At 40.4% G+C, this 121,896-nt stretch overlaps 23 protein-coding genes and 2 long non-coding RNA genes across 31 annotated transcripts; 16 read left to right on the top strand and 9 right to left on the bottom strand.

Annotated features, from left to right (window-relative positions):
* Window positions 1–262: 262 nt before the first annotated feature.
* Window positions 263–2,482, top strand: LOC133838840 (phenylalanine--tRNA ligase beta subunit). Its single transcript, XM_062270065.1, has 5 exons — window positions 263–442; window positions 506–561; window positions 620–777; window positions 834–2,188; window positions 2,255–2,482. The coding sequence occupies exons 1-5, from the start codon at window positions 385–387 to the stop codon at window positions 2,404–2,406; spliced, it is 1,779 nt and encodes a 592-aa protein (XP_062126049.1). The 5' UTR covers window positions 263–384; the 3' UTR covers window positions 2,407–2,482.
* Window positions 2,483–2,611: 129 nt separating this feature from the next.
* LOC133838833 (ankyrin repeat and KH domain-containing protein mask) lies at window positions 2,612–23,753 on the bottom strand. Its single transcript, XM_062270058.1, is given in 18 exon segments — window positions 2,612–5,290; window positions 5,364–5,552; window positions 5,614–10,694; window positions 10,758–11,034; window positions 11,095–11,808; window positions 11,876–12,154; window positions 12,228–12,331; window positions 12,397–13,507; window positions 13,579–13,833; window positions 13,899–13,966; window positions 14,035–15,370; window positions 15,372–15,467; window positions 15,469–15,969; window positions 16,192–16,491; window positions 17,228–17,390; window positions 17,497–17,945; window positions 18,510–18,548; window positions 22,295–23,753. Coding segments are annotated over 18 exon segments (12,384 nt in total). The 5' UTR covers window positions 23,678–23,753; the 3' UTR covers window positions 2,612–5,251.
* A 62-nt stretch (window positions 23,754–23,815) lies between these two features.
* Window positions 23,816–24,612, top strand: LOC133838846 (uncharacterized). The gene is made up of 2 exons (XR_009894007.1): window positions 23,816–23,949; window positions 24,409–24,612. It is a non-coding gene; the product is annotated as an uncharacterized LOC133838846 (long non-coding RNA).
* A 1,471-nt stretch (window positions 24,613–26,083) lies between these two features.
* Window positions 26,084–26,833, top strand: LOC133838843 (signal peptidase complex subunit 3). Its single transcript, XM_062270071.1, has one exon. It carries the CDS (start codon window positions 26,188–26,190, stop codon window positions 26,722–26,724), a length of 537 nt encoding a protein of 178 aa, XP_062126055.1. The 5' UTR covers window positions 26,084–26,187; the 3' UTR covers window positions 26,725–26,833.
* A 272-nt stretch (window positions 26,834–27,105) lies between these two features.
* LOC133838838 (mediator of RNA polymerase II transcription subunit 25) lies at window positions 27,106–30,135 on the bottom strand. Its single transcript, XM_062270062.1, has one exon. The coding sequence runs from the start codon at window positions 29,934–29,936 to the stop codon at window positions 27,309–27,311; it is 2,628 nt and encodes an 875-aa protein (XP_062126046.1). The 5' UTR covers window positions 29,937–30,135; the 3' UTR covers window positions 27,106–27,308.
* Window positions 30,136–30,468: 333 nt separating this feature from the next.
* Window positions 30,469–35,332, top strand: LOC133838834 (transcription factor Sp4). Its single transcript, XM_062270059.1, has 2 exons — window positions 30,469–31,939; window positions 31,999–35,332. The coding sequence occupies exons 1-2, from the start codon at window positions 30,821–30,823 to the stop codon at window positions 33,997–33,999; spliced, it is 3,120 nt and encodes a 1,039-aa protein (XP_062126043.1). The 5' UTR covers window positions 30,469–30,820; the 3' UTR covers window positions 34,000–35,332.
* On the bottom strand, window positions 34,259–35,761 carry LOC133838842 (telomere-binding protein cav). Its single transcript, XM_062270070.1, has 2 exons — window positions 35,558–35,761; window positions 34,259–35,465 (listed from the first exon to the last, which is right to left on the bottom strand). Exons 1-2 carry the CDS (start codon window positions 35,681–35,683, stop codon window positions 34,644–34,646), a joined length of 948 nt encoding a protein of 315 aa, XP_062126054.1. The 5' UTR covers window positions 35,684–35,761; the 3' UTR covers window positions 34,259–34,643.
* Window positions 35,762–36,243: 482 nt separating this feature from the next.
* LOC133838841 (CCR4-NOT transcription complex subunit 6-like) lies at window positions 36,244–56,774 on the top strand. 4 transcript variants are annotated; one of them, XM_062270068.1, is made up of 8 exons: window positions 36,244–36,394; window positions 37,672–37,705; window positions 37,977–38,105; window positions 38,163–38,349; window positions 38,431–38,606; window positions 54,525–54,593; window positions 55,229–55,541; window positions 55,605–56,774. In XM_062270068.1, exons 2-8 carry the CDS (start codon window positions 37,699–37,701, stop codon window positions 56,380–56,382), a joined length of 1,659 nt encoding a protein of 552 aa, XP_062126052.1. In that variant the 5' UTR covers window positions 36,244–36,394; window positions 37,672–37,698; the 3' UTR covers window positions 56,383–56,774. The 4 variants fall into 4 exon arrangements, with proteins under 4 accessions (XP_062126052.1, XP_062126050.1, XP_062126051.1 ...); XM_062270066.1 differs by lacking the exon at window positions 36,244–36,394 and adding an exon at window positions 36,601–37,157; XM_062270067.1 differs by lacking the exons at window positions 36,244–36,394; window positions 37,672–37,705 and adding an exon at window positions 36,602–37,157.
* On the top strand, window positions 38,986–42,370 carry LOC133838839 (uncharacterized). The gene has a single exon (XM_062270063.1). The coding sequence runs from the start codon at window positions 39,826–39,828 to the stop codon at window positions 41,944–41,946; it is 2,121 nt and encodes a 706-aa protein (XP_062126047.1). The 5' UTR covers window positions 38,986–39,825; the 3' UTR covers window positions 41,947–42,370.
* On the bottom strand, window positions 53,465–54,594 carry LOC133838844 (uncharacterized). Its single transcript, XR_009894006.1, has 2 exons — window positions 54,517–54,594; window positions 53,465–54,180 (listed from the first exon to the last, which is right to left on the bottom strand). It is a non-coding gene; the product is annotated as an uncharacterized LOC133838844 (long non-coding RNA).
* A 1,158-nt stretch (window positions 56,775–57,932) lies between the features above and the next one.
* On the bottom strand, window positions 57,933–61,338 carry LOC133838835 (NFX1-type zinc finger-containing protein 1-like). Its single transcript, XM_062270060.1, has 5 exons — window positions 61,099–61,338; window positions 60,055–61,040; window positions 59,828–59,995; window positions 58,762–59,763; window positions 57,933–58,691 (listed from the first exon to the last, which is right to left on the bottom strand). Exons 1-5 carry the CDS (start codon window positions 61,328–61,330, stop codon window positions 58,221–58,223), a joined length of 2,859 nt encoding a protein of 952 aa, XP_062126044.1. The 5' UTR covers window positions 61,331–61,338; the 3' UTR covers window positions 57,933–58,220.
* A 92-nt stretch (window positions 61,339–61,430) lies between these two features.
* On the top strand, window positions 61,431–64,854 carry LOC133838837 (NFX1-type zinc finger-containing protein 1-like). Its single transcript, XM_062270061.1, has 6 exons — window positions 61,431–61,578; window positions 61,723–62,431; window positions 62,495–62,971; window positions 63,031–63,868; window positions 63,932–64,434; window positions 64,498–64,854. Exons 2-6 carry the CDS (start codon window positions 61,730–61,732, stop codon window positions 64,792–64,794), a joined length of 2,817 nt encoding a protein of 938 aa, XP_062126045.1. The 5' UTR covers window positions 61,431–61,578; window positions 61,723–61,729; the 3' UTR covers window positions 64,795–64,854.
* A 131-nt stretch (window positions 64,855–64,985) lies between these two features.
* LOC133838832 (structural maintenance of chromosomes protein 6-like) lies at window positions 64,986–65,815 on the top strand. Its single transcript, XM_062270057.1, has 2 exons — window positions 64,986–65,486; window positions 65,549–65,815. Exons 1-2 carry the CDS (start codon window positions 65,253–65,255, stop codon window positions 65,813–65,815), a joined length of 501 nt encoding a protein of 166 aa, XP_062126041.1. The 5' UTR covers window positions 64,986–65,252.
* Window positions 65,816–65,916: 101 nt separating this feature from the next.
* On the top strand, window positions 65,917–69,449 carry LOC133838831 (structural maintenance of chromosomes protein 6). Its single transcript, XM_062270056.1, has 11 exons — window positions 65,917–66,110; window positions 66,167–66,293; window positions 66,351–66,428; window positions 66,490–66,662; window positions 66,725–67,122; window positions 67,189–67,582; window positions 67,641–68,103; window positions 68,173–68,784; window positions 68,851–69,069; window positions 69,131–69,261; window positions 69,324–69,449. Exons 1-11 carry the CDS (start codon window positions 65,917–65,919, stop codon window positions 69,343–69,345), a joined length of 2,811 nt encoding a protein of 936 aa, XP_062126040.1. The 3' UTR covers window positions 69,346–69,449.
* Window positions 69,450–70,196: 747 nt separating this feature from the next.
* On the top strand, window positions 70,197–71,228 carry LOC133837087 (RWD domain-containing protein 1). Its single transcript, XM_062267743.1, has 2 exons — window positions 70,197–70,393; window positions 70,468–71,228. Exons 1-2 carry the CDS (start codon window positions 70,318–70,320, stop codon window positions 71,139–71,141), a joined length of 750 nt encoding a protein of 249 aa, XP_062123727.1. The 5' UTR covers window positions 70,197–70,317; the 3' UTR covers window positions 71,142–71,228.
* On the bottom strand, window positions 71,183–72,746 carry LOC133837086 (cysteine and histidine-rich domain-containing protein morgana). The gene is made up of 5 exons (XM_062267742.1): window positions 72,559–72,746; window positions 72,139–72,493; window positions 71,863–72,079; window positions 71,610–71,804; window positions 71,183–71,547 (listed from the first exon to the last, which is right to left on the bottom strand). Exons 1-5 carry the CDS (start codon window positions 72,617–72,619, stop codon window positions 71,278–71,280), a joined length of 1,098 nt encoding a protein of 365 aa, XP_062123726.1. The 5' UTR covers window positions 72,620–72,746; the 3' UTR covers window positions 71,183–71,277.
* Window positions 72,747–75,103: 2,357 nt separating this feature from the next.
* LOC133837553 (uncharacterized) lies at window positions 75,104–85,813 on the bottom strand. Of its 2 annotated transcripts, none has more exons than XM_062268351.1 (5): window positions 85,685–85,813; window positions 85,266–85,337; window positions 79,501–79,660; window positions 78,703–78,801; window positions 75,104–75,258 (listed from the first exon to the last, which is right to left on the bottom strand). In XM_062268351.1, the coding sequence occupies exons 2-5, from the start codon at window positions 85,272–85,274 to the stop codon at window positions 75,119–75,121; spliced, it is 408 nt and encodes a 135-aa protein (XP_062124335.1). In that variant the 5' UTR covers window positions 85,275–85,337; window positions 85,685–85,813; the 3' UTR covers window positions 75,104–75,118. The 2 variants fall into 2 exon arrangements, with proteins under 2 accessions (XP_062124335.1, XP_062124336.1); XM_062268352.1 differs by lacking the exon at window positions 75,104–75,258 and adding an exon at window positions 77,825–78,454 and having other exon boundaries at window positions 85,685–85,811.
* A 4,193-nt stretch (window positions 85,814–90,006) lies between these two features.
* On the top strand, window positions 90,007–91,780 carry LOC133839565 (vesicular integral-membrane protein VIP36). The gene is made up of 5 exons (XM_062271177.1): window positions 90,007–90,237; window positions 90,316–90,431; window positions 90,505–90,702; window positions 90,768–91,097; window positions 91,160–91,780. Exons 1-5 carry the CDS (start codon window positions 90,111–90,113, stop codon window positions 91,364–91,366), a joined length of 978 nt encoding a protein of 325 aa, XP_062127161.1. The 5' UTR covers window positions 90,007–90,110; the 3' UTR covers window positions 91,367–91,780.
* Window positions 91,677–95,335, bottom strand: LOC133839562 (adenomatous polyposis coli protein). Its single transcript, XM_062271173.1, has one exon. The coding sequence runs from the start codon at window positions 95,067–95,069 to the stop codon at window positions 91,803–91,805; it is 3,267 nt and encodes a 1,088-aa protein (XP_062127157.1). The 5' UTR covers window positions 95,070–95,335; the 3' UTR covers window positions 91,677–91,802.
* A 175-nt stretch (window positions 95,336–95,510) lies between these two features.
* LOC133839567 (small ribosomal subunit protein uS3m) lies at window positions 95,511–96,320 on the top strand. Its single transcript, XM_062271180.1, has 3 exons — window positions 95,511–95,669; window positions 95,724–95,919; window positions 95,979–96,320. Exons 1-3 carry the CDS (start codon window positions 95,652–95,654, stop codon window positions 96,266–96,268), a joined length of 504 nt encoding a protein of 167 aa, XP_062127164.1. The 5' UTR covers window positions 95,511–95,651; the 3' UTR covers window positions 96,269–96,320.
* LOC133839566 (TBC1 domain family member 7) lies at window positions 96,245–97,543 on the bottom strand. Of its 2 annotated transcripts, XM_062271179.1 has the most exons (4): window positions 97,429–97,543; window positions 96,747–97,362; window positions 96,463–96,694; window positions 96,245–96,405 (listed from the first exon to the last, which is right to left on the bottom strand). In XM_062271179.1, the coding sequence occupies exons 2-4, from the start codon at window positions 97,304–97,306 to the stop codon at window positions 96,322–96,324; spliced, it is 876 nt and encodes a 291-aa protein (XP_062127163.1). In that variant the 5' UTR covers window positions 97,307–97,362; window positions 97,429–97,543; the 3' UTR covers window positions 96,245–96,321. The 2 variants fall into 2 exon arrangements, with proteins under 2 accessions (XP_062127163.1, XP_062127162.1); XM_062271178.1 differs by lacking the exon at window positions 97,429–97,543 and having other exon boundaries at window positions 96,747–97,395.
* A 141-nt stretch (window positions 97,544–97,684) lies between these two features.
* LOC133839563 (scaffold protein salvador) lies at window positions 97,685–99,872 on the top strand. Its single transcript, XM_062271174.1, has 3 exons — window positions 97,685–98,643; window positions 98,699–99,640; window positions 99,702–99,872. Exons 1-3 carry the CDS (start codon window positions 97,727–97,729, stop codon window positions 99,754–99,756), a joined length of 1,914 nt encoding a protein of 637 aa, XP_062127158.1. The 5' UTR covers window positions 97,685–97,726; the 3' UTR covers window positions 99,757–99,872.
* An 873-nt stretch (window positions 99,873–100,745) lies between these two features.
* On the top strand, window positions 100,746–105,770 carry LOC133839564 (cystinosin homolog). Its single transcript, XM_062271176.1, has 10 exons — window positions 100,746–100,869; window positions 103,768–103,851; window positions 103,922–104,021; window positions 104,088–104,270; window positions 104,339–104,699; window positions 104,764–104,891; window positions 104,954–105,034; window positions 105,097–105,176; window positions 105,241–105,343; window positions 105,509–105,770. The coding sequence occupies exons 2-10, from the start codon at window positions 103,797–103,799 to the stop codon at window positions 105,594–105,596; spliced, it is 1,179 nt and encodes a 392-aa protein (XP_062127160.1). The 5' UTR covers window positions 100,746–100,869; window positions 103,768–103,796; the 3' UTR covers window positions 105,597–105,770.
* Window positions 105,771–106,231: 461 nt separating this feature from the next.
* On the top strand, window positions 106,232–109,813 carry LOC133837978 (cellular tumor antigen p53). The gene is made up of 8 exons (XM_062268894.1): window positions 106,232–106,387; window positions 106,521–106,610; window positions 106,745–106,781; window positions 106,843–106,869; window positions 108,339–108,648; window positions 108,704–108,950; window positions 109,096–109,511; window positions 109,573–109,813. Exons 1-8 carry the CDS (start codon window positions 106,350–106,352, stop codon window positions 109,593–109,595), a joined length of 1,188 nt encoding a protein of 395 aa, XP_062124878.1. The 5' UTR covers window positions 106,232–106,349; the 3' UTR covers window positions 109,596–109,813.
* A 1,518-nt stretch (window positions 109,814–111,331) lies between these two features.
* LOC133837831 (short-chain dehydrogenase/reductase family 16C member 6) lies at window positions 111,332–115,541 on the top strand. 2 transcript variants are annotated; one of them, XM_062268726.1, is made up of 7 exons: window positions 111,332–111,792; window positions 113,517–113,672; window positions 113,746–113,922; window positions 113,989–114,061; window positions 114,664–114,841; window positions 115,150–115,275; window positions 115,346–115,539. In XM_062268726.1, the coding sequence occupies exons 1-7, from the start codon at window positions 111,526–111,528 to the stop codon at window positions 115,437–115,439; spliced, it is 1,071 nt and encodes a 356-aa protein (XP_062124710.1). In that variant the 5' UTR covers window positions 111,332–111,525; the 3' UTR covers window positions 115,440–115,539. The 2 variants fall into 2 exon arrangements, with proteins under 2 accessions (XP_062124710.1, XP_062124711.1); XM_062268727.1 differs by lacking the exon at window positions 111,332–111,792 and adding an exon at window positions 112,353–112,415 and having other exon boundaries at window positions 115,346–115,541.
* Window positions 115,542–121,896: the final 6,355 nt, after the last annotated feature.

The following is a 121,896-nucleotide window of genomic DNA, read 5'->3' as shown; positions in this document are numbered from 1 at the left end:
GGTGATATCGATAATTGCAAAAGCATGAATGCGTACAAGGCGCAATGTTAACAGGATTCGGTTTAATTTGAATTTAAGTTGCATTAGTACTCTTTCTTGCAAGAACTCTATTATAAAGTTGATTCAATATTATAAACTATAAATAAGGAGAAAAATAAATTAAATTAATGTGTATTTTTAAAATCGCCATTTGATTGGTAGTCGGACGTCCAGCAAATGTTAATGTTAACATAGCTGCATGCTAAATAGCATTTTAATATAAAAAATTAAGTGTGTACACACTGTGATCGATGAACAACAAAACACACATTTAACTATTTCTTTAGAAAAAGTTAAATATATTCGCATTAACAGAGTTTTTCATCGCTAAAACCAAGCTGCACAATGCCGACAATTGGAGTTAAACGTGATTTGCTATTTGATGCCCTGGGCAAGAAATACAGTAAGTTTGCCGGCACACGTCCACGTGGATTGATGTCTCTCTAATGTTTGTCCCTTTCCTCAGCCGATGACGAGTTTCAAGAGCTGTGCTTTGCCTTTGGCCTGGAACTGGATGAAGTGGTAGGTAACAGAAGTAATTTTATAAGATAAAATAAGCTTCATAGCTCTATTATTTCAGACAACTGAGAAGCAAATGCTCACCAAAGAGCAGGGAGATGTTGCGGCAGCAGCGAATGCCAGCGAAGAAATCATCTACAGGATTGATATTCCTGCCAATCGTTACGATTTGCTATGTCTAGAAGGCTTGGTGACAGGACTGCAAGTCTTTCAGGGAAAGTAAGTGCGTTTAAAACGCTAATTAATAGCATTTTAATTGAACAAATTTTTTGCAGAGTTAAGCCACCCAAATTTGAGTTTGTGGAACCAAAAGAGCGTCAAGTGCTTAAAATTCAGCCTTCCACGGCTCAAATCCGACCACACGCTGTGGCTGCTGTGTTACGTAATGTGACTTTCACGCCGGACTCTTACAACAGCTTCATTGATCTGCAGGATAAATTACACCAGAACATTTGCCGTAAGCGCACGTTGGTTGCCATTGGCACTCACGATTTGGACACGTTGCAGGGACCATTTAGCTACGAAGCTTTGGCACCGGAACAAATCAAATTTGCACCGCTTAACCAGACGCAAGAGCTGAACGGCGCCCAATTGATGGACTTTTATTCCACACACGCTCAGCTTAAGCAATATTTGCCCATCATTCGTGATTCGCCTGTCTATCCGGTGATCTATGATGCGAATCGTGTGGTTCTATCGCTGCCGCCCATCATCAATGGAGATCATTCAAAGATCTCGCTTAAAACCAAAAATGTGTTCATCGAATGCACGGCTACGGACTTGACCAAGGCCAAGGTGGTCCTGGACACCATTGTCTGCCTTTTCTCGGAGCACTGCAGCCAAAAGTTCAGTGTTGAACCGTGCGATGTTGTGCAACCCGACGGCACCACTGTCTCCTATCCGGAGTTGGCTGTACGCGAGGAGCAGGTGTCGGTGAAACGTGCCAATGCTTATATTGGCATTGATGAACCAGCCACCAAGTTGGCGGATATGCTGACTCGCATGTATCTGGAGGCAAAAGTGGATGCTAAGGATGACGATAAACTAATTGTAAAGATTCCACCAACACGTCATGATGTTATCCATGCTTGCGACATCTACGAAGACATTGCGATTGCCTTTGGCTACAACAATATCAAGAAATCCTTGCCGGCGTTCATGCAAATCGCCAAGCAGTTTCCACTCAACAAACTCACCGAGCAGCTGCGTGAACAGGTAGCTCAGGCGGGCTTCACCGAAGCTCTGACCTTTACGTTGTGTTCCCGCGATGATATTGCACGCAAACTGAACAAAGACATTGAAGCGTTGCCTGCTGTGCATATTGGAAATCCCAAAACGCTTGAATTTCAAGTGGTGCGCACCACATTGTTGCCGGGTCTGCTCAAAACCTTGGTCGCTAATCGCAAGATGCCGCTGCCATTAAAACTCTTCGAGATTAGCGACGTTGTTGTGGTCGCCGAGAGCTCTGAAGTTGGCGCACGCAACGAACGTCGCCTGTGTGCGGTCAATTGCAATAAAACCGCAGGATTTGAGGTAGTTCATGGCCTGCTAGATCGTGTCATGCAATTGCTGTCTGTGCCCTGGAAAACTGGAAATGCTGAGCAAGGTTACTATTTGGAGGCAACCGAGGGTAAGTGTGGGAAAATCCAACACACAGATTATGCAGATTTCTTATTTCTACATTGATCGCTTATAGATCCTAGCTACTTCCCGGGACGTTGCGCCAATGTCATGTATAATTCGGCCGTCATTGGAAGGATTGGCGTGTTGCATCCCAGCGTGTTGCAGGCTTTCGAATTGACCACGCCCTGTTCAGTTGTTGAGTTCAACATTGAGCCATTTGTTTGAAGATAAGCATAGCTTAACAATAATATGATATTGTAATTCCTTCTCCCAAGAGTCTTAATAAATGGTCACAAACAAAGTTTTTTGTATTTCTTTTTATTTATGCTGTTTAATGTTCTTATATTTTTCCTTCAATACAATAATAATAATTATAAGAGTAATAATAATCCGTATAGTATGTATGTATATTATATATGTATGTAGTTTCTTTTCTTTTATTTTTGTTTTTTTTTTTAGTTTATTTTTTGTTTTACGCATGCATACTTCCGTTCATATGTGAAGTACTTTTTGTGTAATTTAATTTTTAAATTAATAAATCTATGAATTTTATTTTTTTCGCATGAAAAAAAATCTATATTATGCTCATCTGTTGATTAAGGATGCATCAACATCTTAATAACGGCTGTTATTCTGCACAAGCAGCTATTATAACTTCATTATCATTTTGTATAATTTTTAATTTTCATTATTCTGTTTCGTTTTTTGTTTAGTTTTATATGATTCGTCCGTCTGGCATGTTGTATGTTGGGGTACGTGTAAGTGTGGGTGTGTGTGTGTTTGTAAATTGTGTGACATGTTTTCTTTAAATAATTTTAACGAATCCTTCGCTCTCATTTTGCTTTCATTACATAATTTGCTTGCAGCTAAAACAATGTTTGAAACAAACAAACCAAACAGGCAAAAAAAAAAGTATAATCGTTTTGTTTTTCTTTTTCATACTCTTAAACATTAGTTATGCTTTAACGCTGTTAAAGTTCATATCATTTTACTTTTTGCTTTTGTTTTATGCAAGTGTAGGCCATGTAGCGCAAATATTTTTATGTAAATATTCATTTGTTTATATTCGTTTTTTTTTCTTTCATTCATTTTACAAAGCAATCCATCTATGCCTCTAGTTCTTCAATTGGAGGTCGGCGCCGCTTGGCCAGTTTGCGGCGCAGCGCAGCGCTCATCTGATTTATCATCAAGTGTTTTTACATATTTGTTTCATTTTTCATTTGTTGTTGTATTTTGTATATTTATGTATTTGGAAACACGTTCTATGCTATGTATTGTTGTGCTCTATCTCTAAGACGTCCTACGCGTAGTGTCGGATAAGCAGTAAAAGTTGGCAAGCCGTTTAATCATTTACTTTTCGTTTTGTTTTTTGTTTTCATCGTCTATGCATTTCAAGTGTACTTTTGTTTGTTTTTTTTTTTTGTTATTAAATGGAATATTAAAACGTTAGTCGACCTTTTTAATGTTGTATGCTCGTTTTACATTTTAAGTTAATTAAGCAATTTAAATTTCTACTAGCTACATTTTTAGTATCCGTTCCCTATGTAAGTGGAAGAGAACTAAAGATCAGACAAATTACAAAATCATGACAAACGTAAAAAAGTTTCTAATTATGTTTTCTTTTTTTTTTTGTGTTAGTTTTGTGTGTGTGTGTAATTTGTTCTTAGCTAAATACGTAAGTAAAGTTCAATGCTTTCTCGCTTCGCTTTTGTTTTGGGTAGATTTTGCTCAAACGTTTAACAGTATTAGTGTATTTTTTATGTTAAGCTTGTGTGTGTATGTACTATATAAGTAGTAGTATTTAAGTAATTTCTTGTTAGGGTTTTCATTGTTGTTGTTTGTAAATGTATTGTGGTTGTGGCTGTTGTTGCGGTTGCTGTTCTTGTTCACGTTGTCATAGCAAGAATTTGTCGTTTGCATTTGCATTTGCAGAGGCAGCTTGTATTAGCTTGTCGTTCTAGCTAGATTTTAATAGTATTGCATGTTCGTCGCCAGTCACCTGTCGCCTTCTCCCAAGAAGAGAAAGTCAAAGAGAGTAAGAGAGTTCGGGGGAGAAAGTGCGCGCCTACATACATATTGTGTATACAGTAGTTGTTTCGACATTCATGTTGTTGCATTTTTATTAATATTAAATATGAATATATGTGTGTGTATATATATATATATAATCTGTTTAGTGTTCTCCTTTTGTGTTAATGTTTTTAGCTTTCGCTAATTTCACTTTAATATTTCCATTCATAAGACTGAGTTCTAGCTTAAAATTATACGTGTGTTTCCTCTTTAGCTTCCTTCAGATTTCGATTTCGTTTTGCAATTTCTTTTAGCTTAGTTTTTCGATCGATTACAGCTTCGTTTGATGACTTCACACAAAATAATAATTTATACATGTTTTCTTTACTTCAAGGAATATCAAATTATTTAAATTACAATTAAAATAAATAATATATATTTTTTCCATGATTTCTGTCTTCGGTTTAGTGTAACTGTTTATGCAAGTGTGTGCGCGTATGTATGCGTGTGTGTTTGTATGTGTGTGTGTTTGGGCTTGTTCATTTTCTCAACTATATTCTTGACCAAATTTCAAGTTACCTGTAAATTTAAATAGTTGCCCAACGAAATAAAAAAACTTAGAATGTTAACTAATTATGAACAAGACCAAGGTTTCTTTTAGTTAATTCGCTGCATTTGAGAGTTGGTTGGTGAAGATTTATGTTGCCTTTTGCTTTGTTTTTTTGTTGAATTAGATACGCCTGAATGGTGTAGGTGTGTAAGTGGCGAATGTGTTGGTGAGCCTGTGTCTGTATATCTGTTTCTGTGAGCAGCCGTTGAAAACAATCAAGTTAATGAATTGGCATTTTCAGTTTTCCAGCGTATTTGCCCGATTACTATGTTCGCTATGTACTCCATTTCTGAATTGGCTACGTCTTGTCCTTGCTGTTCTGTTTATAATCTAATCTTCTCCTGTATACCAAGCTGCCTGCCATTCACCGGCAACTGTTGCCGCCGCCATCTTCGCTGCAGCTGCTCCTGTTGTTGTTGCCGCTGCTGTTGCTTGTTGCTCATCAGAGCATCAATTCGACCAATTTGTAGTGTAATTTGCCCATGGCTGCTAAATATAGAATTGAAATGCGAGCATATTAGCGAGGATAATTAATGCAACTATACGATTGTATTTTACTCACGTGTTTGTCGTGGTGTTCCCACATCTCCACTTTGTCGGGCAAGTGCGCTGTCACATCGGAGACGCCATGCGCGCCAACAAAGTGCTGAAAGTTATATGATGGTGGCATCGGATTAATATGCTGCTGTTGTTGCTGCTGCGGTGGCGGTGGTGGTGCCTGCTGCTGCATATTATGGTAATCCATTGGCATCTGTTCAATAAAAATGAATCATTTAGTAAGTTACACTTCAACGTATCTTTTGAATACTTACATTCATTGGTTCGTGCTGTTGCGGATAGGGGCCATTATTGTAGGGCCTGAAGTGCTGCTGCTTCAGCCAGTTGGGCGGCTGTTGTGGTTGCTGCTGCAGGCCTGGTGGCTGCGCTTTCGGCTCATGTGCCCATGGTGGCATACCGCTGCCCAGTGTATCATCCAAGTTGAGCGCCGAGGCGCCTACATTAAAGTTGTACTTCCAAGAGGCGGCACGCTCGGTACCAATGGGTCGCGGCATCTTGCGTATGTCATCATGATTCGGTGACATGGCAGATGGTGAGCTCAGGCCCGCCAAGCCTCCGCCATTTTCGAGATGTAGTGTATCTCGCCCACTATATGTCGGATACTCCAGTGCGCCACCATACCAGCGCTGTTGGGCAACAGCTGCGGCTCCGCCGATGGGTTGTTGTCGCGGCCTTGCTTGATTCGCAAACATATTGGACTGCTGCTGAGCAGATTGCGCTGGATTTCCACTTGGTGGCTGCTGTTGCTGCTGCGACTTGTTATTGACCTGAGGAAATACCGAAGGTCGCGAATTCATGCGCATCATACCATCCACCATGTAAGGCATTGTTCCTGGCAATGGATAATTGAGCGGCGGCTGTTGCTGCTGTTGTTGTTGCTGTGGTCCGCCCTTATCATAGAGCAAACGCTGCAGATTCATTGCTGCAGCCGCCGACTCAAAGTTGTTATTGGCCGCTGGCTCTGGTGCGCCCAAGTGCATGGCATGCGGAGGTCGTTGTATGGGAGCCGTTGGTGGCTTGATGACGCCCGGCGAGTGCGCCGATGCCACATTATTGCCATCAACAACATGACCCTGTGTTCCATTTACAGACACTACGCCGGCTGCAGCATTGCCAATGCCATTGCCACCAGCTGCTTCTGTTACCAACGGTGACCTGGCCGCCGTAGTGTTGACTCCTCCCGCTCCACTGGTGATAATATTAAGCGCCTGTTGGCTGTTGCCCTGATTTTGCTGCTGCTGTTGTTGCATGGCAACGGCAGCATTGCCAACGGGCGGCGATGTTGAGTGATTCGATGAGGCCTTTGAGCTGCCAACGGGTGAGCTGAGTATATTGCGATTGTAGCCAGGCGCTTTCGAGGCATCAGCCTGTGGCAATACATCACCAACCATTGCATTGACTCCACCACTGGCATTTAAACCAGAGCCAGCACCGCCCGCAGCGGCGTTACCATCGATAACAGGTTTTCCCCACTGTGATTGCTGATAGTCGCTAAAGAGACAGTAGGATAGTTTGGCGGCCAGTTGGGTACTGAAGCAATCGGCAGCCATCAGATCGCTCAAGGCATTTAATGCAATGCTATTCGGTTGCAACGATGGCTGCTGCTGCTGTTGCTGAGGTTGCTGCTGCTGTTGTAGTTGGTGTTGCTGCTGCTGCTGCAAATGTTGCTGTTGCTGTTGCTGCTGTTGTTGTTGCTGCTGCTGCTGCTGCTGTTGTTGTTGCTGCTGCTGCTGTTGTTGATTCTGTTGTATTGGCGAACTGGCGCGCTTACTGGGCGGAGCAATGGGCGTCACTGCACGTGGCTTTCCAATGCTGTTGCTGTTACTATTGTTGTTGTTGTTGACGACGTTGCTGTTAACCGCAGCAGCCGCTGCAGCTGCATTCACGGCGGCCACATCGGCCACGTTGAATGTGCCAATTGGACCAGCCAATGTATTGTTACTGTTAATATTGTTGTTAATGTTACTGCTACCGCTGCTGTTGTTGCTAGAGCTGCCCAGCTGAGAAACGTTGACAGCTGCACCGCCAACGGGTTTGCCACGTCCAAATGGTGCCACCACAACGCCACCACTGCTGCGTCCACCTGTCGCTCCAATGCCAACAGGAGTCTCGAGTTTCTTGGGAGATTGGGTAACAGCTGGCGACGCCTTCATGCCAAAGCTCGGCGGCGCCTTGCTCTGTGCTGTGGCTGCTGCGGTTGCAGAGCTCTTTTGACTGGCAAACGTAGCAGAGGATTTGAGCAAAGTAGCACTGTCCGGCTTTGATTTGGCCACTTGAGCCGTTGCTGGACCATTCGATGTGGGGGCTGGTGTGCGTGTCGACTGCTGCTGCTGTCCAGTGTACGCCCGGCTGCTCTGGCCACGCGTTGAGCTGGATGCTTTGCCGCCGGCGGCATTTGATTTCGAGGCACCACTTCCACCACCACCACCACGTCCACTGGATGTCTTGCTGCTGCTGGAGGTCGCCACCTGCTGTTGCTGCTGCTTTGCATTGTGCGCTGTCGCATTGCTGTATGCTACGGCAGGCGTTGAGCTGGCCGATGAACTCGACGACGTGGATGTTGTCGAGGCAGCCGATGAATAATTGCCCACAGTCGATGAGACTGAGGCATTTACGGCAGCTGTACGATTATCCCACGTACCGACAGTCATAGGCGCAGCAGAACCAGTGACTGCGCCTGCTGTAGTTGAAGCACCCGTTGCGCCTGCCTTGATGCTGCTGTTGATGCGAGGCAGCATCTGCAATATGTCCACATCGGGATCCTTGATCAGCGACAAAATGAGCATGTGTGCCTGCTTGGTGGCATCGGTTAGGCCCTTGATGGTAATGCTGCGCTCCGACTGGTTCTTGCCCTGTTTCTCCACCTCAATGTGGGCGCCAGTTGTGGCGCGTATCGCATTGATGTTGCTGCCTGCGCGTCCAATAACACGAGAAATGGCATTCACCGGCACCTGCACCTTTTTGCATGTCATCTCTGGGGCGGATGTTACTAACGAGCTTGAACTGGAGCTGCTGACCGACTGTGGATGTGGATGGCCACCGCTGCTGCTGCTCACACTTGTTGTCGAATTGTTAGGCGTCACATTTGTGCTGCTTGCACCTACGCCCAACGTTGGCACACCGGTTGATGCATTAACAACGGTCGTCTGCTGAGTGCTGCTCTTACGCACAACCTCCTTCCAGCCATCGACTTCGCTGCGTTTGGCTTGTGTGGATGCCGTGGAGCTGCCAGTCTTGCTGGTCTCCTTGCGTGTGGCAATGTTGCTCACAGATTCATTACTGACCGGCTGTAGTTTAGTAGCTGATGCTGGTGTCTGCGGCTTGGGCGCTGGCATTGATTCCTTGGGTGCCAGATTCTCTTTCTCCCGCTTGTTAGCTGTTTCCTTGCTTGATTTCTTGTTATTGCTGATGGCAGTTGATGGAACGGCTGCAGCTGTTGCTGGCAGTGTCTCATCCCGTTTGCCCTCCGTCTGACGCTTCAGCTGTTGACCAACCGATTGCTGCGTAGCGCTGGACGGCAGTTTAACGCTTTCAGTGGCAGCACTCTTCTTCACCATGGCGCCAGACTGAGTTAGTGGCTTGGCTGCCGTGGGCTGTTGTGTGACTGCTGATGCGGCCACTGCTTCGCTGGCTGAGGAAGAGTTTTGCTGCTGCTGCTGCGCTTTGTTTTTCTGCTGCTGTTGTTGCTTTTTGGTTTTCTTGGCAGATGTAGGACCTCCAGCATTCACATTATCCTGCTGATTAGATGAGGCACGCGCGGCTTTGGTATCACCGCTAGAGCAAGAACCCTGATCGATGCCAGAGTCACCCTCTTCACGTGCAGGTGGCGCTTCCTCATCATCGTCATCCTTGTCGCTGTCATCATCCTTGTCGTTGTCGCTGGCATCATCATCATCGCCCTGCTGATCATCGTCGGGTCCGTTACTGACCTGCTGCTGTCGACGTTTCTCCTCCTTCTTTTCCATTTTCTTTTTCTTCTTGCGCTCTCGACGACGTGCAGCGGCTGCTTTGCGGCTTTCCTCGCGTGTGCGCTCCAAATCGAGCTCCTCCAACAATATGGACGCATTCTTATTGGCCTTGACTGCCTGTGCTTCTTTGGCGGAGCGCAGAATTTTCATACAATCGTAGCATTTTTCAATCAACTCCTTATCGCTGATGGTGCCAATGAAACGGATCATCTCCTGATCCGAGGGAAATTGTGACACATACTGCACCATCCATTTGACAATTTTGGTGTGACCTTTGCGATAGGCGGCCATAAGGCAGGAGACACGACGATTGTCCTGTGAGTCGATGTCGGCATTGTGATTGTACAACAATTCCACGACACTCAAATGACCACCATGTGCGGCCAACCAGAGCGGTGAGTTGCCCTTCTTGTTTTTCACCTCAACACTTGCCCCGCGTGACAAGAGCAATTCCACAAACTTTTGATGACCCTTGTCGGCAGCAATAGTCAAAGCAGTGTCCCTGGACGTCGGTACAGGAGCTGCATTCACGTCTGCACCTTTGTCCAGCAGCACTCGGCCAACTTCGATGTAACCGCCAGATGCAGCTTCCATTAACGGCGTCAGACCGGTCTTGGCACGATGCTCAACATTGGCACGACGATCGAGCAGGAGACTAACCACCTCATGGCGTCCCTGGAAACAAGCGAGTGTCAATGCAGTATTGCGATTCGTCTCGATCTGTGCATTAATATCGGATCCCTGATCCAGCAGCAGTTTCACCGCAGCCGTATGCCCATTCATCGCAGCCAGCATCAAGGGTGATATACCCAGTTTGCTGCCAGTGCGTGAATTGATCTCGGCACCATGGTTAAGCAGCAGTTTTATGATGTTCACATAGCCACCACTGGCGGCCAGGCTAAGCGGTGTATAGTCGGAGACATTGCGATGTTCCTTGTTGGCGCCAACGCTGAGCAGCAGCTCAACTACTTCGTAACGACCGCCGGAGCAGGCCAACGATAATGGAGTATCCTTGGTGCGTTCCGATTGCGCCTCCAATTCGGCGTGATGCTTGAGCAGAATGTCCACAACCTTTTCGTGACCAGCTGTTGCGGCCAGTATCAAAGGCGTAAATCCCTTCTTGTCGCGATGCTCAATATTAGCACTTCGACTAATGAGCAGCTCGACAAGCTCTTCGTGGCCGCCAGCGCAGGCCAACGTCAAGGCCGTATCATGATTTGATTCGGTTTCCGAATCAATTTCAATTGTCTTGTCCACAGCTGCAGCTGCTGCTACAGCAAGTTGATTTTGCAATTGTTGTTGCTGGGCTGCTGCCGCTGCTGCTGCAGTTGCCGCCGCCACAGGCTGCTGATGTTGGTTGGTATTAACTGTTAAAGCAGAGACATTTATTAATTATAATTATAACAACTATAAATATATATTTTTCTCACCTTGACTGCCAGCTGGCGTTTGCCGGAAACCGGAACAACGCCTATCCTTTCGAGATTGCTTATCAATTGCCTTCTTAGCAATGCCTCCAGGCATTGATTTCGTTGCGCTGCCTGCAGTTGTTACTGCTGATGAATTAGGTGTGGCCAATGGCCAATTGGAGAGTTCATTCTGCTGTTGCTGCTGTTGTTGTTGTTGCTGCTGCTGTTGCTGCTGCAGAGCAAACTGTGTGTATTGCTGGGGCATGACTACGGAGCCAGTAATTGTCTGCGTTGCCACCTGTAAAGATGTTTATGTAATCCACAATTGTCTATCCATTAATCGCAGTCGCAAACTTACCTGATGTTGTACGCATGTGGATGACTGCATATGCGGTGGCGGATGGAGCAGGAGTTGCTCTTGCAAGTTAAAGTGCTTCTGCTTCATGCCCTGAGGCATTGGCAATGCCTGGACACCGACAACGGGACCAACAGCAGGTGACTGCCGCTGCTGCAGCAGCAACTCTTGCGCCACCTGATCCAATTCGCTTTGTGTAGGTGGTCGCTGCTGCTGTTGCTGCTGAAGCAGTCGCTCTGCGCGATGCTGGAACATTGGTGGTTGCTGCGAATCAGTTTGTGGCAGTTGTTGATGTTGCTGATCGGCTGCATGATCGCCCAACTGCTGCTGTTGTTGTTGTTGCTGCTGTTGCGTCATGGCAGGTGGCAGCTGAAAGAGCAACTGCACTGGGGGCGTATTCTTGTCGCCGCTCTCCACATTGTACACAAAGTTGGTGGTTGGCTGTTGTGGTTGCTGTTGACCCGCTGCTGCAGCAACAGTTTTGATAATGCGCGCATTCGAATGCTGCTGCTGTTGCTGCAACTGCTGCAGTTGTTGCAATTGCTGTTTCAACTCTGGATCACTCTCCAACGACATTTGCTGTTGCTGATGCTGTAACTGAAACTCGGCGCTGTTGGGCAGTGCTGGATGAAGTTGTGATTGCTGCTGCTGTGCGGTGACAACAGCGGCGCCATTGTCGGTAGAGAACGGCAGTAATGCAACTGGGGTTTGCTGGTGCTGTTAAACAAATCAAAATTGCGTTCAATTTATAAAAGTTTTCAAATATATTGTTCTGTGTGCTTACCTGCATGTGCTGAAGCTCCTCAGGGTCGAGTAAACGCTGTTGTGATTGCATAGGATAATCCAGGAGCACGAGATTCGGCTGACGCTGTTGTGCGTCTGGTGATGCATCGCCGACATTTAGTATTGCCTGCGAATGCTGCGCCGCTGCCACTGCCAACAACTGTTCTTGGCCGGCCCATTTGCCAGACGACTGCGCCCAATGGCCGGTGAATCTACCCTTGCACATTTGATTAAGGCTAAACTCTGCCAGTTCTGGGTAATGTAGATTGCTGGCCAGTTCCTACAAATTAAATAATATATATATATATATATTGCTATAAGATAAACAACTAACAATTATCATCATAAATTACCTGGAAAATGTCATCGATGCCTGTTATATCATAGTGAGTGCCATCATTGGGGAAGTGCTCCAAGCCATACAACTCTCCAGCTGCAGGCACGGTCGCCGCATCATCTGTAGAGTTGCAATTCATTTGTAAAAACAATTGATCAAATATATGTCTCCCATTTGTAGCTTACCACATTGCTCCGACTCCTGTTGTTGTTGCTGGCTGTGAGCCTTGGCGTGTACAGCCGCAGCTAATTGTTGTTGCAACAGATCGTTTAATGTCTTATTGTTGGCGGCCGCAGCCTTTATTGGCAGCATGTGCATCAGCTCCGAGTTGGGTAAATCTTGACGATAATCGCACAGTGACTGGGTTAACACATCTGGCTTTGTTAGTATTAGATTCTCCAGTCGAGTTGATATTTTACGCTGTTTCGGTGGTAGAGCAGCTCCAGTTTTCGAGTTGTTGTCTCTCTGATCACCAACGGCGACATTGACGTCCAAGAAAAAGTCTTCATCGACTTCATCATCATCGTCGCCGCCTTCGTCTTCGTCGATGTAATCAACATCAGCATCGGCATCATCGTCCTCGTATGTAATTTTCCCGATCTCGCCACTCTGAGTGTCCTGCTCCTCATCATCTTCCTCATCGTCTTCTACTTCCTCCTCCTCGATGATGGTGTCTGTCAAGTCAATGGGTTCTGGTGGCAGCGTGTTCTCTTCGCCTTCATCACCTTCCTCGCCCTCGTCGCTCTCGATCTCAGCTGTGCCCGATGTCACGGCCGCTGCCATAGCAGCAGCAGAGCAAAGCGTGGCAAGATTCTTCATTTCAGCCCGAGTGTCGACGCGTTCCATGGTTGGTGACATGATAGTCTCCTCCATTTCGGGCGGTGTCTCAGTGGGCGATTTGGGTTGCTCGCCGCCAAATAAATTGTGCATTTGCCAACCATCCTGCAAGAACTTTAGCCTCGGTGCCTTGGCCATTTGGTCACTGAAGCAAGCCAGCGTGGAATGACCACCTCTCGAGTCATTAACAGCAGTCTCAAGCAGCCCGCGAAAGTCATCCATGACATTCTTATGCTGAAGCACATCATTGCCAGCGCCATCCAGAGACGGTTGCTGTTGCTCCGTAAAGCTACTGCTGCTGCCGCCAGTGGGTGATGCCATTGGCGAGGCTGGCGAATTGGAGTAATCCACAACAGAGGCGGCGTGCTGATGATGATGCAATTGCAGATGTTGTTGGAGCTGTAGCTGGGTCTGCTGCATTTGCTGCTGTAACTGCAGCTCCTGTTGCTGCTGCAGTTGCTATCCAATGAAATACATTTTCCAGATTAACTTGTATTATAATTTGAAAATACCTATGTAGATGAACTTACCAAGTTGTTGTAGATGGAGACCATGGGATTCTGCTGCATGGGTAACAATTGAGCCTGCTGTGCTGCCGCTGTTGAGGCAGCTGCCGCTGCTGCTGTTGCTGCCGCAGCTGCTGCTTGAGCAGCTGCTGCTTGTGCAGCGGCTGCCTGCTTGCGATTGTTCTTGTTGCTGGCCTTCACCTTGGGTCGATCGCTAATGGCAGTACTCTGCAGCACTTCCGAGGAGTGGGTGATGGTGCTAGAGCCGCTCGTATTGCGCTGCACATACAAAATACGAGACAAATTTAGAAATGTGTACAAAATAAAAAAAAGCTTAAACTCACCGTTGGAACTTGAGAGCCGTTCTCGGTAGCATTAGATGTACTCGGATTGATATCGCTGACAACGACACCTTTAAGAGATAATAGTGAATTTATTACATACGCTCCTCTACAAATCTCCACAAATCTTTTTACAAACCTTTCTGAGTGACTTCCAGCGTTAGCTCGCTGCCATCGCTAGATACATCGAAGCCACGACGTCTCTGCGAATGCCCTTCCTCTCCAGCACAGGCAAACTGCTGTTGCTGCTGTTGTTGCTTATCATCCTCGCCTAATGGCTGTGAGCGGATTTGCTCGGAATGCTGCTCTAGCGGCAAATCAATCGCATCCAATGGTAAATCAATGGCTTGCAGATCGTTGATTAGCTGGCGATTTTTACGAGAACCGACGCCCTTGAGCTTTGGCTGCTGTTGGTGCATCTTCTGTTGCTGCTGCTGTTGTTGCTGTTGAAGCACGGGTTGCTGGCAAACAGTGTGGAAAAGAACAGGTGGTGCTGGTGGAGCTTTTTGCGGTGGCGTTAGCGAGTTAATGTGCTCCATATCCAGGTCATAATGCTTGCAAGGCACCAATTGTGCCCCAGATGGCGGCAGTGTTGCTTGCTGCTGTTGCTCAAAACCAGGTTGCAGATGAAACAGACGCGATTTGGCAATAAGGCCCTCCTGTTGTTGTGCGCTCAGCGTGGTCAGATCAATTCCACCACCTCCAACACCACCAACCGTCGACACATATTCATCGGTTACACCTGCATCACTGCTGGCCGCAGCAGAAGCTGCGGTTAGCTGCAACTCACCAGCATCCAAGAAATCACCTGTGCCCAGAGCGACAATATTGTTGGGAGAATTGCCACTGAATTGCTGCTGATGGAACAGTTGCTGATTGTTGGCACGTGCCGCCTCCGACAACTCGTGCAGGCCAGGCGGTGCATTCAGCTGCTGTAGTTGATGCTGCAGCTGTTGCTGCAGTATCTTTTGCTGTTGCGTGGTAATCAGACGCATCTGATTGGCCGTCTGTGCATTGGCAGACTGAGCATTCGCTCCGGCAGCAAGTTCTGTGGGTGAGATATGCGGATAGCGAAAAAGCAGTTCCACAACACGTGTGTGCCCGCCCTTAGAGGCTTCGATGAGCATCGTGCTGTTATCCTTGAGCTTGTGAAATGGATCCGCGTTGTTCTTGAGCAACAACTCCACCACAGACTGATGGCCACCAGCGCAGGCCAACGAGAGCGGAGTGTGATCATTGCTGGTCGTCTGCTTGTTCACATTTGCGCCTTTCTGGATGAGGAACTTTACGGTGCACAAGTGGCCGGCACGACAAGCCTTCATCAGAGGCGTACGCCCGCCCTCCGACTCGTGCTCCAGCTCAGCGCAATACGACAACAGCACACCAGCCGCATCGGTATGACCATTCTCACAGGCATGCGTCAGCGCCGTGTCTCCGGTTTGTGTCTCCGCATGCACATTGGCTTTGTTCTGTAAAAAGGAAGCGCACCAAATCGGTGTGGCCCTCTTGCGACGCTTCCATTAACGGCGTCGACGCGCCCAGCTCCAAATTGGCGCCGCCATTTATCAAAAAAAGCAGCCACCTCGCTGAATCCACCGCAGCAGGCCAGAGTGAGTGCAGTTTCCTGTGTCTCTTCGGTAGTGGCATTAATGTTAGCGCCCTTGCTAAGCAGCAGTGCCACCATTTCCTCATGTCCCTCTCGAGCCGCCTCCATGAGTGGCGTATAGCCTTCATCGTTCACCTCCTCAATATTCGCGCCGCGCTCGATGAGCAAAGTGGCCAACTCAACGTGACCACCGCAGGCTGCCAATGTAAGCGGCGATTCAAATGAATCAGTCGGCATATTTACTTGCGCTCCAGAATCCAGCAGCAATCGCGCCACTTCGACATGGCCGTCCATTGAAGCCTCCATGAGAGCCGTGTGCATCTCGTCGGTTTTGTGCTCCTGATCAGCGCCGGCTTGCAGCAGGAACCGCACCATATCCAAATGACCTTTGTAGCAGGCCAGTGTCAAAGCACTCTCCTTAAACTCATTTGAATGGGTGTTTATTCCGGCTCCATGCTCAAGAAGTACCTATGAGAGAGACATTTAACATTAGATTAATCAACGCATTAAAAGGTGAGAGTAGTTTATACATTCTCTATACATCAGATAAGATCAAACTAAATCACGTGAACTGGCTTTCTAATAACGAAATCATTAACTCGATTCTCGTCACTAAAGACAGATACAATCAAATCTCGGAATCTAATCACTTGTCAATGCTAAATTTACTCTCCATGACTCGATACTAACCTTGGCTACTTCCACATGACCAGCGGATGCGGCCTCCATCAGCGGTGTATGACCGTTCTCATTTTGCTCCTCAACGTTGGCGCCATGTTTCAGAAGCACTTTTACCACATCCACCTGACCACCCGCGCAGGCAAACATTAGGGGTGTGTTGCCAGTGGCACAATGTGCATTTACGTCAGCATTGTGGCTGAGCAGCAGTTTCACAATGTCCAAGTGTCCCGCAGAAGCAGCTTCCATTAGTGGCGTCGAATCTTTTTGTCCCTTGTCTTCAACCTGTGCTGCAGACATTGCCAACAAAACCTTCGAGAAAAAAAAACGAAACAATTGTCACAAAATATTTGACAAACAATATGAGACGAGAATAGCGGAGAGTTGTGTTTATGTTGAATGAGGTATATTGCTTATCGATACTAAAACTTATCGATGTTACACTCAGTGTAGGATGCACTTTCGATCATAATTTCCCCTTTTCCACTGTGTTCACATAATTTTACTGTTACTGTTTCATTTGTGAACAAAAATGTTTACAGTTTATATAAACTATATACATGAAAAGTGAATGGTCCCCGAATTTGCGATAACGGCTCAGAATATTATTATACATTTTTATATTTATATATTTTCGACTTATCGATAGACATTTATTAATAAAAATAAATATCTTATGTGAATTCCACAGGTGAAATGTGGAAAGTGGACAAAAGTGGACACTCAAATTTCGATATCGTGTGGCGTCTTCAAAATGGGCCAATTGAGACATTATCTCTACTACGACACATAAACTAAACATATTTTTTAAAGCCGCTACTAAGAAGTCGATTTGCTACATTACGTGATGCTCCTTACCTCGCCATTGGTAAAAGTTTCTTGACAATATTTTTTCAAATTGATTCCAAGAGATAATTCAAGCTATGGAAGGATTTGATTTTATTCTTTCTCTCTCTTATTAATTTTCCAAGATTTTTCAGCCGATGTTGCCTCGGCTGTTCTCATACACCACAAGAGAAAATTGTCGCATTTTGGGAGAAATACATACCTGTGCCAGCTCATAGTAGCCTGCAGAACAAGCCATTGATAATAACGACTCGCCTTCATCCGTTGAGGCAGCGGCATCGTTTAAGTTGCCCTTGCACAGCAACCGTTTGACCGTATTAACATCGTTGTCTGCACAGGCATTGGCAAGGCTGCGCGAGAAACCGCTGCTGTGAATTGAATAGGGAGGGTAACATTATCAAAATAAATAAATCAATTCGTTGTGTCCCAAATGGGATCAATTCGATCGATCACAACTCGATTATTACTCACTTCTTATCTCGCGGACTGTTGGCACAACGCATTTTGGTAAGCGCCTGCTTGGTTTCATCGATTGCGTGGGTGGCATGCCGCAGTACAGGTGCTTTCTCATTGGCGGCAGCCTCCAGCAATGCGGTGAGATTACTCGAGCGTTTGTTGTTATGCTCGTGCAGGAAGTTCTTAACCTCTGGCGCATCCTCGTCGTCATCCTCATCGTCTATATCCTCATCATCTGCGTCGTTGTCTTGCAGAACATCTATTTCAATAAAAGAGAAGATTTTAAAATAAATTTGGTTTTGGTTTAGTGTAAAAAATGACTTACCGATCTCTTCATCCTCTTCCTCGTCATCGCCTTCAGATTCATCCGAGTCCTCGGAGTCTTCTTCCGTTTCGTCTTCATCTTCACGAACTTCTCCCTCCTCATGAGGACAACTATCGGGATCAGACTCTTGTATATCGTCCTGCAAACATACATAAATATTTGTTGCAATTAATTTCGAATTAATCGTCGATTTTTAAATTTAAATTTAAGTAATAAGGTATTCGTGCTCGTCGGTTAAGAGGTGAGTACATGAAAAATGTTCTGGAAATCGTATTAAAGATGGAAAAAAACTAATCAAAATCAGTTGAGCAATATTAAAGAGCACATTCTTGTTGTCTAAGGCCAGCAATTGTGATGTTTTGTGTGGTTACATAATCCAAGTAGTAGTTGGAGACTATTATTATTTTATTATATATTAATCAATATCCCATTTTGTTTTGCTGTTGGGTTTTCTTTTAACTATTAAGTTAACTTTAATTAAAGTGCATACAACAAAAAAATAAAAAAAACAAACTTCCGAACAATCTGTTGATTTTAACCTACGGAGCGTTTGCATTTTAGTTAAATTTTGTTGGTTTAGTTTGGTAAGTAGAAAGATATAAAGAATTAAGACATAGTCGCCAAACATTTGTTGGCATACTTGTATTTGTAGCGCTTCAATTTAATTGTTTTTTTTTTAAGGCACTTATAACGCGTAACTTACCAAGAGATCTGGCCTTAAACACAAGAATGCCAATAGGATCTACAAATAAAGAGAAACGTAAGAAAAAATCATAAAAATAACTGAAGCTAAAAAAAGCTTATATTGGATGTATGGTAAACATCGAAATTCACCAATTCAATTTGAAAACAAACAAAAATAAAGAAAAATGTTATACTATATCTCACGGAAGAAAAACACATGTTGATTACGTGGAAAAATGATTGCAACACAAAGTCCATGGAGGATAACACACGCCGCAGCAATTCTTTAATCGACCCACAAATTAAACAATCAATAAGAGGCGATTTAACCATTATTGACTGGCACGTAGTTGTCCGAGTCCGATGTTAAAAGCAATAAGAACAGGAATTTTTTTGTAATTTGATTTTTTTTTAATAATTGTCAAAAATCATAGATTGTGCCAATATTAACAGCCTACTGTGTTTTGTTTTAAACAAAATACACAATATGCCTTGGACTAAAAGTTTATTTATTTCTCACGTATAATAATCAAAACAAAGTTGCCAGATCGTTTGCAAAATGGCAACATAATAACAACAACAAATAGCAAGCGGCCAAAAAAACGACAACTTATTGTTACCTGTTTGCTTTTTGCTTTCATTCATTACCATTCCATTTTAATTTTATTTCGAAACCAAGACACACACACATACACTTACTCACACAAATGCATGCAAGCATGCTGGTATTTACGTGTGTGTGAGTGCGTGCGGTGTTTGGCCGTCTGCTGGTTTTTTTTATTACAAATTCGCAAGTCAAAGAGAAAAACGAAACGGTTTCTTTGGAATTTTAAGAATCGTATGAGTCATGCCACAACTCGCTTGCACAGCGATGATAGCGCTTCAGATGTATGCATATGTACATATTTATTTATGTGCATGTGTGATCAATGTATCGAATGTATCTGGGTTTAAATATTTCACACGGTGGCAACACAACATTCAAAAGATGTGAATGCTGGATGTGTGTGTCTATGTGTCATTTTGTTTGTAGAAATTTCAAATGTTGCGTTTTTTTTTACTTTTTCGTTTTGCGAGTTATCAATATGAGGCCAAATATTTATTGCATGCTTTTGAGCTTTGATGAATGAAAAGAAAAATGCAGATACCCAGCAAGCAAAGTTAAGAGGGCTCTAAATTATGTGTCCAAAAAGAGCCGATTTTAAGAGTGTTTTCTGAGTAGGCACATAAATAAGATCGTTTTCGAGCGCAATCAGTGCATTCTAAACATCGACTCATAAAATGGTCTATTGTCTGAGCATATTCGGAGTTAAGTTAAGTAAGAACTGAGTTAAAACAGCGCTTAAAATAACGGAATGCAGATTTGCGATAATCGAGATCACAAAACATTTATTTAGTTTCTGCATTACGTGCCTTGCAAGTCGGTCGTGATTAGTGGACAATTAAAATATAAAATATACGTTAAGTTAATAATGCTAAGTTCTTCATAAAACTGTGAATTTGAAATCCTAACTTTATAATATTTCAATTATTTTTAAATTTTTCTTCAAATTCTTTATATTTTTCTAATATTGTAATTTGTTGAATTAAATAAAAATTATATAAAGATCAATTTATCCACACGATTGTATAAACCAAAACGAGTCCGATAAGAATTTTTCGGTGCGATTTAAGTGCCTAAAAATTATACTTTTATGAGTATTTTCGGAGCGTTTTCAATGCTTGATTAGAGGGTGAAAGCACTTATTTCTGTGTCAAAAAAGAGTCATATTAGACTCAGAAATTGCCCTCTTAAAGTGCGACCGTTTTCACGGAAAAAAACGCTCTTTCCGGACTCTTTTTTGGGCACTTTATGATGTAAAATGCTCATAAAAAACTATCAGAAAACTGTCAGAAATCGCTCAAATTGCTTGCTGGGTAATCTTATGCACACATACATTTACATTTACAAGTATTCGTATTTGTGAGAGAAAAAGAAAGAACGAAATTCAAACGAGTTCAATCGACGCCGCCGCCACAACATGATTTTTTTCTTGTTATTCGTGCGTGCGATTTTGTCTCTTTCGTTGGTCATTTTTCTCGTTATGGGCATTGCGAGCATGCAATTGTATGTGTGTGAGCGAGTATTTGTGCAAATCATAAATGCATGCATGCTACACCCAAAAAAAAAGAACTGACTGATAAATTGACCTTTACATAGTAGGTATTGCAATTATGGCGTTTGCTCAGGTCATTACACCCTACTTCAAAATGTTTTACCATGAATTTTGTATATACTATATGTATTTTTTTTATTATTATTGTTATTTGTTGTATCTCTCTTTTTTCATTTGCTTTTGTACTTTTGCGCATTTGCGCTTCACACACGATTTCACTCGAAACGAACGGCAAACAACAGCGAGGGCGTCCGGCGTTGCCAGACCACAGCAAAGCACACTAGCGTAAATTTAACCTGCAAACAACAATGCGGCACATTCTAAATGCCAATATTTTCGTTGTTCTCGTCTTTTCTTTTTTTTTTGTAAATGTATGTATGTAGTTTCATTAATGAAATGTGTCTTAACCCTTTTTATGGTTAATTAAACGCATGTTGACGATGAAGATGATGGGGGCGATGATGAGTTCAATTTCTTAAATATCCCAAAAACAAAATGAAACAACGAAAGAAGAATTGGCTAATGACCTTTGATTTGTTGAGTAGACAGTGCTCACACGTACAAACATATGTATGTATGTGCTACATCCACGAAACGCCAGACAAAGAAATATTTACACACATGCACACACACATGCTGCACACACACCAAGAGCACAACAGCTGCACAGCTGATTTATGTACATACAAATGTAATTCACTTCACAGAGCAAAAGAAAAATGCTTGCGGCACACACACACTAATACTTATGAAAATAAACGAATTGCTGCTGCTCGAAACGGGTTTTAGTTTTTAAAGCACGCTCTCTCGACTTCGACTCTGTACTGGAGTCTAATTCACAGGAAAAATCTATGAATAACGGGTATTTTTAATATTGATTCCAGCTAATTTATCTTGGTATTAAAACTTAATGCACACCTGTAAAGCGGCCTAGAAAATACATTGTAAATGCAGCACACACAAATATATAAATATAACACACACAGTGGTACTTGTAATGGTGCGTTCTATAAATACGCTATAAATCGCTAGACTAAAAACCAGCTGTTTTTTTATCGTCTGATAAACAAGCAGCGATGCAACAAAGAATGATTCGCATGCAAACGAATCGCTTAAAATCTTATCTAAAATAAGAACTATCTAAAGAATTGAAATGACATTCAAGTGAAATCACAAACACACACAAAGTTCTATCTATAAGATTGCAAGTCAATAAATCAATAAAGAAAGTTATATGACTCCCAGAATGAATGTGCGAAGGCAACAGAGGATTGGGATTTCTTCTAGACTGTATTTCTTCAAAACAAATCGATAAAGTAAACAGTTAACAATAATTTAATACGAAGCAGACTGAAATGATAAAATTTGTGATAATAATAAATAAATACGCATACACAATTCCATGAAATAGGAGTGTGATTATGCCACAATTTGCTTTTAAAGATATGCTAGTAATATAAGCTGGGATTTCTTTGCTTCTCTAAACAAATCAATACAGTTAAAAATAAAAAAAAACTATGATTCAGAGATGTCTGACAACTTGAGCTCTTCAAATGAAAAGATTATAGGGCCACGGTATTAAATTAAAAATATGACTTCTCACCTCGTAAAGATAATAAAAAAAAACAGGTGTTTAAGGATAACTCACCTCTGAGACGGATTCCTCCTCAGATTCGGAAAGATCTGTGGTGACAGGCTGCGGATAGTATTCGGTATCAGTATCTGTATCTGTGGTAATCATGTTCTGCAACGCCGATGATATTGCACCCACCAAGCCAGGATTCGATGACAACGGCGATGAGTTCGATGAAGCCGACGATGAAAGCGCAGAACGATTTGCGGCAGCTGCTGCTGTTGCCGCAGCATGCGAAATGGCGCCCACATCTTTCAGTTTTTGCTTCAACACCGCGACCGCCGTGTTGCCCGCTACTGCTGCTCCATGATGACCAGCGTTACCCGCGTTGCCATCGACAGCAGCGGCAGCGGCGCCCATTAGCAATGATGTTGCTGCGAATTTCAAATGCGCAGCATCTTTGCCCACAACTGTTTTCGATGCAGTTGCTGTTGTTGATGCTGCTGTTGATGGTGTTGCTGCCGCTGCAGCGGCTGCTGCTGTTGCAGTTGCCACAACCTGACGCTTAAGGCCGGCGTAAGCTCGCGGTTTCTTACTACTGCTACTGCTGGTTGGGGGCGTCGTCGTGGGCGCTGAGGCAACTGCAGCACGAAATTTGGCAGCCGCACCGGCAGTTGAAGATGTTGCTTTGGGTGCATTCATAGTTGCAGCATCGCCAGTTGTTGTTCCTGCTGCTGTTGTTGCCGCTGCTGCTGTTGTGGTTGCTGTGGTGGCGGGCATGGGCGTGGCTGTGGGCGTGGTTGTAGTTGTGGTGCCAGCAGTAACGAATGCAGCTGCAGCCGCTTCGCTTTGGGCGCTTGTTGTTGATTTGCTGGCAGCCGTTTTAGACATTTTGGAGTTGTTGTTGTTAGTATTATTGGCAGTGGCTAACACGCTATTGTTGTTATTGCTGTTAACTTTTAACCTGACGTTAGTATTGTTGTTGCTTGTTGCACTCTTCTTCTTCACAGCAGCGTTGCTCTCTGCTGGAGTTGATGTTGTTGTTGCCGCCGCCGCTGTTAAATCCTCATGCTTGGCAATCTTCTTCTTGTTGCTGTTAATGTTATTGATGTTCTTAATGTTGTTGGCAATGAGCGCAGCTGCAATTGAGCTACGCGATGCTGCAAGTCGTTGCTGCAACTGCTGCTGTTGCTCGGTGTAATTAACCTGCCTTGCAACGTTATTGTTGTTGTTGCTATTATTGTTGTTATTCTTTGCTGCTGCTGCAAGTCTTTGTGCAGTTGCTTGTGTTGTTGCGCTGTTAGCTTTAATTTTTTGTGTTGTTGTTGTTGCTGCTGCTGGTTTTGTTGTTGCAGTTGTGGTTGTCTTTGTATTTTTGCTCAAATACGCAGAGCGCACGTTATTCAAATTCAAGTTCAAGTCATCGCCATCATGATGATTCTTCGCATCATTATTCATTTTAGTCTCTCTCGAATAGGCTTCCTTTAATTCAATTCACGCGTGCTTTCGGTGTTTTTAAATTATTTTTAAATACGAATACAAATTTTAACGAACTACTTTTTTTTTTTAGGTTTTTTTTTAAAGAAATTTTACTTTATAGAATTTGACATTCTGGTTATTTTTATTTTTACCCATCGACAAAAACGCCAAACAACATTTTGTATAAAAACTTTTCGGCGTTTTATATATTTTTTCTTTATACAAAGTGTGCTGCGTTATTATCGATTTTGGTAAGGAATTGAATTAGATTATAGATATATATATATAAATATATATATGTTTGTACAAAGCCATCATATATATATATATACTTATATATATATGTATAGGCACACACATTCACACACACTCTCGCACCCGCACACAAACACACGCACACATGGACAGAGACAGATCGCGACCGTGTGGCAACGCTGTGCATTCTTTCACTTCTTCAGCATTGCACACTCATTCGTTCGTCATTATACATATGTGTGCATGTATGTACACACACGCACACTTATATACTCGTTTTAATTTTCCGTTCTCTCAATTCACGTTTTCGTAGTAACTTATTAATAAAAAAAGGAACAAAAAAGACAGCAAAACTAATACACAAATAACTAATGATAGAAACACATTTTCGACACTATGCATTTTTTTGGGGGTTTTTATTTTTTAATTTTTTTTTTTTAACATTTTTTGCATAGACAATCGATGCGCAATTGGTAATTTACTTTTTGCTCGGCACAGCGTGCTTTCTATGTGCTTTATATAATCGCGGCGAGTGCACAATATAATTGTCAGGTGAATGCTGCATTTTGTGTGGCTAATAACATTTTGTATATATTAAATTGCAGCATTTTATTTATAAAACTTTTTTCGAGCATTTTCGACTTCGCCCCAAACGAGCGCAGCACAGGCAAAAATCACTTTACACATTTTACAGCGAACGAAACCGAACGAACATCGCGCGTCGAAGCGAGATAACAATGACCACAGCCAGTCCGTCAGCGGCACGACATTGCGTTTGAGCAAGCGAGAGGACGCTATTGAATTCGAGCGAAACCACAATCACACGCACGCCAAAGTCGAAAAAGCAGGCGGACGGACTACAACGACGACGACGACGAAGGCAAATGAAGCAACTAAGGGAAAATTTTTTCTTCGACACTCTTCCGATGCATTTTTCCCCCAATTTAACGATGCATTGGTGCTTGAAAACAATCACAATGGACACACACAATATTATGCAATACTTTTACAGTAGTTTCGCGTATTACCGTTGCAAATTTGTGGCAAATAAATAAAATTTTCAGCAGCTTTAAAATTAAATTCACTGTCTGTCATTCAGTTTCGGATCGCCATATTATTCCCGGATACAGCGTGACCGCAAGTTGAATTTCCAAATATACCATAATTTCTTCGAAAAATACGCAAAATATGCCACTTCCGGCAGTAAAAATGACAAAATAAATCCATAATAAACCAAAATTAAGTATAAAAAAGGGCGCAACTTTTTGAATTGGTTTTTGTTTTTCATATTAGTCCTATTGTGAAATATTTGTTTTTATTAATATCAATTCACGTGCTCAAACTGATGCACTTAAAAAAACTTGTTATTTGACAATGTCGGTCCAAATAACTTATGCTGTGATTAAAAAGAAATAGAGGAAACTGCATTTCATATAAGTGCCTAATCTTATTTTTGATAAAAAAATATAGCTGAAGGCTTGCACCTATTTATTAAAAACCGTATACGTGTTAATTTTCAATCGAATAATGTTATATCCCGATGGGTAAATGGGTTGAATTGCTTATAGCGGTAAATAAACCATTGTCGGCACTATCGATGTATTTGCTTTCATTTTACACATCGATCTTTCATGTATGGCCCTCGCAGCGAATATATACATTTATTCATTGAGAATTATTAATAATTATTTATTTCACACCTGTGTAGGGGGTGTGACTATTGAAAAATGTATATAATATTTGTATAGAAATTCCGATAATTGTCATATTTTGGTATATTTCTAAACGAGTATAAAAAGAGGCGCATCGTTTATTTCATGTTCTTAAAAACTAAATATTTAAGGATCCGTCTTTTCCGGATCATACAAATAAAAGCTGCTTTCTTATAATATATATCGGGTGTATTTCCACTATTTATTTACCGCTTTAAATTTTGCTAACAGCTGGTAATTGACATTTCAATGCAATTCTAATAAAATTTGTTTACCAGTATTTTTGTTCTACTCCAAACAACATATTGATAAAATGCCGATAGATTATGAACTAATCGGTTCCATTCATTTTTCGTTCCAACGAACACTTGAATTCTCGTAGAGATGCAAACATATTTTAGAAACATCGTCGCATCGATAGACGCGCCATCGATATTTCTCCACCACTACGAACGATTTAATCTGCGGCAAATCTACGTGTCCACTTTTTTATTAATTGTGAATTGAAGCAAATTTACCAAAATGCATACGGTTTTAACCCGTGGAAATGCCACAGTGGCATATTCCTTAAGCGTCCTGGCCTGCTTGACGTTCTGCTGCTTCGTATCGACCGTTTTCCTGGACTACAGAACCGACGCCAACATAAATACGGTGCGAGTGCTTGTGAAAAATGTTCCTGATTACGGTGCATCGAGGGAGAAACATGACTTAGGATTCCTCACTTTTGATTTGGAAACCAATCTAACCAGCGTTTTCAACTGGAATGTGAAGCAGCTGTTCATCTATTTGACTGCTGAATACAAAACACCATCGAATCAATTAAATCAAGTTGTGCTCTGGGACAAAATCATTTTGCGTGGCGAAAACGCCGTTTTGGATTTTAAGAACGTGAACACAAAGTACTATTTCTGGGATGATGGTAACGGTCTGCGGGACAACAAAAATGTATCTCTTTATCTGTCGTGGAACATCATACCGAATGCCGGTCTACTGCCCTCTGTAAAATCCACCGGAAAGCATGTATTTAAATTCCCCTCAGAGTATAGCTCATCCATTTAGAAACATAAAAACTTTTGAATAATTTGTAGATTGTACTTTAAATGCGTTTTGTACTAAAATAAAATTGCTTTTTGTTTTGCGTACAATTGCAAAAAAAAATAATAGAAAATTTCTTAAGAATGTCGCACAAATATGCATTATGCTCTGCTTTTTATAGAATTATAAAAACGGAAACAACACCCAACCGACAAAACCCATTAAATGAACCAAATATATCATCCGACCGATCGCTGGTTAATCCTCGGCATTGGTTTCTTGCTGTTGACAATAGCTATAGTGCAACCGATACGATTGGTTGCAACTTGCAGTCTTTCACTCTTAACATTAAGATCATGTCTTCAGAGTTCATATAGTCAGTCATCAAATGAAGCCAAGGCAATGTTGAATATATATCTGAATACATACGTGTATAATTTAATGCATAACTTAAATGATTACAAAAATTGAGAAATTTGACAATTTTTACAAACAAGTTTGTATTGGGCAAAACGACAGTCGAGCAACTTGCAACATGTTTCACGGACACGGACTTGAAAAATGATAATGATAAAAAAAAGAAACACACATATTCTAAAAGAACAACTCTACATAAATTCATATCCGCCATCGTCAAAGTTGCGATTGCCGACCATCGGCCCGCCAGCGCCCATTTGATTGGGCTGTCCACCCATCTGGGGACGAAACTGATTGCCCGGCGTCTGGTGTTGGAGCAACTGGCGCAGTCCTGGATTGTTATTGCCCAGCATGGGGCGCACCATGCGCTGCTGTTGCTGCTGCTGCATTGCTGCCACATTGGGAGGCACCTGTTGTTGCTGTTGCAATTGCTGCTGCAGATTGGGATTGGGTCCTCCAACTGGGACGCCGAGGGGCATGCGCTGCTGTTGCATCATATTCATTTGCATTTGTGGTTGCATGCCACCATTGCCACCTGGTCCGCCGCTCATCTGCATGTTGAGCTGTGCATATTGATTATAATGCGGTTGCTGCTGCTGTTGCTGTGAATTATCCTGCTGCATTTGTTGCTGTTGTTGCTGCTGCTGCAATTCCATTGGTGATTTGCCTTGTTGCTGTTGCTGCTGTTGCAGCATTTGTTGCATCTGCTGCTGTTGCTGTTGTTGTGGCAACTGTTGTTGCTGTTGCACCTGTTGTTGTTGCTGCTGCATATTGCCATGAGATTGCTTCTGCTGTATCACCTTACGCAAACGCTCCACAAACATCGTCTGATTGTTGGGTATAAAACCAAGGAATGCATTGCGATCCGGTGTATACAGCAGGATGAGCACTTTAATGTCGCACGCTGGTGTATTGCCCATGGCCGAGAAATGTACACAGCCTGCAAAGCCGGATGTCATCATTTTGGCTAATGAATCGAGCGCCTCGCCTGGCGTCGGACGAAACACCACCATCTTGGAGTCCTTCAAAAACTGTCCGCCAATGTTGCCCACCAAATGTTTGGGCATCAGTTGCATCAACAACTTGGAGGGCCAATTGTCCGCCTTGATTTCAGGCTCTCCATCCTTGATGTTGGTGCAAACGGTGCATTGCAAGGTATGCGGAATCTTTTGCTGATCGTTTTTCGCCTTCTCCGACCATTCGAGAATGCCCGTCCAGATCTTTTCGCGTATCGATGCTTGTTCCTGTGGTTGCTGCTGCTGTTGTTGCTGCTGCTGCTGTTGTTGATTGGGCTGTTGCTGCTGTTGCGGATTTGTTTGCTGCTGGAGCGTTGGCACATTGCCGGCACTTGAAACAGCTGGCATCATGTTGGCATTCGCATTTGGATTAACCTGCTGCTGCTGTTGCTGCTGTGGGTGTTGTTGCTGCTGCTGTTGGGGATGTTGCTGCTGCTGTTGCTGTGCCAGTTGTTGCTGCAATTGATTGTACTGTTGTTGGTTCATCATGTGTATTCTTTGCTGCTGTTGCTGCTGCTGCTGCAATTGTTGCTGTTGTTGTTGTTGTTGCTGCTGTTGTTGCTGCTGCAGTGAATTGACTGTTTGATTGGGCGGTCCACTAATACGTGACATTAAAGCAGGATTGGCATTTTGTTGCGGCTGCATGGGCATGTTGTTGCCACCTCCCTGCATAAACGGCGGACGCTGACCGGGCTGATTGGGATACATCCAACGATTCTGGCCGGGCACAACGCCCTGCGGAAAGTTGGCATTTTGCATTTGATTCGGCATAAATTGCTGTTGCTGCTGCTGTTGTTGTTGCTGCTGCTGTTGCATGAGTTGCTGCTGCTGTTGTGCATTCAAAAGACCCGGATTTGGCACAGCGCCAGGTTGTTGCTGCTGCTGTGGTCCTTGCATATTGTTCATATTCATCACCTGCTGTTGCTGCTGCTGTTGTTGTTGCTGTTGTTGTGGAGGACCACCTGGTTGCTGCTGCTGCTGTTGTTGTTGCACTGTGTTCGTCTCCATGGGAATGTTCTGGCCCTGCACCGCCTGCTGACCGTTGTTGAGCACTGCTGCGGCGGTCGCTTGAGCCTGCGGTGGTGCAACCATTTGATTATTCACTGCTGCCGCCATGCTGTTCGGACTCGGCGCGCGCTCTTTAAGACTGTAGCCCTTGAGCAGCACCAGATGCCGTATGTTTTTGGCATAGTTTTTGGTTGTAATGGGCTGATCACCATCCGCCTTCATGTAAAGCTTGAAGAGCACGGGTATTTTGCGAGGCGCAATGATCGATAGATTGATCTTGCGTTCATTGAACAGTGCTGCTAATTGTTCACAAGATTTACCTTTGTATTTCCAAGATTCATTCACAGCCATCTGATATGGAGGACTGTTACAGATGAGAATACAGTGACGTTGTAGGTTCGCCTGCTCCAGCATGTGCCGTTGTTCGTTCATCTCGTCGAAGCATCCGTGAGCGGCAGCAAGTCCTTCGGCCATATGGCCATGCGATTCCATGCCACCACCAACCAAAGGCAAGCGTTCGATGGTTTCAATCACTTTCTGGGGCTGCACAAATGGACCATAGGTGGCGCACACAGGCTCGAGCAAATTCGCCGCTGTACTGTAGGTAACGATACCGTAAAGTGTCGCATAACGTTCAGCGATTAGGAATTCGCGTTCGTCAATTGAGCCTTGTGTGAAGTGCTCCAAAGTGGGTAGAATGTAATTGGTTTTCAGCTCGTTGATGTAGGCGCCATTGATGGCGCTGCTCTCGATTACGAAGACCACATCGGCCAGGGTTAGCTGATCCACTTCCATGATGTGCAGACCGTCCAGAAAATGCGATTTCTAGGTGAGAGAGACTTACAACAAGCGGAATTGGCTTTCTGGCTGTTTTCTTAGCCCATTTCAACACATTTATCGAGCTATCGATATGTATCCAAAATACAAGTTAGCGATGTGATCCGCAAAAATGCAATCTTCTGAACGATATTGCTGTTATAACAAATCTGATAACTAATTTAAATTATTAAATTGTAATAACAGAAAAAATAAAAATTATAGAACACAAAAACAAAAATTAGTTTTAATTCTACGAAAAATTATGGATATTTTGAAAGTATTTCACAGGTTTTACTATGTTAAGTGGCTTTATATTATTTTTTAAATGAAACGTGTGGATGTCAGTAAATTAAATAATATTTATTTGTTTCGTAAATTTATTTTATATGTTATAAATGGAAATAACCAATGTCTATTGCAAGCATATAAAATATGTTGAGTTTTTTTTAACAGTAGCAATCGATAATCCCTTCTGAAGTAATATCGATTGTATCGATAATGGTTTTTTCACTTTTCTGCTCATCTCTTTCTCTCATTCGCGTTTATGTTTGTCAAAACAAAAAAAAAGTTAAAAATCGCTTCAATTTTTGTATAATTAGCGTCCAAATAAAGCACAAATCCTCATCATGCAATGTATATAGTCTAGCCCGTGTGTATTTGTGTGTGTGTGCGTGTGTGCATTCGTGTTATATGTGTTTTCAAAGTAAACAAAAGAAAAAAAAGAAAAATTGTGTCGCTGTTAAAGTGTAGTGAAAAATGAACTTATTTAAGTTAAAACGCTTGGATCACTTGTGTTGACCAAAACTAGTAGGGTTTGCCCCCATTTATACATTCGATAAGCAGCAAGAAAGCAACACACAATGTTGCAATACAAAAACGCCAATGCAGCCGCCGCAGTTGCCAGCAACAACAACAGCAATAACAATACCAGCAACAGCAACAGTAGCAGCAACAATAATGGAGTCAAGGGAGCAACGCAGGGAGCGGCAGGCAGTGTGGCAACGGTTGCCACCAATAATGCAGCAGCAGCCGCAGCAGCTGCCACACCACAAATGCAACAGATCATCAACATTCATCAAATGCCAACACAGTTTGTGCAACAAGCTGCAGCTGCGGCTGCAGCTGGTGGCTTGCCACCGAATATGTTTCAAATTGTGCAGCCCATGGCCATGCAAACGGTGAACATCGATGGCCAGGAGGCCATCTTCATACCCAACATCAACGCGCAGCTTGCAACCGCGCAGCCCGTTAACATCAATGGCCAGCAAGCGTTCATCACGCCCAACGGGCAAATTGTGCGTGCTCCGCAAGCGGCGCCAGCGCATGAGGCACAGACGCAACTGTTCACCATACCCAACACCAATATACAGATACCGTTGGCCAACATAGTGCAACAGCAGCAGCCACAACAGCAACAAGCACAACAGCAACAACAGGTGCAGCAGCAACAACAACAGCAGCAACTTCAGCAGCAGCAGCAACAACAGGCAACAGGAGCCGCAGCAGCAGCTGCGGTGGGACAACAAACCATCACAATACCCGGCACCAACATTCAGATACCCGCCTCGGTGGCTGCCGCAAACGGTTTGCTGGGCAACATCGGAAATTTGTTGGGCGCTGCACCAACCACCATTAAACTAGAGAATGGTCAGACTCTGCAGAACATCCAACTGCGTGGCGCAACAGCAGCACCGCAACTCCTGCAATTTCCGCAAGCAGCGCCAGCAGCAGCCGCTCCAACGTTGCAGCAAACGGTTGCTGTGCAGATTCCCGTGCAAACGGCCAACGGACAAACGATCTATCAAACTGTGCACGTGCCTGTGCAGGCAGCGGCAGCAGCAGCCAGCGCAGCACCTCCAACGCTGTCCAATCTGACACAGTCGCTGCAAGCGATGCCCGCGTCCATGCAACAGATGCAGATCATGCCGCAGTTTGCGCAAATCGCGCAGATTGTGGCACCCAATGGACAAATACAACAGGTAAAATGTTATAGTTAAATTTACTAAATTACTTTACTAATTCATATCTATTTTAACAGGTGCAACTAGCTCCCTTGAATGCTTTAAATTATTCACAGTTGCCGCCGAATGCGAACATCATACACATACAGAATCCACAGCAGCAGCAACAATTTGTGCAGCAGCAACAGCAAGTGGTGCAACAGCAGCAATTGCAGCAGCAGCAACAGCAACATGTGCAACAACAACAGCAGCAAGCCCAACAGCAACAACAGCAGCAGCAACAGGCAGCGGCTGCAGCAGTGCAACTGCAACAACAGCAGCAACAACAACAACAGCAGCAGCAACTGATCAATGCCATCAATGAGGCAGGCGGGCAGTTGAATGCCAATCAACCCATCACCATCACCAATGCCCAGGGGCAACAGTTGACAGTGATTCCAGCGCAGCAACTGCAGCAGCTGCAACAGTTACGTGCGAATCAAAACGCCGCCGCGGCCGCTGCTGCGATGCAATTGCAGAGTGGCAATTTGCAAGCGTTGCCCATACAAAATATACCGGGTCTGGGTCAAGTGCAGATCATACAGGCGAATCAATTGCCCGCCAACATGGCAGCCAATTTTCAACAGGTGCTCACCCAGCTGCCAATACCCATGCACACAGCTGCAGCAACAGCTACAGCGGCAACCGCGAGCAACGGACAGCCGCAGAATGCAACAACAGCGATGACAATGATGCCCAAGCAGGAGCCACAAAGTCCCACGCAACTGATCACCAACATTAAGCAGGAGCCGCCAGACACGTGTGTGTCGAGTGTGCAAACTACGCCGAATCCTCCTGCGCCCACAAACACTGTGCAGTTGCCCGCAGCGCAGCAACAGATCAAGTTTATTGTGCCACAGTCGCCGCAACAACAGCAACAACAACAACAGCAGCAGCTGCTAGGTGATGGACACAGTTTGTCAACTGTAAACATTCCCGCCTCCATACAAATAACCGCCTTACCAGCGCCAACGGCGGCTGCAACAACACCAAGCACGCCAACCACAACAACAGCAGCGGCAGCAATTGCAACAGCAGTAGCAACAACGCCACGCAGTGTGCCCAAAGCGAATCTGTCGGGCATTGTTAGCACCAGCAGCGGTACACAGATCACCATGAATACGCCAAGCGGTCAAGTGGTCTCGCTAACGACGCCAGCGCGCGCCAAACTGGTGAAGCAAGCGCCACAGCAGCCACTGCCAACGACGCAGCAGCAACAGCAGCCAACAGTGAGCATCAGTGTGACTGGGAGCGATCAAAATGCAACGACGCCGGAAGTGAAGCCACGATTGAAGCGCGTTGCCTGCACCTGCCCCAATTGCACCGATGGCGAGAAGCATTCGGATCGCAAGCGTCAGCACATTTGTCACATACCCGGCTGCAGTAAAGTCTATGGCAAAACGTCACATCTGCGCGCCCATTTACGTTGGCATACAGGCGAACGTCCATTTGTCTGCTCCTGGATGTTTTGCGGTAAGCGTTTCACGCGCTCCGACGAGCTGCAACGCCATCGACGCACACACACTGGCGAGAAGCGTTTCCAGTGCCGTGAATGCAACAAGAAATTCATGCGCAGCGATCATCTGTCCAAGCACATCAAGACGCACTTTAAAACGCGAACAGGTGTCGAGTTGATTGACCTGAATATAAAGCAGGAGCAGAAACTGATAAATACACCGAAGAGCATTAACACATTGAATGGCATTGTGACCATTGAGTTGCCAACGAGCGGTACAGCCGCTAATGGCAGCGGCGCCTCCAGCGTGGCAGCAACAGTTGCGGGCTCAACTGTCTCAGCGGCACCGGGTGGCGCAACAATTTTGCAGCTGCCATTGAGTGCCAGCGGTGGAATTGTTGGCGATGAGGGTACCGATAGCTTTGGCGATGACGATGACATGGAGGATGAAGAGCTGACCGAAGAGGATGATGAGGAAGAGCTGACCGAGGAGGATGAAGAGGAGGACGATGAAGAGGATAGCGGCGATGAAGAGAAAATGACAATCTCGGTTAGCGAGATGGGGGAGAACTCATCCAACTAGCATTCGGAATCACTGTTCATGGAACAGTTCATATTCGATCACTTTCCATAGCCGCCGCCAACATCGTCGTCGCCGTCGTGGCTTCAGCCTGTACAGTTGCTACCCGCTTCGCGTTCCCCGTTTCCTTTCCGTTCATGTAAAAAATATCTCTGTATATAATTCAGATACATAAATATAAGTTATACGTTCGGCATGCCGAATTTACCGCGATCCCCTTTGCTAAGCTTCTAAATCAGGAATACCCTTTTTTATGTTTCGCTGTACAAAAGTTACAATATCTGAAGCAGGGGATTTGTGATTAATATTTATGTCTCATAAGTTTTTACAAACCCATATTATTTCGTTAATCATATGCGATTTTAACTAGGCTATATTAGTATTATAAACACAAACTATATATGTATATGCAGATATATAATATATATATCGTATTTTAAGGAATTTTTTATATATTCAGCGCGCACAATATGTCGAATAATGTTATTATATATAGAAATAGAGGATATATTCGGAAGCATGTTTAATAAATTTGTAATTCAATTCACAAATAAATTCATTTTACATTTTTCAAATATTATTACCCGTAGTATTTGTTATTTTTTTAGTTAATACTTCTAAATTAAAGTAAATATTTCATTCGAAAATTAAAGAAAATCATCAGTATTATGAGTGGATTCCGTCGATGTGCAGGTAACTTGGGTGTTGAAGCTGGAGTAATCTTCAGGGATTGGTTCACTCTCTGTTTTTGGCGTCTGCATATCCGAGTCGATGGTCATAGAGTTGGGATTAATTCCCATCGCTGCAGTTGCCCAATCGATCCCTGACTTATCAAAAATATTCTCCTTTGTTTCTTGGACTTCGTTAGACTCATCATTTATAGCCAATTCGGCCATTTCAGACATATTGTCTTCGTTTTCAGCAATTGTGGACAATTGAAGAATTTCGCTTTCGGTGTTTCCGACGTGCCAAAGTTGAGGTTCGCTAGAATTGGGAGCTGACGATGTGACGTCAACTGGGTAAATGATTGTATTAACGGGCGCGACTCTGCTACCATTGGGACTACTGGGCAATTGATTGGGTATTTGCGACAACATTAATGACGGGTCTTGGTCTTCACTGATCTCCTCAATGGACAACGATGTTGATGACACTTGGGATGACAAGCTATTCCATCTGTCTAAACGTAGATTATTACGCTTCTTCAGTATGCAACGACGAATATTCACAGCTGTGTCAATTTCCTTCGGTTCATATGGTATCACCATTTTTCTCTTCACCGCTTTTATGTACATTTTGTTGATGAAATTTTTGGAATGATTTTTCAGGCGTTCCTTTTTATCGAAACGTTTCTTTGCCTCCCAGACACAATTGAAAAGCGTCATATCGACGTGCACTTTGGTGCGCAGACACAGTTGTCGCACATCTTCAGGACTATATCGTCGACTTAGGTCTTCGCTGGTAACTCTCTATTGACAAAATAAATAATATACAAACATGTACATATGTACAAGTAGTTGATGAAAAGAGGCGCAATATTTAAAGCATTTTTTGCACTCACTTCAGCTTCTAGTAAGCGCTGAGCTAACTCTGATTCGGGCTCATCCCATTCCTTTGTTAATTCCTTAATGCCTGCTTCACAATTGTTTTGATATTCGATCAGTTCTTTCGAAAAATAAAGCGACATATTAAAAAAAAAACAAAAATTGTTGACGAAATTCCAGCACTCAATGGTTTGCTTGTTCAGTGTGACCGTAAACGCCTAGCATATAAATCCTAGTATGATTCGCTTTTAAACAGAAAGATGCCTGGACTTATGATCGTATTTTTAATGAATTATTTTTTTAATAAATAACAATATGAAATTTTATAAATCATTACATCATTGATGTTATTATTTGTGCATTGTAAAACTTATTTGCTTTTAATATATGTGAATTTCTTTGATCAGTAACAAAAGGGAAATTAGGAATTCTAAGAAATAAGATTTGTGTTGAATTATATACATATTTGTTTTGTAATAATTATACTAAGTGCTTCTTCAAAAAGCATCGTTGCTATAAATATTGTTATTGATGCAAAGAAAAAAACACAAGCCAATGACAATAAGAACAATTGCCATTCTTTCGAAACTGATCCCTTTATATGGCGTTGCCATATCTTGCAAAAGAACGATGTTTTTGCAAGCACAGCGTTTGCGACGCGTTAGTTCGACTCACGACGTTGGTCACACCGCGAATAAGTGCGAAGAAGATATGCAAAAAAAGAAAAGTTTGTCGCAGCAGAGCCACGAATAAATTGCAAAATACTCGAGTTAAACGGAATAATAAAGCGCAAATCTCTCCATAATATCGTACAGTGGCTGTTAAAGCATACGTTGCACAATTTCTTCGTTTTTGTATGTATGTGCATGTTGCATATTTCGCTGTAATTCTAATTGTTTGAGTGTCTGTATGTATGCGTGTATTGGGTGCTTGAGTGTTTGGTTTCTTCTCTAAGTGCTTGTTTTGTTTTGGTTAAAAGGTTAAAAAACAACCACCTTGTGTAAATAACAATATGAGTGTGTGTAGTAGTAGATTAATAAACAAGGATTGATGTATTTGAAATCTGAATCAATAGAATATTCATAAAACCAAAAAATTATTAAATGTGAAGCATATATATTCTATATATGCAATTTCTTTCAATTTCTAATCTCTCTCGCTCTATTCTCTGGACAATAAGTGGCAACTCCGCGCCAACATGTATACAAAAACACGGAACAACTATGAAAACGAATCGCGCAATCAAATGCAATAAATGGAAGGAAAACGCGCAAAAAAGAAAAAGCGACCCAAACGAGAAACAACAAGAGAATAAGTATTTTATTTTCGTCGCTTTTGTGCGGTACACAACCAAAATTTCTAGTTAATTCGCGCAATAAGTAATAGTTTCGACTTTAAAACCAAAAACAACCACAATCTTAACTATTGTATAAAAAAAATCTAAAAAAAAAACGAGTCAATAACACAATAAGTTTAGAATTCTAAATTGTTTTGGTAAATTAAACGAAGAAGGCGTGAGCGTGTAAATAGGGTGTCAAGGAAAGTCCATCAACAAGAGAACTTTTCCAGAATCAAAATACATATAAAATTGAAATCGTGCAATCAATAAACTCGTAGGTAAATCGTTCGTGCCGTGACCAATAAATATATATCACTTCTTGCAGCAGCCGCTCCTCATCTTTACATATAACAGAAACAGTAGTAACAGTAAACAAAAAAAAATACGGGTAAAATGAAAACTCGATGCTAAGCCGCTTTAGCTTTGCTACAATTTTGCATTTATTACATACATATAAAACAATTTACATCTATTCGCCGACCCCTTTCCACAAGTGTTTGCCAACGTCATTTTAATTGAAATCCTACATACCCTCATAAGTGAGACACCCACACACGCATATTTGCTCTAGTGAGTGCATACTTACACTGCCACACATACACATACATATTCAATATAAGCATTTTGCGCGCGCTTTCGAAATTCTTGGCAACCAAATTTATGATTTGCATAGTTGAAATTTTTGTGTATGATTTATGCGAATGTTTGTCGTCTTTGTTATTATTTATTTCTTAATTTTTTGTCGTTTACTAATACCAATAATAATTCAATCACTTTGTTAATATTTTGCAGAGACGCTTAAATCATCAGGCGGTTATTATGAAAGGTTATGATTTGTTTCAAACAACTTCCCCCAAATTCCCCCTCCCATCCACCATAAAAATAACATATCAAATTAAATATATACATACATAAAAAATGTATATATATTATTGTCGTTGTTGCCGTTGCAGTTTGCCTAAGCCAGGTTTTGTCTCCTAACATGAGCCCTAACTTTGCTAAAAAAAAAAAAAACAACAGCTATCATCCCACTTTTTCCCCCATTCAAGCAACGTTTCGTTAATTATAGATAAACTAATAAGACTTTATTTAAATAGGCAATTACTATAAAATGTCTCGTAACAAAGACAAATATGACAGCACGAACAGAAGGCAGCAGATATTTCTATCTGCTGAGGATATCGCTGCCGGTAAGAAGACGAACTGGAGCGGTCTCGAGATAACGGGTAAGCGGAGTTTATAATATGAAATTTGAGCGTTAACCAACAAGTGAACTTTTTCAGGATGTGTTAGGAACATTAGCCCTTCGTTGTGGGAGTTCGAGCATTTGACAGCACTGTATTTGAATGACAACCAGCTGTTGCGTCTGCCAGCCGATGTGGGAATGTTGGTTAGCTTGCGTACACTGGATTTGTCCAGCAATAAGTTGCGCAGTCTGCCGGCTGAAATTGGCGAGCTTATACAGCTAAGGTGAGTCGCATGACCGCTAGATGGCGGCACATCATAATTAACAATTGATCATCATCTATCTACCTCTTGTTTTTATTATAGGGAACTGTTGCTGAACAATAACTTTCTGCGCGTGCTGCCTTATGAAATTGGCAAGCTCTTTCATTTGGTCATACTTGGTCTGATGGGAAATCCACTGCAAAAGGAGTTTATGAACATCTACAATGAGCCAAACGGGACGACTAAACTGCTCAATCACATGCTGGACAACTTGTCGTGTGAGTACCAAACAAACGAATGGTCACTCTTATTTTATTTAAATGCGTGCGGGAATTTGAGTGTGTGTGTGAGAAAGCTCCTGTTTGTGTGGGCAAAAAAGGAAAGCTCAAAACAAAACAGGCGCATGAAAAGAGAAAGTTCTCTTTTTCTCATTGTTGTTTTTGTTGTTGTAAATGTCGTTTACGACAAGCAGTATTATTGCTTGGTCGCAGGATGCCAAAACGCGTAACCGGTTTTATCGGCACCCGATTGTGGGCAATTAAAGTTCAAACTCATGGTTTTCATTTTTTTTTTTTTTTTTGAAAACTCAGTAATGCAAGAGAAGCATCAATTATAATTTAATTGGCTGCAAGCGCCAAAACTACATATACATCCATACATCAATTGCATATGAATTTACATACACACACAATCATAATAACAATAACAACACTGCACGTCCTCGACATGCAAAGCTGCTGGACGTTGGCCCGCAGCAATCGACAGCAGCAACCAGCTTTGGTAGCTTTAAAGAGAGCGAGCTTAATGGTTGAGAGCCTAAGCCAGCTGAGAGAGCGGACAAGACAGGCAAAGACAGAGAGAGAGAGAGAGTTAGTGCGATCGCAGACATAGCGGGGGCATCGAACAACTGCTGCGTTTACTGTTAACCGGCAAAGCTTGTGCGCGAATGAAATTGAATTTGCTGCCATCAGTCTGCCACAAGCTTGTCTCGCGAGCGGACGCTTTTATCTCGCTGCTCTGTCTGGCCTGCCTAACGACATACAACGCAAGCGCCCGAAACAAGTTTTACTCATTGCCTTCGCGTCGCGTCGTCTTCAGTCGCTCATATCGTAAGCGTATCGTAGCGTATCGTAAAACTGACGTATCGTAACCGTGTGCACTGCGAACTGCGAGCTGCGACTGCGCAAAGTGTTTCGTAATTTTCGGCAACAGCAACGGAGCAACACTGTTTGTGCCAGTTTCTTTTGTGGACGCTTTTCATTTCAAAGCGTAGTTTTCGTAGTCTCTCTCTGTGTGTGTGTGTGTGTGTGTATGTGTGTGTGTCTGGCAAGTGGAAATGTTTTGAAATTGCCCCACATGCAGCAGCAGCAGCACATGCATTAAGTGTTGAAATTGCAAATTGCAAATTGCAACACAAACGCGGCCAAGTGATGCGACAGGAGAAAAGACATTGCTGTTGCTGCCACCACGTGAGATTCGATTCGCAGCTGCAGGATTATGAGATCGCATGTGACCGTTTATCGTGCGCCCGACAACGCCACCAACATCAACAATATCAACAATATCAACAACAACAACAACAGCAATGCTTGCCACCATCAGTTTGCCCGATATGCGTTGCATGCCCCACCACTACCGCCAACGACAGCCACTTGGAATACAGCAGCGCCAACAGCCTACAGTCTGCATGGCATCATGCCACCCAATGCGGCAGCTGCACCGGCACCTCCTCAACTGGTGGTGAATCAGCAGCGGATCAATGAGTGCGCCGGCATACCGCTCATCTCGAATGCCTGCAACCATTTGACGCCGGCGCAGCGTCAGCGCATGTTGCGTAAATCCAGCAGCAAAGCTTGGCCAGCGACGGCAACACACGCGATGTCCCAATTGGCAGCGCATGCGCAGGGTCAGCCCTTGTTGCAGAACAGCAAACAGCAGCAGCAACAGCAACAGCATCTCCATCATCATCATCATCACCAACTGCATCAGCAGCAACAGTTGCCACAACAGCAGCAACATCAGCAGCACTTGCAACAGCCTTGGCCAGCGCATGCAAATAGTTATCATCCAATGCGGCTCAACAACTTTCAACTGACGGACAAATCGCGTGTGCTGCGCTATCAGAATTCGGCACCAGCCGTGCTCAGTTCCCAGGAGAAGCAGCAGCAGCAGCAACAGTCCGCGCTGAGCAATACTCACAACAGCAACCACAACAATAACAACAACAGCAGCAACAACAGCAACAGTTGCAGCAGCAACAATGCTGGCCAGGATGCAACACCAGCGACAATGACGGAGAGCTGCCTGCCACGCATCATAAAGCCCCGCAAGCGTCGCAAGAAGGATCGCAAGCCGGCCAATGGAGTGCTGCTCAAACTGGATGCGGAAATGCAGCCGAAGTTGACGCCACAAGCGGCAACAACGCTGCCAGCTGCGGTCTATGCAGCACAACAAGCGCAATTGTTGCCCAATTGTGCCAACAACAACAACAACTTGCAACAACACGATCACAGTCATGGAGTTTGCTTCTGCCGTGACTGTGATCCATTGCGTTCGCTGTGGGATTATCCATTGCGTCGCTCGCACTCGGATGCCTCATCGCAGGGCCAGAGCAGCAACAGCAGCAGTCGAGGCAGTTGCTCCACATCATCGTCGACGACGTCGTCGTCATCGGATAACTCGTGTGCGAGCTCGATTTGCTCGCAGCAACAGCAACAGCAATTGCAGCATCAACAGCAGCATAAGCAGCATGTGGCAAATAGCTTTGACGAGACAACGACTACGGAACATTTTGCGCCCATCACCGGCGACAGCAGTCGAGCCGAAATTGTGGGCGTGATTGGATCTCAACGCAGTCACGCCCACGTTGCCACAGCGACAACGACAACGAATACGGCTGCGTCTGCGACAGCTTTGTATCTGAGTGATTCGAATGATTCGGGCTATGGCGACATCCTGAGCGGCATGAATATTGCCAACGATCTGTTTGCCAGCTGCTTTAATCATGTTGCAACAGCAACAGCGAGAGGTGGAGGAGCAGGAGGAGGAGGCAATGCAATGGATGCGAATGCCGAGACATTGCTGAACGAAAGCATCAACGAGATTTCACGCAAGCTCATCGAAACATGTGCCGTCAACGAGCCCACAAACGCGGCATTAGGCGACAGCAGCTTAGGGAGTGGAAGTGGAAGTGGCAGAGGGAGCATCGCAAGTGGAAGCGGGAGCGGGAGCGGGGATAGTGACAGCTGCTCGGCATCGGCCAGCGACAGTGGCTTAGACAGCGCTGGCAGCTATAACTCTGAGGCGCTTGTCTTCAACTTTGAGCATTTGCATCTGACGGATACGAATTTTGTGACGCCCACAGCAATGGATTTTCTAGTTGACTGCAACAACAACAACAACTGCAGCAGCGGCAGCAGCAAGCAACAATTTTATAACAATTGCTTTGACTTGGTGTGGCGCAGCAGCAGCAGCGGCAACAGCAACAGCAACAACCACAGCGGCAACCAAGTGACAGCTGGCAAAAGCAGCAACAGCGATAGCGGTGCAACCACACCCACAACTTTAATACTGGGCACGGTTGGAAAATTGAAGCCAGCATTTTCCACCATCTCGTGACGAGCAAATAAAAGCAAGAACAACAGCGCTCAACGGCGACAACTGCGACAACGAGCGACAACAATAACAACGATAAGCTAATCACATAGACGAAATCCAAATCCAAAGCGATGGAGCTGGAGATGGAGGCAGGAAAAGTTTTTACGACGTCAAACGCGCTGTGGAAATTTGAGCTAATTGCCGAAAGCCAAGCCAAGCCAAGTTTTTGTATGTGGGTTGGCTTAGGGACTGCGTGGGCGTGCTTCAGTATGCTTAACGTATGCGTCGTAGTCGTCGTCGTCGTCGTCGTCGTGTGCGTTGCATAACCGAAGAGAAGAAGAGAAATAACCGTTAACCCACTAATAAAGCGAATCAGCTGGCAAAGGAGAAATTGAATGGAGCCAGCCCCAGCAAGCCGGGGCAATAAAAACGAAACAAAACAAAAGACATTGAAATTAAAGCCTCAACCAGCGATTGGCGATTTGGCTGGCCAAAAAAACAGAAAAAAACCTTGCATATGTCTATATATATACATGGAGTATATTTATGTGTGTATATGTATGTGTGTGAGTGTGCTGTGGTTATATCCACAAGCAACAACTTTCACTTTCACTGCGGCGAAGAGTCTCTTTGTTTTTGCGCAGACAACCGACAACCACAAAGAGCCAACAGCAACAACAATCACAACGATGATGACGACGACGATGGCCAAGACGAAAACTCTTATGCAGATTTTTAAGCAAAAGTAATAGAAATCGTGTACACAGATACACAGATGCAGATACAGATACATTCACGCCGCTGTAGATACATTTGAGAGACTTCTATATTAATGCTTGCGAACAATGTTTTGTTATTTGTGCATAAACAGCGAGCTTAGATTAACTTTTTACTAGTACTACTTATCGACACACAAATAATTTCAACAAAAAAAAAAACAGATTGAAAACAAAGTTAATCTCACTTGCATCTCACTCAAATTGTTTATTTGGGCGGCAAATTTGATTCACTTTCTTTCAGCGCATAAACAAATTTTGTATGTTTTACTTTTTGACCTCAATTATTTGTCTGTCTGAGCTAAACATTTGTTTATATTGCGATATATTCTTAGCATTAAGCCACGTTCCTAATTAACACTTGATTTATTGTTATTATTATTAACGTTTTTTTCACATTTGGGTTTATAGTATATGTTTTTTTCTGCTCGGTTGGTAATAGGTGACGATTAGTTTTTATAAAGCGCTACAACGTGAACTTATCTAGCAAACTAAGTGATTATTTATATATTGTATATCCAACTATTATGATTAATATTAATTTTATGATTTATACCTAACTATATACGCAACGATCTCGGGCGCCAGCTGCACACGCATTGAATGAATTATTCAGATCATAATCATTAGTGTATATCTATATTAATTCATTCAGTCATGAGATCATAAATTTTCGTACAGTTTCGAGTGCTTGACTTTTGAATTTATTCAGCTGTGTTTACATAATTTTACTTAATTTGTCAAGCACTTAATCATTTCAGTTTACTGAATTATTCATTGAAATACTTTTTGGTGGCGTTTACGAAACATTCACTATTTTTATTTTGATTCATTCTCAGTGCATTCCAAATCGCCTGCATTTCATAATTATATTCAACTGACTTTTAAATTCATTCGTTCATTCTGTTCATTTGATTTTCAATTCAACGCAGTTTTTTTCTTTAGACTCAGTTAGCTGAAGGTTAAGGTCGCCGCTTATCAATGGTTGAAGCTGCGTTTCTAATTTGTATGCCAACTTCCTCTAATTATGCCAAGCTGATCACTGAGCATAAAATCTAAGACAACAATAGCAACAGCAGCAGCAACAGCAGCAGCCCTAGTTACCTGCTTATTTAGTAGTTGGCGCCGAGTAAAAGTTTTCGCCTTTTTTAATTAAAAGAAACTCACGAGTCGGCCACTGAAAATTGCATTGCACTCGACTCGAGAGTTTTCTATGGCGTTTGCTGTGGCTGTTGCTGTTGTCGTTGTTGTGGCTGGCATGTTGGAAAATGTCACAGTTTTCCACGATCACGTCGAGAGAGTTCCGGGCATAGCCCGGTACGGAGCCAACGACAACGGCGGCGACGGCAGCTTTTGTTACCATTCCCCACATTAGAAATTATTGCGAGTCTAACAACTAATTTATTTAATTAAGATTTTCACTAGCTCGTAAATTATAATTGTAATTGTAATTGTGTATTTGTATTTATATGTTATTGTCTAGTTAAGCAGCGTTTTTGCACAAATAACAAATTGATGGCGTTCTTCTTACTCCATTCCAATTTTAATGTTTAAGCACTTTTTCTTAAGATTTATTCATTGTTATTGTGCTCACACAATACGCCGGCAATTATTATTTATTTTGTTTAAGCATGAACCCGAGAGAGCTCAATATACAATTTATATATACAAATGTATGTGTGCGTATGTGTGTGTGTACTATAAATACAAACAAAAGCGAAAAAAAAATCAGAAATAATAAAAACGATTGTAAACAAGAAAGCAAAAAAAACGAGTAGAAGAAAAACTGATTACTATTTTGATAGCCCCGAAAAGAAGGTTTGTTTCCCTCGACAAAGTCGAAAAGATTTCTAATGGAGCACGTTCGAGTTTGTTGTCTCGACAGTTTGAAAATAAACAAACAAATAGACAAATAAACATACTCTACTCTACTCTACTCTCCGAGGCGATCTTTGGGACCGAGCCAAGCTGCACTTGAGAGTGAACTTTCCAAACATTAGCCCCGCGACTCGACTCGACTCGACTCAACTTTTTTTTCAGCCACCCGAGTTTGAATTGCTGCGCAAACTTTGAACCAGCTAACCAATTGTTATTGCGGTTTGCTGTTTGTAGCTAAGCCGCCGCTACCTTTCACCTGGTGTCGCTTCTGCTTTTGCTTCTTTAATTGAATGCGCATCTCTTTTGCTGGCTGCTCATCTCAAGCTATTGAAAAAAGAAGAAAGAAGGAAAACAAAATTCGCAGACTCTCTGCCAAACCGCTGTAATAACCGTAACTGGCAAATTAATTTCTTTTTGTGGGCCACAAATTGCTGGTCATTTGGCTAATTAATGTCTCTATTTTAGGGTCTCTCAACCTCAACTTCAACGTCGCGTTGCGTCTCTCATCTTATCCCGTCTTCTATTCATTTTGCACTCCCCGTTGACTTCTGACCAGCTCGCTGACCGGCGCTTTAAAGAGCCCGCTTATATTCTAAGTTGCCTCTTTCAACACAAGCGACATGGCATTTGTTGTTGTTGTTGTTGTTGTTGTTCTTTTTTGTTGTTGTTCTTTTTTGTTGTTGCTGCCTCTTTCACAACCTGGTCGTCGTCGTCATCGGCAGCCGGCTGTTTGCAGTCCGGCAATCGTTCAACCGTTTGGGACGCGCGCGTTGAGTGGGTCAGTGGATAATTGGGTCATTTGCAACACTGTTTGCGCCATCACGCCGGCTACAAACAGCAGCAGAAGACAGCAGCAACTGTGGCAGCAGCAACCAGCAATGGCCAGTGGCTAATGTGTTTGGCTGCGTCAATAAGTGCGTCGTCGTCTTGTCCACATCTTCGGGTTCTTGTCTTCAACACGGCGCATTTCATCGTTGGCCACACTTGCTTCATTCTTAACTCTGCAAATTTAATTGTTATTGCTGTTGCCCTTTCGGAAATGTTGCTATCAGGTTTACGATTAGATAGAGTTCTGTTGGATCGTTTCCTATCTTCTGACAAGCTTTTCGTTTCACAAATTATGCAACTTGAGATACTTATTACGATACCTGACGCAGTTACTGTGAATTGAACTTTTGAAGCTTTGACTTGAGTCTTTAAGTGTTGCTTTTCATCTTAAGTGCTCTCAATGGAACTCATTTTCAGTAAAAATCCCCCATTTTATCAACTCAGTTTTCAATGCTTTATTGTAATAAAGTGATCATCTAAATGTTTCATAAACGGAAGTCGAAAAAGCATATCCAATTATATTCTATATTACAACTTTTTGTGATTTCTTTAAACTTTCAATTTTGTTCGTTTTTTGAAATATTATTTACTTCAATAATTCATAGTTATGCCATTTTAAACAATTTCTCAATATATCGAAAGTTTTTGATTATTGCCAAAGTAGTTTATTTAAACTTTAAAGTTAGTTCAAGACTTTATTAGATAATCTTAATATAACACATCTTGTTGATTAAACTTTAAAGTTAGTTCATAATTTTTTAGAGACTTTTCTTCATATCTTCTAAAACTGTAAGATATGGCTTAAAAACTATCGAATTTTGTTTCTTGTTGTCATTGTTTCTTTAAAGATTAAACTTTAAATTTAGTTCATAACTTTTTTCATAATATTCTTCTTTATTGGTTCAGAAATTCTTAGCTAGCCATTGCTAAAAATATCATATATAGGAATTTATTGATTATTTCCACTGTAATCTCTTTAAAGTTTTTTACATTTACATTTAGTTAACGAAATTTTAAACTATTCGAAATAAATTTGCATATATTTTATTACTCCCCCAACAGCTTTCTTTCTTGGAATTTTACACACACTAATTGTTAGTCAACAAATGCAAAATAATGAAATGAATATTCAATGTTTTTGCTTTGGATTTTCTCTGTTTTTTTGCTGCTTACATATTTTTTTTTTGTTCATCTGCTTTGCCATTGTTTTTTTCCAGCTTTAATTTGCAACTTCTTGCAATTCAATTGCATTTTCAATTTGTTGCTTCATTTGATTGACACAAAGATTTTCCACTGAAATCGAAATTGAAAGTTTTTTATTTGTTTTGCCGGGTTTTGCGTTCAGTAGGCCACAACTGCAAGCAATCGACCCCCAGAGTTCCAGTTCTCCAGACGCGGAGTCCCAGTCCCAGTTTTAATTCCATAAAAAACACACACAAAAAAAGGCTAAACGAACCGCAAAGAGTCTTGGCAAACCAAATATAAAAAGAAGAGAAAAAGGCCAAATGTCTACGAAAAAGGTTACGCAAAATGTCAAACAGTTAAGAATCTAACGGCCACAAATGTCATTATTACATTTATTTTCCACTTTTAATGTCGTCTGCTGCTGTTGTTGTTGTTGTCTTTTAGCTATTCTTCGTTTACTCTTGTACCTCGCTTTGCTCGCACATTTTCACAGACAATTTCTGTTGCAGCTCGTCTTAGACTTCACCTTCCTCCCTCTTCCTCTTCTTCTTCCTCTCTACGATCGTCGTCGTCGTGCGCTGAGTAACAATACCCATAAAGTGCTACTTGGAAGTAGTCGGTACTTCACTTAGTTATAAGAGCTTGTGTGTCTCTGTTTGTCCGTCTGTCTGTCTGTCTGTCTGTCTGTCTGTCTCTCTGGTCTGTCTTTGTAGTGTTGTTTGGCTTTAATTTTAAATCACAGTGCACAGTGTCAGGTTGTATGTGGGTCGTATATGAACATAATATGTTGTCGTTCTTCTCTATGACCCAACTTACTCTTGTGTTCGATAAGCGCAAATTTCGCAGAAGAGGAGAAAACTATTCGCTATGCAAAATATTGGCAAAGATGACCATGAAAGAAGTTTATTGATGGACATTTTTAGTTTAAAATGGAATTTATAAGTTGAAGAAAACCCTCTCAACGCATAATTTATTATATATGTATGATACTTATTGCAAAATAGCGTTTAAATAGTTTAAATATTGAAGGAATTTCCTAAACATTAATATATCCAAATTTTATGGGAAATATCATAAGCTATAAATGAACTTAATAGAGATGTAAATAAATAAAGAAATTTTATTGGTAACGTTCTTTTAGTGAAGTATTCAATTGATGTTCTTTACAAAATTTATATGGAAACATCTTTTAAAGACTTTAAAAAAAAAACTCCCTCTATATTAGTAGTTATGAAAAATGCCTTTAGTTACAGATAAACTCTATATAGAAGTAAATAAGTAATGAACTTTTACTAGAAAGGTTATTTTATTAATAATTACTTATTAGAAAATATCTTTAATTGCAGTTAAATCTCGTTATAACTTTAGAAAATATCTTTAGTTACAGTTAAATCTCTTTATAACTAAACCTTATAATAAGTTAGGAACTTCTATTGGAAACGTTGCGTTACTGTATTCTCTTGAATCTTCAATAAAAGTTCTTTGCAACACTTAAAGAACGTTAAACAAATGCCCGCTGCCTTGAGTAATTATTATATTAATTACACTCATTATAAAAATTACTTTAATTTGTATAAATTATTTATAAGCGTAAGCTACGTGTTATATTTGTGAACTAATTTGCAAGCTTTCGACCCATATACCAAATGAAGTGGAAAAGATAGATAAAAGAGCTGAAGACGGACCTCTACTGAAAATCGGGTAGAAGATCTTGAAATAAATTATGTGTATGTGCAATATCTTTTTGTACTAGGCAAAAAAAAAAAAGTACGATTCATCTTGGGCAATCTGCGCAGATTAATTAAGGTTAAACCCAACGCTTCGATATATCAAAGCAGATAAATACTTTTGTGCAAATAGATAATAATACAACTAAAAGAAATGATAGAGAGAGGTTAACAAAAAAAATACCGTGTAATAAGCGGCAAGAGCTCTAAAAGATGTGACTATTCATGCAGATTCTCAACAACGCGATGGTCATTAGCTTTTCAAAGGGGGCTGGGGTGGAAAGGGGGTGAGGGGGAGAAACGAATCGGATTCATTGCTTTTGACGTAAGCTTCGAGTTATGAATGCTCAACTGTTTAGGGCCACGTTTAAACGCTCTTCCGAGATACGAGACTTGAGACTCGTTTTGTTCCCTTTCGCAGATGGTGTTAAAATTTATAACTTGGACAACAAACTCTGTTTTTTTCTCTTCTTTTTTTTAGCGGCTGCTGCTGCTCACGAAATGAGCACAACATGAATTAATTTTTAACGTTTTGTCTTCTTCTTTGGCTTCTATTTAGGTTTTGTTTTTGTTGTTTTATGAACAAATTTTTGTTGCTTTATGTAGGTTTATTGCCAGACACTTTTGTTGCAGTCGATGACAGCAGCAGTACTTGTTGTTGTTGTCGGTGTTGTTGTTGCTTTAACTGTTACCTAATCGTTTAATTGGCTTAAGCCAGTTTCTGCTTTTATCTAATTAAATTTTGATGACAATTTATGCATTGTCATCAATTCGAAGTACATCAGATGATTTACTAGAGCACATGGCTCTCGCAACCGGTATTTATAACTGCAACAACGAACAAACAAAACACAATATTAGTGCCAAAAAATATCAGAGCAACAACGACAACGACAACAAGTCAGCAGCAATAATAATAATAAGTAATAAAACAGCTGTTAACTGAGTCATTAATTGGGAACACAGGCGTGATCAGAGTCGCTCTCTTAACTGTTTTTTTTTTATTACTCTTATTATTATTATTTCTTTTCGGTTACGAAATGCGAGTCTACAGTTTTGTATTTGTATTTTTGCGCAGTCATTGCTCGGCTTTTTTGTTTTTTTTTTCTTTGGTTTGACTCGTTTCCGTTTCGCATAATTGGCCCACATTTCTTATGAATATGCAACAAAAATCGGAAATGTTTAACTCATATTATTGTTGTATACATTATTATTATTATTACTGTGTCTGAGCGTTTTTTTTTTTTTTTTTTTTTTTTTTTTTGGTGGTGCGGAAGTGGCGCATAGCCCGGTTTTCGTTTTCATTTTCATTTTGTATTTTGTGCTCTTTTTTTTTTGAGTTTTGTATGCGCCGCTTTGCTTTGGGCTTATCAAGGTTGTTGTTGCGTAAAAGGAAGTGCAAATGATTAGAAAGTTGGACTGGGCCCGGGAGCTAGGCTAAGTGCGAGCACCTGAGCTGCATACGAGGGCAACTTGATGAGTTGATGAGTTGCTGCGGCTACGCAACTTGAACTCGCCCAAGAGTCAAGAGTTGCTTAGTCAAGTTTAAGGGTTGCCCTCGCCTTTAAGGTGCATCGCGAAAGGCAGCCTCAACAGGCAGGCAGGCAGGCAGTCAGCTTCTCTTGTGCTTGCTGCCAATGTCAGGCACCAGTCGGAGTCGCAGCTTGCTTTCCAAATGGGGGAGAAAGTACGCGCAAAAGAGCTGAAAGTGGATCAGCAACAGCAAAAGGAAAAAAAAATAATAATAAACGTAACCAAACCGCGTGGCAGCATCGCGTGAGCTCCCAGACGCAGATGCAGCCACCGCAACATCATCAGCAGCAGCAGCAACAGCAGCAACGGCGACAACGTCGAACGACGAGAGACTCCTACAAAGAGCTGACGCGATGCTGTCGAAAGAAAGCCCACGCCAATGCGTCGCGTCGCGTCGCCGGCTGAGTTGCAACACACAGACACACACACACAGCCACACGGCATCCTCAGCAACAACTTGCAACCGAGCAGAAACTCTCCACACATACGCACACACTGAGTTCGTTTTGTCTGCATAATCATGCTGTGCACTGTGCACATTTCAATTGATTTTCCATGTGACGCAGCACAAATCTGTGCCTCTGTCTTCGACTGCAACTTGGTCTTCAACTTTGAATATGGCGCTCACGATCGTCAATCGTTGATCGTTGATCGTCGATCTTCGAGAGAGTCGGCCAAGTCAGTAAGTCAGCAGCCAATTGCTCCACGAGGTGTGTTTATTGAGTAAATCCCCAATTAACTAAGCAATTTGTTAATGATCACCATTTACTTTACAACAATTAACGTTTAGCTGACATAAAGAGATCGCTTTTATAATTTCAGTTAATAGAAATTGGAAAATAAACGCGCTTTTGTTTGGGTCATAAATGCTCTTTATAAGAAAATTGATTTTAAAGCACGGCTAATAAAATTCCATGTAATTTGATGTTGGGTTTAAACTTAAAACAAACAAACTCTACAATACGGCTAATAAAATTCCATGTAACGATAAATCATTTTCAAAAAAAAAAAAATCAACAATTATGTTTTTTGAACATTATATTGATAGGCTTTAAAATTGAATTTTTAAGTACTATATTTCACTGAATTTTATTAGACCTGCTTTAAGTTTCTTTTATTTTAGTTAACAGTTTTGCAAACACAGATTTGAGTTACACGAAATTTAGGTGATTGAACCAATGAACACAAATTCTCACGTGGCGTATACTTAATCGTATTAATTTTATACTTAAATCGTATTTCCGTGCATTAATATGGCGAATATTTAATTGTCATGTACATATACACAATTCTTACTCAAATTCGTCATAAGGAAAATTTAATCGTTAGCTAATTTTATGAATATAAATGCGAGATAAATTTAACGCCTTTTCCAACGGTGTTGATATCTTAAATAAAATAAGTTAGTCAGATTTTTTGGAAAGAGATGAAATGAAAAATTGACGTTGGAAAAGCACTTAACAAAATCAATTAAAATGAGCTTATGTGTTCTCATTTCTTTGTAGTAGAATACAAGTTAAAGTTAACTTTGCGAAACTTTTATTTCTTAAATTAAATAAAGTTGGGGAAAACACTTAACAAAATTAATTAAAATAAGCTTAAGTATTCTCATTTCTTCATAGTAGAATAAAAGTAAAACTTAACCCAGCAAAACTTTTAACTCTCTAAGTTTTCTTTTACTAGTTATTGCGAAACTTGACTTTGTTTTGGTGTAAAAATCAAATCGAATCAAATTGAATATGGTGATTAAATAAAATAGCATATAACCTCGAGACATTAAAACTTTAAGCACTTTTACTATTACTAAAAAGGCAATCGAGCGCTTTTATTGGTCGCTATTAAAAATGTTGCCGCTGTTGCGCTGAATGATAAGCTCCAGATTTTCCAAATTGATTTGTGCGTGTGGAGAGAGGAGGCTTGTAATTGATTTGATGAACGACCCTCGTGTGCTTTAGTTGTGGTTGTAGTTGTAGTTGTAATTGTAGTTGGAGCACTGTTGGCCACTTAACACTCGACAATGCAGTCGTCCACGATGCAGTTGCTCTTGTATATTTGTGCATGAAAAATGCTGCTGAACTGGTTTGCGTTCGCAATACGAGTGTGTGTGTGTGTGTGTAAAGTGGAGTGTGGTGTTGTGGAGTGGATGGTGTGTGGAGTGCACCTTAAATTCAGTTTCATTATTATGATTTCAATGCAAGATTCGTTTTAGTTGTAGCATCGTCAGCTCAGCGGCAACGGCAACAGCAGCGACATCGAAGTGGTTGCTGTCGCGAGTGCAGCAGCAACAACAACAACAACCAAGACGATGATCAGCAATCAACTGGCGCGGCCAACGCCATTGAACATTGGCAGTCATTTGCGGTGCAATTGCAATTGCAGTTGTAGTTGTAGTTGTAGTTGTAGTAAAAAAAGTGGTGCAAATGAAACGGGTTATCTAATTGCAGCTCAAAGTGTGGCAAGTGGCAAGTTGACTTTTGTTTTCTATTCAGAGCGCAAGACACTTTGCCTCATTGGCCACCAAACCAACGTCGCCATCGTCGTCTTCGTCATCGCCATCGTCATCGCATGTTGTGCATACGAAATGTTGTCTAAGCCAACAGCAACAGCTACAGTAATGCTTTTTTTTCTTCTTTTTTTTGAGACCCCTTTTTTGGGGCTTACTCAGGGGGCGATCAGCGAGCAGCAGCAACAGCAGCAAAAGCAGCAGGCTCGGCTCTCAGTGACTTGGTGTTGTTAATCGCACCAAATTTCAATTTGAATTTCACTTTCTTTTTCGATACGCTCACTTGGGTTTTTGCCTTTCGAACTTTTGTTTTTTTTTCGCTTTTTTTGTTGTTGTCGTTGCCTCTCTTTTTATTTTCTTTTGTTTCGATATGCAGCACACAGGCAACGACCATGAAAAATGTTTTGTAGAAAGGGCTGTGGCAACAAGAGATCTCATATCTATCAAATATAACTACATGCAACTTGAAGAGTTTAAAATTTATAAAGATTTGCTACAATTATATATTGCGTTATATCATATAGAAAATGTGCTTTCCTAAACGTTTCACTTTCAAAAAATGAAAAAGGAAAAGGTGGCAAGCTGCAATTGAAAATTATAGTTGAAAGATTGTTGCTTGTGCCTCAATTTCCGCACATCTAAAGGAAATGGTAACAAGAGTAGCTCTTAAGTGAACTTTAATTAACAACGCGCGTGCTTATGTAAAAAGCTCAGCTTGTTTTCTCCCTGTCACAAGCGTCTTCTTCTGTTTTTTTTTTACTGTGTGGTCTATCACTTTGCACCCATCGTTGACTTGGCTAATTTTTTTATTTTCTTCCATTTTTACCCAAAAAGAAGTTGGTAATAATTATTCATACATACTATAAGTGTGTGGGCGCAAAGTGTGTGGCGTCAGTAAAAGTAATTTTGTGTTTCTCTTTCTCGTCGAACGTTAGTTGGCATTGAGTTTGTTGCCTAAGTCATTTAAATATTCCCAATTATTTTTGCTGTAATAACATTTTTCTTTGTACATCAAAAATACAAGCAACACAAACATAAACACAAACACAAAAACGTAGTTCACATTTTTCGTTTTGTTTCGTTATTTATTAAATAATTTGTGTTTGTAGTAAAATATAGAGAAACAGCAACAGCAAATAAGTTGTACAATTAAAATGCAATGAAAACGTAGTTAATGTGCTCATTAAAGGCACAACAATAACAACAATAACAATCGGAGCTGAGCTAAAACAAATCACAGTCGCCCATCAGCAGAAGCACCAAGCAGCAGCAGCAGCAGCAACAACAACAACAATACCAACAAAATTATGAAAAATCACAAAATTTATTAAAAACAAAACAACAACAAAAAAAATAGTGAAAGTTTTTCATAGTTGTTCGTCCGACGTTTGCACAAAATTAACAGAAAAGCGAGACACGAAAAACGAAAAACAATCGTAGTGTCTTCCCAAACAACCAAACAAAACACTCACACTTACACACACATTAACTAACACACACACAAAGGGGGCACAGCAAACACACATTAAAAAACAAAAAACAATTGTGTACACGTTTCATGAGAGCGAACCTGAGCACAAAGAGTGCGCGCGATCAGCTGCTGAGCAACAACAAGAACAACAGCAACAACGTCAAGACAACAACATCAAGACGACGACATCCTCGTGGAATATGTGATAGAGTGAACAACAACAACGGCTAATCACAGTTTTGCCAGTGAACGGGTGGCACGCGTTGTCGTCGCCCACCCGCATCCCCATCCTCATCCCTATTCTCATACGCATCCGCGCTGCAGCGCAAAGACACAGACGCATCTTGTCGGCAGCTGGAGAAACCCAGGTAGAGAGAGAGAGAGGGGAATAAGCTTTTGCTCCCAAGCAGCAAAAATAAATAAACTAAACAGCACAACAACGACGACGACGACGGCGACGTCACCTGCTGCTGCCTCTTGCAAAGGCGGAAGCTATTTGATTGCTTTTGCATGTCACTTTCACCGTTTGCGAACACAATCACAACAGCAACAACAACAACTACAACAGCGACTACAGTGTGCCACTGGGGTGTTTGTCTGTGTGTGTGTGTGTGTGACTGGCGGGTGTTAATTTTATAAGCTCCCTTTCATTGCAAATACCCTTACTAATTGTTGCTCTCTTTTTCTCACTTTTGCAGTCACCGTCAATCCACCGCCGCAGAGGCCATGGTTGCCACTGGCCAAGCCTAACAAAACGCGACCAGCCTGTAAGTAGCACAAACCATAGTATGACACCTAGACTAGCATAGGAAACAATTACTAACAGCTAATAGCTGTTACCATTCAATTCCAGTTTAGAATACATGCTGTCTCAAGAGACTCTTCGCCGATAGATTTTGCAATAATAGTCATTAAGGTGTGCATGAATAGCAGGAGTTCATTTTTGTGCCACGCCCTCTTCCGTCAAAAAAGAAAATCAATTTTGCTTGTAAATCTCGGTTGAGTTTGATTCACACTAAAATTGATTCAACTAAAATATATTAAAATATATGTATTCATCTGCGAATTTTGTTTACACCACGATAGTGTACTCAACTTAAAACATGTTCAAGTAGAATTACTTTATTGTGAGAGTCTTTTACCACAATGACGTTAATTTACACAGGACATTATTTTTTTTAAATTAGTTTTTTTTTGGTATGTTGGTTTTTGAAATATTTTAATACCTTCCTAACGAAGTGTCTCAAAGATGATTAAGTTGTAGCTCTCTCAACTAAGCGATATATTTGTTACCGTATAATTAATTATTTTTTTATATTCATTCTAATATTAGTCATACCCACACTTCACTAACAAAGTCTTAGTCATATGAATTAAATTTTATTATTTCACTTATTTTCAGGCATTTTCACGGTCATGTGCTACAATGTGCTCTGCGATAAGTATGCGACGCGACAAATGTACGGCTATTGTCCATCGTGGGCACTGAATTGGGAGTATCGCAAGAAATCCATTATCGACGAGATACGTCACTATGCGGCAGACATTATCAGCTTGCAGGAGATTGAAACGGAACAGTTCTATCACTTTTTCCTGCCCGAACTGAAGAATGATGGTTACGAGGGCATCTTTTCGCCCAAGTCACGTGCCAAAACAATGTCCGAGGTGGAGCGCAAGTACGTCGACGGCTGTGCAATATTCTTTAGGACATCAAAGTGAGTGCAAACTTAGACTTTTACTTGGAACATTACATGACAGAGCAATTATGTTCTTTTCAGATTCACGCTGATTAAGGAGCATCTCATTGAGTTCAATCAGCTGGCTATGGCGAATGCAGAGGGCTCGGACAACATGCTGAATCGTGTGATGCCCAAGGATAACATTGGGTTGGCCGCTCTGCTGAAGGTGAAGGAAACCGCCTGGGAGCCAATGTCGGAGGTGACACAGATCTCACAGCCGCTGCTCGTGTGCACCGCCCACATACATTGGGATCCCGAGTTCTGTGATGTCAAACTCATTCAAACAATGATGCTGAGCAACGAACTGAAGACAATCATTGACGAGGCCAGTCACAGTTTTCGTCCCGGCCACAAGAATGATTCGAACAGTGTCCAACTGTTGCTCTGCGGTGATTTCAATTCGTTGCCCGACTCGGGTGTCGTGGAATTTCTGGGCAAGGGACGCGTTGCCATGGATCATTTGGACTTTAAGGATATGGGCTACAAGATGTGCTTGCAGAGATTGCTGTCGAACGATACTAACGAGTTTACGCATTCCTTTAAGCTGGCGTCCGCCTACAGCGAAGACATTATGCCCCACACCAATTACACCTTCGATTTTAAGGGCATCATCGACTACATATTCTATACGAAGACGGGCATGGTGCCGTTGGGTCTGCTGGGCCCTGTGTCCAACGATTGGTTGCGTGAGAACAAGGTTGTCGGCTGTCCGCATCCGCATATACCTTCCGATCATTTTCCGCTGCTGGTGGAGCTGGAACTGATGCACACCGCCAGCCAGCAGGCACCACCCAATGGGCTGATTAATCGGCGGTAGCAATAGACACGACGTGGAAGGCCGGCGACAATGTTGACGACGACAACAACGACAACGACCACACGGACAGCTACTGGCGGTGGATCGTTGCATCTCAGCTATCGTGGATGCAGCAGCAGCAGTCGCAGCAACAGCAGCAGCGGCAACAACAACACCAGCAATCAGCAAAACAGCAACAAAACTAGCAACAACAGCAGTAACAGTAATAGCAACAGCAACACCAACAATCTCCGCCTGACAGTCTCCCATGGATCGATACGCAAAGCACACAAAACCCCATCAAATGATTGAGTCCAAACAAAAACCACCGACCAATCAATCAATCAATCGAATGAATTCGCAAAATAGTTCAGTTTTTAGTTTAATTTTGATTCTGGCATGATTACAACAAACAAATTCCCCCCCTTAAATAAGTTCCCAAAATGACGAAGTTGTAGACCAACCGCCGCCCTCTTTATGTGGCGTTCTTCATTTGAACTCGCCGGATACATCAAATAAAAAGGAAATCAAGTGTTTGGTGTGCAAATAGAGAGTGAGACGAGCGGAAGACTCTTAACACACAATTAACTTGCTGCTCTTACACGCCGCGTTTCTCGTTTGATTTTATCCATTTTTTAATTTCAATTTTAGCATCTAATAAACTCTTTAAATACACATACATAATTTAGATTTCTGTAAAATCACATTTAGCATACCTCCTAAGTTGACTCATTTCACATTATAATATACAAAGACTCAACTCACACATAAAGAAACACATAACACAGGAATACATATAAAACATACAAGATATACAAGTAAAACAAAGTTAATTTTAAGCGAAAAATGCAAAAGTTATGCTAAAACTATTTTGTAGAATTAAGCGAAACACAACAACAACAAGAACCATAACAATTACCATAAAATCCAGAACATAAGAAACAATTATTTTGTAAAATTAAGCGTAAAACCATAACAACCAAACAAACAAAAAAGAATTAAAAAAACAAAAGATATACTTATTTCGCAAAACAAAACAAAAAGCAAAGAAAACAAACATAAAAAATACAATTGATTGATGATTTTCAAAATTGCCTTAAATTCGCAAACAATATCTGGGCCACATACATTACGTATTACGTACAGTAGTAGACATAAACATATTTAGAGTGAAGAACATGATGTACATTCATACATAAATACATACTATAAACTATACATCGTATATATCGAAGAGTGGTGGCCAAATGAAATTCGCTTCCGCTCGGATGTTAATACAGTTTCAAAGTCTGCAATGAACTAACAATTACAATAAGAATCAAATTAAAAAAAATATATATATATATATATATATATCTATATAGAATTCTGTGAAGCCCATTGTTTAAGTATGTATAAAGAACAGATGATATTGAGAAAGAGAAAGACGAAGATTGAAGAGACCGAGAGCAGCAACAAATTCTAAATATTGTTAATGCAACTATATAGTATCGTATAATCAAAGATAAACACCAAACGAAGAAACACAAAACATTGTTCAGCATACAGAATACGTACAATTTTAAATACCATATTCAAGTAGCAATAGCAATAAACAAAATAACAATAGCAATAGCAAAACACCAACAAACAACAGTAAATAGAAAGTGCATTAAGATTAAACGGTTTGAGAGCAAATTAACATGTTCAATACACAAACACACATACACATAATCAGTGTACAATTCTTGACAAAACAAAAAGAAACAAATCGAAATTCATCCATTTCATTGTCATGCGGCAAACGTTGATTATCGAACTCATCCAAAAACAGCGTCGTGATTAGATTAAATGCAAAAAGTATAAAAACATAACGACTTTTATTTATTTTTTTGGTTTTTTGTTTTTGAAACTTTTGGTTCTTTTGTCAAAGGAAATTCCTCGCCAATGGCATTTGCCGCCTCCAGCTTACTATTGATTGCACCCCAGAGCTCATGGTTGCCACGCTGAAGCGTCTCCATATTGCCAATCATGTAAAGGCCCCAGCGGGCACGCGATAATGCCACACAAACTCGATTCGGCAAACGTAGAAAACCAATCTGCCCAGCTGCGTTGCTCCGAACCAACGACAAAAGCACAATGTTAGCCTCAAGTCCCTGGTAACTGTCCACGGTGGCGACCAAAGTATTATTTCGTTCCTTTTTGGGTAGTAACAATTTGATATACTCAACCTGCGCATTATATGGCGATAATATCACAATATGCGAACCTAACATATAATATTTCCTTATAGCTATTACTAGTTCCACTAGCTTTAGAGCTTCGTGTTTGTTAACAAAGGACATGTCAGTCTGTAAGTAGAAGCAGTAATAATTATACCTAGCTGATGATAGAGGTCCAAACAAATGGAAGTTGACTTACCAGTTGTTCTTCGGGCTCCTTGTGATTTACAAAATACATATTTGCGGATATTCCCCTAACATTGTCATACGCTTTTACGGACTCGCTGTTGGCAAGTGCATCATAGAATGTGGGCACTAACAACTCAGCAATGCATGGACGCATACGATACTGCATGCCGAGGACTGCGACGGGGAATCCGTTGACAATCAAACGCTCAAACAACGAGATCTGTAATCCCTGGTGCGTATAACTGCCAGTGTATGGCTGCAATTGCTTATGATCACCAACCAATATAACGTGCTCGGTATGTGGCGTTAGGCAGGCCAACACATGTGTCTCAGCCGTTTCGGCAGCCTCCTCAAAGATGAGACATTTGCTTTTCAACAGTCTAAACAGATAGTTGAGACGTGCGCCACATGATGTGGTCATGGCCAACAATGCTTTATCACGCGCCACATAATATTGAAATATAATGCGCAGCGTATTCCGTTTCTCAGTGACCAGTTGCAAATCCTTTTGCGCTTTTTGTATTTGCACATAATCGTCCTGGCTGCCATCAAAGTTGGCATACAACGTTTGCAGACCTTCAAACTTGTCCTTGTATTCACATTTGATTAGCCACCAAAGTCGCTTAAGACGCGGCGGCACTAGTTGATCGTCGACCATGGTTTGCACATTATATTTGGCAATTTCGGGCAATCGACTTTGGCTGCCAAAACGTATAATGCTGTCGGTATGCTCAGATGCCTTTAGCAGAAATTTATCCAGCGAATCATTTGTGTATGTCAGCACAATAATTGGTCCCGTCTTCGTTGCAGCAGCATTGTCTAACAGTACTTTCAGCAGTTCCACGGATAAATGGGTCTTACCGGTGCCCGGTGGGCCTTGAATGAGACAAAACTCATGGGTAAATGCATGATCAAGCGCCTCTCTTTGGGTGGCATTCAGTTGGATTTGAAGCTTTTGATTGTAATTCAACCTGAGTTTTGGATCAATGCCGGCGGGTCCTGCAACTTCAAGCTGCAAGAAGACATATATTTCATTTAATGTTGCAGCTGATAAAATAGTGCAACAACGAACTTACGCATCCATCGATAATGTAGCGACGCATGGGAAAGTTGTCGGCACTACAGGTGCTCAAATAGTTGTGGACACGCAGGTAGGGCTCGAAGAACACCGGCGTCTCGAACATGATTAGCGGTATGTCATAGATCTTGCCAATGTTGTATTGCTTGACAATCTCCACACTTAACTAAACGATAAATTGTTTTGTAGATGAAATTAATTAAGAGAATTCATGTTTGATCTTACATAGCCTTTTTTCATCATATCGGGGGAAGTGTAACCAACGGTGGCCAATATAAGATTATCAAAATCATAGCTGGTGGTAAAGCATAGCAGGGCACCGTTTTTAAAACTCTGCAGGTACTTCACTTGTAATTTAACAGTAGAGCTGATATTCACGAAAATCAGGTTATTTTTCTCGGCATCAGCAAACTCTGGGTTTAGTATTAGCCGGGTGTTCGGCCGAACCAGATGATTGTTTATCAAAGCTTCCACTTTGTTTTTGTCTCGGATGGTTTTTACAAAATCCCGCAAGGGTAGCGCAAAATCCTCTCGAAGAAGTTGACGCTGCCAACTTATATAACCTGCTGCATCTTGCGGTCTAGCATCACTGCCTGCAACATTAGCCACGTCACCTGGATTAGGTCGCTGTAGTTCATCCAGCTTTGGATATATCTCATCCTTTAAATTGTTTACTGTGGGCAGCACAGCCAATTCTTGAGCGAATTCCACACACAAAGGATGCTCCAAAAGATGCGGCAATTGACACTGAGCAAGTTGTGTTTTGAAATGCTCAATCAGCTCATAACCCAAATTACCGAGAACACCAAGTTTATGGGCACGTAGCAGCAACCACTTGATGTTGCGGAGCAATTGCTCGGATTCGTCATCTAAGATACCCTTTGAAGGAGGCGTAAAAAGTCTTACAGCAAATACCTTCATTTGATTTAACAGCCCAATTTGATTGGCAAATCCTGACACTAGTTCGTCATCGAAACCGCCCAGTTCCATTTGGCACAGTCGTGTCACAACTTCAACATATTGCAATAGACGTTTCTGAGAGTCATTCGCACGCAACTGATTTGCAAAGAGGTCACGAGCATCCGTCATAAAATAGAAAAACATATCCAGTGGCTGCATCTTTAGAGCATTCGGTAAGTCGCCAGTGCCAAACCGTGCAGTACTGGATGGCTCATTGTTATTATCCAGACTGAGTTGCTTAATGTAATCATCTGAAAAGAGCACCCGTCTTTATATATTCATAAATATAATATTATGATTCAAAATTACTAGGTCTTTGAGTGACTACGATATGCTCCTCGCGTTGTTCATGTTTCTCCAATTGTTTCACCTGTTGCTGCAGGTTTTGTACAATCTCATTTTCGTCCTTGTTGAACCAATCGTCTTCAGAGTCCGACATGTTGCAATTCACCGCTTGACTTCGATGGGTTATGAGATTTTGAAGGGGATGCCCGGTTTTTTTATACGTGTGCAACCTGTTTGTTTTGGTTTTTTCATTCATTATCAGCGATGTAATCGCATGTTGAATTTTAAAATATCCCAAATAAAACACAAATGCAATATACTAGATATGGTCATACTACTCGATGCCAATGCGATACCAGTGTAGATGTGTCAGAGTGGCCTGGTAACACTCTGCGACAATTGTCTGAAATGCGCGGAATTTAATGCTTAAGCTTTGGTGTGCAAATGTGTACAAAATTTGTATTATTTATCCCACTAAGTGACAACGAGGCTAAAATTAATCAAGTAAGAAAGCAATATTATTATTATTAATTTGCGCCCAATAAGCTAACAATAACCACACTTTTACATGTATGTATGTGTTTTCATTTTCATGTGCATTTAACGGGGACGTAAAATAAATGTATTTCACCATGCGCCATTACTCAGAATAAAGATGATTGAAGAATTTGATGAAGACTATGACTGCTGGGAATGGTTTCAAGCTGGCAAGGAGAATATTCTACGTAGTTTCGACCGCAAAAAGGCAGCGAATGGACAGCAGCAAACACAGCTGACTCGAAAATTTAATAATAGGAACAATCGAATCAAAACTGCAGCGCCGGCGAAATTTCCAAATGAGGCGCTCGAAGAGATCTTAAATCTGCAGCCACTGGGCATGTTTTTGTATCTGACCACTACAAGCGAACCCGATTTTTTTGTCGATCAAATTGGGCCCAACGATGACATGGAACGTGTGATTATCTATACACGCATCTTGATAACTTTGTGTGATCTCGAGCTGCCTGGTTTTCATCATGATTTGCTAAAGAAAGTGGCCTCGTGTACGCCCCTCTTGAAGCACTATGAGGAAATCGTACGAAAGCTATGCACCAAAAGTTATCGCACCATGTGGACAGATCTGGAGCGCGTGGATAAAATCATTTGGTATATGCAAACGTTGTTGCTGCAGGCTCAACGTGCCGATGTTATGGATGCAACAGCAATGCAAATACTCTTCAACATTTGGACGCACCTAAAGAGTAATTTCAATCCATTAATTGCCCAGCGTCCAGTGTGCAAGCAGTTTTTGTATGGCCTCGACATTGTTTTCAGCGTGGATCTCGAAATCTTAAATATTCCGAGGCCAGTGGCTGAGGTAACATAACATATCTATGTAAGTGTAATTATCAAATAAAAATCTAAAAAATATTTGTTATAGTTGTATCCTAGCTTGGAGGAGCTTAGACAATGGATATCACGGAAAGCGAACAGCAATCCAGAGGCCCCAAAACCAGAAACTAGCTACAATAATACTACGCAGTATATTAACAATCAACTTTTGCTACTGCGCCATCAATTTTTGATGCCATTGCGTGAATTGGTGTGCAAGCTGCATCTAGAACGCAACCTTGGGGATTTTAAAACGCTGCATTTTGTCTTTGAGAACGTGCAGATAAAGCTCAATCAAAATTTTAATGATGCGCTTTACAGCAAATTGCTATACATTGATATCTTGGCTGGCAAGCGTAAAGCAGCTGCTGCGGGTGAAGCCGAGACGTTAGCTAAAGCGGATGAACATGCGTTGTCAAAGCTAAAGAATGGTACGCTCCTTTGCTTGAGTACCAGCTTTGATTTCGACAATCTAATATTGGCCACTGTGAGTGCTATTGATATAAGTGCACAAAGCCGTGGTTATGTGAGTCAATTTATGTTTTGCATACCTACAGTACTTAAATACAATTTGTTCACTTTCAGATTGCCATCACCATACTGCGACAATACAATATTGGAAATATTTATAAGAAAATGCTTATAGTGTTCGAAACTCCCGTCTACTTTGAGCCATTTCAAAAAGCTTACAGATATCTCCTGAATAGCAATGTTCTAAACTTCCCCATGGCCGATTTTATTGTTCACGGCGTAAATCGAACACATCCGCCGCTTTATTTGAATCACACACAACCACCAAATGTTTACGAAAGTCAAAAGTTTAAAAACAAATTAGCGAAAATGCCATTAAACATATCCCAGCGTGAAGCATTTGAACATGTGCTAACCACGAATTTCAATTTGATTCAAGGTCCGCCCGGTACGGGCAAGACCCATGTATCGTTGCAGCTGGTCAAGACCATTCTGGAGAATGCCAAGCATTGTGCACCCATTGTTGTGATTACCTACACCAATGATTCGTTGGACAAATTTCTGCTTAAGCTGAGTGCTCATACTAGCAGCATTGTCCGCTTTGGTTGCCAGTTAAGAATACCGGAAATTGTAAAATTTAACGCACGCTCCGATAGGAATATGCATATGATTAATCCGAAACTAAAACGACTTTACTGGATGGTTAATATGGAGCTAAAGGAACACTTCCAGCGATTGCAGTCGCTGTATGCTGCATTCAATGAGACAAAAGATGAAGGATATGCAGAGATTTTGGCGACACAGCGTCTTATTTGGAATACACAGGAGAAGCTGAATTGTATTCGCATTATATTCCAACACTATTTAATTGCTAAGAAGAATGTGCTGGCCATGACAACCACATGTGCAGCGCGCATGAATTTTGTTTTTCGCTTTCTTAAGACCCGAATTGGTAAGATGAATTAACTGTAGAAAAATATGTATATGTATGGTATTTAATAGATCATCATTTCAGTTATTTTTGAAGAGTCTGCAGAAATACTGGAGGCCCATTTATTGCCTTGCCTGACGCCTTTCACGGAGCAAATTATTATGATTGGCGACCACATGCAATTGAAGCCATACTGCAGCTATATCAGAGGAATTCAAAATTCAGAATACTCGCAGTCATTGTTTGAGCGGTTGATCCGCGCCAACTTCCATGTTAACGTATTGAATATTCAATATCGTATGCGTAATGACTTTGTGGATTTGATATGTCCCCTGATCTACAAGAAGCTATTAAGTCATCAGTCTGTAACCAAATTTCCACCTATTCGCAAGATGACAAAGAATCTATATTTTCTTGATCATCGTCAATTCGAAACAATGCAAAATAATACATTACCAACAAATGCTTGGGAAAAGCATAATGTTTATTTAATTTCACGTCATTTGATCGAAGTTGGCGGATATAATAGCGATGAAATTGTAGTGCTGACGCCTTATTCCAGTCAAGTGGCAAGCATCAAATCCGAAGTAAGTTCAATAATTGTATTATAATCAACTTGACCAAAGCAGAGTTTTCTTTCTCGTCTCTAGTTTTCAAAACACGCAAGCTTAAAAGCTATTGGAGTTTCCACGGTTGATAGTTTCCAGGGCCTGGAGGCCAATATTGTGATCTTATCGCTGGTACGCAGTAATGCTCATAGAAAAATTGGATTCCTCGTTGAACCGACTCGAATTTGCGTGGCATTATCACGCGCTCGCTATGGTCTTTATATTATTGGCAATATGGAATCTCTTGCACATAATTCATTGACTTGGTGCGAGATACGAAAAAGTTTAAGGCTCCAAAATGCCATCGGCTGTGAATTCCCATATATTATAGATATATGATAATTACAATAAAACTTGTAAAACATATTTTTTTCTTACATTGTTGCATATGGAAATAAATATAAATTTGAGCATTCTTTCAAATATAGCGCCTACTTTGACTTTGGTATATTTTGTATACTGGACCTAGGCAAAAATGGCGATATTTCAAAATATCGATATTTTGATACATTGTCAACAGCCCTCCAAAAAAAAGGAACATCGCTATTGTATCCGCATCTGTTGTGATTGTGAAATTGGTTGCAATAAATGCGTACTAAATTATATGTTAAGCGTTTGTTTTGTTTTGTTTGTTTGCATTAATTAGCAGTCAATGCAAGTTCGAGTAAATACATAATTTCAGTTAATTTACAATTTATAGTTATACGAAAACAGTCGAAATTAACAAAAGACCCGCGCATTTTTTGGCACAACAACAACAAACATAGCTAAGGTATTTCGTTTATTTGCAATTTAAAATGGTCCGTGGTAAAATTCGAAAGAAACAATTGCGTTCGGAGTCAGATAGTGACGACGGGCCTGCAAGTAAAAAGAGGTTTACGGAAAATGCTGAAGTCGAAGACAACATCGAAAATGAAGAGATGAACTATGAGCCATCCACATCATCAGCGGCTACGGCGGAAAATCGTAGTGTCGGAAATTCGAAATCAATGAGAGGATGGGTTAGACGGGAGTCTTTTGAAGAACCATCGGTAATATTTTATTCTTTTTCGTTGACAATGCACATTTACTTAATCCAATTTATGTCTCCTAGATGGGACTTGATGTTGACAATCCCTTCAATCGTTGTGGCAAAATTATTTCAATGCGTTTGAAAAACTTTATGTGCCACTCCAATTTTCGCATCGACTTTGGGCCAAACATTAATTTTCTCGTTGGCAGCAATGGTAGTGGCAAAAGTGCTGTGATAACAGCTCTAGCTTTAGCGATGGCCGCAAGTGCCAGATCCACAAGTCGAGCTAGCAGCATTCAGAGTGAGTTATCAAATAAAAATTTTCCCATTTTGGACGATTGTGACTAGTGATGCTCTTATAATCTTAGAACTTATCAAAAAACGGCGAGACGACCGCTACCATAGAGCTGACATTGAGCAACACTGGAGTACGTCCATATAAGTATAATATGTATGGACCTCATATGACTGTTATACGCCACATCCGGCAGGCGTCGTCGACCTACGAGCTGAAGGATGCGCGCAGACAGACGGTGTCGCGGAAGTTGGATGATATACGCCGCATGCTCTTATACTTTGGCATCAGCGTTGAGAACCCCATCTTTGTACTTAATCAGGAAGCTTCGCGCGAGTTCCTCAAAGAGTAAGTAGGCAATCGTTTCGATCATTTAAAACATAACTAACTATCCATTTGCGAAGTCTCGAACCGGCTTCGAATTATAAATTGCTTATGAAGGCAACGCAGCTGGATTTATGCGCTACCAGCTTAACGCAATGTCATGAGCAAAGTGAACACTTTAATCAGGATGTGGACATACTTCAAATGGTAAAAATATTGTATTTTATTGATTCGCTATATAAATATAATTTATAAATAAATAGAAAAAAGAAAAAGCTGTCAAATGCGTGCCGGGAGGAGGAGGAAAAGCTAACAATGCTCAAAAATAAAGAAGCTATAAAGGTAAAGAACCCGACAGAACGTATTTCTGTGATCAAAATAAAATATGTATAAATTAATACAGGTTCAATTAAAAGATGCTAATACCATGCTGGCCTGGTTAAAAGTAACTAGAATCCAGACTGAACTCACGAAAATGGAGCATTCTCTTAAAATCATTGAGAAGAAGAACTGTGAACTATTGGAGAAAACAACGCAAAAGGACTTGACCCACGATTCCCTTTCAAAACAAATAGAGTAAGTATGATTAATCCTTGTTCACATATGACTTTCCAAATGTATTCCTTCTTTATACACAGAGTTTTTAATGCTGCGAAGGAAGAAATTCAAAAGAGATATGAAGCTCAAGATGCTAAGCTAAGATCCGCAAAACGAGTCGTTCAAGATTGCCTCATGAAAGGCAGTTCAATCAGAGCGAACATTAATAATGTAGATAAACGTCTGAAGGAAGAACAGGCTACCTACGAAGGCTGTAAAAATCATATGAATAACTATCATGCTGACTATAACGAGGTCAAGCGACTGCGAGAGAGCAATAACGCCAAACTGGCGGAGCTCAAAGCAAAGGTGGAAGAAAAAAATAATCTCATTGCACAGCTGCGAGAAGAACAGAACGACGTGAAGGGTCGTTTGCCGGCTGCTAAAGAGCATGTGGAATATGTGAGAAATGAGCTCGTCCAATTGCAAAAAAAAGAACGTATGCATAACCATTGATTGCATATTTGATATCGTAATTGGAATAATACTTCTCGACTTATTTTAGAATCGCTTCAACTTGAAATGGAATCGCTGTTGCGCAATAAATCGAATAAGATGTCTGTGTATGGTGACAATGCACTGAAAGTAGCTTTGGCTCTGAAGAACCAATACGGGAAGAACGATCACCTAATGCCACGCGGACCGATTGGCATGTGTATAACAGTGCCTAATTCCAAGTACCGAGACCTGATCGAGAATCAACTGTCGCATTGTTTACGTTCCTATATTGTTAACAGCGACAAGGATCGCATATCATTACGAGCTATTTTGCAGAGAACATATACAAGCGGCATACCCACAATTGTCACTAGTGCCTTTTCAAATCGAGTTTACAATGTTTCCAAGCATAAAGTACGAGCCAGTGGACCAAATATGACAGTGCTGATGGATGAGATAAGGTAAGATTGATAATAAATTCAAATGTTTCTACCTGTTATTTACTCTTTTGTATTGTAGGTGTGATGATCCAGTTGTAATGAATTATCTTATTGATACCATGCGCATTGAGACGGTGTTGGTTACCGATTCTAAAGAGACTGCCGAATTTCTGACTTCAAACTCCGAAAATATACCCCCAAATATGTCTCGGGTATTGGTACCAAATCTTGAACTGGAATATTGTCCCTCGCCAAACTATGCTGTTTACTCCATTCGCATAAATTCAGCCAGATTCATTCAGGTCAATGTTGATGATCGAATTCAACAAATGAATGCCGAGCAAGCAAATGTACGAGAGCGCAGTGCGATGCTACAGCCCCAATACGCTGATTTTAAAAGAGCGCTTGATATCGATATTCAAGCGATAAAGCAAAAAAGTGCGCAAATTGAGGCACATCATTCCGAGATAACAAAATCCTTACCAAAAATTATGGATATTGAAAATTTCGAATACCGCGAATTACCCGCACTAAATGTGCTTGTAAGTTAATCGAGTTATTACAATTGACTGAACATAATTACTATAATGCCTAAATTATTCTAATTTCAGGAAACCCATTTAGCCAGCAGTGCTGAGAAAATGGAAAAGTGCAAGCAGGAATACAAACATTTTGAAGAACAACTACGAGAGATCAATGAACGTAAAGCGCTCGCTGAGCATGAAGTAAATGGTGAACAAAGTGCACTCCACCTAATAAACCAAAAAGCATTGGAAATTGACGCAGAGCAACAAGAATTGCAAAATAAAATTCGCGATTTAGATCGTAATTTTGAAGAAAATCAGCGTCGTTTCAAGAAAACAAACGAATTGATGCAATCGATGTTGGGAGAACAAAAGGATTTGACGAAGAATTTGGAAAACGCACGTCAAGAGGCCGAAAAAGTTGGTGACTTCATCGAAACCAATAAAACGGAGGAGCGAATTCGCGATAAGATCAGTAATTATAAAGCAAAGATCAAACATTTCGAGTCTATGAATATTGTCAGTGAAGAGGTGCAAAGCAAACTAGCATCACTTCACGAAGATCTTCAAGCACTAACAGAACATTTGAATCAAATTTTAAGTATTGTGGAAAAATTGCGTTTAGCATATCGTACTCGCGCCCAGCGCTTCTTACGCTCGCGATTTCACTTTTTTACCATGGTTCAATTTCAATTCAAGGTAACATACAGGAATACATAACTTGCAATTTAAATGTATATTAAACTCTGTTGATTTGTCCTGCAGCAAGCGCTCGCGTGTCGAAGATTTGATGGAGATTTGACACCTGATCATAAGCAAAAAACTTTAGAAATAAAAGTTTACCCACCGAGTGGTAATAAGACGGCCAATACGAAAAGTTTATCCGGCGGCGAAAGGTCATTCACGACGGTTTCCTTATTGAAAGGTCTTTGGAGTACCTCTGATCATCCATTTTATTTTTTAGATGAATATGACGTTTTTACAGTGAGTTTTCAGAAACAGAAATTGTCGTTCAAATGTAATTACACTTCATTTTTAATTCTAGGATGAAGTGAATCGGACGTTTATTACAAAACTACTTATACAAGAGGGTTTGGATTTTCAAAACAGACAGTATTGTTTTCTCACACCTCAGGACACTAAAGTTGATGCCCACCCCTTGATTAAAATTCACAAGTAAGCTGTTATTCATCTTACTATCTGCAACATATCATTAAATAGTGTTTTGTTTATTTCAGACTAGCGACACCAGAACATTAAAGTGTGACAGGAAGTTGTAAAGTTGCTAGACAACGATATGGCGTTTCAAAAAATTTGATTTGTTACATTATTATTATTTACAATAAAGTTTAGTGTTTAATAAATGTGAGGATATATTGCTATTTCTAAATATTAAAGTAGGAACATTTAAAATTAATTGAAAAAGTAGTTTAATGGCGTTGTTTAAGGGCTGCCAGGTTGCGAGATTTGAAATTTTAAAAAATGTGGCAGCGCTCTAGTATAGTATTTTTTGGCACGTTCAGACAGCATGTCATTCGTAAATTTGGTCTTACTGTTTAACATAGGGTTGCATGATATTTAAAAAATATCGTATCAGTGATATATCGTTTTTTAAAAATATATCAAATTGATAAAAATATTTATCACCCAAAAATATCGATATATTAAGTTTGATATTTAATTTTATAAATTTTTCATTAACCAAAATGTATAATAAATACATAATTATATTTTTGTGTATATCAACATATGCATCTGCATAAAACATATATAATCCTGATTTTATTTCGCCTATTAAATCTCTTACACGGAATACACGAATTCCAGAAAAACATCAGACACACGCATATGTGTATTTCCCGATTGTGAACCCTTGGCACAATTTCGGCGAAATACACATGCCGATGCCTGTTTTAAGGTGAGACTAAGTTCGACGAGTTGCCGCTCGTTTTGACAATTTTACTGCAAATGTTGCAGGTTGCGTGAAACTTCCGAAAAAACTTTTTGCCGTCTTTTACAGGAAGTGTTATCAAAAATATATAAAAAATCGCGGTACAAAAGGGGAAAAATCAATCAGCTGTTTGCGTCTGTGGACTTGCGCTGTGTGTGTCATACCGCTTGACCGTGCTTAGATCAAACTAACAAATAACCTCAAAGCGATACCGGAGAAGCGACACGGCATCATCGACATTTTTGTTATTATTTACTATTAAAAATTATTAACACATAGAAATGAGTCGAAACTACAAGGAAGATCAGAGCAATGAAGTGGAAGCGCTCGATTCCATATATTGCGGTGAAATGGAAAGTAAGACATTGTCGAATAATTTAATAATAATAAAGACACTCAATACCTAGGTATTTTCCTTTCTTTTTTTTTAGTACTTCAGACGGAACCATTGCACAAATTCCAAATTCCCATTGCTACGGAGGAATTCTATGCGGAAACAAACGAGGATAGCGAACAGGGTTTGGCATGTAAACTGGTCTTTACGTATACGGAGAAATATCCAGATGAAGCTCCGCTAGTAGAAATTGAGGAAGCGGAAAATTTTGAAGACAATTTTGAGAGCCAACTGCTCGAACATTTGCGTCAGACAATTGAGGAAAATATTGGCATGGAGATGATCTTCTCGCTGGTAAGTAGTGCACAGGAGTGGCTTAACGTCCAATGGGATGAGCACAAAAAGCATCAGGAAGATGAGCGGGCACGAAAGGTTCTCGAAGCGGAAGAAGCTGAACGCAAGAAGTTTGAAGGCACCCGAGTGACTGTAGAAACATTCATGAAATGGAAGCTGGACTTTGAAGAAAGCACAGGAATTGCAGCGAAACGCGAGAAGAATAATGATTCTAAAAAGTTGACGGGTCGCGAGCTCTTCATGTGCGATAACACATTGAATGATTCCGATATTAAGTTTCTGTTGGAGGCTGGTGATAGCATTGAGAATGTTAAGATTGATGAAACCTTGTTCCAAGATATTGGAGAACTGGATTTGGATGATGACGACGATGACGATGAGGATTGGGTGCCTGGTGCCGACGATGATGATGATTAAACCTTTTGTGCTGCTGCGATATATATATTAAAAATAAAACGTATCTAAGGCATACTTGTGTATATTTCACAAAACAATTTAACACAATCCTCATAGTAGTTTCTTGTGGTGCAAATAATAAATGCTAGGTTTGTTATCAATCCAGGCCATTAGGATTCTGCAAACTCATTTCGGATATCTTAAGACCATGGCTATGCACCGGTTCGATATCATCCAAGTCCACGGAATCATCATCGCTCTCATCATTGACTGCCGTTTCTTTCTGGATGGCATCGCTTTTCTTAACTGCTGGCAGCACTTCGCGTGGGAAATTCAGTTTTGCCCACGAGCCGGGCTCCAGCTTGGGCAGCGTTATCTCCAACTTTGTGCCATACATGTGCGCCGTAACCTTCTCCACATTGATAATCTATAATGAGAGTGAGAGAGATATTGACTAAGAATTTAATATAAAACTGAATTCCCGCTTACACCCCGCAATTCCAGATCCATATCGAATTTGGCATTTTCCTGCTCGGGGAAAAGTAACATTACGTGTAGTCGTATCGGATTCACTTCAACGATGCTTTGCGCATAATGATATTTTTTGGCATAGACAGCAACAACGACATTCGTGGCCGTCTGATGCCAATCGTAGCGACATTGCACGACCTTCTTGTCTTCGTCCTGAAAAAGATTGATTGATTCAATACTTAAATTTATTATATTTGCCTAAAAAACTTACATCTTTAGCCCATTTGTGCTGGCCATAGACGCAGCCCTTTTGGGCCATAAATTGTGCGAAATCTGAGGTGCGTTTCTGGCAACACGACCAGAATTTCATGCCCTCGTGGAAGATGGGTACGCCAGGATGATAGGTGCATTCACTGAAGTCGCTGCTGCTGTTCGTGTATGAGAAAGTGCACCCGTTGTTCTTGCAGCTGGTGCCAACAGCAATCACACTAAAATAGTAACGTAGGTCAATAAAACCATTATCAAATTAAAAAAGTCAATTAGTCACCCATCATCCGTTGCCGTTTTAGTAGGCGTCACAACATCGGCCAGTTTTAGTGCATCGATGGTCTCCTTCAGAGCAGGCGCCACTGTTGGCTGCACTACAGTGAACTGCGTTTCGATGGCGGGCCTGGGCAGTGATTCCTTGATGGGAGCGCGTACTTCAATCACAACTTCATCGTCTTTATCATTATCTTTGGCTGGCTTTTCCGGCTCTGGTGGCTTAATATTCGAATGTTTGGCTAATGTGCATCCCTTAATATTGAGAAACTCTGTAAAGTCTACCGACTTTTTGCTACAGCATGACCAGCCTTTGTACGCATCGTGAAAGAACGGCGCACCTGGATGATGCCGGCAAGAATCTGCGATGCAAAGAAACGCAGGTGACGGTTGAGGTTCTGTTTATCATATCAAATTACTCACTAACCATCTGCGTTCTTGGTGGGATCAAATAGTTGGCCACATCCTCTGTTATAGCACTGTTCCATGTTTAGTTCTTATATGTTTCTTATTTATAAAATTATTTATTTATTGTTGGTTTTTGGTCGAGAATATTCCGCGAATATGAGGAAATATTGTGCAGCAAAGAGAGCAGAAAGAGCTTTTTTGAGATAAAGCTGTTGTAGTTGTCGCAGTGTGACCATAAGTATTATTTCGAAAATGAGTGGAATATACCAAAATACATAAATCTCGAGTATTGCCACTGCTGGTTACACTTTCAGAGGCTTGCCAAAAAAGTACAAATTACAAAAATTAAAAACGGGTGACTCGTTAATACTTTTTTTTATTTAGGAGTTTTTCGTTAAACTTTGTCGTAGTGTCTTTTATTTTTGCTCAGCACTCAAGAGCTCCTCTAATTAATAAGATTTCTATAAATAATTTCACTTCTCAGAAAAATGCAAGATCGAAATGCAAGATTGTTTTTATACGATTGGAACAAAAACAGGTATGTGACATCAGTTTGAAGTGTGTATTTTTATTCCACAAATTTAATATTACAATGTTAACGATCTCATTTTTTAAGGAAGTGAATAAATAAATAGCATTGATGATCGACATTTGGGGAAATTTCCTATCGGTAATGGTGCTGCCAACTTTGTTGTCTAGTTGGCAACTTACTTCGATAAATCGATATGTTTAGTATCGACATACATTATGCATTGTAACGGCTTTTTGATTGTGCCACTTGAAGTGCAAAAGAATGGAAACCTGAATTCACTCAACAAAACACAAGTGGTGTGCTTGTTTAGAAAGGTAGCCAACACAGTGCAAAGAACAATTAAAAGAGATAGTCAATGCAAATTATGTTAATTGTCGACCGATATGGGGTGCTTATTTCGGGAGGGTCTTTAAACTGATCGGTATGTGCTAATCAGTCAGTGGCGAACCGGAATTGAAACACAGATCAATTAAAGCAAATGTACTGAAGGTCAGTTCGGTTTTTGGTCTACGTGATCTATTCACAGGATTTGCTAGACAGCTAAAAAATCAACGCTCTTAGAAAGGTGTGTGAGTCATTGGCTCACCAAAGCAAATCTAATTAAAATGGGGCATGGTAACAGTTTTAGTCTGGAATAGGGTTATATTGAGGAACTGGCTTTGTCTCAATCATGCTACGTTTGTCGCTACCAATCCAAAGGCTATATAAAAATGTTAAATGTGTTTGTTATGTAGCTACGTGGGATTTGGTTATGGTTTCGTTTATTACCTGCGGCGACAGGGCATAAATTTAACTGGCGTTCGGCAAAATTGTCATTTCATTGAAAAATTCTTGTGGTCAACAAGGTTATCAACGCGACGTTGATGACGGCGAGATGCAATTGGTAATTGCCAATGCTCGATTCTGATTGCGATTGCGCAGCGGTCTTGCACTTAATACAAATTATGACAAGCCCTGGCGCCCGACTCCGCATCCATTTTATGACCATTCAATATATATATATATATACAGATATTTTTTGGGGGCAATTTGACAGTGCGGTTGCAGGTTTTGTGGCTGGTGTGAATCATGCCGCCATTGCCGTCGCTAATGATCCGCAAAGTCAGAGTTTGCTTTGCATTGTTGTGCAATTGTTCGAGAACTGTAGCGTTGTTTTATTTGGATTGGGTTTTTTTTTCATATTTCTGCAACTTCTGACAACTGGCAACATACACACACTTAAAAATAAATAAAGAAATATAAAAATTGGAACTGCATTTACAGTCTGTCTGCCGCTGTGTGCCAGTGTCAATGGAAATTAACACCGCCGGCACCGGCGTGGCCCATACTAGGCGTATACGTAATTTAACATACAATGGCAACGGCGACGGCAACGTGCATGCAATTGTGTGTTATGCGGCGTGTCATGCTGTTGTAAAATGCAAAAGCAAACGCTTGCACAGATTTCGCGCAACAGCGAAACAAACAAATAAACATTCCAAGCTCAAAGCGAAAAGCCAAAAGCCAGATGACGATGACGCGTATTCAGTTCACACTTTGTTGGCAGCTTCAACTTCGGGTTCGCTACTGTTTTTGGCTCTTGGCGTTTGTGTTGGCGTTGGCGTATCGATAAGCATCGCTTTGGTTCAATTGCTCTATGCACTAAATATGTATGTATATACATAATTACGCAATTGGCAACAACAAACAACAAGATTAGCGTCACCTCGCTGCAAATGATAAGAAAGCTGATTTGTTAGCTTAACGCTTGCGCGCCTTTCAAGTTCGTTTCCTGAGTCTTTTGATTTAGTTAGGTGCAGCTCAACAGCTGAGCGATTGTTGCACACTGCAACAAACTGTGCACAACCGAAATAGAAAAAACAAAACCAGATACAAAGTTAAACAACAAATTGCATATTTTACACATTTATTTACAAGAGAGTTAGTTATTTTGCCTAGGCGCCTCATTAACTGACTACTTACACATGACTCGACTCTCAACGCAACTGTTCGACGCAACAACAGCTCCTCGACTCTGGACTTGCGTCGCAACTGCATCGAATTGGACTCAGAAGTAACGGTATCGTGTACTGGTATACGGACTTGTATAGAAATTGTATGTGGCATACGATGTGTCGGGCGTTTGAAATGTGGTGCTGAAATATGTTGGATCCACGCCACCAGCGGCTGCTGCCACCGCTGCCACGGCTGAAATGGAAGAGAGGTGCAAAATAAAAAGCGAAAATATGTATCAATTGAATTTGGGACAATTAATAATGTTAAGCTTGGGCGGGTGCACTTGAGAGATTAGTGGAAATTGCTTAGCGAGTGCCAAGAGTGCCAAGAGTGCTGCCTCGAAATTCCAAGCGTGGGCGTTAACTGACCAGTTCAATGCGATCGCAATCGCAATCGCAGTCGCAGTCGTAATCGCAGTTGTGTGTGCATGAAGGTTAAGCGCGGCGTCAATCACGTCGTCGTCAACATTCTTGTCAAGTGTTTGGGCAAGCGTCCAGTTTTTGCTGTTGTTGTTGTTGTAGTAGTTGTACTACTTGTGCTTGTTTAATGGTGTTTGTGTTGTTGTTGTTGTTGCTGTTGCTGGGGCGTTGGCACTACGAAATAGAATGCTCGACGCGACGTTCGATGCCTGTCGCCTGCTCTCCATAAATTCAAAGGTGGGTGGCGCATTTCAGCTTGTGGCTGCCGCTTTAACTGTTGCAACATTAATCTACTGCCGCATTGCGCTTTCCATCGAGCATAGCCGCATAGCCACAAACCGACAACGTTAAAGCGAATAATCAACTAACCACAGGCAGTCCTCATCAGGAAGCAGGCAGGCAGGCAGCCAAAGGCAGGCGCTGCGTAAGTTTTTATTGTTGTTGTTTTTGTTGTTGTTCACAGAACTTTGGGCTTGCAAAATTAATTACACAATGGCCATTTGGCTACGAGTATTGACCATGTTGCACGTAAAAAACGGCGGCAATCGTGCATAAATTGTCAAATTGTAAAAATTATCTCAACTTAACGTCGCGTCGTTTTGTTGTGGTTGCTTTGTGTTCGCTTCATTCGATCGTTCGTTGGCTCATTGTGAAATTGTCTTTCAATACATTTTGTTGTACTAAGTGAGTCCAGCATGTCCTCTGGCTACCACTGCTGGACTGCTGGACTGTTGGACTAGTGGACAATTGGCCTGCTGGCGTCTTAACCTACTCGTTAATGTCTCAGCCTCAAATACACACAAAAAAGAAACAAAAACAAAACTTGCTCCATTTCGTTTTTCTTTTTGCTTTTCATGCGATATGCAAAAAGCAAAACAGCCACCACGAAAAAAAATGCATTAAACCCGCATATCATTGACTGTCTTATAGAGGCACATATGCAAATGTGTTTGTGTGCGCTCATTGACTCTATAGACAGGCAGTAAGCCATGCAGCTTGACTTGATTGCTGCTGCAGCACCTGCAGCCAACACATTTGTTTTTGTTTGTGTTTTTCATTCAAAACTCTTTTACAGATTTTTGTTGCCTTTTAGCTCTTTTCCACCTTTCCAGTTGAGGTATTACAAGCTGCTGCATACAAATTGTGATTGGAAGCTTTGTGGCAAGTTAGAAATGGTTTCAAAACTCATGTAGTAAATGTGTTTCGATTTTTATCTCCTCAGCTACAAACTTATTTTCGAAAATAAGTGGCATGAAATCATAAAATTTATAAGTATTACGCCTATTGGAATTTTAATTGAATGCACGGCTTTCAATTCTCAAAAAGTAATCTAATAAAACTATATTATTTGGGAAAAATGTTTGAAAAAATATGAAAGGCATTTTATTTCAGTATTTGCTTTTTAATGAGCATAACTTTCTTAAAAATTTAATTCATTTCCATATAAAATATCTGGCTAAGCCCGCTTTGACCCTTAAATGAATTCAATAAAGTTTTCCCTCCTTTTATATTAACATTTAAAAGATATGTTTACACAACATAAAAAGATTTTATGTTGGATACGAAATTTACTATGAAATATTGCATTTAAAAATAGAAAACATTCTTCAATAATATTTTTGTTTAAAAACTATTTTTTCCCACCCAATATTTTTTAACTTCATCTTAGTAAATCAACTACCTTCGCTTTCAGTTGTCGTAACTTTCTCAAAACTCCATTGATTTAAATCTGTTATTTCTTTTTAAACTCACTGTGACCTCTACATGACTTCAATAAAGTTTTCGCTTACTTCCCCGGCCCCCCGCCCCCCGCTTGTCACACTCGCCTCGTAATTCGAGCAATGTTTTCACTATCATTTCCATCTATCGTTACTCAAGTGCTGCCATGTTGTGTCTTAGTGCTGCCCACTCGATTGTGAAGCTGTGTGAAGAGTGTTGCCCACGTCGTTACAGTTTTTTGGCTTTGCCATCGTCGCGACATTACCTCTCGCCCCTCCTTCCCCCACCCACTGCCAGGGCTGAGGAGGTTTTTTGGACGAGGCCGTCGTCACAGTTCGATTTGTGTCGCTGCACTTCAAAGCTGACGCTGTTAATTAGACGCTTGTTTTGTGTGCACTTACAATAATTGCTACAAGAAATCATAATCATACCAAAAAAAATAAAGAAAAAGAAATAAACAAAAATAACTATCAAGCTAAAAATTGGTGCGTTTGAATGTGAAAACCAACAAAATCATAAATGTAAAACACTACGAAATAATTGTTTTTGATTTTCTTCGTTTCTGTTGAGTGTTGCCGAAAGAGTTGTAAACATAAATAATAAATACTTTGTGTGTGCACTTTGTTTATATGTAAATTTGTTTTTATTTATAATTTAGTTTAAAAATAAATTCGAGTTACAAAATCATAAAAAGGTGAGAATTTGAACATATAAATACGGTTTATGCTGGCAAATAAAAATAATAAAATAAAATCAAATAAAATCAAAATTGAAAAGCGCAATTAAGGTGAATTGTGTTGGCAGCAAATATCGATAACAATAGAATTAAATTAAATAATTCCTAATAAACAACTAATATCGTATATTTATTATTATCATTAGCATTACTAGTATTATTATTATTTTATTATTATTATTAGCATGTGCTTGAGTGTTTGTGTGGTGTGTGCGTTGGGATAGGAGGACATGTGGTTAGGGCTGCGGGGATCGGTGATCGGGGATCGAGGTTGATTGTTGGTTGATTGAGTGCTGCAAGCGCTCAAATTGCAATTAACTGTGACGCGCATTTCCGTTTCCGGTGCAGCATGGCATTGCTTTTTTTTTGTGCTTAGCTTTTTGCTATTTGCTATTTATGTGGGTGCTTAATGTGTGTATTGCTTGTGTTGTGTGTGGAGTGTGGTGTGGTGGTGTGTGTGCTTTTGCTAGTGTGTGTGTGTGTTTGTGTGTGTGCATTTAACCAAAGATTGTGCCTGTGAATTGGACATGGTGTGGAGGGTAAATTAAAAAAATAAGTACGAAACACAATTATAAAACAATTATAAAACAACAACTATAAAAACTGCATGTTTAAACACTACTTCAATTGCACTAATAAAGCTTTTCGTGTGAGTGTGTGTGTGTGTGTATATTTGTGAGTGTGTGTGTGTGTTTGGATGACTTGGCATTGGCCTAAGTTCTATGTTATATAGTTTTTAGACCGTGCGTCTGAATGTATTACTTTGTTGCGGAGGCACAAAACCGAAACCAGAGGCGCCAACAACAACACCGCTCGACTCCTCAATTGCGTCTGGTGGCGAGGGAGGGAACACAACGGGGCCTGCAAGTGAATGAAGAAAAGAACAAACGAAGATGTTCCAAAGAAGGGTAAAATTATAGTAATTGTAATAAGTAAGTATAAAAAGCTACAGTCGTGTTTGCTCGACTGTGAGATACCCGATACTCCTCTCCAATAAAACCATATTATACAAATAGTAAAATACCAAAGGCTTTACTTGGTATATTGACATATTACTACATTAAAAATACGCCACATATGTTAGTACTAAACACTCCAGATTGTCAGTCAAACCAACTGAGACCCTATCAACGTAGGCGCTTTTTGCCATACAAAAGTCTTCCATAAATTAATAACAATTTTTATCTGATTTTCAGGAATCCCAAATACAGCTGCTATTGCTGTATGTACCAAGAATCGTTGCTCTAGCTTGTTATTCGATTTTTGTCGATTGGAAATTTGAAACAAAACTTAATCTCCGTGCAATCATAATAATTGCTATCGAGAAAAAATGATAGCTCTATCTCTTATATTTTCGGAGATGTTCATACGAACAGACGGACAGACAGACGGATATGGCTAGCGTCTCGACTGTTGACGCTGATAGAGAACTTATGTACTTTATGGGGTCGGAGATGGCTCATTCTGCTTGTTAGATACATATCCTCCAAGCCCAAAAGGTTATAATAGCCTTCTAGCTTATGGGTAGCAGGTATACTTAAATGTAGTCTCAAAATGTACCTCTGTTCTGGCGGGGATCGCGCACTTGAGCCGCCTGAGTAGAGGGCGCCAGCGCCAAGGGATCGTAGGCGAAACGCGAGCGACCGGGGAATTGTCCTAGGAAGTATTGCTGGCCGGCAGCAAGGGCCAGGCACAGGCACAGAGCAGCAATGGTGACTAACTGCAAAGAGAGAAAAATGTTGTGGTATAGTTTAATAAATGTATTTAAGTATGTCAAAGCGCGAGTACGGTCAAAGCGATTAAACACACAATTGAAATGTGTGCCAATGCCAGAGCAATGTTTGTGAGTATATAAAACAATTAAGTAGCCTGTCTGTCAGTCTGTCTGTCTGTCTATCTGTATGTCACAGACACACACAAAGCCAACATGTGGTGTTTGGTGTACTTGACTTGAGCCACGAGGCAGCTAAGAGCCAGAGCCACGAGCCAGTTCTTGGCTCAGTTAAATCTCATTGGCAATTTTTCATATGCAGAGCAAATATGTGTAATTAGCAACGATTGCATAAAGAAAACGAAATTTATGACAATTGCAACAGTTTTTTCTTTTTTTTTTGTGTTAAGTGCTGCACATTGTTTTGTGGCACATTTTCGGTGTGCGATTGGTGCCGCTGACCCAATTCGCAACGGCAACGGCAGCGGCAACGCAAATGCATCCAATCAAATGCGGCGATAAGCGTGCTTGCAGCTCGTTAAAGAGATTTGACCACAGTTCAGTTCAGTTGAGTTCAGTTCAGCTGTGGATGCTGTGGCGGCGTTCATCAATGGTCTTGCAGCATGCTGTGCAAATTGGCTTTGTGGTTAAACGAAAAAACTGAGTGCAAGCTGTCGACTAAGGCGCCTGAATTTATTGATTTCCCATTGCAAAGCGCGCAGCAGGCGAAGTGGAATCTAACCGCTAGCAATGTCTTATTTATTTTTTATATTTAAAGTCTTAAAGCTGTCAGGCAATCGACGTTGACCAGCCGCTAATCATAGGGCTGCAAATGCACTTAATAGAACGGGTTTCTCTTTGCTATATGCATATTAAAAGTTTTATATTGTAAAGTACGAAGCAATCGCACCTGTGCACACATATGACTATTATATATTATCGAGTAATTGGTGGTTACTTTTGCTTTTGATTTCGTTTCGTTTTCGCTTCATTAATTGCCTAATGGGGCGCGCCTGGCAAAAAGGCAAATGCAATGCGAGGCGCACAGGGCGTATGCGCAATATTTGGTTAAATCAGCGCACGCTCAAGCTAATCTCCAAAGGCAAAGGCGGTCTATTGATTTTATATGCAATGTGCAAAGTGTTTACGAGCACCCTACAAATTAATCAACAAAACGACATCAACGAAAAAACGAAAACGATAAACAACAAAAAAAGTTGCTAACAATAACAAAATGCACAACAAGCTGCTGTAACAACAATGCTAATTGCTGTTGGCGAAAATATGCATAACAACAGCAGCAGCAAAAAAAAAAAAAAACTGAAACTGAATTTAAACTAAATAATCAAAAATATATGCAAACAAGGCGAACAGTTGCCAACAAGAAACTGAGACTGAGGCTGCGACTTCTTGTCTAGACTTTTAAAGTCTCGCCAACTTGTGAAAATGTTTTTAATTAATGCATGCTTGTTATTGTTGCTATTGCTGGTGCTGTTGCTGTTCCTGTTGTTGTTGCCTCTAAGCCAGACTTTCCGTCTGTTGCCACACATCAACGTAGCAAGTTCTCTTTATATCTCTCTGAGAGTTTTGATTAAGCCATCGAGCAAGTAATAATACTTAGCTGATGGAGGAAATAACAGTTTGGCAACGCAAACGCAAAAGTCCTCTGGGCAACACTGTGTGGCATGCAACACATGTCGTCAGCCAAAAGCCGTGTTGCATTTCGCATTTGCATCGCCAAATTCCACGCATACTTTGGAACAACTTCGCTTTTGAGATTTTCTGTGTGTGATTGTCGAACGTGACAGGCGATTTGAAAGTAATCGTTTAAACTAATTAAATAAATTAAGCGCAGCAGTTGGTTAATTTTTCTTGATTGCCGCAAGGAATCCGCACAAAACTCAAAAAGCCGTGCAGCATGTTAATGTGAGTTAATTTGTTTGACTCGTTGAATCGAGCGTAAATAAATACACTAACAAAAAATACAGTTTGTATTAAAATTGCTGTCATTCCTCATGCATGTATGTTACCCCTGCCACCCCCTTCTCGCCCGTCTCTTATCGAAGCCATAACAAATTAGTTGAACAAATGACCTTAGATATGATTTCGTAATTGGGCGGCGCTTGCTGCCTGCTGCCTGCTGCTTGTGTTTGTTGTTTGTTGTATGTTGCTCTCAGGCCTATGCAAGTTGCCTCGATTGTTGGCCAACGGCGTCGCATGCGAAATAAACAACAACAACAACGAAACCCACCCACCCACAGCAACAATGATTAAGTGCAGCAACATGTGAGCGTGCCACAGCCCGTTGAAGTCGCACTCGCAAAACCTAAACAAAATAAGCACAACAACAACTGGACAACAAAGACAACTACATTGGCTTGTTAGCAACGACTTCACATACCCTGTGACAAGCGCTGGCAAAGAGGAGTCTATTCAACTGTCAAATGAATACCTTTCGATGTCTAGGGTATCTGCCAGTTGTGCACTCTGCTTTGCTCTCTTTTCTTAGTGGTTTTTCAATCAGATTTTTGCATTTTTATGCTGGCATTTATTGGCGTTTAGATTTTGATTGGCTCAAATGTGCACTAAAAATAAATGCTATTTGATTTTATTATTATTATTTATTATTATTATTCTACGAGTCGCAAAGCAGGAAAAACAAATTAAATAAACACAAACAACAAGTGAACTTTCAATTACGTATTCCTGACTGAAATGCACCCCAAAAAATGAGTCATACTGAAGTCGAGAGGCTGGAAAAATGGAAATGGAAAATAAGGTCTGTACAGCTGGATGGAGTGTTAATTAATCTTATTTAAGCAAATGGTTTGTCATTTCGGTCGAGCAGGCATTACAAATTTGATGTGAACAATTTGCCAAAAGTGAATGTTGTGAAACAATTGAAGTGCGCTCAAGTTTAAGCGAAAATAAAAAGTCGAACATAAAACAACTGTGAAATAAAAAATCGTTGATTATTGTTATCTGTTGTTAATGATTATAACGCCTACGGCAGCTGGCAGGCAGTCAGCCAGGCAGGCAGTCAGGCAGTCAGGCTACAGGCTAACAGATGCTAATACTCGTCCAGGTTAATGGTCGATTGAGCAACTGTTCATTGACTTTCAACACGGAAGCAGAGTGTAAGCTCACTCTGGAGTCCCTCCTCTTGTCTGGTGCTCGTAGGTGCCGAGACTACAACTTGGTTTGACGTCGATTGAAATTACTTTGAATTGTGTTTAATAGCTGGAAATGATGCCAGGCCAAACCAAACCAAAAAAACTAGAGACGTGGTCAACTGCTGACTGCTGACTGCTGATTGCTTAAGCAATTATATCAAAGATCAATTTAGCCGCGCAGCTAGTTTTGCTTCGGAAGTGCAAATTGCCGTCACAACAGCGTGAGAATCAAAGAGGCTTTTCCTTTTTCCTGCTAAGCGATTTGACTGACCCATTAAATGCAAAAGCAAACGAGTTCAAGTTCAAATTGCTGCTGCCGTGCAAATTTGTAGACTACAAGTATATATATACAGCTTATAAATATGGTAATCGTCTCTCTCTGTCTGTCTCTGTGCAAAACGATAAATCTAACATAACTATTTTGCAAGCCAAAAACGTTGTCATGTGGGCAGCTCGACGCTCTCCAAAGACTGAGCTCAACTGGAGCTGAACATGTGTATGCCAGGCACTTGCCATGCAGCAACAGGCAACTGACTGACTGACTTGGATTCGATTCGAACTCCCGAGTCGAAGTCGCAGTCGCAAGCGCAGACATGGCTCCAGCATTGATTGCGACAGCTGTGTGCACTAATCGCGCCACACTAAACGAATTGTAATAAAAATAGCCAAATGCGATTTGCGCTTGATACGAAAACTGGACATGGACATTGCACCCAGAGTTGGGAATCACGGGGAATAAACTTTGTCTCCGTTTTTTTTTTTTGTTGTGGCCTAGACATGTGTGCAGGAATTGCAACATTTGAGCAAGCGGCATCTTCATTGGCATACTGAAACCGAAACCGAAAACTGAGAAGTCAAACGAAGCCAAGCGCAACGCTGCAAAAATTGTAATGGCAATTAATTTGAATTTCTACACGCAAAGCGTGTAAAATGCAACAACATGACGACGAGGACAAGTTGATGGCGATGGCAACGGTGATGGCGATGGCGATGGCAACGCTGATGGCGTTGGCAGCGATTAACCAAATGAATTAAAGCGATTGTCGAGCAATTAATAAATCTTTTTTTCCGCTGTGCCAGACACAGCACGCATTTTGGGCCTCAATCGCTAATCGAGAGCGATTTGCCAGTCGTTGGCTGATTGCGGTTCCCAGGGTGCCTTGGGATTGTGACTTTAACTTAAACAGCAACTGCAACTGGGATGAAACGACAATTGCCAGTTGCCGACAGTTTCAGTTGCAGTTGCAGTTGCAGTTACCGTTGACGTCGTCGCTGTTGCTGTTACATAACTTTGCCTCTAATGAATTGAGTTTGAACTGCAGTCGCTGCCTTTTGCCTTCATTTTTTTTTCACTTTATTTCTTTTTTTAATTTATGGCTGCAACACAGCGGTCACGCATGCAGCATATCTTGCCACACACTGACGTGAGAGAGAGACAGAGACACGCAATTGGACAAGAAGTTGGTCAGCGGTCAGACTGGAAATCTGGCTTCAGACTCTCGGAATCTGACTTTGGCTTTGGTCAATTGGCGCGTGTGTATCGCACTTTTCAATTAAGTTACAAAACGCATGCCCAAGCACGTTTTTTCAGTTTTTTGCCATTGCGTTTTTCTTGTTACTGTTGTTGTTACTGTTGTTGTTGTTTATAGCGATCTGTGTAAACAAGTGTCGGTTTTTACTTGTTTCTTTGGCATGGTCGCGGCCTTCAACATGAACTTGAACTTCTTAATATTTTTTGTGATATTTCTTGCTTAGCTTTAGCGTGCTGTTTTTTGCGTAGCCTGCTCGTTTAGCGTGTAATTGTAGGCCAAAGTGAATTACGTGTGTGTGACGGAAGCTGTTGGAAAAATGCGTGTTTGACTGCATAATCATGGTAGACAAATTTATGGCCTGGATTGCTGCTGTGGCACGCCCAACGCCCCAACCAAAAAGAGTCCATTGTCTGTCACTGAAACAGCTTAATAGTCAGTTACAAACACAAAGAGAGAGATATGTGAATAGATATGTTTATTTTGTATATACGCGACATCTATGCTTGCGGCGGCTTTGTCAACTCTTTAATGCCGACAAAATGCTTGCTGCAAAAATTGACACACACGACAACTGGCAACAGGCAAATAAGCCGAGAAACTTGGCCATAAATTCGAGTGCTCAATACAAAAATACAACAAGGCAAAAACAAATACAAAAAGTGTTCTGCATAGCACAATATCTTGTGTGAGTTGACTCAATTTGTGTGCATGGCAAAGTTATGGGAAATATTAACGCTTGGCATTGGTTTCACTTCACTTGCAAATCGTTACGCCAAAATAAAAACAAAAGACTTAGGCAACAAACTTGCGCGAAATTGCGCATACGCAAAATTATAAAATAATAACAAAAAGTGCAACTTTTCGTACGTTGTATTTGTGTTTGTGTTTTCTTTAATTGCAAGTACTTACGAATTTCATGTTGATTGAGTTGGGTTTTTTATAGCTGATGTATTTTTGTTATTGTTGTTGTTGCTGGCTGAGCTGCAATTAGTTAACAAATATTTCAAATATTAATTCGCTTTGAATGATTTATTTAGGCACTGCACTGTTAATTTTTGGTTTTTTTGTGGATCTTTCATTCTCTTTCTTTCATTTCGAACAATACACAAACACAATTCGGATTTTTTTTTTTTTGGTTTTTAGTTGTAGTTTATTATTGCTTGGTGTTTATTTGTAATTTATTTGATTCGTTATTGAGCTGCAGTTGTTGTCAACGCGTGAACGCGAGTCAAACGAAACTAAAAGCCAAACTTTAAAACGCGTTAAACAATGAGCTCTGAGCTGGAAGCTGGGAACTCTTTTCAGCTGTTGTCAACAATTGGGCTTACACGACTCTGCGCTGTGTTTGTTGTTGTTGTTGTTAGAGTAGTTGTTGTTGGTAGCCTGGACTCGGACTCCGGACTCGTCGTCGTGTCTACGTCGAGCTGTGCGGTAAAACGTTTAATGAATTCCAACAGAAATGCTCAGTTGATTTTATATAAAGCATGGCAATCGTGCGCCGTCGCTGTCGACGTCGACGTGGCCGTCGCTTGTGCTTTGTTTGTTGCGTTTCGAGTGAGTTTTTTTGCCCAGCTGCTGCTGTTGTTGTTGGGGAGTTACTTGAGTGCGAGTGTGAGAGCCTTTTGAGCGCTAAATTTGTTGTTGCTGGCCTACGTGCAGCACGTGATTGTCGTTGTTCTTGGCCGGTTACTTGCAAAATTAATAAATTGCAAAAATAAAATCAAAAATCAAAAAACACAAAACATAAAACAGAAAAATGGACAACTTTCTACAACCAGTTTACTCTATGCAAGCTGCACTTCAAGCGGGTCAATCGTCAACTTATGCAAATCTAATGCAAATGTAATAGGAAAGCTGGCAACACCTTGGCTTGATTGCAGGTGGATGAAAAAAAGGCAACAAAAATTACATCAACACCAGCAGCAACAGCAGTAACAGTAGCAACAACAACAACAACAACAACAATAGTAACAGCGGCAACAACAACATTTGCTGGTAGCTCAAGCTTTGGCAATTTCTTCCGCCTCTATCGTTTTTGACCGTGAAATTTTAGTGTGATTGTTGGCCTGTTGCTTGGTTTATTATTTCATTTGTTGCTGTTGCTGTTGTCGGTCGCTTTTAGTAGTTAGATGGTCGACGAGAGTGCCCGTTGGCTTGATTTAAATGACAATTTACATTTTGTTCGTTTTGTATGATTAAAAATAGCAATATGCATATCATAATCATAACGCACGAATTGTCTGCCGGAAGCACTAAAAATAAGGCTTAGTCCACACGCCTGTGCTATATATGATGTTTATTAACATATATTTTCTGAATCGAGTGTGTATTAATGTATGCTATACACATAAATATATGTACATATTTAATATCAGAGTGTGTTGTATATTGTGCAACATCAAATGCATGACATTTACGGCCCTTTAACTGCAAAAAATTCGAGCAAATAATAAATATATGACACCGAGGGTTGCTTTAAAACTTTGTTTATGTGCATGCTTAAATTCTTGAAGTAATTGCAAATTATGATGAATTTCAAAAGCTGTCGGTAGAATGCATTTTAAATGCCCATCAATAAAAAACCAAAAAATACGCTTGCGGTTAAATGTGGAAATTAATGAATCATTGAGTCGCACTTATTCAATTTGATTGCTGGTTGCTTACTCATTGGACTGCCCTCGTAATTAATGCCAGTAATTAAATACAAATTGCACACTTGTCGCAGCAATGCTAACAATGCGTTTGATATTTTTTTTTCCGCCAGCCAATGCAGTTAATCAGCCATGCAGTTGCTTGAAGGCTGCGAGGAGACAACCAGCGAGAGCTAGACAGAGAAAGAGAGATGGGGAGCAAGAGAGAGAGGGCTGTACTATGACGTTAGTTGGCTAATACAAATACCAAGTTCAAGTTCAAGCTGTCAGGTGTCAGGCAGCAAAGTGGCCACAAAAGTGCCTTCGTTTTGTGCGATGCAACAAGACAAAGACGCAACAACAAAAAATGAAAACAAAAAACCGCAAAAAATTAAATTGAATTTTAAATTGGCGATTTGTTATTTATATTTACTTGTAGTTGGTTGCAAGTGTTCATAACAGTCATAGTTGCGAGCTGTATTGTCTTCACTTGGGGTCAAGTTCAGTTGGCCATTTGTTGTAAGCCATTCAATAATTAGCCCGCTTAATTGTGGATTGCCATTGATTTATGTCCGATCAATTAACAAATTGCCTTGCTAGTACTTTGCCTTTGCTTTTTGCTTTGTTTCTATTTCTATTTTTTTTTTTGTTTTTTTGCTTTCTTTTGTTGCTAGTTTGCCATTTGCTTTTGCTTTTGCTTTGGATTTGGATTCAGATTTGCGTTCGACGGTTTAATTGAAATAGTAGTTGAACGCGTCTGACAATAGTTATCAATCATTTGAGCAAATTTCTTGGCCTCAGACCGGACCGGCCTCAGGTTATTGCCACTTTGAGGAATTGAAAATAGCGCCAAAAGTGTGCGTGTGTTTGGGCCCGAACTTGTCTGCACATGACAGCCACGCCACTAATTAATGACTTTTTAAATGCGCTAAAAATAGTCGCTGATATTATAGTCCAACTATTCGCATGCTAATCAATTGAGCTTATCCTGAATGTATTTACAAGACCATTAATCAAACGGTGCCCAACACGCGCAACTAATTATCAAGTTCAGCAAACATTTGTACTCCATTACACCTTCTCCAGAGTGCTCCCTAACAAATCATTACATAAGTCAGACTGGGGAATCGTTAAGGAAGTGAGAAGAGAAATCGCCGGAAACTCATCAGAATCTTAACTGATATGACTTGTGCACTCAGTCAGAACACATTTTTGTGGTTAAATGTTAATCCAAAACAGCTGTATTCCCTTTTGCTTGAGAAATACTCATTCAAATGTTTTCCATTCACTCGATATTCACTTCCTCTCATATACGAGTTATTTTTGGCATTGTCAATTGCCATTTCTTTTGTTATAAACGGCTCCCTGTCGTTTTATATGTGTTATCAAATTTATATTCAATGAGCGAGAGGAATATGCAAGGCTTAGCAACGTTTCAATACACTTTACTTAATAAGTGTAAAAAATATGAAAAATATTAATATATTCGCATTTGTTACAAAACTTGTGCGATTACTTAAATACTTTAGCAAGTGTACTGAATTTATTTTTGACTCATTTGAATGGATTAGCGCTGATTGTATGCGATTATCATATCAATTTGTCATAACTTTTGTTTTCAATATTCATGTTGATTTCATTTTTTCATTTTTACGTTTTTTGTCGATGAGTTTCAATGACCTTACTTAATTCCGTTAATAATTAAGCACATGATGACGCTGCTGTTGCACTTAGACTCTGAAATAATTACGTTTGTTATATGCCAATTAGTGAACGTGTAGAGGAAGCATTGCTAAGGCTGATGCTGATGCTGCTGCCTTAGACGGTTGACAATATTTTACAGTTAGTTCAACTGCCAATTGTCAATTAACTAATTGTGCCCAAATATGCATAGCGAATTATGAAAAGCGAGTGCAAGTTCAAATGTTTAGCATTCCAAAGTTCCGGTCCAATTCGAATTCGAATTCAATTTGCATTATGTATGAAGCATTTAGCTTTTATTCTCACGACATCGACCTTGACAATGCCCGACGCAGTCTGAGTTGAGTATGAGTAACGCATTGCTCGAGTGGCTCGGCTCGAGAGGAAGAAAACTCTTGAAGCTGAAGCTTAAACTGAAACTGAAAACGGGTTTTTCGCTTTTCCATTAGGCGTTTTTTGAAGGTGTGAATGTGCGTATGCAATGTGGCTCTGCTTCAACAGCGACACTCAAAACGTAACCGTTAGTTTGACAAAATGACACTCAACTGCGTTCGTGTGATTTAAATGAAACTGGTTATATGGCCAATGTTATGCATATTCGTGGTTGGTTAACTACTTTCGATAGGGAAGAGTTTTGCTGTTGATGCACTTGTCAAACTCACTAATTTGCATGTCTGTCTACCGTAAAGTAGTTGTCGATGCTGTTGTGATATTCGTAAATATTTGGCGACAGCTAATTAAATTGAGTCAAGATTAGATTTTGAATTTAACGCATTTCAGTGCTGTAAGCGGCGTCAATAAATCGATCAGGAAGCATTAATAGCACATATTAATCGTTGATACGGAAGCTATCGATGGTTTTCTGTAAATAGTATCGATATGAGGCGCCAATTGTAAATATCAACCGTTTGAATGATGTTATATGAATGAATGAATGTTATATATCCAAGGAGTTTTCTTTTAAATCTATAAAAAAGTTCGTGCCTGGCTTTTATAAAGGACCAGCTTTGCTGTAAAAATTAAAAAGGTACAGTTCAAGTTCTATTTTATGTAAGCCCTGGTATATTTTTTATATTGCTCTGAACAGTACACATCAAACTGTATCATGCGCTGAACAATTCTACAAGCACTAATTTAAAATGCACTACACAGCAATTTATCAAAGTTGGAAAATTTCTTCGAGGTTTATTATTTTTCATATACAAACATGAAAAAAAAAATATTCAAATAATAACGTTTTTGTAATTTGTGGACAGTTATATTTTGGTATATTATACCATCATGTTGGTATATTTTCAGCTTTGACATGCGGTCACACACAACCACTCATCAGCCGGCATCAGCAGCACTGAAAAAAAAGCGAAAATATTTGTGTAAAAGTTTAAACATATTTTCAGTAGAGACGACGCCAACGCATGCAAGAATGACGCAAATAAACACACAGTGGCTCCTGGCAATTTTCGGCGTTCTTTGGGGCTTGCAATTCGCAATGAGCTCCGAAGACAATGAGTATATGAAACGGGAGCATAGCCTGGTGCGTCCATTTCAAGGTATGTGGATGATAAGCATTTTATATATAGCACAGCTTGGCTTAACAATGAATCATATACTTAATTTCTTGTTTGCAGGCGTTGGCGTTATACTACCACACTGGGACTTTTTGGGTAACACAATGGTCACCAGCAACTACATAAGACTGACACCGGATTTGCAATCCAAGAGCGGTGCATTATGGAATTATTCGGTAAGCGGGAGAGCTCGCAGCATGAGTAATTCAAGAAGTAATTAATGATGTCTATACAATAATTATCGTGCAGCCGGTTATGGGACGCAACTGGGAGGTGCATGTTGGGTTCAAAGTGCACGGCAAAGGTAACGAACTGTTTGGCGATGGCTTCGCCATTTGGTATACCAAGGATCGCATGCAAACTGGACCCGTCTTTGGCAGCAAAGATCATTTCTCCGGCCTGGCCATCATTCTAGACACCTACAGCAATCACAATGGTCCACACAATGTAAGTACATAACAATACTTGTTGCCTCAATTATTATTATTATCATTATTCTTTATTGGCTGCAGCATCAACATCCATATTTAAGTGCCATGGTTAACAATGGCACCTGGAGCTACGATCACGATAGAGATGGCACACACACTCAGCTGGCTGGCTGCGAGGTTCGTTTCCGTAATGTGGAATATGAGACTTTTGTCAGCATACGCTATGAGAACGATGTGTTATCAGTCTCCACGGATCTGGAGAATCGAAACGAATGGAAGAATTGCTTTGTGGTCAACAATGTTGAGCTGCCCACAGGTTATTACTTCGGTCTATCAGCAACAACGGGCGATTTGTCCGATAATCATGACATACACAGCTTCAAGTTCTTCGATATTGATAAGAGCATCACAGTAAGTGAAATTTGTCATTTAAGTGATCATTATGATGATGTTGCATTATTGCTTAATTGTAGCACGAGGAGATTGTCAGTCGAAGCAATATTATACCAAATGCCAAAACATTTGAAGCACCGCGTGAGCACAAGGAGGATCCCAAGCCAGGAATGTCAAATGCCAAAATATTCTTTATCCTGTTGTTCGTTGTGCTAGTGGCGGCGGGCGTGGCTATCTTTGCCATATCGTACTTCAAAGATCGCAATGCGCGCAAACGTTTCTACTGAGCAGCATCATAATAACTAGAGAACATCGGCAACTGTGTCAGCAGCAAAACACAACCAAACCTAGGCTTAAGTCTACCGCGTTGTTGATGACAAGTTTCAAATCCCTTTTACAATTAATTTATATTGAATGTACCCATTAATGACATTTGTTCATAAGTCAGCTAGAATTATCCGTTTTCTGTTGAGGTTTGTTCACTCCGTTGTTTATCTTTTTAATTTCGAATGATTAGGCAAAAAACAACGACACGTAAGATAAATGGGCAATTGTTAAATTTAAGTGAACATTTTTAATCTGAACTATATAGACAAATTGAGAGACCGTAAGATTATTATTGCAGTATGTGTGTGTACATTATATAGAGCAAAGAGCATGATAAAGATAAATGAAACGACCAACATACAAAAACTGTCAAATATTGTTCGCTCTTAATTTAGTTTAAACCCAATGATGATGCTGTCGCTGTTGTTGGCGACTGGCTGAGGATGAGCGTGCCGCCGGTGGGCGAACTGTGGCTAGCATGGATTCGATTTGACGCACCTGATTGCTGACAAAACGATCGTTTGACGGTTCATTCGATCGTTCACCGCTCTCCAGCGTATCATTGGACTTGTGCATGCCACTTAAGATGCACTGCTCAAACAATGATTTCGACTGCCCGTCGTCAAGGGAATCATCGGAGCTGTAATCAGTCTTAGCGCCACCATCGATCGTCTGTCGTCTGTGGCCATTTGCCGGCTTGGGCAGCGTTTTTGTGGTGTGACTTGAACTAGTGCTGGCGCCACTTGGTTGCGGTCTGCAGCTTCCCGCAGCAATCGCCTGACTCAGCAGATTGCAGTCATCATCGGAGTCCATTGATAATGAGCTAAGTGAATCACTGCGCTTTGGCAAACGCGGTTCGTTCTCCACTTGAATGGCACTACGTCTTGGAGGCAACTTAGGCGCAGATTCCGCATTGCGTGGTAACAGCTGCGGCGGCTTCATGGGCAAGCGCATGGGACCCACTTGTGCCGACCCAACAGTCAAATTCGATAGTTCCGAGATGACAGAGAAATTGCAGGGACTGTCCTCCACATAATACTTGTTCATTTCATCCGTCACAGGTAGATAGTTGGGCAAACCACCGCAACGCATCTTGGTAATAGGATCCTCGTTTACTTGCAATGCTGGATCGAGTCCCTGCGGCAGCGGTCGCGGCATCTGCTCATTGGCATTGTAATCATTCGCCGTGGATGCTATCGACAGCACCGACAGATTACTATTGCTGCCCGCCTTTGAGAGCAACGCTGGCGTATCTTCGGTACAATAATTGCGCGCATCATCATTGCCATTGTGATCATTTCTTAGAGGCATCTCTTGTTGTTGCTGTTGGGAATTGAGCTTGCGATCGCGATGCGGCGACTGAGGCATGCTCTGGGTGGGTGAATCTGGCAGCTCGGAGGGTGAAATGACGCCGCTTTGCATGCGACTGTAATCGCTAATTACAGAGGCATTATCATCACAGGCAATAGTCTCATCATTCACCAGGGAATCCATGGAACTGCGTCTGGAGAACATGAGCGGCGTTTGCATAGCTGAGTAAATAACTTGATTGGCACAGTTGGTATTGTTATTATTGTTGTTGCTGTTGTTGGCATTGCTGTTGTCGCTAGTTGTCGGAATAGGCTCCGCTGTTGGCGTCAGTGCCTCGGGTGTTTTTGGCACCGTCGTTTGCTTCTCCTGCTTGACTGTGCCGACTTCTGTTAAGCTACTGAGCGAATCAAAGCGACTGAAGCAGCCTGGTGTACCCTCCTCGCAATAGTTGATGGGTCGCTCGCCCGGCTCAGGTTCGGGAGTGTCTATGCAGTCGTTGGACTTCTCTGTGGCCAAATTCTCAAGAGCTGTGGAGCGCAAATTGAGCGTTTTGGGTCGCTGCATTTGATCACTGCTCAAATCGCAAACAGATGCGGATTTGGCCAAGGGTTGCGCCGCTGTTGATGCTGTGCTCCCTGTTTCATCCAAGATGAGCAGAATTTCATTGCTGTCGCGCGTTTCAGTGGCTGTTGCTGGTGGCTGTGGCACTGCTTGAGCTGAACGTCTTTCCTTGTAGCGCACACTGAAATCCGTGGGCTGATCCAGATCGATGGAGTTCTCAAAGCTGGGCTTTGAAGTCTTATGCTCGCTGTAGCTATACTTCATAGAATAGTCAATGGGTTGTTCCTCAGCTGGCGGTTCGTATGCATTAGTTTTGCCTAGTTTGCGATGCTCGAAGGCACTGTCAGACTTAGTGGAGTCCGATTTACCGGAATAAATTGATTCGCGACTTTCACATTTACGTGGCAAAGTGTTGCTGCCATTGCTGTTGTTGCTGCCTCCGTTAGAGGCATGCACCTTCTTTAGTGAACCAGTCGGGTTGCTGCTTAGGCGCATGGAACTGTAGCGACGTGGCAGCGTTCCTGCATGACCATCCTTGGTTGGCAACTCGTTCAATGGTGCCAATTCCAAGGCAGCGCGATAATTGATCAAGTTCTTCAATGCAGAAGCGCTGCCCTCAGCTATCATTGTGTTTTTGGAGGCGATCAGTGCACGCAGTAATGGTATGGCATTGTGCTCGATGAGGAATTGCTGATCCACGGGACAGCGGGCCGACAGATTCCAGAGTGTGCCGCAGGAATTGCTGACAACCGTCTGATTATTGGACTTGAGTTGCTGCAGCAGAATGGCCAAACAATTGTGTTGTCGCAAGATCTGTCGATAGGATTCACACACCGCAATGTGACTCGACACATTACGTAATATGCCACCAGCATTCTCGACAATCTTAAGTGTTTTGCTGGGTCCCTCGTAGCTAAGCATCTGCACCAGAAAAGCCAAAGCACCGTCGACGGCACAAAACTCCGCCTTGTTGGTGCTGCAGTGCGCAGATAGATTCCACAGCGCCGACAGTATGGCCTTCAGAGTATTCTCGCTCTTGTTCTGCATGGCAGCCAGGGCCAGCGATGTCACCGTACCCAGCTCATTGAAGATGGTCTTTAGATGTTTGTCCGCACGCCACGAAAGATTACGCAAAACGCTGGCGGTGGCTTGCAGCAGATCATCCAGGTCCGTGGCATTTGAGTCCAGTTGAGCGACTAGTGCTTCCATAAACTGTTTTTGTCCACACAACAGTGACTTGTTGTTCTCCTCACCACACGTGAGATTCGTCAGTGTCATCAGCGCATACCGACGCAGTAAATTACATTGCTCACGTCCTGTTGCCGGTCCATGGACTGCATGGTCGAGATGCACCAGGTTGGGTATGGCCTTAAGGGCGCCCAGCTCACACATGGTTTGGCGATGCTCTTCATCGAAGCTGGCCTTCATCAGCAGCTTCATGGCGGCCAACGGATGACGTTCCTCATCGTCGGCAATGGATTCGCCGCCACTTTGCAGCTGCGTGCGCAGAAAATTGCAACTGTAGTCGTGTATTTGATCCAGCAGGCGCAACACCTTTACCTCCCGCGGATTGTCATGCACAATGTTATGCAGTGCTTGGCTAGCGTTCTTCCGTGCCGCTGCTCCACCTCCAGTAGCGGCTGCGTCGTCATTAGCATGCAGTATTTTCACCAGTAGTTGGATGCAGTCGGAGCTGCGTAAGGCGGCACAGGTGTCCGCATTCCGTGACAACTCCAGAAAGTTGCGCGTCAATTCAAGTTGCTTGTGAGCGTCGCTCTCGTTCAGCGTCATGATTTCAAATGAGATTTTCGCAGTTTAATGATACTGTGTTTGGCGGAAAGTTATCTTCCGGGAATTGCAATTTTCCTGTGAGTTTATAACATGTTCCTAGGATACAGGTAGAGGTTTCTTTAATCTGTCCATAATGGCTTTGGAGAGTAGGTAAAAAAGTATCCTACGGCGCAGAAGCGGCTGCCTTTATCGGTATATTCGCTAGAGCTGCAGAAACATCTCTGCTATCTATCGAATTATCGATATTTGTATTTGTAGCATGCCAAGCATCGATGCTTTTGCAGCCAACATAACTTGCAACAAGTGTCTTTAAAAAATTTCAAAGAATTTTAGTTTCATTACATTATTTTATTCATTAAAACTGAAAACAAACTAAAAATTAACTGAAGTCGTAACTGTTTTAAATACATTTTTAAAACATCTTAATCAGTCAAAAACAAGAGCTAACTGCATCTATCGTTTAGTAGCAAGCGGTCACACCTTGTCGTACCGTTCACTTTTACCAAGTTACGTCACAAATAACAGCTGTTTAGCCGCAACACAGCTGCCAGTCGTAGTTCTGAGTGTTGGTCGTGAAAAACAATGAATTTCTTGAAAAAGGTAAATAAAAATAATTTTAAAAAATGTCATACTATATGCTTAAATTGTGAATAGGCTAGCGGCTCGTTGTTGCCCATAGCTGAGGCGCAGCTGAGCAACAAATCCGCCATACACACCAGCGCCGTTTGTTGTCGCGTGCAATCTGGACGTTACCGCATAACCACAAAGCGGGATCGGCCACTTACCTATGAAATGGCAAATCCTCCGCATTTTATTGGACACCGCAAATCATGGAACTCTTGGAACACATGTAAATCTACCATTCGTGTTATTTATTGTACTATTGAACTAAACCTAATCTATGTGTAGCCACGCTAAAGGATTCGCTGCGTCCGTCTCAAACAGCTATTGAGGATGTGTTCCTGCGAAAGTTTATAACTGGCACATGGCATGCATTGGTCTGCTCCGAGATCATCATTAAGCGACAGCACAATACCATCCGTATTGCCGCCATCATTCGTCAGGCGATTAGTCCACGAAAAATGTACTTCCTCATTGGCTACACGGAGGAGTTGTTGTCATATTGGATGCAATGCCCTGTTACGCTGGAGCTCCAGACGGTGGCCGACAAGAAGGACGTTGTCTTTAAATATATTTAGTACACTCTACATCAAAATACACTTCTTATACTACAGCTACTTAATCGTTTAACTCAATGCGCGTATTTAAGTTCACCATTATTGCTTTGCCATGATTTTATGGCTTTATTAACTATCAGTCCATCCAGATCCTTGACCTAAAGAAGACAGTGGAGTTTAGGGTATTCGTTAGATGTGACTTGTAATTTTCTTACCTTTTCAACGGCAGCTTTGACTTCGTCTAGGGAATTCTTATCACGTATCAGTGATCTGATGTTCTTCACCAGCTCGACAAAGAGGAAAACGACTATCTTCTTATCGCCGCCACAAATTTTGTCCCAGATCTTTACCAATACTGTTTCGCAGATGACACCGGCAAAACATGTTGTATACCAGTTGTCTAGCAGTTCAGAGCTATCGCCAAACAACCCCAGCTTATCCAATCGACTGCAAACACAGTTATTACTTGATTGTTATAAAATTTGTCTTGGAAACTCACTCGAATAATTCCTTGTCTTCGCGCTTGAGCAGTGCTTGCGTTAGCTCCTTGAGCTTGGCGTATTCCTTTTTTAATTCACGAGTGTACTGATAGAACTCCTTGGCCATCCAATAGGTGTCTACATCATCGTCAAATATCTGCAGCAGTGCGCGCACAATCTCTATAAATTGATTGTCATCCGCTCGCACATTGCTATGCAATCGATTGTTCTCCAGCAACCACATTTTATGCAGGACCATCTCCTTAGGTTTACAGGAATCCGACGAATCCAAGCAGCGCATCACAGTAACAGCGCGTAGTAGATCCTCATAAACTTGGCGTCGTTGTTCTCGCACGTACTCGGTATTGCTTTTATGCAGCGGCATTATGCCCATGATGAGACACCAAAGCAAATGCCTTTGCAGTGCTGGAACAGTGTAATTGTGGACGAAGTGCTTCAGTTTAGTCACATTGCGAATGTCATCTTGTAACAACTTGTTTAGGGATTTCACCTCCTCGACACTGAAACAGCCAACCTTCTCATAGTAACTCGATCGAAAGTTTCTTTCGTCGGTGGTCATCTTGAAATGGTATTGTTTAATTTGTATATTGTATTTATTTATGTTTGAGTCGTCAGCTGGAAAGGCAGTGCTTTTGTGAAAAATTGCTAAGTTATAGTGTTGTAAAAGATGTGCAAAATTACTTTGGCGGTAAAGTACCAATTCAACATTTTTCCAATAAGAATTTTTTTTGATTATGCTGTAAGCATTTTAGTCAATAATAATAAAATTAGCATAAAAAATAGTATTGTTAATGTGCGTTCTGTGACATAATTTTTATAATTACAATTTATTTCTACCAAATTCGCTCCACTGGCATTGTGAATGAGTGGAACGCTCAGTGTGATCAGTAATGTTAAAGATGTCATTTCTTGGTATATTTTTGATGTTGGAATTTGTTGGTCACACTGTATACGGCAGTCCGCAGAGCAGTAAAAATTCATGAATAATAATGAAAATAAAAGACGAATAATAATCAAAATACTATTATTATTAAACGACACGGAACGAAACGGAAGTGCAATTTGCAAGCGGAAGGGTAAACGAAAGTTGCCGACTTGCATGAACTATTTAACAATTTTGCTGTGCAATCGAAAACCGACGATGCTCTCGCGCCGGAGCAAGGAAAAATCGCAGGCACACAAAGAGGGCGTCGTGGGCAAGTATGTGAAGAAGGACACTCCACCCGAGATACCGGTGATTAATGTGTGGACCTCCTATTCGGATCAACATCAACGTGCCAAAAAGAAATCGTTGCAACGCTGCGCCAGCAGCTCCCCCAGCTGCGAGTTTAAACCGCGCAGCTCGAGCTCCAGTCGCAACACTTATTCCTGCAATGATGCCCAACCGGATTACTATCATGCGCGGCGCGCGCAAAGCCAGCTGCCCCTTAACAACAATAATAGTCAGCATGTGCATCAGCCTGCCCCGACCTCGTCTGTTAGTCAGTTTCGTGCTGGTAGCAGCAACAGCAGCAGCAGCAACTATGTGAACATTGAGCAAATTGATCGTATGCGACGCCAGCAATCGTCGCCGCTGCTGCAGACTCCAACGAGGGGATTTCAGCGTAGTTACTCTTCTCAAAAGCACTCGCTTCCGCCGCCGCATGTGGCAAATACCAGCTACGATTCGGATCAGGGACTGTTGAACGCTTCTTATGCAAATATGATGCAAATACCGAGGCGACCTCCATCGCCAGCGCATTTTGCCTTACAGCAGCAACAGCAGCAACTACAACAACAACAGCAGCAACAGCACTTGCACCAGCATCAACCACTGCAACAGCATCCGTCGACCTATGGATCGATGTTGCGCTTCGAGCCAGCCAAGGAGCATCAGCCACGCTATCCACAGACAAGGTAAAGTTATCGAATCTCAATTTGACTTGTCTATAATATCTTCTTTGTTATCTAGGTCACCGCTGGAACAGCAGCAGCAACATCACCAACAACAGCAGCAGCAACAGTTGGCTGCTCATATGCTTGGTAGCTACTCCAGTGATTCGTATCCCATTTACGAAAATCCTTATCGCGTCTCCTCGATGCGTGTCACACAATCACAACGCTCCGAATCGCCCATCTATAGCAATACAACAGCATCGTCGGCCACGCTTTCGGCGACGCCGCACCATCATCATCACCAGCATTTGGCAGTGCCGTCGACTGGTTCGCTACGAGTTAGTGGACGCGACGGCAGCGTTGGCAGCGTGCGCGGTGCCTCTGCCTCGGTTCAATCGCTTTATGCGCCACCTTTGACGCCGCCAGCATCGAGCACTTCAACTGCCGCTGCTGCTGGCGACAACAATGGCAATGGTGCATTGCAAAAGGTCTCATCACAGCAGTCGCTCAACGAGAGCGAGGAGCTGCCACTGCCGCCTGGCTGGGCCACACAGTATACGTTGCATGGTCGCAAGTACTACATCGATCATAATGCGCACACCACTCACTGGAATCATCCGTTGGAACGCGAGGGTTTGCCCGTTGGCTGGCGCCGTGTGGTGTCTAAGCTGCATGGTACATACTATGAAAATCAGTATACGGGCCAGTGTCAACGTCAGCATCCATGTCTGACGTCCTATTATGTGTATACGACATCAGCAGAGCCGCCGAAAGCAATCAGGCCAGAGGCATATGCACCGCCATCGCATACGCATAATGCATTAGTGCCAGCGAATCCATATCTGCTGGAGGAGATACCCAAATGGTTGGCTGTGTACTCAGAAGCGGACTCGTCTAAGGATCATCTGTTGCAGTTTAATATGTTCAGTTTGCCAGAACTAGAGGGTTTCGATAGCATGTTGGTGCGTCTCTTCAAGCAAGAGCTGGGCACAATCGTTGGCTTCTATGAGCGCTATCGGTGAGTTTATCCGGTTTAACTTGCAACCTGTTCTGTAACTATTCTCTTCTTTTATTTGCAGTCGCGCTCTAATACTCGAGAAGAATCGACGTGCCGGTCACAATAATCCGCAATAAGAACGATCTGGCATACATCGTAAATACATGAAGTATCCTGTGCCTTTGCCCAAAACACTCATACGCCGCATACGCCACTCAGCACAATATATCTAATTTATTTATTATTATCATTATTATTATTTATTAATGCCATTTTTGTAATGTTCTATTGTGGTGTCAGTTTTGTAAACTGTGATATAATTTGACTTTAAATATGCACAATTTTAATCATGACTCTCGGAACGTTTGGAAGAATGGCCCACGATCATTTATCGACTATATATTTTCTCAATTGTGACTTGCATGTGACATGACGATTTATTTATATACAATAATACATACATACTGATGTATTATTATTTAAAACTTTAGTTTTATCTTGGATTTTATTTATTGTGAGTTTGCGGCTTCTGTATTTGTGTGCGCGCCTATTAAATTACTTTTCAGAATTTACAAAAATAATAGAACTTTTTATGGGCAAAGATCTGAGAGGTAAGCTTTAGTATACAACGTTTTTATTATTTAATTAGTCTTAAGAGCATTTCAAAAATTAGCGACTACAAACGCAAATGGGCACAAGTGTTTGAAACCATTTAAATTGTAACATTTAACAAAAATTTATTTTTGCATTTAAGAGCGAAGTGAAAAGAAACAAAATCATGTTATAATTAGTGTAAAATGCAGACAATTGTTTTTAAGTATGAGTTTGAGTTTGATGAAAATCAAGAAACTCATCGAAGGCAATCAGATGCCGGCATTTCTCACATGATTATTTATAGCAGAGACGAAGTACCGCACTCTCGATAAGTACATGCGATACGTATCCAACTCAATTCAACTATGAATTGCAAAAACAAAAGCTACAATCGAAACCAAGATAGAGCAGAGCTTGTCGGTCGCGTCGCAAAGACAACACCAACACCAGCAGCAGCCACAGCAACAGCAGCAGCAGCAGCAACAACATGAGCGGCAACAGCAGCAATAATAAAACCAAGCAGCGTTCGTGGACTTCATTTATAAGTGTTGACGCTGTGCAGTTGGGGCTCAGTATCTTGACAGACGTCTCGTTGTCACTATCGTTAAAACATTTAAGCAAGAAACAGAGACAGTTAAGCTCCGGCTGCGTTAATTGTTAGTCCACACGTTCTTTTACACAGTAATGAGAGATACTTTAGTTTATAGATGCGCAAACATCTTGATCTCAAGAGGGCAGTTCGAACACTTTTATTCGCCTCTCTTCAGTTCAGTTCAATTCAATTCAGTTCGATTCGGCTCGACTCGACACTGTTGTGTCTATGGTTATTTTTTACTATCGATGTTGTGTTGGAATGTTTTTGGCTGTGCGGATGTTTTCAGTGCTTTCCAAGTGAAAGTTCTAATCCGGCTGCATGAGACTCTTCAATATATCGGTTTTATGTGCTGAATTATTTATCGTTTATTTATACAATTGGCAAAACTCCGAGCTGAAGAAAAGAGTTGAAACGTGAATGTGCTTACATAGTTCCACATATGTTTGTTTTGTTGATTTATTTAAGTGTTTTACACGTTTTACATAATACAATTGAGCTTTAAAAGTGGTTGGTTATGAACTATTTAATGTGTGTGAGAATCTATTTAATTAATATTCTATCAATGTTAGAGTATCAGCTAATTAACGTGAGAACTTTATAAAAACTATTGAATAACTATCAAGTACTTTATAAAGCTGAATTCTGAAACCAGTGCAAGAAGATCAATTACAAACTTTGTGAGTTAACCATGTTATCAACTGTCAGAGTTTTGCGGAATTCCTTCATCCAGTATTTATGACCGGTTATAATTTTCACAATGCTCTGAAAATGTGACAATTATGTGCAGATTAATCGGATTTCCAATTGTTGCTGTTGTTGTTGTTGTTGAATCAATCGCGACGCGTTTGTCGGCGTCTGAATCGCCCAATTTATAGCAATTGAAATAACTCGATTAGCATTATCAGCAGCCAAGATAAGCTCAATGCTCAGGAGGATGTTGTATACTTATTTCTGTATTTTATTCGTTTTTTTTATAGTTTACACTGTTCTTTTTGATTTTGCCCCGTCATTCGTAACGCTATAAACGATTACCTGAATGAGCAGACCAACAGCAACAAAACATACAAAATGCTTGTTATTATTTATTGGCCGCGAGCAAGTCATAGTCAAGGCGGCCCAACTTCTAGAACAGCGACAATATAACTTCAAGTGCTAACATGCTGGCATACAAAACGCCTTTTGATATCACACTGATACGCATTCGAACTCACACTCGCACTCACACTCATATTCGTATTCGAATGCGAGTGTACTCGCTTGCATGCGACCTGTTGAAGTTAGTCGTGAGTTAGGCTTGTGTGTGCAAAGAGAGAACAAAATAATAAAAAGCAGCAAAAGCTCGCCTTAATTACAAATTGTAACATTGAATGGGACATTTGTTCGAACCCGAAAAGGTCGTTGCGAATTTTTATCTAGAGCAATTATCCGTAGGTACTCGAGTTCTACATATGTATGTACAATACAAACATAGTTCTAGTTGACAAGCTACATCAGGTTGTTAGATTGCATATTTACAATTGAAGTGCAAACATTATAGTACTCATCAAAGTGTTGTGTGTTTGAGTCATAAATGTGCAGAAATAGTTTTGAAGCTGTTATTAACAAATCTGAGTTCTGAGAAACAATTTACAGTGAAACAAAAAACATAAGCTGAAACAATTTTAAAAATAATTGGTGGTTATATTTTTATACCCGCTACCCATAGGGTAGAAGGGTATTATAACTTTGTGCCGACAGGAAATGTATGTAACAGGTAGAAGGAGGCATCTCCGACCCTATAAAGTATATATATTCTTGATCAGCGAATCAGCGATCAGCGAATTTTGGTTTATACAATAATTACTATAGTAGTTATGATTCCTGAAAATTTGGTTGCGATCAGATAAAAATTGTCGAAGTTATTAAAGAAATACTTTTGTTTGGGCAAAAACGCCTACTTACTAGGGGTCTGAGTTGCTTTGGCTGACCATCTGGCACATTGTGCCGTCTATGGTATATTTTGAATGGTGTGCTGTATCGATATACCAATTATACCATTCGGTATATTTTTAGTATATATATAGTATATAGTATAGTAGTAATATTCGGTATATTTTGAGAATAATATTCCAAAATATATTGCTTTTAATCAAATTGGGTAGCGGGTATCTCACAGTCGAGTACACTCGACTGTAGCTTTCTTACTAGTTATCTCTGGATTAGCAGTATATTTAGAGCTAATTGATTTTAGGAACTTTTTCAGTTTATGGAGAAAACACATAAATTCGTTTATATTTTGTTACAAACAGAAAAATAATTTCATAAATGTACTAAAAAAAATGTTTTGGAATATATATTTATTTTAGAGAATTACCTATATTTCAATTGTGCAAATAATATAAGTGAAGTGGTTCAATCATCTCGTTGCAAATACATTTAACTACATATATGTATGAATTCTCGAACGCATGCGTAATTGTGCTATATTGAACTGTCGCAAACTTCCATAGATTGCAGTAAATTTTTTTACAACACATTTTCATTGATTGCTGCGGCTGTAAAGCCAAATCAATTGCGTCAAGTGATTCACTTTTAAATAGACCCACTTAAAATTGCCAATTCCGCAATTCATTGTTAACTCAAAGTACGACGTCTTCGCATGGCTTTAAAGTGTTTTATTATAGTACCTTATTATACCCAGTTGACTTTGGTTATCTGCATTCCAACATTCACATCTCACTAGATAATTCTCTAGGGTATTCCCAATACTGACTGCGTAAATTAATTCAAGCCTAGGTGTAAAACTAGTTATTCGTAATTATTTCACCACATTGACTTAAGTTAATTCCGAGCGAGTGTAATCCTAAAAGTTTCATTAAAGTTTCTGAGTTTAATGTTTTTAAAAAAATTGCTATTTTTGATACTTGTTTGAAGAACACAGCTGTAACGATTAATTAAACTAGAGTTCACTTATTTACAGGTGCTGCGAATAAGTTATAGCTGCAAAATATGGCTCGTTGCTTGAGCTTTTATTTGCTGCAAGCACTTGCTTTTGTTGCCACGGGTAAGTCTTTTAAATTGTCAATACGATTGTTCAAGTGCCTAATAGTAAATATAAATATTTTATTAAACAGTGGGATACGTCAAGGCGCAAGTTAGTCAAGGCTTCACTGTTGATACTCATGATCTGACGGTATTGTTGAATGGCAATAAAACTTTTGAGATTTATGCTAGGTAAGTTCGAACTTAATCCAACTATCAATAGCAGCCACTTGACAAACTAATTATAACCACTTGTAGTAACAATATTGGAGTAAATGCCAATGTGCAGTTGATCAAACAACATGAGGACTACTTGGATTTGGATCCCGAGTCATTTGTCTATCAAGCGGGCAGTTCGTTCAGTCAAATCATCACTGTAACCGGTCGTCATGCAGGTAATGTCGAGATCACCGCCAGCAGTAATCCCAGCGAAAGTTGGATGTGAGTAATGAATGAAATTCCCAATTGATTGACTTATCACTTAATGATGCCCTTTTCGACTTTTGCAGCACCAGCGATTTGTTTGTGCGTGTTGTTGTTGCCAAGTCTGAAGCCATTATTTACACCTCAATTGTGTTTGGCTGGATTTATTTTGTTGCATGGTCGGTCTCGTTTTATCCACAAATATGGATCAACTACCGCCGCAAATCGGTGGAGGGTTTGAATTTTGATTTCATAGCCCTCAACATTGTGGGCTTTACGCTCTACAGCATGTTCAATTGTGGATTGTATTTCATCACCGGGCTGCAGGATGAGTACGAGGAGCGACATCCTCACGGCGTAAATCCCGTGCTGCTAAACGATGTCGTCTTCTCATTGCACGCCATGTTTGCCACAAGCATCACAATCATTCAGTGCTATGTGTATGAGGTAAAAACCAATTGATTGCATAATCTCTATGGCTATATCTAACATATCTTATCTTGCGATTTAGCGCGGATTGCAACGTGTCTCGAAGACGGCATTCGGTTTATTGGCAATATTTGCTCTGTTCATCGTCATATCAGGTGGACTGGCTGGTGGTGGGGTAATTCATTGGCTGGATTTCCTATACTACTGCAGGTGATTTTAATTTACTATATTTACTTGCTATATATTCGTTTTAATCCCCATTATCTCCCCAGCTATGTGAAGCTGACGATAACAATCATCAAATATATTCCCCAGGCCTTGATGAATTATCGCAGAAAAAGTACTGTGGGATGGTGCGTATTGATTTCTATTCAAAATTAAATTTGATTATAATGCGAAAGTAATTATTTTGCAGGAGTATAGGTAATATCTTATTGGATTTCACTGGCGGAACTCTGAGTATGCTGCAAATGATATTGAATGCGCATAACTATGGTAAGCTTATCACTACGAATTTTCGAAAGCCCTTTGTTTTATTTCTCAAAAAATTTACTTGCAGACGATTGGGCGTCTTTATTCGGTGACCCGACGAAGTTTGGCCTTGGTTTATTTTCTGTGCTATTTGACATATTCTTCATGCTTCAGCATTACGTATTTTACAGGTAATTCAATAAATTTCCCATATTTTTGTAATTTACTCGATTGCACCAGATTTTCTTCGCTAGTCATCAATTTTAATTGAACCCACCCATTTATTATATGTTATCAATTCGTTTTTATTTTGTTTTATTTTTTTGCTGAGTCAATTATGTTTTTGATTTTCACAGACATTCGAGAGAGTCTTCTAGCTCTGATCTAACGACTGATACAGCGGTTAATAATGAAGCTCAGAATGAGTCGATTGAGAAATATTAGACCTTAACCTTAACCTTATTATTCTATATTGATTTTAGTTTTTGTATAATATTTAGTACTTATTGCCTATTTATAATTTATGTTTATGCCATGTCTGTTTGTAGTCGTTATTTAGTACTTTGCTTTACATTATTTATTTAAAGTGCCGTATTAATAAATGTATCTACTCTTGTACATATATATTTATGAATGAAAATTTTATTTAAATAAATTGAACTTACAATATTTTATGCGTGATTTATTTACGGGAACTGGATGGATTATAAATTTACAAATATGCATACAAAAAAATTATTATTTGATGTGGGTTTGATGTTTTGAAAAGCCCGCAATAGAAGGGAAAATCTAAAAAAAAATTTCCCTATAATACAATTCCCTGAAATAAAGTGTGGCGGTTGGTCGATTCTTTATTGTATTTTGGTTCTACAAAAAGAAAATGCATAGAAACGTAGATTTATGAGCCATTGTTCATTTTATAATGTGTACTATATATATACAATACTAATTGAATAAAATATAAATATTAACACAACACCGGTTAACCGGTTAAAATAGGACGCTACTATTCAAAGGAATCGAAATGGCGCGTACTTAGCAACAGCTGTTTGATGCCGCTTGTGTTGCCGTTTTGTGACTGCTAAAACATAAAGAAGAAGAAAACACTTGTTTGATAATTTACGTTTTGAAAAATTCGCTTTGTAAATAAATACATTTAATATATTTATAATCAATTACTAGTTACCTAAACAGAGTATGTACGTTGTTGAACCAATGTCTTATAAAAAAGAAAGGTATTATTCATTTGTGGAGTGCAAAAGTGGAATATTATTATTTGCTTGCATGATCGTACATGTAAAATGCTCAAATAGCAGTTTAGCATTTAATTCTTTAAACAATTAAAATTTTTTTTTGAAATATTTGTAGATTGAGCAATGATGAGGAGGAAGAGGATATTTTCGAAGCCGCAAACTCGAATTTGGAAAATGCAAATACCGAGCAAAACACAGAAGAATTGTGAGTACGCTAATTACTTTGCCTCGACAGGTGTCTCGCCTTAGTTTAATCTATGTTATCTTATATACTTTGCGTGTGTATGTGTTAACGTACATATATGTCTGAGTTTTACTAATATACCACATTACTTTCAGGCCAAATGAACCATTGGCATATCTACAAGGTTTAAATGTAAGTATACAAATTCTTGTATTTAATTGATCATTAATATATTATTATCTTTTCATTGCAGTCGGGCAACTTGATGCAGTTCAGTCAGGTAAGACTTCTCTCGATCGTTTGAGGCGTTGCGATAGATCCGATTGAACTAGAATCAGCGAAAAACTGGCTACAGCCGAGAGAACACTATTGATCAGTGATATGTCAATCTCAAAGAGCCCCATTGGTTTTATCCTGTACTTAATGGAAAAGATTAATAGGGAAAATGAATGAACACTTCGTTGATATCGCCAATCGGCCTCGTTCACATTGATCTCTTGTATAATAATTCCTGTGGCCTGGGTCTCTGACAACAGATCATTACTTAAGTACGTTAGGAGGGCGATTTCCAAAATGGATATTGACAGAAACACCAAATTGATGAAGGCACCAAAGGCATCATAGGGTTTTTTACCCATAGCCGACTCTGCAATGGCGTAGTATTGGTTAAAAACACCCACCGTAATACCCAGCAGATGGCAGATCAGCGATAGTACAATCGAAAGCGACATCAGGGCCATATAATCTGTGCTCTGCGAGCATATCATTTTATATTGCGCAGCGAGCACATCCAGCTCATCGGCCAATGAGCAGAAGCGTTGAATGCGATAGTATTTCGAATAGAGTACTTTGTGCTTCGGGTTCTGCATTAGATTTACCTGCTGTACTTGCAATTTCAAGCGGTCATTTAGTGCCTGTATTATGTTCTTAATAACGATCATGGCACCGAAGTAACAGTTGTTTAAGAAATTCGAAATCACCATGGGAAATAGAGTGTAGAGAGTCCAAGACCAGCGTAAATCCGGCTGATTGCGTTTTTGTTGCACTATTAATGCCATCTCCATGACGAAGGGAAATCCTAAAACTTTAATCATGGCCAGCATCACCGATGTCAACACTACGCGTCCATCAATGGGCAGCGATTCGATGGTGTCAAAGAGTGGAACTCCGCTCATCATGCGTGCCACAGTTTTGCTCATTATCATTTGGGTTATGAAGTTAATAATGGCCACAATAATGTTCATATAACTGTACAATTTGACAGCATCTCGTAGATTTAACTGTGACATCGTGTAATCCTTATACATTTGACGCACATAGATGGTGGTGAAAATCGCGGTTACTAGCATGGCATATGCCAAATATTTCTTCGAGAATATATAGCGATGGCGACCGCGCAACGTAAAACGGTTGGCAAAGAGTCCAAACAGTGTTAACATAAATATTAGCGTAACGAGTAAAAAGTGAACTATTTGCCCAGTGCCTCGAATGGGTTTCCTCGAGAGTCGAATGCCAAAGAAGCCCATTGCGTTCGAGTGTCGATTACCTACTGACCATGTAATGCGTGTAGCACACAATTAATTGATGTTTAATTGTTTGTTACAATCTTGATGGCTGGTCCCCAAAAAGCACGACACCTCACAATATTAATTGACAAGCGTTCCCAGTTGGACTCATTAATCAATGGGTCGGCAAATTAACAAGTAATTTCATTTGTTTGCTTTAATTTAATATCTTTATTTATTTCAGCAATCCGTACTGCGTGATATGATGCTGCAAGATATCAAAACACAGATCAATGCATTGCCAAAGCTGGAAAATCACAATAAAGGAGATTATTGTCTGAGCTTGATTTTGGAGGAGCCGCCCAGGTCGCATTGGATGTTTTCGGTGCCATTGAACAAGTTATATATTCGTATGAATAAGACCTTCAATATAGATGTGAAATTTAAAATCAAGATGCCCTTTCAACCGCTCAACCTAAGAGCTTTTATCTGCTTCGTTAAGGATGTCAGTGAACCTGTGTTGCGTTGTCAGAATCATCTAAGCACAGATCCAAGTGAGTTAATACATAAAATCTGTTTAATTAGTTATTAATTTGCATATTCTCACAGTCAAGGACGATATGAGCAAGCGAAGCTGTTTACTACGCTGTGCTAACCCAAATTCAACATATTTTGGAACAGATCAGGGAAAGAGTATTATAGAACGTTACTCTGTTTTAGTGCCTTTGAATATGAGTCATTCCAGCCATCAAGGCGGTGGATTTGTGCGACAAACCCTTGCCTTCGATTTCACCTGCCAGAATTCATGCTTTGGCCGCAAAGAAACTTGTTTGGTTTTTTGTTTGGAAAACGTAAAGTAAGTAAAGTAAACGATAAATTATGATTTGATTAATTCATTCCTTCCTAGTTCTATAATCTTAAGAATATGAACTATAAAACAACTAAATTAAATTGGAGGAACTTCTGGCTGTAAGCTTTAAATACTATTCTTTATTTTGCAGTGGCGATATATTAGGTCAGCAGGTGTTGTATGTTAAGATTTGCTCGTGCCCAAAGCGTGATCGCAATGAAGACGAACGCAAGTTGGGGAGCAATAAGCGCAAGGAAGCGTCGTGTGCCTCGGATGACGAAGAAGTCGACGAGGAACGTGGCAAAAAGACGCGTCGACGCACTCTTCAACGCGACGTTAAAGACGAGAATGAAAGCAACGATAGCTGCGATACGCAGGCTTTTCCCTCAGACTGGAATGTTTCACGAACTGAAGATGGCAATTATCGTCTAGTTATGAAGTGTTCAAAGAAGGATATGCTAGTGGAGAGCATCGAGGGTATGATTGAGAAGACAGCAGCCGCAATGCTACGAAGTCCACAAAATGTTAAACTACGTCAACATGCCAACCATTTGCTGAACCTTAAAAGTAAATATTATGCTACATATTTGTTTAACAAGTAACTTACTATGTTTCTCTCTGATTACAGAATGCGCACTGAAGCTATCATAATTTTCTAAATGAAAACAAAAATTACCTACGTTATAAGCAAATCCAATGAATACCTGCGACATTGTACAATCATAGTATTTAAAATGAGCACAATATGTTGATTTTATCGTATAAATATTGTTGACCGACTGCGTTGCCTTAAAACTTAAGTTTAACCATACTATAGAGTAAGTTTTCTAATAAATGGATCATATGTACTATGTACATAACACATAAAATACTATCATAATGCATTACCCTCTGTCGCCATATAGACTTTATAGTTGTGCACGGTCAATGCACCGCAGCAAAATGAGCAACTGCTGTTGGCGTTGAACTTGCAGCATGCCGCAAATATGTCAAAACTGATATGTTGGATTTTCATATGCATATTTATACTTGGGTTTTCATGTTTTGCTTTGAGGTCTATGCTAAAAAAAGCAAAAGGCAATGCAAATTGCACACATTTCCCTTTCAATCTGCATGCACATGTGCGAGATGGCAAAGATCAGCAAGCAGATGTTGTAATGGAAGGCGTTCTTCTGCCACATGCACATTACGAGTACGAATACTCGTTTAATAATAATAATACTATAAGCGAGTAAACATAATGCTCGCATGCCTGTCCGTATGTGCCATACATTGACATAGGGCAGTGCCAAATAAGGCGTCTCAAGATTGTTTGGGGCTTTAATTTTAACGGCTTTCTCTTCTTGCCGGTTTGGATACGGCTTGTTGAGGTCTCTTCAAGCATACTCAGCTACTGGTTTGCTGCCATAACTTTTTGAGTGGAGTGCACATCGAAAAAAAGAGCTCACTGCTTATGCTCATCGATGGCATTCTACATAAGGTTTTTGAAAGTAGCTATAGGTATTTCTGAATAAGGAAATGTTGCTGAAGTCTTCAACTAAGTTTCGAGTGGTTTACTCAACAGTAAACAATAAAATACATACATTTTGGATGTTTGTGTGCACATAAAGTGTATTTTATTATTAGCAATGGATGAGTTGAAATATGGTAGTAAGTAATAACTGTAGCTACCAAATTTGGTATGCAGATCGAGTATATTAAATAAAAATAATAAAAAAACCATTTTTATTAGACAGTGCAATTGCTATAAACTCGTTTTTGAATTGCGTAGGAAAACAGGTGATATCTTCCAAGAAATTTCGATTGATCAATGAATATTTTGAAATTAGCATTTTGCTTATTTTACTTATCAGTTTATCTGTAGTTTATGTAAACAACAAAGAATGGTTTACATAGCTAACTATGCATAGTGAAACAGATACCTTTTTTTTTTTAAAGATAAATTTTACTTTATCAGTTGATGTATCAGAAATTAAACTTAAGAGTTAGCCATAGGGTCATTCACTTTTCATAATCGTTCATACATATAAGCGTTTGTAAATATGTACTTATGCATATGTGCAATGCCCATAAAGCCAAGTCAATCCAAGAGACATCAGGTGAAACTACCTACACACTCACAATCAAAGCAATGTCAGTTATTCGATTCCACTCAAAAGCTGAAGCACCAAAAGCTGAACAAGAGAGAGACACATAAAAATAGAGAGTGAGGTGCTGCAACGAACGCTTTTGCAGTTGCTTGGCAAGACAATTTGGCGACACGAGAGAGCGTTTGGATAGTGAGTGAGTGAGAGAGAGAGAGCGAAGACGTGAGATCTGCAGCTTGTCTACGCTGTTCAGTAAGAGTGGGAGAAGAGTTGAGCTGTAAGCTGTGCGTATCGTTTCAGTATTGTTTGATATCGGTTAGCTGGCACACGTGCGGTATTCGTTATAAGTTGGCCAACAACGCTTAAGCAACTAAAGCAAAACAAAAAAAAAAAGTCAATCAACAAATAAATAATTATAAGACATAATAAGAGGAAATTATTGTCGGTTAACGTCATAAACTGTTTTGTGCACTGTGAATGCAACTTTTGTGAAAATGGTTGAAACCGCAACGACAACAACAATCACACGTACCACATCGAGTGCCCCGGCAACGACTAGTGTGTCGCCCAATAGTGCCACGCCCACTGCGGCATTGGTGAATCGCAACGATGAAACGACACGCGCCATATTCAATCTGAAAGTCATTATCTTTCTTCTGCTGTTGCCACTCGTCTTGTTCGGTGTGTTTCTCAAACACCTTTTGGACTATCTGTTCTCGTTGGGACTCAAGGAGAAGGATGTGAGAGGCAAAGTGGCTCTGGTAAGACTGAAAAGCAAAAGGGGTTAATACACCAGATTGTCAACAAATCGCGACATGTGTATATAGATAGTACTTGTACTTGTGTATATATACTTGCAACCATTAGCGTCGCGTCACGCAGTTTTCTTTTTGAATTTTCCCCCCATTTTCCCTCTCACTTTTCGCGTGACATCTCCGCTGTGAATTGGGTGCGGCTCTAGAGCTTTGCTTACCAAGCATTTTGTTAATAAAACAAATATTTATGCTATATGCTGTGTTGTGTTGTGCTGTGCGGACTCTATAAACAATCAATTGTTTATATATTTACATGACAACAATTCTGTTTATTCGCCGCTTGAAATCTGGCTAAGTTTGGCTTGCAATAACAGACCAAAAAAAAAAATATCTTGAAAATAAACGATAAGTGATAATTTATCGTTCAATTGATGGTCACGACAAGGTCAAGAGTGCTGCCCAAAAAATGACGCCTACATCGAAGTATGTGACTAACTAAATAAGCATCTCGGTATGCTCGTATATTAAAATTGTCGATTTTCAATTTACATTCCATTTGCATGCACGTAGGTGTGCCAGTTATGTTTTTTTTCAATTTTGTTTTCAAAACTCGCATATGGATATATATAGTAAGTTTGTTTTGTATGTGTATATATGCGTCATTAAAGCGCAGCTTGTTCTGAACGTTGGCAGATCGTTCACACAGATATTCAGTCGCATATTCGCAGTCTATAGTAGAAACAGGTTTTGTTTTGTTGTTACAGATCTGAGAAACTTCACTTTTGTTTTCTTTGCCCCAAACTGATGACGTTTGCACAGCTTCGTGCTTTGTGCTTTGCGTCCCATACAAACAGACAGCGCTGATAAAAAAATAGAGATAAAGATACTAATGCATGTAGCTGCCAGCTGCCTACTTAGATGCTTACTCTATAGCACATTACACACATTTTTTGTTAGTTATTTTTTATAATTGAAATTTATAATCAGGTAGTCATATGGTAATGATTAAGATAACAATTTTCTCGCTGACACATTCATTTGCTTTTCTTGCAAGTTTTGTTACAAAATTGGATCAGTATTTCAAGTACAACTTCAAGATTCTTCGCTGCACTTAGCAATTGGGTAAATATTTGTATTTACTTTCATAATAATGAAGATATATTTGTATTTATTAGTTCCATGTATGGCAGCTGACATCATTGCATACCGATTAAATATTCTTATGACTGAAAGTATTAGCATAAAAATGTACTGTGAATACACACAATATTGAATGTGACAACGTGCACACGGATTGAGTAGTGAGTATGTGAGTGCGTTGTTCAGTTCATTCAGTTCAGTTTGCGGCTTTGCTCATAGACAGAGGTCACATCATTTTAATTACGGTCAAAAGTCACTCAATTGTGGTAAATGGGCAACTAATGTGTATACGTTATGTTTACATAAGCCCAGTGAATCTTTAACTATAAATTCTCGCTGGGCAAAACGCGATAGTATTGTATTTTGTAGTAAATCATGTATTAGCATAGCGTAGTTGTAGTATATATGAAATGTGCATAATATTTATGTCAGCAAGTTGTTCATTGTTTGCAAATAAAGCCAATTAATTTGCCGAACAATAATTAGTACATATGTGCGCATGTTTATGGGTCAACACATGCAAAGATGTGCCATCTATGTATGTATGTCTGTATATACAATTTTGTACTAATTTAGTGCACATTCCGCAGGTGACAGGCGGCGGCAGCGGTTTGGGACGTGAAATATGCCTGGAGCTGGCAAGACGAGGTTGCAAGGTGGCTGTTGTCGATGTCAACTCAAAGGGTTGCTATGAAACGGTCGAATTGCTCACCAAGATACCAAGTTGCACTGCCAAAGCCTATAAGGTAAGCGCAAGCAAGCACACTAATTGTTCGGGTAATTGCAATCTGTTAACTCGACCTGCCTATTATGCCACAGAACGATGTGTCCTCGCCACGAGAGCTGCAACTGATGGCTGCCAAAGTCGAAAAGGAATTGGGCCCCGTTGAAATACTGGTGAACAATGCTTCGCTGATGCCAATGACGTCGACACCGCATCTGAAAAGCGATGAAATCGACACTATTCTGCAGCTCAACCTTGGCTCTTACATAATGGTGAGTAACGAGGCGCAAACAATGTTTGAACCATTTTGAAGTTAAGCTTCTTGTATGGTTTTACAGACTACCAAGGAATTTTTGCCAAAGATGATAACACGTAAATCTGAGCACTTGGTCGCTGTGAATGCTTTGGCTGGTAAGTCTTGAGATTGGAATAATTTGTCATGACAAACTGGTATATTTTGCGCTATATGGTATATTTTGAATGTCGTACTATATCAATATTCCAAATATAGCCTTTCGTATATTTGAAGCATTTTAACGGTTTATTAATTAGGTATATTTTAAAATTAATACAGCACTTATTTGCTTTCATTAAAAATGGGTAGCAGGTATCTCAATGCTTTTATGACAATCTGGTATATTTTGCATTTTATGGAATATTTTGAATGTAGCAGTATATCGATATACCATATATGACCTTTAGTACTCTTTGTAGTATTTTTATACGATATATTAATTTATTATAGTTTAATAAAAAATAATACCGCACTTCTTCGCTTTCATTAAAAATGGGTAGCAGGTATCTCAATATTTTGTTATGACAATGTGGTATATTTGGCACTTTATGCTAAATTTTGAATGTTGTACTATATTGGTATATTTCAAAATGAATACCGCACTGTTTTGCTTACATTAAAAATGGGTAGCAAGTATCTCACAGTCGAGCACACTCGACTGTAGCTCTAAATTTTAGATATTTGTATTGATTGTGTGTTTTGTATTTTCTTTGGTTAGGATTAGTGCCTTTGCCAGGTGCTGGCATTTATACTGCCACCAAGTATGGCATTATGGGCTTCATGGAATCTCTGCGTGCTGAACTGCGTCTCTCGGACTGCGATTATGTGCGCACCACAGTTGCGAATGCTTATTTGATGAAAACCAGCGGAGATTTGCCGCTGCTAAGCGATGCGGGGTAAGAAGTTAAAAGAGACATAAAATAAAGTGTATTATCTGTATTTCATGCAAGCTAAAAATCAATCATAAAAATCTATTCCGAATCGTTAATTCAACTCGTCAGTTGCGGAAATGAATTCATTTGTTATTCCCCCAAAATAACTCAATACATTGCTCAACAAATTCTTATAACAATGGCATTTCAAGCTCATTACCAAATACGTTTCAGATTTTTTAATTCGGAGCACGCTTCATTGATTTCTGTGCATGATCGCTTGAACTACTCTCTCGATAGACAATAATATTTATTTCGTTTTCTCATCGTAGCATTTCGAAAAGCTATCCTGGTCTGCCCACACCTTATGTTGCTGAGAAAATTGTCAAGGGTGTGTTGCTGAATGAACGTATGGTTTATGTACCCAAGATATTTGCGCTCAGCGTCTGGTTGCTTAGGTGAGAAACGAACAATAACTTTAAATAGAATGCAATTTATTTATTTTATTTGATTCGATTTTCTTTTCAGACTGTTGCCTACCAAATGGCAGGATTATATGTTGTTGCGTTTCTATCATTTTGATGTGCGCAGTGCTCATTTGTTTTATTGGAAGCTGAATTAAAATGTCGCTTCGAGTTAGGATAAATGTTAGACAATAAGCATATTATTATTTATTTATACAAAAATGAAGATCAAATTAATAAAAAGGTAATCCAAATGAAGAATTTATATTGACATAAAAAGAGATATTAATTTTTATAGCATACTTTTGTGAATTTCATCAAGAGCAAAAATCAACTCTCAATTCATCACTTACAGAAAGTTCAAATAGCCTGCCAAGCTTGAAGTGCTTTAAGTGAATTATCAACCATAGCCATCGATTGGCGCCCAAAATGATTATAGCCGGCTCGAGTTGGCCATTTGGTCGCTTAAATATTCGATGATATATTCATAACTTATAATTAGGCTTAAAGGCAAAAAGTGCGATGAAAGCAATGTATATGAGTGTGTGTGTGTGTGTGTGTTCTTTTTACGTGAATTAATGCCCAGCAATAAGTGTCATGCGGATTAATGAAAAATTAACAGGACAAATGGCTGCCAACAGCAAGTGCTTGTGTATATGCTATAAGTAATATATGTATAGTACAGACTCGTGTTTACATATCACAGGCAACTGAACTGTCATTAACATAAAAGTCAATGTTGTCAGCGACATTGGCAGAGTGTATGCATGCAGGGCTGTCGAAAGCAATTGCAACAAATTAAAATGAAAATTATTGTTAATTAAATGCTGCCGAATATGCCGCGTTGTTTATTATGATATGTAAATAGCATTAAACAAGTGACATGGTCAAAGGCAAACGCAAACGCAAATGTAAACGCAAGTTGTTTTAACAGGTTATCAGAATCGGTCTTTCAATATTTTATTGCAACATTTTATGGAAGGGGGACAACCCACATATGCTAGTCAAAGGACCCCATATGGCGCACAGTGCTGACTCAAGTGCAGGCTCGATGTGATTAAGTGAACGTTGAAATTTTCAAATGCAATACGTCTACACAAGCAAAGCATAATAACAAAGCCAGCGACATCTGCATAAACACAAACAATGGGGTATCAGAGTGGATGAACGACTTACCAGATACCACTTAAATTGTGATGAACTGATTAAAAGATTGTATTTAAGATTTGTCGCTTTTTAAGCTTAAAGAGGTTACAAGTTATTATACAAATATCAAAATATATTGTTAAATAAATATATAAAGTAGTTTAAAAAGTGATTGAATGAATTGTCAGATATTACTTTAATTGAAATAATCTTATTAATAAGATAAAAATTTTGCATTTAAGAGTTCTAACTTTCTAGCTTCAAGAAGTTATAAGTTATTAAAGATAATTAAATATATAGTTAAATAAAAATATATATTGAATTGAGTAGCAGAATTTAGTTAAAAAGAGTCTACTATAAGTTACAGATATTTTACATATCTATGATTATGTCAAGATGCGTATACTTAATATTAGTATAAACTATAACGATTACATTGTTATTAAATCTTTTCTCTTACAGTATTTCATCTGTACTCCAAGTTTCAACTAATACACTCTTTCTTCGCATGTCAATGGGTATTTCTAGCCTGTCGAAACATAAACAAATGGGGAGCAACAAACGCAACCTGCCGTCAGATATTCCCCAAAGACTAAGAGGTTGCCCCGTTGCTTGTCGCGCCTCAGAAATAAATTCTAATTACAATTATGACATTTTCTGCTGCATCCAAAGACCCCCAGCACCTGAAAATGCACATACAAGCGCATCCATAAAAGCAATAACAATAAAAAGAAGACTTGCCCCTGCGACTCGATCTCGTTGCGCGGGCTGCGCATGCGCAACGGCAACTGCAACGTTCCATAAATAAAGCGCACTAATTACATATGTGCTAGGGTTACAATTACACACACAGAGCTAGAGCGGGTCTCGGGTTTGGGATCGAGATCGGGGGCTCGTCGAGTGTTTTATGTGCGCTTCTCGCCGCCTTCTTCTTGCCCCCGCAAAGTTGACGACTCAGAACATCGATTTCTTATGGCATCTATGTGTATCCAAACATTGCATTTGATTTGCACTCTTTTGGAATTTTGTTTATTGCTTTCCATTTGTTTGCCTTCTTCATCGTGCCCCCAACTCCAATTCCAGCATCAGCTTCAGCTTATGCTGCAGCTCTTGCAACTGCGGCATGCCTCTCATTCCACGCACTTTGCAGCTCGCGTTCTCGCGTCGTGTCGCATCGTCTGTTTGACGCTCCATGTGGTCCACTCCTCCTCTCTCTACTTGAGCTGCGTTGCACTCGGAATATTATCTAAAACGAAGATGTCATTATTTGTGGAACATAAGCATAGGTATTCCGCATGACACTTGGAATCGGTGGTCGAACTTGCTTCTGGATATAATTAGACAATTTAAAGGTGTATTTAAATGATCAAATTCGTTGAATCTATTAATTAATTACAGCATAGACTTAAATGCATATTTTCAACTTTATTTGGTTAAAATAATATTTTTTATATTTATAATAATATATATAATATAATGTTATATTGTTTTTTCATATATTTTTTATTTATGAAGTTAAGAATTTTACTAATTGAATTAATTTTTCAGAAAAACCATCCAATTGAAACTTTTAGTTTATTATTTATTGAAAAAAAGTGTGATGCTTTGTTAAAGCAGATGTTATAATTATGCATTTAGTACTTGCATTTTATTTTATAGATGAAGAATGCATGCAATTTTTAATTTGGAAATAAATATTTTTGCAAAAAATTACAAACACACTTGCGGCATTCACTTGTCAAACACTTTTCTCTGCACCTTGCTGAGCATGTCATCTGGCCACAAAAGTTTATATTGTTTTTATAAATTTCATGAATTGTTTTCTTTTTTGTTTTTTGATTTTCAATAACATAAAAACTGTTAAAAGGATATTTAGCAGAAATGTACGCCAAGTGTGTACAAAATGAAATTTAATTTTATCAATTTGAATGAATTGATTTTTACAAATGACACAGAAATATTTTGGAAGCACACAAAAATATGTATATATATATATATATAAATCAAATGAATAGATACGAATGCGTATAAGTTCTTATGACAATTTGGGACCATAAAAAAGTCTTTTTAAAATGGTAAACAATTATGCAAATGTGTGCAGCTCGTTTATTCCATCTACATGTATGAGTTTATCCATTATAAAATTCTCGTTTCACTTGCAATATTCATATGGAGTTGTCAAACTGTCAACTGAAAATAGAATATTTATGCATTTTTTATGCTGCGGCCGATGAATGTGTAAGCGTGTGTGTATGTGTGTGAGTGTTGTATGAGTTTTATGAACTCTAAAAAATGTACTCTATAAATAGGAAGGCGGCAACCGGAGTAAAAATCAATTTTGGCCCCATACTGCGGTTGGTTGAGCACTTCACTCCGTTCTGTCTATTAGGCACTGCAAGGTGGAATTGAAATTGAAAATGAAAACAAAAGAAAAAAATATGAACGAGTATAAATCTATATATATGTATATGAAAATGAATTGGTGGCAGTTGAAAGGTAAAATAGGATTTATGACTTCGGATTGTTGGGTGTGTGAATGGTGATCAAATTAAATGCAATTAATTGCTTCTTAAACAGAAATCTTGTCGTGAACAGCGTCCAATAATGTGTTGGATAGATTGTAAGTCAATGAGTTTGTCATCTGCATACTGCAAGAATGTGTGCAAAGGGTTTGCCTAACCATGTGCATTGTCTTGGTCATTATTAATGCATTGAAATTGTCAAGAACATGCATGTCCAGGGCACACACACTTACTTCTATGAAAGCATGCATGGCATAAACCTATAAACGGGCATTGTACTACAAGTTTGCCAACGCTTAAGAAATACTACAAAGCGAGCAAAGCGAGGAGGAAGCGAAGAGAGAGAGATATCCATCGCATGGATTTGGCATAAACCTGTTGCTTATGTTTCGACACTTTGGTCTTTTATACGCCTTGTTGTAATTGTATACACTCTCAACGGCTTTCGCACTAATCTGGTTTGTCTGCACCAACATCCTGTTTAAAGGAAACACTCGGGCTCGGACAATCCTGGGGCTTCATTGTTGTCCATCTGCCAGTTTGTTGCTGCTGTTGTTGTTGCTGTTGCTGTTGTCGCAACTCGCAACTGTTTTGTAAAGTTTATGAATTTGTTTAAAAAACTTTCATTTTGTGTGGGCTTCCATGCTGGGTCAATTTAAGCTGTGGTCTTCTTAAAAGCCCATAAATTGTGTATACGCCATGTGAGATGCCAGTGCACACTTATCATTCTGATCGGTAATAAACTTTATACCACTAGCATATATTTTATTTGCAAATTAAACGAAATTGTTTTGAGTCTATTACACTTATTCTTTCGCTTCGGGATCGAACTCCCATATCCTGTAATTGGTCGCACATTGAGGGCACTTGTTTTATTTTCAAAAATTTTCAGCTACTCATTCGTTTCTATTCCCACAGACCTTTTCTTTCATTTATAAACATTAGTTTGCTCGTGTGTTAGTCTCTATCCTCTGGGTTATAAAATGTTTGTTTTCACAGTGTTCCAGTCTGTTTGCCAAGTAAATAAAAGCTGTTAACTAGTTTTGAGACGCACAGTCAGGGAACGCAGTTGTCACTCGTGTCATTTTGTGTATATCCTGTATACTCAACAACGTGTATACAAAAAGGGTATGAAAACTGTGAAAAAGATATTCTGTGTTTACATATACAAGAGACTAGTTTAGTCCTTAAATACGGAGATTGGTATTGATTTAGTTAAAGGGAGATAAAAATAGATCTATTGATAAATACAACGCTTTAATATTTACGCCAAACAATTGAGTTTTAGTTTCTTTTGTTATTGTTTTCCTAAGCGAAATATTTATTTTAAATTTCAACTTTAAAATCAATTTGCTACTAGAGTAACTACTAGTCGATCAAGCTGTTAAGCTGTCTTGCAGAAATTTCTTACTTGTTTGCTGTAAACTTGTTTCTATTATTTGGACCATGTGAAATTATTTAATGCCCCGGTCCTCCCGCTTATCTAGCTGCTGCTATTGTCTGGACCCATCCAAGTGGGAGTAAGCCAAGTTAACGTCTCGACTGCCTTTTCAGTGTTCTTTATTCATTCGTATTTATCATTTCGCTTTTAATTGTGCACTGACAGCTTCTGCATTTCTCTGTATTTCTGTCAGCATATGCATTTATTCAAGTGTGTGTGTGTGTGTTTATATATGCACACATGTGTGTAATTGTTAAGTGTTTGCTCCTACTGTTATTGTTGTTGTGCTAATAATAGCGTTAGCTGACTCTCAACACAGCATCCTTTAAGTGCTTGCTTTACAATTGCACAGTGATTTTAAGGGACCAGAGAAATCAAGTCGTTTTAACCGATGCACGCTATAGGTACTAAAAGAGAAGAACTTATATGAATTAATTGGGCTTAAATGTGTGCTGTCATATTTGACATATTTTAAGTATTTTTTCAGTATATTAATTTGTTATATTTTAAAATGAATACTACATTGTTTTTCTTTTATACACAGGTAGCTTTCTTACTTGTTGTATTAAGTAATTCTAAAAAACACACAAAAATCGACGGGAAAAAGAAATATAAAAAGAAAAGAAATATAAAATATATAAAAGGCAAGTTTTAAAATTTCATAATTTTGTTCATAGCTAAAATCAATAATTTATCAAACAAATCAAAAAAATACTGTAAATTATTCTCGAGTAGAAATTGAATTCGTAATTCATATTGAAACTCTTTAAACTAATGTATTCTCTCACTTTAGTTTGTTCAAAGCAACAAGTGCATTAAAAGTGAAATTACAGTTCTATGTAGTGTATGATAAAAATACAATTAAGATCACCATATCTCTTAAAGATTGATAGCATTGTTATAGTAAATGCAGCAGTAAGTGGTTTCTTTTGATTAGGTAGCAGGTATTGTTTCAATAGTTCTTACTATTCAAAATCCCTGTCTTACAACGGAAACTGATTGCCAAACACTTGACTCAGCGAGCATTTGAGTTTTCGAAAGGATTAATGAACGTTTTCTAGAGCATACACGCCCAAATATTGGGATCGAAAAACGAACTAAGGATGAACACATGAGTGTCATTAAAATTGAAGCTGTATCGTTTCGGTTTCGGTTTCGGTTCGTTTGCTACCGATCCATGTGATGCCCGAAATTCTCATTTGGTTGCTTGAACCATGCATAAATATGTCAATAAAAATGTTAAACGCATTTCAGTCGAAGTCATAAGCAAGGCCAAACGGATCGCTGGTGTCTATAAAAAAACGAATGTCTGAAGACCTCAGCTAAACAAACAGTGTTTGAACAGGAGCTGCACCAGCTGTGTGTGTATGTGTGTGTGTGTGCGCGAGTGTTGCGTTTATCCTTGCAACAAGCCACACATTCCAAACTGTTAAATTATGACATGCAACTGTCAGCTCAAGTGGCTGAGTTGCTGCTGCTGCTCCCGATGCTGCGTGAGAAAATGTT

Source organism: Drosophila sulfurigaster, chromosome 2R (genome assembly GCF_023558435.1).
Source record: "Drosophila sulfurigaster albostrigata strain 15112-1811.04 chromosome 2R, ASM2355843v2, whole genome shotgun sequence".
Taxonomy (NCBI): Eukaryota; Metazoa; Arthropoda; class Insecta; order Diptera; family Drosophilidae; genus Drosophila; species Drosophila sulfurigaster.
This window is presented reverse-complemented; position numbering and strand designations above follow the sequence as displayed.

Bases quoted from the DNA above. Each gene is read 5' to 3' on its own strand.
- LOC133838840 (XM_062270065.1), top strand. From the start codon at position 385: ATGCCGACAATTGGAGTTAAACGTGATTTGCTATTTGATGCCCTGGGC. The intron at 443-505 runs GTAAGTTTGCCG...CCCTTTCCTCAG, and splicing joins TGCCCTGGGCAAGAAATACA to CCGATGACGAGTTTCAAGAG. The intron at 778-833 runs GTAAGTGCGTTT...AATTTTTTGCAG, and splicing joins CTGCAAGTCTTTCAGGGAAA to AGTTAAGCCACCCAAATTTG.
- LOC133838843 (XM_062270071.1), top strand. From the start codon at position 26,188: ATGCATACGGTTTTAACCCGTGGAAATGCCACAGTGGCATATTCCTTA.
- LOC133838838 (XM_062270062.1), bottom strand. From the start codon at position 29,936: ATGGAAGTGGATCAGCTAACCCTGGCCGATGTGGTCTTCGTAATCGAG.
- LOC133838834 (XM_062270059.1), top strand. From the start codon at position 30,821: ATGTTGCAATACAAAAACGCCAATGCAGCCGCCGCAGTTGCCAGCAAC. The intron at 31,940-31,998 runs GTAAAATGTTAT...CTATTTTAACAG, and splicing joins CCAATGGACAAATACAACAG to GTGCAACTAGCTCCCTTGAA.
- LOC133838842 (XM_062270070.1), bottom strand. From the start codon at position 35,683: ATGTCGCTTTATTTTTCGAAAGAACTGATCGAATATCAAAACAATTGT. The intron at 35,466-35,557 runs GTGAGTGCAAAA...TTTTGTCAATAG, and splicing joins AGCGCTTACTAGAAGCTGAA to AGAGTTACCAGCGAAGACCT.
- LOC133838841 (XM_062270068.1), top strand. The intron at 38,350-38,430 runs GTGAGTCGCATG...TTTTTATTATAG, and splicing joins GGCGAGCTTATACAGCTAAG to GGAACTGTTGCTGAACAATA. The intron at 38,607-54,524 runs GTGAGTACCAAA...TCACTTTTGCAG, and splicing joins CATGCTGGACAACTTGTCGT to TCACCGTCAATCCACCGCCG.
- LOC133838839 (XM_062270063.1), top strand. From the start codon at position 39,826: ATGAGATCGCATGTGACCGTTTATCGTGCGCCCGACAACGCCACCAAC.
- LOC133838835 (XM_062270060.1), bottom strand. From the start codon at position 61,330: ATGAATGAAAAAACCAAAACAAACAGGTTGCACACGTATAAAAAAACC. The intron at 59,996-60,054 runs GTAAGATCAAAC...TTTATCGTTTAG, and splicing joins ATATGATGAAAAAAGGCTAT to TTAAGTGTGGAGATTGTCAA. The intron at 59,764-59,827 runs GTAAGTTCGTTG...GTCTTCTTGCAG, and splicing joins GCTACATTATCGATGGATGC to CTTGAAGTTGCAGGACCCGC.
- LOC133838837 (XM_062270061.1), top strand. From the start codon at position 61,730: ATGATTGAAGAATTTGATGAAGACTATGACTGCTGGGAATGGTTTCAA. The intron at 62,432-62,494 runs GTAACATAACAT...TATTTGTTATAG, and splicing joins TTCCGAGGCCAGTGGCTGAG to TTGTATCCTAGCTTGGAGGA. The intron at 62,972-63,030 runs GTGAGTCAATTT...GTTCACTTTCAG, and splicing joins GTGCACAAAGCCGTGGTTAT to ATTGCCATCACCATACTGCG.
- LOC133838832 (XM_062270057.1), top strand. From the start codon at position 65,253: ATGGTCCGTGGTAAAATTCGAAAGAAACAATTGCGTTCGGAGTCAGAT. The intron at 65,487-65,548 runs GTAATATTTTAT...TATGTCTCCTAG, and splicing joins AGTCTTTTGAAGAACCATCG to ATGGGACTTGATGTTGACAA.
- LOC133838831 (XM_062270056.1), top strand. From the start codon at position 65,917: ATGTATGGACCTCATATGACTGTTATACGCCACATCCGGCAGGCGTCG. The intron at 67,123-67,188 runs GTATGCATAACC...GACTTATTTTAG, and splicing joins CCAATTGCAAAAAAAAGAAC to AATCGCTTCAACTTGAAATG. The intron at 69,262-69,323 runs GTAAGCTGTTAT...TGTTTATTTCAG, and splicing joins CCCTTGATTAAAATTCACAA to ACTAGCGACACCAGAACATT.
- LOC133837087 (XM_062267743.1), top strand. From the start codon at position 70,318: ATGAGTCGAAACTACAAGGAAGATCAGAGCAATGAAGTGGAAGCGCTC. The intron at 70,394-70,467 runs GTAAGACATTGT...CTTTTTTTTTAG, and splicing joins ATATTGCGGTGAAATGGAAA to TACTTCAGACGGAACCATTG.
- LOC133837086 (XM_062267742.1), bottom strand. From the start codon at position 72,619: ATGGAACAGTGCTATAACAGAGGATGTGGCCAACTATTTGATCCCACC. The intron at 71,805-71,862 runs GTAAGTTTTTTA...AATCTTTTTCAG, and splicing joins AGCACAAATGGGCTAAAGAT to GACGAAGACAAGAAGGTCGT. The intron at 71,548-71,609 runs GTAAGCGGGAAT...CTCTCATTATAG, and splicing joins TGGATCTGGAATTGCGGGGT to ATTATCAATGTGGAGAAGGT.
- LOC133837553 (XM_062268351.1), bottom strand. The intron at 78,802-79,500 runs GTACATTTTGAG...ATTCACTTGCAG, and splicing joins CGATCCCCGCCAGAACAGAG to GCCCCGTTGTGTTCCCTCCC. The intron at 75,259-78,702 runs GTAATACATTCA...CTTCCATTTCAG, and splicing joins TTTTGTGCCTCCGCAACAAA to CCGTGGCAGCGGTGGCAGCA.
- LOC133839565 (XM_062271177.1), top strand. From the start codon at position 90,111: ATGACGCAAATAAACACACAGTGGCTCCTGGCAATTTTCGGCGTTCTT. The intron at 90,703-90,767 runs GTAAGTACATAA...TATTGGCTGCAG, and splicing joins ATCACAATGGTCCACACAAT to CATCAACATCCATATTTAAG. The intron at 91,098-91,159 runs GTAAGTGAAATT...GCTTAATTGTAG, and splicing joins ATATTGATAAGAGCATCACA to CACGAGGAGATTGTCAGTCG.
- LOC133839562 (XM_062271173.1), bottom strand. From the start codon at position 95,069: ATGACGCTGAACGAGAGCGACGCTCACAAGCAACTTGAATTGACGCGC.
- LOC133839567 (XM_062271180.1), top strand. The intron at 95,920-95,978 runs GTAAATCTACCA...ATCTATGTGTAG, and splicing joins ATGGAACTCTTGGAACACAT to CCACGCTAAAGGATTCGCTG.
- LOC133839566 (XM_062271179.1), bottom strand. From the start codon at position 97,306: ATGACCACCGACGAAAGAAACTTTCGATCGAGTTACTATGAGAAGGTT. The intron at 96,695-96,746 runs GTGAGTTTCCAA...CTGTGTTTGCAG, and splicing joins GAAGACAAGGAATTATTCGA to TCGATTGGATAAGCTGGGGT. The intron at 96,406-96,462 runs GTAAGAAAATTA...TGTCTTCTTTAG, and splicing joins TCAAAGCTGCCGTTGAAAAG to GTCAAGGATCTGGATGGACT.
- LOC133839563 (XM_062271174.1), top strand. From the start codon at position 97,727: ATGAATAATAATGAAAATAAAAGACGAATAATAATCAAAATACTATTA. The intron at 98,644-98,698 runs GTAAAGTTATCG...TTTGTTATCTAG, and splicing joins CCACGCTATCCACAGACAAG to GTCACCGCTGGAACAGCAGC. The intron at 99,641-99,701 runs GTGAGTTTATCC...TTTTATTTGCAG, and splicing joins GGCTTCTATGAGCGCTATCG to TCGCGCTCTAATACTCGAGA.
- LOC133839564 (XM_062271176.1), top strand. From the start codon at position 103,797: ATGGCTCGTTGCTTGAGCTTTTATTTGCTGCAAGCACTTGCTTTTGTT. The intron at 104,271-104,338 runs GTGAGTAATGAA...CGACTTTTGCAG, and splicing joins AATCCCAGCGAAAGTTGGAT to CACCAGCGATTTGTTTGTGC. The intron at 105,344-105,508 runs GTAATTCAATAA...TGATTTTCACAG, and splicing joins CAGCATTACGTATTTTACAG to ACATTCGAGAGAGTCTTCTA.
- LOC133837978 (XM_062268894.1), top strand. From the start codon at position 106,350: ATGTACGTTGTTGAACCAATGTCTTATAAAAAAGAAAG. The intron at 106,388-106,520 runs GTATTATTCATT...AAATATTTGTAG, and splicing joins ATGTCTTATAAAAAAGAAAG to ATTGAGCAATGATGAGGAGG. The intron at 106,782-106,842 runs GTAAGTATACAA...TTTTCATTGCAG, and splicing joins CATATCTACAAGGTTTAAAT to TCGGGCAACTTGATGCAGTT.
- LOC133837831 (XM_062268726.1), top strand. From the start codon at position 111,526: ATGGTTGAAACCGCAACGACAACAACAATCACACGTACCACATCGAGT. The intron at 111,793-113,516 runs GTAAGACTGAAA...CACATTCCGCAG, and splicing joins TGAGAGGCAAAGTGGCTCTG to GTGACAGGCGGCGGCAGCGG. The intron at 113,923-113,988 runs GTGAGTAACGAG...ATGGTTTTACAG, and splicing joins ACCTTGGCTCTTACATAATG to ACTACCAAGGAATTTTTGCC.